The 106,468-nt window shown below is 45.6% G+C and overlaps 5 protein-coding genes, 1 long non-coding RNA gene and 1 pseudogene across 21 annotated transcripts; 2 read left to right on the top strand and 5 right to left on the bottom strand.

The window, feature by feature from the left end:
* Positions 1–12,840: 12,840 nt before the first annotated feature.
* LOC103052327 (uncharacterized) lies at positions 12,841–16,074 on the top strand (annotated as a pseudogene). The gene is made up of 2 exons (XR_015793647.1): positions 12,841–13,106; positions 14,947–16,074. The product of XR_015793647.1 is annotated as an uncharacterized LOC103052327 (transcript).
* A 3,476-nt stretch (positions 16,075–19,550) lies between these two features.
* On the bottom strand, positions 19,551–29,473 carry LOC148213915 (uncharacterized). 8 transcript variants are annotated; one of them, XM_088129727.1, is made up of 5 exons: positions 29,251–29,473; positions 25,363–25,467; positions 23,175–23,671; positions 21,561–21,695; positions 19,551–20,697 (listed from the first exon to the last, which is right to left on the bottom strand). In XM_088129727.1, the coding sequence occupies exons 3-5, from the start codon at positions 23,668–23,670 to the stop codon at positions 20,387–20,389; spliced, it is 942 nt and encodes a 313-aa protein (XP_087985853.1). In that variant the 5' UTR covers position 23,671; positions 25,363–25,467; positions 29,251–29,473; the 3' UTR covers positions 19,551–20,386. The 8 variants fall into 8 exon arrangements, with proteins under 8 accessions (XP_087985853.1, XP_087985854.1, XP_087985848.1 ...); XM_088129728.1 differs by having other exon boundaries at positions 29,261–29,473; XM_088129722.1 differs by having other exon boundaries at positions 23,175–23,692; positions 29,251–29,472.
* A 2,049-nt stretch (positions 29,474–31,522) lies between these two features.
* LOC103052562 (uncharacterized) lies at positions 31,523–47,042 on the bottom strand. The gene is given in 8 exon segments (XM_088129481.1): positions 31,523–31,858; positions 31,861–32,397; positions 34,009–34,236; positions 36,350–36,826; positions 37,633–37,762; positions 41,813–42,897; positions 45,820–45,912; positions 46,892–47,042. Coding segments are annotated over 6 exon segments (2,208 nt in total). The 5' UTR covers positions 42,581–42,897; positions 45,820–45,912; positions 46,892–47,042; the 3' UTR covers positions 31,523–31,790.
* Positions 47,043–56,929: 9,887 nt separating this feature from the next.
* Positions 56,930–79,270, bottom strand: LOC103052791 (uncharacterized). 7 transcript variants are annotated; one of them, XM_088129549.1, is made up of 9 exons: positions 79,181–79,270; positions 72,060–72,338; positions 70,534–70,648; positions 67,688–68,143; positions 66,110–66,236; positions 65,095–65,190; positions 62,804–62,959; positions 61,406–61,528; positions 56,930–60,870 (listed from the first exon to the last, which is right to left on the bottom strand). In XM_088129549.1, exons 4-9 carry the CDS (start codon positions 67,976–67,978, stop codon positions 59,714–59,716), a joined length of 1,950 nt encoding a protein of 649 aa, XP_087985675.1. In that variant the 5' UTR covers positions 67,979–68,143; positions 70,534–70,648; positions 72,060–72,338; positions 79,181–79,270; the 3' UTR covers positions 56,930–59,713. The 7 variants fall into 7 exon arrangements, with proteins under 7 accessions (XP_087985675.1, XP_087985676.1, XP_087985678.1 ...); XM_088129550.1 differs by having other exon boundaries at positions 72,060–72,334; XM_088129552.1 differs by lacking the exon at positions 79,181–79,270 and adding an exon at positions 78,763–79,143.
* A 224-nt stretch (positions 79,271–79,494) lies between these two features.
* On the top strand, positions 79,495–91,553 carry LOC148213914 (uncharacterized). Its single transcript, XR_015793661.1, has 2 exons — positions 79,495–79,834; positions 90,727–91,553. It is a non-coding gene; the product is annotated as an uncharacterized LOC148213914 (long non-coding RNA).
* LOC112543144 (uncharacterized) lies at positions 85,943–90,430 on the bottom strand. 2 transcript variants are annotated; one of them, XM_088129365.1, is made up of 2 exons: positions 90,039–90,430; positions 85,943–89,107 (listed from the first exon to the last, which is right to left on the bottom strand). In XM_088129365.1, exons 1-2 carry the CDS (start codon positions 90,284–90,286, stop codon positions 86,380–86,382), a joined length of 2,976 nt encoding a protein of 991 aa, XP_087985491.1. In that variant the 5' UTR covers positions 90,287–90,430; the 3' UTR covers positions 85,943–86,379. The 2 variants fall into 2 exon arrangements, with proteins under 2 accessions (XP_087985491.1, XP_087985492.1); XM_088129366.1 differs by lacking the exon at positions 90,039–90,430 and adding an exon at positions 89,337–89,718.
* Positions 91,554–94,244: 2,691 nt separating the features above from the next.
* Positions 94,245–105,740, bottom strand: LOC148213913 (uncharacterized). The gene is made up of 2 exons (XM_088129344.1): positions 105,259–105,740; positions 94,245–101,711 (listed from the first exon to the last, which is right to left on the bottom strand). Exons 1-2 carry the CDS (start codon positions 105,735–105,737, stop codon positions 98,834–98,836), a joined length of 3,357 nt encoding a protein of 1,118 aa, XP_087985470.1. The 5' UTR covers positions 105,738–105,740; the 3' UTR covers positions 94,245–98,833.
* Between the last annotated feature and the right edge of the window lie 728 nt (positions 105,741–106,468).

Genomic DNA, 106,468 nt, shown 5'->3' with positions numbered 1-106,468 from the left:
TTAAAATGAATAGCCAATAGACAACGATGTTAACAAAAAATATGAAAACAGAAAACCGAATAGAATTGATGGAAAAAATGGTTTTAAGACTGAGACAAATAAAACACTTGGGTATTATGAGTAATATGAATTGTATGTTATTACAAAATAATTACGTTAAGGCGTGGAATGAAATCAAGAAGGATATGTTAAGATGGGAAAAATTACAATTGTCATTGTTGAGGAGAATTTCTATGATAAAAATGAATGTATTACCTAGAATGATGTTTCTGTTTCTAACAATACCTATCCTGACAACTGATGCACCCTTTAAGCAATGGCAGGAAGATATATCTAGGTTTATATGGCAAGGGAACAAACTGAGAATTAAATTTAAAACTCTTCAAGACGCAAAGGAAAGAGGAGGATTGGGATTGCCTGAGTGGAGATTGTACGTTGCAGCCTCCTGTTTGGTTTGGACGAAAGAGTGGGTGTTGCTGAGAAATAAGAGAATATTGAAACTAGAAGGGCACGACCTGAGGTTTGGATGGCATGGTTTGTTATGGTACGATAAAGTGAAGGTTAATGTAGACTTTAAAAGTCATTATCCTCAAAGTGCCATATTGAGAATATGGAATAGATACCAACCCAGGCTGTGTCTGAAAACGCCTTTGTGGGTCTCGGCACAAGAAGCATTTTATAGAAAAGAAACAGCTGGCAAAGAGAAACAGTTAACATGTTGAGAGTTGTTAGAATAAAAACACGGAGAATACAAGATGAAGTCAAGAGACCAGTTGACTGTCGAGGGATTTAGTTCTCAGTGGTTCTCCTATGTACAGTTAAGGGAAGGATTGAAAGTAGGCAAAAGGACATTTGGAATTGAACAACATGAGACAGAATTTGAAACTGAATTATCGTATGTGCAAATGATGAACTTGTAATTCCTAAAATGTATTAGCTTTTACTGAAATTTGAACCAGAAGACCAAGTTAAAGAGTGTGCGATAAAATGGGCCAAGACCTTTGGTTAGAATGTACAGATGGAGCAATGGGAAAATATGCGGCTGAAAGGACTGACATTCTCATGATGTTATAATTTAAAAGAGAATTTTTATAAAATGATGTATTGTTGGTATGTCACCAGAAAAAGTATCTAGAATGTATAAAGGTACTTAAAATCTATGTTGGAAATGTGGAAGGGTCATTTTATCAGGCTTGGTGCACTTGTAAAAAAGCTAGAAAATGTTCGGTTCAAATACATATAGCAATGCAAAGCATTTTAAATATTAATATTCAGCTGAAACCAGAACTTTTTTTGCTGGGACTAATGGACAGACTAGAAAAGACTTATGGAAGATTGTTTTTGTACATGGTCACTGCGGCAAGATTATTATATGTATAAGGATGCAAAGACTCTGAAATACCGACAAGGTTGGTGAAGATGACAGAATATGCAGAAAGGACAAAATTGACTTTTTTGATTAGGGAAAAGAAAAGAACCACATTTATTAGTGACTGCAAACCCTTTTTTGCTGAAAATGGAAAAAAATGAACTTGTGATTTTTGGATTTGATGATTAGAAAGGGTAGAATATGGGAAGAAGGGAGCTATGATGTAGCCTTAGAAAAAGAGGATAAAATATAATTTCATGTATAACTGCTGTAAAAGAGATCGGAAGCTGCTCCTTTTTTTTTTCTTTTTCTTTTCTATCTCTTATTTCTTTCTTATTTACTTATCACTTTTCTTTCCTTTTTTCCTAAATTTGTATTGTTTTTATTCTGTAAGAAATTTCTCCAATAAAAATTAATTTTAAAAAATTCTGAAGACGTGAACCTTTTAGAGTTGCTTTGAAGTTCTTTACCATCAATAACTTGCTGGAAATTCTGGGAAATGATGGTGATGAGAGGTTTATTTTGTAAGCAAAATCAGATTTTTTTTTAAGTTTGTTTACCGCTTCCAATAAATGTTAATCACTTTGCTCTTCCCTGGATGGTGTTATAGTTGTCATTGTGAATGCTGCAATGCAGTAACTGCCTGGGCAGTGTAGCTGGTCATGGAAACTCTAGTAGGAAAGAAATTATCAGCAGAGAGAACAAGCTGTCAATAAAGAAAATTGTATAGCAACGCAAGGTAAAAGCTGCTGAAGAGAAGATGATATGGAGGTTATCCGCTTAACCCTTTGGGGCTTCACCCTCAACTTGATCCTCCTGGAAGGCAGGTTGAATCAATCATTTCTTTATTTTGGTTAACTGGAGCTTAAGGCAGCACTTATTGTTCGGTCGTTAAGTCGTGTCCGACTCTTCGTGACCCCATGAACCATATTGCGCCAGGCCTTCCTGTCCTTCACTGCCTCCCTGAGTTGGCTCAGTTTCATGCTCATTGCTTCAGTGATGCTATCTAACCATCTCATCCTCTGCCGTCCCCTTCTCCTTTGGCCTTCCATCTTTCCCAGCATCAGGGTCTTCTCCAAAGAGTCCTCTCTTCGCATTAGGTGGCCAAAGTATCTGAGCTTGAGCTTCAGTATCGATCCTTCCAATGAGCAGTCCGGGTTGATTTCCTTTAGGATTGACTGGTTTGACCTCCTAGCAGTCCGGCGGACTCTCAAAGAGTCTTCTCCAGCATTTTATTCAACTGAGTTTATTCTCAGTTGCTCTTATGCCCACGATTTGTTCGCTAGTACTCAAACTCCAGCTCCCTTTTTCCAAACTGCAAAGCTGCCCGCTTAGTCCTTGACATTACCGTTGTGACGGACACAACCATTCTGATTATTGCTCTCATGAACTTGGTTAGTCCTGTCTTGTTTCAAGCCGTGTTCGGGGTTAATTCCACAGAGTGCTGCATTCCTAGAAGGGCGCCTTGGGGGAAAGAGAGGGGCACTTCTGGCCAGCCCTGGCTCCCCAAGCCCCCCCCCCTTACACAGGCAAAGGAGATTTTGCGTTTTCTCCTGGAAGGAAATAGGCAAGTGGGGCTGAAGGGGGAGAGAAAACCAGGGCAATGCTTTGCAGTCGTGCTAGGGCTCTGCGCCCCCAAATGGGATGCTGACTGGGAAATGTGAGCCAGGTTGTCTGCCACAAAGTGCGGAACCCCTTCCCCCGGGTTCTGCCCAATAAGACCCCGAAGACGAAATTGTCCCATACATCTTTGATAGTCTTTGGGGTGTCATATACCATCAATACATCATATTATAGAAATTTTCTTTCAAGGTATAATGTAAAGTAAATTCTAATCCTTTAGACCACATATTTTCCCATTGCTGTGAAGGGGGGTGGGGTTGTCTTTGCAGCCTCGCTAGAAAGAGACCATTAGCTCAAAGCGGGAGGGACACGTATGCAGGAGACCTTGAGGGTATTCAGGGAAGGGTCTACAGTTAAACTGGTTCAACCTGCCTTGTGTACCTTGAGGGTCTCCAGGAAAAAGCCTACAGCTAAACCGGTTCAAACTGCTATTCAAATTGCTGTTCAAACTGCTGTTCAAACTGCTTTGTCCCTGTAAACGATAAAAACTCAGCTTGCATTTCCGGTGGGGTGGCAAAACCCTGGCATAGTTGCTGCCTATGCGTTGGGCTGTTGACCACCCAGCTTCCTTTACTCGGCCGAATAAAAAGCTGTTTCTTTTTCAGAGCCTCCTCCTGAATTCTTGGCATTGGATTTCTCTGGGATTCAGGGTTACAAACCTTACAGCTGCATATGTATATTATGACCAATATTTTTTGCCCATTTAATCATGCATTCTTTATCTTGTTCTTCAACCATTTCTTCTCTCAACAATAATTTGTACATTTTTGCTATTAAATGTTCATCTGTTTCACATAATTGAATTTCAAATTCCGATTTATTCTGTTCAAGTCCAAATTCTTTTTTATCAATTTTAAATTTTTCTTTATATTGCATATAGGAAAGCCATTGAAAGGTATCCTTGTGTAGGTTGTGTAGGTTATGATGTAGTAGGTTGAGTAGCCAGGCACTTTTTGATAAAATTACGTGGAGATCTATTTTGTTGGAACATGTTGTATAGGTGGTCTTTTACTTTTTTCTGCTGTTCTTGGTTGCTGCAATGTGTTTGTGCTCGCTTGCATAATGTTCTTACACAACTCCTCTTGTGGGAAGTTGGGTTGTTACTTTGGTAATGGAGTACTTGATTGGTGTGGGTCGTCTTCCGATGAACTTGGGTTTCTATACAACATCCTCCAACAAAATGGATATCCACGTAATTTTATCAAAAAATGCCTGACCACTCAACCTACTACAACACAACACAACACAACCTATACAAGCTATGAAAAGGATCACACTGCCATACATGAGAAACATCTCAGAAACCACCCACAGACTATTACAACCATATGGCATCTCTGTAGCACATAAACCAGCAAAATCACTCCAAAATACCCTAAATAAACCAAAAGACCCAGTAGCCCAAGAAGAAAAAACAGGAGTCATCTACAACATACAGTGTAAGGACTGTAACAAACACTACGTAGGACAGACAGGCAGAAGACTAGCAGAGTGCATCCACAAGCATCAATTAGCAGTCAGAAGACATGATGAAAATTCCTTAATCTCACAATACATGGACAGACTCAACCATAGTTTTAACTGGGAAATGGTCAGCATTTTAGACCAAGCCAAATCCAAATATGCAAGAGAATTCTTGGAAGCCTGGTATTCAGACAAGGCAGCAATTAACGGACACATAGAGATTAACAACATCTACATACTATTCAAAAGAGACAAAAGACCAGAAGATCGCCTCACCAGCAATCATCACCCAGATAAGCAAAGGTTACCACCAGGCACACAATCAAACAGCAAACAGATGCCAGTCAAAGAACTACCAGAGGAGCAACACAAAACCCCCACCAGCACTGGCAAGGCAGGCCACAGCACATAAATAGAGAGCAAACCCCATCCCATTTCAGCACTGAAGATGTTACCTAGCTGGGTAATGAAACATTTGCAAGAAAAGAACCAAGCTCAGAGAACCCCAAGGACTCCACAGTTCAACCCTGAGCTACACATATTCACCTTTATTGGTACAAGTCTTTACATTGCATTTTCTGTGTGCTCCCCTTGTCCAAGTCCAACAAGGCAAAATCAAAATGACGTTTTAAGGCTTGATTTGAACAAGAAAGAATTAGTAGAAAAGTATCCTTGTCTTCCAGATTATTGGCTGCAAACAAGACAGATAGACAATATTTCTATATATGTTGGGTTTAACCCAGATGGAGACAAAGTCAGCTTAAATCAGTAGATGGCTGTGAACCTCAACTCCATGCTGGCTGGGGAATTCTGGCAGCTGAAGTCCACTCCTCTTCAAGTTGCTGAGGTTGAGAAACATTGATCTAGCCCACCTCTCTGCAGAAAACCATTCGTGAGAGGTAGCTGTCCAGATCCTTCTTCAAAACCTCCAGAGATGGAGAACCCACAAACTCCATCAGTAGACTCTTATATTATTCTACAGATCTTACTGTGAGGAAGTTGTTCTTTATATTGAAATGAAATCTAAGTAGCTGCAACATATGCCCGTTATTTCTGATCTTAGTTTTGGGACCATGGAAAGTAGTTCCTGACCATCTTCCCTGCAGCTACTCTTGGTATATCCAAACACGGCCCTCGTGTCTCCTTTGTCTTCCTTTCCCCAGACTGAACATCTCCAGTTCCTTCAACTGGCAACATGGAAAAGTGTCTTATGCCAAGTAAATCCACAGTTGACGTGTCTGCATATCCTGGTTGGCAAATGCTTCCTAGGTTTTAGGCAGATGTTTTCCCCTCCTCTACCTGGATGAAATCTGACTGAAAGATGGTGCTCGCCCGCTGAGCTTTATCTTACGGAAGGAAAAATGGCAGACCTTCTCTGTGATCCAGAAATATCCAGCTGTTTTTCTTTTTTCCCTAGAAACCTTTTTGATCCTGTCAGGGAAAAAAACACGTTAAACACGGGAGGCAGACACACCATAAAACAAGTCACTTCAAAGTTCTAAAAGCTTTATTAAGTGTTAGTTCAACAAGCAAGTAAAGTTCAACCAATAGCATACATGGTACTCACTTAGATCCACACCTCAATGCGGATCACCCACTTAGATTCACATTGCAATGCCGTCCATCACGAGCAAGCGGTCAGGTAAGACAGCTTAGCCGTGTGGCCCCGACCCCCTCAGATGCAATCCTTTTTATTCCTTTAAACCACAAACCACAATCATGACTCTCAGAGCATTCCCAGAACAAAGTTCAGCACGTTCCAGTGCCCTGTCCCTGGCACCTCTGTTCCCATCAACAAATTTGCAATTTCCTTCATTTTGCAAGTTCCTCTTATTTCCTGTCATTGCCATACAGGTGACATTTCAGCTATTTTGACTTTATTAAATGCATTCAAAACTTGCATTAAAACATATAGAAAGCTACTAATAATTTTCCTCTCACAATCCCCAAACCAGAGCTCATTTACTGGTTGGAAAGGGAAGAACTAAGTGATCGATGCATCCAGGAAAAAGAGAAATTGGGTGCGATAGTTGTTGAGATGGGCTTGTGAAAAGAAGGAACTTGGCTCAGTGACAGGCAGTGGGTCTTTCTGCAGAAGCATCTGACAGAAATGTAAGATATTACTGATAGTTTGGTGTCGTGGTTAAAGGCATCAGGCTAGAAACCAGGAGGCTGTGAGTCCTAGTCCTGCCCTTGGCATGAAACCAGCTAAGTGACCTTGGGCCAGTCATTCTCTCTCAAGCCTGGGAAGAAAGAGGCAAGGGCAAACCATTTCCGACAATCTTACCAAGAAAACTGCAGGGACTAGGCCAGGCAGTCACCAGGAGTCAAGACTGACTCAAAGACACCCCCCATATTTTATATATATTTAAAAGTTTAAGCCAGGCAGAACTTTAGACTGAAAAGTCGTGCACATCTTTCCTTCTTTTTAAGAACGGCCCATCACACCAGGGGTACGGAATCAGCGAGCTCCTGAATGGTGACGCTCTACAGCCCTCGTCAGTCAGTCACGCTGGGTTGCTGGGAGCTGTAGATCAGCAGCAACTGGAGGTTCACAAGTTCCCCATCTGCGATAGAGGCAGCAGAGAGAAAGAAACGGAAAGAAAGTGTTTTTCCGGCTGGCTTTTGGCGTGCGATGCCCATTCCCATTTAACCTTTTTTGCAAAGTTGAGATAAGTGTTTTCTTTCCTCCCACCCACCCCCCTCTTTGGCCCAAGCATGCATTTCACAACCAGCTTGACGCTTCTGAGAACTGTGTTAATCTATGATAGCAAAACAAAAAACAGAAGCAGTAGCCTTTTCTGGCTAACAAATTAAAAGGCTTGTGCAATTAGACAATCATGCTTGTATAATTATAGAATGCAATTATACATTTATAATTATGTAATTAGGCAGGCATTATTATAGAGCGGTATAATTACATAACAGTACAAGTACACAATATAGGAAATGAAATTAACCTTGGAATCAGGAAGAGTCTGGGAGTGCTTCTTCCCAAGAACAAATTTTATGAAAAGGCCATATTGTTTGGCTGCTTTCGGCATCTCTTTCGTGGCCAGAGAAACAAGGAGCGGAAATAGGTGTAATAGAGTTCATGTATATATAAGGAAGAGCTTCAGCAATATTTGCACAACAGTGGATCAGGGTACCCACAGAGGCTGGGGCTCTCCATCTCTGGCAGTTTTAAGAAGAAGTTGAACACCCACCTCTCCTGGTTGGTTTAACTGGTTTCTCTGCACGCTGCAGCGGGTTGGACTAAATGATTCCTGTGGTCATTTCCATCTCCATGATGTTATACTTTGGGGAGGGGGGGAAGTTGGGGAATTTGCAGGGGGAGGAATCTGGAATAAAAACCTCTGCAGAGAGAACAGTTTAGGACAGTGTTTCTCAATGCCACCGTTCTTTAATGCCATTAAAGAGGTGTGGGGAATTCTGGGAGCTGAAGTCCACAGATCTTAAAATTGCTGAGGTTAAGAAACACCGTTTTAGAACAATCGTTTCTGCACTTTTGGGGGTCTTCCTTGGCGAGATTGCTGAAGTTGCCGCAGAAGCAGCATTCAACCAAGAAATTAGAGTGAGACGACAAGGCTAGGAGCTGATTGGAGGGAGATTTTGCCCAAAGAACTACACCTTCCATGCCAGGAGGGAGAAGTTTCATACCTCTTGCCCTGCTTTTTTCTTACAGCAGTTGTGAGGCTGTGATTCACTGTACATTTTGTTCCACAGTTCCAAGCAGGCCCCAAAATTGAAAGTCCCAAGTACTCTAGATTTGGCCTTGCAACCTTGGTCTCGATTTTTGCCTTTGACCTGCTCTGGTTTCCACTGTTAGGGGCCAGGAGGTGATGGTGGATGGTCAGGAGTAGTGAGGAGGAAGGGTGTTTAGGTTCCTCCTCCCCATTACAACTATTGGGGGGGGGCAGGGGCTACAGGAGCAGAATATCTGACTTCCATTAAGGGGGGCTAAGCTGGCCAGCACTAATCGAGAAGGGATCTTGGAAGCATGGTGGATCAAGAATAAAGTCTCCCCCAAGAAGCTCAAGTCTTGATGGACTACGTCCAGGTAGTTATCTTGGCAACAATATTTGACCTCCTTTGGCTTTCTTTTCTTTTCCTTCCTAGCTGTGGGATTTCTGTGGTCTCCCTTCCAAGCAGGTCCAACTCTGCTTCACTTTTGGAGAGCAGCCAAAGTTGATTCTTGGCGGAAAGTGTAATGAACAGGTCAGCCCAGAATGCAGTTGCTGTGAAAGATAAGAGGCCTGGCCTTGCGCTGTGCAGTTCTCATCACCACACTGAAAAACAGCAGGGCAGAGCTGGGAAAGACGCAGAGGAGGGCAACCAAAACGATTGGAGATTTAGAATAACTTTTCTCTCTGTCTTTTGCAGTTTTCCAACCTGGGCATCTGCCATGGTTCAGACCCCAGAGTTCTCAGCAACGGCTGTGCTGGCTGGGGAATTCTGGGAGTCGAAGTTTACATACTGTGAGAAAGAACTTTTAAGTTCCAAAGAGTTGAGACAAAGATCCAACGAAGCAGCAAGGCATTTATTGAAAGAGTACGTTGTTGCAACAGCAAGTAGACACACCCCGTGATAAGATACATGCACTTTTTATTCTCTAAGCCCGAGCAGAAAGACCCTCCTCCGTTTCCCCGTTGGTTGGGTACTCAGGAGTTTACAACCTACCCGATACGCCTAATACAACTCCCGGAAGTCTCGCCTCAGTTTACATCTCCCACTACTCAAATTTTAAGCCTCCCCCAGCCCGTATTTATAGCCGTTTTTAGCAATAGCAGTGAGTGTGTTCAGTGAGGCGGTTTTAGGCCTAGTGCAACTATTACCACAAAACCGGCTCAGGTCGGTTCTTCAGCTCTCTATTCCGAGGCTCCTTTAACCGCCTGCACTAGTTTCCTACCACATCGCCACATCCTTTATATGTTAGCTCTTTTACTTATTTTAAGCAAGTTAGTAGAAAGCCATACTACTTTATGCTAAGAACCCCCTAAACAATTGAGGACTAGTAACTTGATTGTATCACTACATACATTCTGCTTAGAAAGGCAGGGGGTCTGGAAGATCCCCTTTTCACTACTAGTTGCTCATTATGGTTTATTTTAAAACATATACTGTCAAATTAGTTTGCCTGCAAAAACGACATTTTGTCATCTCTCACACATACCAAGAAGTTGCCAAGACTGGAAAACACGTAAAGTTTTAATTCTGCATAGAATTGTTGAAGTAGCAGATTGTAATGCTTGAATTGAAAAAAAAAACTTAGGGCTTCTTACAGGCTTGGAACCAATATGGTGTCACGATTACAGTGGCATTTTCCAATTTGTGTGATTTTGACATACGGACTTCGGCTCCCAGAAATTTCAGCAATAACTGGTGGCTGGGGAATTCTGGGAGTTGAAATTCACACCCCTGGCCATTGCTCATGTTGGAATAATCTGACTTAAACAAAGCAAACAAGATGAAAGACAACATTTTTAAAAAAATGCATGGTATTGGAAGTGTGAGGTTTTCTGTAGGAATTCAGGGTTACCCATTCATTCTAAATGTGGAGAAATTCAGGACCAATAAAAATCATCCTTTACGCCAAAAAGAATGAAAGTGCGGAATTCACTGCCATCTGCTAAGAAGACACCCGCCAGTTAGCTGGTTTTAAAAGAGGGCTGGACAGATTCAAGACAGGATTGGGCAATTAACGGTTTCAAGTGTTGATGAGTATCTCCTGTAAACAGCATGTCTGTAAAATAGAAATACCGGCTGCCGGAAGACAGAATGCAAGAGATCTTCTGCCCTGCTTCCTGTTTCTGAGCCTGAATGCATCCAATTGTTCACTGGGAGACTGACCAGATAGACTTTTTGCCCGATCCAGCTGGACTTTTTTAGGTTCTTCTCCTGGGGGAGTAAATAGACTGTTTTTCTCTCCCCAAACTGTTTATAGGGGCTGGCGGGGCAGTTCTTCCCTAGAAGGAGGAAGGCTGGATCTTATCTAGCTCAACTGGCACCATTCTGAGGTATCTGCATCCAGGGAATTTGATAAGTCCATAGCTAGTTAAAAAATCCAAAGCCAAGAACCAGAGTTGCTACCAGCTTTTGTCATCAGTTAGCTGTCTCCATGAGTGCCCACCAGGAGACACAAGTGACATCGTGTCATGACGTCATCACGCACAAGGCGCAAATGATGTAATTTACATGATGCAAATCATTTAAAAGCCCTCTTTTTACCTTTAACAGACCTGGTCCTTTCCCAGAAGTTTTGTGGCCACTCTTCTGATTCAAACATCCAGAGACCAAGGAGCTGGAGCTGCTCCTGGTGCATACTTGTCCATGCACAGACACAGATTGCTCAGTTATTTATTTATTCCTTTAGAATTGTTTGCCGCCCAGAATTACTTGGTAGAGATGGGCAGCTTAAATAAATAAATAAGCAAACAAGCAAGCTGCGCATGGAGCAAGCGTAATTTGCGGAAAGGGCCTTGGCATAACGGCAGCCCGGATTTCTCTGCTGTTCATTAAAGCAGACTGTCTTGTTCTTCTGTGAGAGTCTGGAAAAAACCCGGCTGCTTTGAAGAGGTGTATTCACTTTAATGAGTGGATTCCTTAAGGCAGGTGCAATCCACTCATTATTGGGTTTTTTAGGCCAACATTGATGCCTGAAAAACAACTACTGAACTGATTTAAAAAACATCTCAGAGACTACTAGGAAAGGGACAGGTTATAAATAACCAAAAGACAAAGACAAATATGTACATATAAAATTTTATAAAACTATGGCACAATATCAAGATTACACCAGGAGCGTCCACAAAATGCGATCAAAGAGTCAAGATGGCAACCACAACAAGGGGACTGAAGCTCCACCTATTTTTTTACGTGAAACAAAGAGCATCTCCGAAAACCTGCCAGCTTCCCCATCCAGACAGCTCACAACTGACTTAAATTGTGTCCACTCTATTTCCTTCCTTTGTAAATGTTGATGGTTGGCTCTCCTTTCTGGCTTCTTAAGTTTTCATTTGTTTGAGTGATTTTACCAGTTAATTATACCACCCACTTTCATGTCTCATAGTCGCCAGAATTTTGCATACGAATGCCCTCATTTTCTGGGTACATTTCCACTCTTAAAGGCAACAGTAAAAAAAGAAAATCTCTCTCACAGGATGCCATGTTAAAAAAAAAAAATACAGGGCAATTCTGTCCCTTGCTTCCTTCAGAACTGATCCCACCGAATTCAGTGGGACTAATTTCTTTTCAGGAGTAAATGCCATTGATGTTAGTGGCCGCAGGGACCAGTTTTATACAACAACCCTGCTAGGTAGATCTGGCAGAGACAGTGAAGGGGAAGAGATGATGCTAAGACACTTGAATCAATGCCATCACCCACGGCCCAGCTCAAGCAAACTTTTACATTCTCTCCCTACAGATTCGCATACATAGAGGCTGTACAGGGCAATCTCCAATTTCATTAGCAATGGCAGAGAAATGGCATCTGAGGAAATGTTACCCTGTCATTAAGTCATCACAGCTTTTAATGGAATTTCATGAGTATGAATAATGTTTTTATGGCCAGACAGCTCTTCCCTTGTATTAACAGCTAGCAGGTTGTTCCTCCTTTCCTTTCCCCTTCCCTTTCTCCTTCATTTAAAGCAGTGTTGTCCAAACTTGGCCACTTTAAGATGAGTGGACTTCAACTCCCAGAATTCCCCAGCAAGCCATGGCTGGCTGGGGAATTCTGGGAGTTGAGGTCCACTCTTCTTAAAGTGGCCAAGTTTGGACAACACTGCCCTAAACCTTAACCAGGGTTTGCAAATCACAGTGGTTCGGTTCACGCAACATCGAGGCCATAAACAAACCACATCGTTGTTACGTACCTCCTGCCTTGGCTATCAATTGATTTTATAGGTTTGAGGTTTGATCTATATACGACTAAAACTCTCGTTTCTATAACCCTCAGCTGGGTGAAACTGTAGTCTTAGCGCAACCATTTCTGAACCAAGGCACCTCAAATGGGCTAACTTAGAGAATGTAAGAACTCGTGACTCCCGCGGGGTTGAAATTTGGGGGACTTGCGGCTGCTTCCTCCAGCGCTGCGGTGTAGCGGCCAGCCCAGGTCACGTGATCGTCACGGGCGCTCCCCTCCCCTCCCGCTCTCTTTCCCGCCTCCTCTGTCCCCTGCGCCCAACCGGTGGGGCAAGGCCAGACGGGCGAGCGGCGATTGGCTGCTTTGCCAAGGAGGCAGGAAGTTTAAGTCTCTTAATGGCAGTTGGCGGTGAGGGAAGGCGCAGGGAGGGGTCGGATGCGTGCTGGCGAGGTAGGCCTGGCTGGGGGGGTGCCGGTGGTCGAGGGTGGGGCCCTTGGGGACACGCCGGACTGGGGAGCGGGGCTGCAGCCTCACCGGGGCTATCCCGAGAGTCGTGAGGGGAGGGCAAATGGCGCAAGCCTGTATTTTATGTGGGAGGAAAGGAAGGGAGGAACATGAAAAGGTACTAATTTTACAACAACAACTTATTAGGTTGCTCCATCATAACCCCGTAGCCCAGGAAAATAACTATTTTCTGGAATTGCAGAACAGGCAACATAATAATGAGACTTATGTGGACATTCAAGATGCCGCCTCGTCTCAACGGGGGGAAATGATGAACGTGAAAAGGTACTGGTAATTGCCAATAAAAGTATTAACAATTACTAAAAAAATAAAATTGCTAAGCTAACAAGTTTTTCAAGTGGAAAGCTACTAGGAAAAAGCTCAGTTGAAATATTGCAAAAGAATGCTTGCTAAAGGCTACCCAGACATATCCTGGGACAAGGCGCACAGGAGGAAGTAAGCATTGCGATTGAAGAAATTGCTAGAACAAGACATATATGGAAAATGTGGGCTAGTGGAGTCATTAAGATGATCTGTGTAGTCAAAATATGTGAAATGTTGCTAATTGTTACAAAATATTGGCAGAACCAGCAGTTAGAGATTCCCATATAAGGAAAGGTCACACTGTGACCACAGGGAGTTGAGTTCGTGGTAATTGTACTGTAAATGACCCCTGAACAAGGTGGTTACACAAGCTTTGAGAGATCTCTTTGTGTCCTTTCTCTGTGCAGAATAAAGTTTGCTTCCATCTCCACTTCGGGGTGTTTCTTTGGGTGTTTAGCACACTGGGACCAGACCCAGACTTGGGCTGAGACCATGGGAGGGAGGGAGGGAGGGAGGAAGGAAGGAAGGAAGTGGGAGGGAAGGGAGAGAGAGGGAGGAAGATTTTCCATTTTCTTGGAATTTATTTATTTTTAGGATTGTTTTTATGTTGTATTTTAATGAATTTTTATCTTCTTGTAAACCACCCAGAGTCGTTTCATGAGATGGGTGGTGACAAATTTGATAAATTTAATAAAATAAATAAAAGTGGGAAGGAGGGAGAAAAGGGAGAGTGAGGGAAGAAGTGAGATGGAGGGAGGAAGAAAGGAAGAGAGAGGAGAGGAAGGAGGGAAGGAAGGAAGAGGGAGGGAGCGAGGGAAGGGAAGTGAGAGGGAAGGAGTGAAGGGAGAGAGAGGAAAGAAGAGGGAGGAAGGATTTCTGATAGCTTCCCACTAGCAAAGTCAATGGGGAAGCCTGCAGCAAGTTGCAAGTCACTCATATTCCTACTGCTTTTTTGCATTTTCTCTGTTGAGTAGGGAAATATCTCTGAAACAATGACCCAAGGGGTCACGGGTTGTCTAGTGAGTACTAACACTACCTTTATTGTAAGGTTACAGCAACAGAATGTTCAGTCTGAAAGTACCTCTCGTGGCAGGAGATTTGTACTATGAGACTTGCAAGATTGATATCAACCTTCCAAGTAGTTCAGACAGGAAACATGACCAGATTACCTAATTCTACTTTATCGTAAGGCTATATTAACAGAATCTTGGAAGTCTCAAAGTACAAATCTCCCACAATCTCCTTTACAGCTTGAGAAGCTAGGGTGGATCTCTTCTGAGACTCTTGTTCCGCCCATTATGCAGCTGCAGGCTAAGACATCTCTTATCTGACCATTCCCTAGGCAGCATCTCTTTGCCCTGTTTCTCAAAGTCTTTCTCACATACCATCACGCCTGCATTTTGTAACCAAGTGTTGATGGGGAAGCAGCTGAAGGCAACTGATCGGAGTAGAAGACAGTATGGAAGCATCTTTTGAGAAGTCTCCCTTCCCTTAGATTTTTTTTTTAACTGCAGTGGGAGGATACTAGCTGATGGCACCTCCATAATTCATATGATGTTTCTCCTAAGCATCATTCAGCCTACTTTCCGAGCTTCTTCATCCTATTGGACAAGAACCAAGGAGGAAGGGTTAGACTAAGTGAACAGCACAGAAGTTTGCCTCCTAGGGTTGTGGGGGCTCCGTCACTGGACATTTTGTCTAGGATGTTCTGAGGACACCTTCCCTGGGCAGGGGGTTGGACTGGAAGACCTTCAAGGTCTCTTCCGATGCTAAGGTGTTGTGATTCTTTTTCTTCTATCAGCAGGAAAAAGATTGTGACCAAAGATTTGCCTGCAAATCAACGATCAACAGACAGTAGAAATTCAGTGCAAGTGAGAAGCTGCCAGAAAGCATGGAGGGTGGGAAACTATTGGATCCACTGTCAGACCCCACCAGCCCTCCAGAAAACCACAGAGGACAAAAAACCCATGCATGCTCAGAGTGTGGGGAATCCTTTGCCCACCAGTCCCTCCTTTTGATCCACAGAAAGGTCCATGTGGGAACTGAATCCAGTCAAGGTTTGGAGTGTCAAAAATCCTTTTCTGGAGTGTGGGGCATTGCAAAACATCTCAGAAGCCACACCAGACTGAAATCCTACAAATGTGTGGAGTGTGACTTACGCTTTGGTCAAAAGTCAGAGCTGCTTAGACATCAGCAAATCCACACTGGAGAGAAACCTTATCAATGTCTAGAGTGTGGGAAGTCATTTAATGAAAAATCGGTCCTTAAGAATCATGAGAGGCTTCACACAGGAGAGAAGCCTTACAAGTGCTGGCAGTGTGGGAAGTGCTTTGCTCAGCATTCACAGCTTTGGGTCCATGAGAAGGTTCACACGGGAATAACATCTTATAAATGCCTTGAGTGTGGAAAATGTTACACTCGCAGTTCATCTCTTCGGAGCCATGAAAAAACCCACAGAGGGGAGAAAAACAAAAAGTGCCTAGAATGTGGGAAATGTTTTCCCACAAAAGCAAACCTGACGCGACATCAGAGAATCCACACCGGAGACAAACCCTATGAATGCCCAGAATGTGAGAAACGATTTGTGGATTCTTCTGAACTTCACAGACACCAGAAGGGGCACAAAGGAGAGCAGCCCTATAAATGTGGGGAGTGTGGGAAAAGTTTTATGACGCCAGGAGTGGTTCGGATTCATCAGCGAATCCACACGGGGGAGAGACCATACAAGTGTGTGGAATGTGGGAAATGCTTTTCCCAAAAACAACATCTTGGAACACATCAGAGGGTCCATACAGGAGTGAAGCCATACAGATGCATAGAATGTGGGAAATCTTTTGCTCAAAAGGGAGGACTTTGGCAGCATCAGAAAACTCACACAGGGGAAAAGCCATATCGATGCAATGAATGTGGAACATTTTTTCGTACAAGATCAGCCCTTAGAAGTCATATGAAAATTCACACAGGGGAAAAAAATTACAAATGTTTCGACTGTGGGAGAGCATTTGCTCATTCATCATCCCTTAGAGTTCACAGCCTAATCCATACAGGAGAGAAGCCCCATAAATGTTTGGAGTGCAATAAATGTTTTTCCAGGAAAGGAACTCTTTTGAAGCATCAAAGAATTCATACCGGAGAAAAACCTTACCAGTGTCTAGAGTGTGGGAAATCTTTTCCTTACAAAGAATGTCTTAGAATCCACGAGAGGCTTCACACAGGAGAGAAGCCCTACAAGTGTGTAGAGTGTGAGAAAGCTTTTCGTTGTAAATCAACGCTAAAAAAGCATCATCGAGTCCATATCGGAGATAAAACCCTTCAGTTGTGAACAACGTGGGAAGCATTTTTCTCAAAAGTCACACCTTTATGTTCACTGGGAACTTCACATGGTGACAGAAGGGAAAGTTTGGTGTGGGGAAATGTATTTCAAATAACCTTAAAAACCTTCAGAGAAGCCACGATGAAGCAAACATGCATAAAGATTGGGAGTGTGAGAATGCTTTGTACACAAAGCAGCATTAGTGACTTACCAGAGTGTTTACACAAGAGAAAAGAGTTACAAGAGTGTGGGGAGTGTAAATAATGTTTTGTAGAGTAATCAAACATTGATGAACCCTGGAGCGTTCACAAACGGTAATTGTAGAAATGCTCAGAACGTTGAAAAATATTGATGTCAGGGAGACCTCTGGAACCCATAAAGAATCTGCAAGAAAAAGAAATTGAGTGCTTGGAGCGTGGGAAATGTTTTTCTGGAATGTGTATCTTGGTCTTTTCAAGAAACACAAGGGAGTTCATAGTTCTAGGAAAGTGAGGAAAATTTCCCATTCTTATTTTATCAGAGCATTATTTGGAAGACTGGAGGAGAGCACATTTCCATGTTATAAAAATAGTCAGGATTGTTTCCAGGGGCATGGACTGGAGAGGGTCAAAAAAGTCAAGATGGCAGCCATACTGTGCAGTCAAAGCCCTGCTGCTTTTTAGATGTGTGTGGGGTGCCTGTGAAAAGGGACAGGGCTTCAATTGTGCACAGATGGCTGCCATCTTGACTTTTTTGCCTCCTTCCCCACCTGGACACTTCTGACTCTGGGTCCTGGGTTGAATTGCAAGAGGGTAGATTTTGGATGAACATTAGGAGAAATGTCTTGACTATTTGGATGAACCACTGCTCGTTCTCAAGGGGTGCCCAGCTCTCTGTTGCAGAATGTGTTCAAACAGAGCCCAGATAACCAATTATATGTAAGGATAATTTGTAATTTATAAAATTTATAAAATATAAATTTCAGATGTCACACAGCTTCAACTCGTGCCTTGACAGGAAAGATCATCGTTGGCTACATGTGCCTGACACACTCATGATTAACTAAACTATGGTTTACTTAGCACAGGGTGTTTCATGTGACCTGAAATTCAGCTAATGTGAGGCTAGAATGTGTGCAATATTCTTGGTATTCTTTACTGTAATATTCCACTAATATACATATAAAAAATTACGTTTAAATTTTTTCTTGCCAATTTCAAGTTGGAACCAGTTACCATATTTTCCATAGAAATATGACTTCAAATAGTGTGAATTTGAATAATGCAACCTTTTCGTGGATTCATTAACCGCACTAATCGAAACCTATCTGTATCTCCTCCCTTGCCCTTAACCATGGTTAATTCTTTTTCTGCTCTGTCCTCCATAATGTTGTCCTTAGTTGTCCTCGTTTTGAAGTGGTGTTTTCCCTCTTGCTCCAGTAGACATACCTTTGATGACGTCCTTGCAGATGTGCTCAGATGCTGGGAACTGCCCAACTCCTGTTGGCTACTTTAGGCTGATGCGGGCATGTTCCCACCCGCTGCAAGCACGGGGCGAGGCTCTTGGTGAGGATTTTGATCTGGGCGCCTGGGTTCCACAGAGGCATTGGCTAGCCTGATGCTTGTCAAGTCTCATGCAGGGTCTTTCTCAATATGGATTTAATGCCCTTCGGAAAGAAGGCTAGTCCTGTGCTCTACAGAAGGTCAACTGAAACTGGGAAAAGAGCCAGGTTCTGCCAGTTACGTGCTGCTAGTTCTGTCACTGCCATTTGTGTTGCAAGCTTTCAGCTCCTCCTGCCAACAGGGGGTTTATCCTCTTTCCTGTTTTTGGTCCCTCAGCTATGGAAGCTCCCTGGGAGACTCTGGGTAGTCTCCCCTTTTCAGTCCAAGCAACAGAGTGGGTAGTGATAAAGATGCTGGACTAGGAATGTGGAGATCTGGGTTCTGGTCCCCCTTCAGCCACGGAGGTTGCCCACATACAGCTCGAGTGCAGACACACAGATGAAATGTTACTACTTATTTGCATTGTCGGGAAAGCCATTCATTCAATTTACATGGCTGCCCCTCTTGTAAAACACAACTCGGGGGGGGGGCGCTCACAACAACAATAAAGCTAAAAACAAGATAACCAAAAGAACCAGGTGCCTGATCCACCATCACCAATCCATCCAGTTCCAACCTCGCCTTATCCCAGTGCCTGGGGGAAAAGCTAGCCCTTTATAGCTTTCCTGAAGGCTCAAAGGGGTGGGGTGGGGGTGCAGGATCCCCTGGGAAAGGATGTTCCACAGGGCAGGGGCTGCTACTGAAAAGCAAGCTTCCTGGGTCCTGCTAGATGGCAAAACGTAAGGGTCAGGATCTGGATTAATTATAATCAATTTTATAACTGAATGTCTCAGCTGATCATTGCAAGTGAGCAAAGGCAGTATCAGCTACACTGACCTTGGACAAGTTCTGGTCTCAAACCTGTATTTGAATTGTTACGTTTCTCCTCCTCCTTGAACTCGGGATGACTTTCATAAAGATGCACACTCCTCAGAGATGCATGTTTGTGTATATGGACATAGGCATGCCTACGTACATCCATATGCATGATGACCATTCTCAATCAACTCTGTCTTATCTGTGTATTACTTCTACTCTGCGATGGTTTAGCAGTATTCCCAGGACAATAGCACCAGACTCTTTCTCCTCTCAGTGGCTAAGCTACAATATTTGTATTGCCCACATTAGAACAAGCATGAGATATGGGTTGCTCCCCAGATCTGTCTTTCCTGTCCTGTGGTGATTTGGAGAGGACCAATCCAAAGAGTGTGAAACTCTGAAGAAAACCATCCACGCCTGTGGTCCTCAGAGACACCACTCAATTTAAAGTTCTCATGATGGAAGGTCACATAACCACTGCACCAGTGACTATTACACATCACTGTAAGACATGAAGAAATCTGAATTAAAATCTCCCAGGAATTAAATATTTACTATCCAGTTAAGAGGGAACACCAACAGAGTCTTCTAGCAGTTACCAAAAAAAGGTAGCTGTAGATTGCTGGTACTGGCACTCTGAAGTATATACATTAGTGGTTGGTTCCAACTGTGAAAGATGAAACAGACAAGATGTCGGACACAGAAGCTGCCTTTATTAAGACAGTCAAAGCACTTTCCCACCCCCATTCCTGAGGGTTAGATACAAAGGTCATGGGTCAAGGCTATAGGAACCCAAGGCTTAATGTTCCTATGAAATCCATTCCTTGACCAACAGCCACAGTTTAGCTCAGGAACAGATAAGTTCCACGTCAACTGATGGTGGAACAAGAAGCTCGATGCACTGAGAGAACGGGCTTTTTGGCCAGAGCTGGTGTCTCTTGGTTCCTAGGTCCTTGTCAGCGTGTTTGGCATGACCCCCAGGGAATACCACACAGGTATCCAATCCAGTATCCTTTCTGGACTGGACAAGCATCATTCTTGATGTTCCACTGTGGTGAAAGAGGATAACCTACAAGCAGGCTTCTTGGATGACTGAAGAAACACATCCCTCTTGACTCCTTGGTGTTTCTAGTAGAGTGGGGCTGATGTGGTTATGGGGCAGTTATCCTGAACTGGCAAGAGCAATCACTGTAGTGGCAAAACACGGATCATGCAGGCTGAATGGAGGCATATTAAGGACTGGAGGTCTTTCGGGCACTGGTGGTGCAGGTGGTGTACTCTACCCCTTGGCTTCCACACCCCTTGTCTTCAGATGCACCAGAGTCCACTTGCAGCAGTTCTTGTGGTAATCGTGACCTTTGTTGAGTGCTGTGTTGAACGCAGGAGTCTTAGGCTTAGTCAAACTGATGAATGAGTCTCTGGAGCAATGTGGCGGTGGCTCCTTGGGGTCACCAGCTTGGCCAGCAGAGCAGACCCACAGTGCTGACAGATGGGAAGTGCTGTTCCAGAACCAGGGAGGGCACAGAGGACTACTTTGCCAGTCCATTCAGTACCCGGTCCAGAACCCGCGTGGAGTTCTGGGTTGCCTCACACAATGCTGCAATCTGTTGGCGCATTTGCAGACGGCCCTTTGCATCATCTCGCAACTCCTGGATGAATGCTGTGATACACTGACGCTCAGCAGCCAACTCCCGGAGAAGCTCCCGCTGGTTTCGTTCTGAGTGCATCATCACTCTCTCCATCATGCGCTCAATGTGGGGTACTCTCCGTTTCTTCATCCGCAGCAAGGCCAGCCTGGATGCCGGAGACAGCGTGGCAAGCCCTGGGATGGCCCGTGGTCCTACAAGAAAGAGGATGGAAATGGGACCATAAGTGAGACAGAACTTAAGTCACCATAAAGTAGACTGGAGGTAGAAGCAGTGGCCTTTAGGGAGGCATCAATGCGCGGGAGGGCAATTCAAGCATCAGGAATGTTGGCAAATTGGGAGGCACAGAAGTGGCATTCAGCCCCTCTGGGTTGGTTAAGTAGAGCTGTACCCGATCACTCCCTGAATTGTGTGTTACTTACATGGTCCTCATTTAAGTTGTGTTACTTACATGGTCCTCATTTACAGATGTGTATCATGGAAGGGTTGGGTGGGGAGGTAGATCTGCGTTTGCATGTTATGATGCATGTCATGTAAAAGGACAGCCAGGACAGCCGTACAAATATGTGGTTGCTTAACTATCAGGTCTTTGTGCGTGAATCAAAGCACAAACTTTGATAACTCGGCCTCAGTTATCTACTGTTCACTCTGGATCACTGTCCCCATCGCTCTCAGTCCCCATGTAAGCAAAGTTGCCAGAATGAGCTGAGCATCAACAGTGTACTCTGAGTGCTCCACACACCCCTCCCAGGGCTGGTTTTGCACTGCAGGACAGGACCATACTGTTAGCCCTGTGAGGTATTCCAGACAAGAAGCACAACCGGGAGTACCAGCTCTGTCTTTATTGTAAGGTTGCATTAACAGAATCTTGCAAGACTGAAAGTCTTTCTCCCTACCTCTTCTTTTACTCTCTGGAAAACTAGGGAGGGTCCCCTCTGAAATGTTTCCCACATCCTCCCTCCTCCTGTGGGCTGAGATACCTTTTACATGCTGGCTGTCCCATCTGCAGCGCTCCCTCCTGTCTCCCAGGGTCATTCCCACAGACCATTACACTTACCTCCAGCACTGCTGGGTGGCACCTGCTGTGCACAATCAAAATCTTGCAGCTGTGCAGCCATGTCCTCCTCCTCGTCCTCCGACCCCTCTGGCGCATCCCTCCGTGTTTCCTTCTTGCAGAAGCTGCTCTCCAGTTCTGTAAGAATTGGAGAGGGAACAGGGTTGCACTGGGCATCATGCTTTCGGGGAGTTTTGCACAAGAACATTCACGCACCAGAAAGCAAAGTGGAATATTTTCTCCCCACCAGCCCCCCTAATCCCCTCTCCTGGATATGCAGTGCTATCCCAGCTGTCTTGTGCCCTTTTCTTAGACTGGCAGGCCCATTTCCAGTTCAAACCAGGTCACCTTTTTAATTTGCTAAGACTGGGGTGGGACAGAGAAGGGAATAGAGAAGGCTGGAAGAACAGATGATGCAGTAGGCAATCTTGTGACATGCCATTTTTCTATTTAATTGCTTTTTAAATCATGCAAATGTAATATCAAATTAATAGAAGTAGGGGGATCTTGGCAGGCTTCTGGGGAAGTCCCCTGGTATCTTTGTGCCAGTAAGTTTACATACAGGTAGTCCTTGCTTACCAACAGTAATTGGGACCAGGAACTCTGTCGCTAAACAAGGCAACCATAAGGCACAATGTCACATGACCATGCCAACTTAAAATGCTGGTTCCTTGGGTGAATCCCGCACAGTCACAGCGTCCCACGGTCATGTGATTACCATTTGTGACCTCCTGCCAGCTCCCCCATTGGCTTTGCTTGTTGGAAGCTGGAGGTGAAAGTCCAAATGGTGATCACATGACCACAGGATGCTGTGATGTTGTAATTGTGCCTGAATTGTGATCATGTGACCACAGGGACATTGTGATGGCCACAACTATGAGAACCCATCGTAGGTACCCCTTGTTCAGTGCCAATGTAACTTCAAATGGTCGCTGAATGAGTGGACGTTAAATGAGGACTACCTGTACTCATTATCCAACATTCCAGTGCTACAGGATATACTTTGTAATTTTAAATGTATTTTTCAAAAAGCCAAGTTATTAAATCTTTGTATTAAATGTTACCTAGGCCTTCCTCTAATATGTGGATGAACAGAGGTGTCCTTGGGTGGGGGGTAAAAAAGTCAAGACGGCAGCCAAAGCCCCATCTCTTTTTTACACGATGCTTTGATGACATGGTTGTGGCCGCCATCTTGACTTTTTTTTTTTTTTTACCCTTTCCTCACAGGCACCCATGTGGATGGATATCATACAGACAAGTGAATGGGAGGCAACATTCTACCCCCACCCCAACCCCAGGGTGCCATTATCCTTGTACAACAATGGCAAGTGATTATTGGCCCATGAGATGGGTGAGGCCCACCAATCCCTTGAAGGTGCTTTGTTATGAATCCACTTCCCACCTGTGTCCTTTCATCAAGAAAGGCGGGAAAAGGACAGGTAGTGAGAGGTAGGACTGCACTGATACTTGGGAGCTACGTGCCTGCCAAGCTCCCACCCACTTCACCCGCCCAGCACCTGAGGGACAGCAGCAGCGTCCAACTGCTCAGTCCCAACTCATGTCATGGTTTCGCGGCCTGGCTCCAGGGCTGAATTTCCACCCCCATTGCTGTCCTACCAGTGGGAGCCTGTTCAAGGTAGTCTCCTAGGCCAGCAGGGCGTGGGGCACCCAGCTCTGCCTCACGAGCTAAGTTAGACCCAGGAGATGGGGCAGTGTAGGCCGTTGGGCCCTGTCCGACGGCCATCCCTTCTGCTGCACTGCTGCGTACTACCCGTTTAGGCGTCATGCTGGCATCCCCCTGGAGAATGCGGTGCAATTGCGGGTAGAACGGGCACACCACCGGGGCATTTCCGGATTTCGCGTTGTGGGCCACAACCCGCTTGTACTCCAGACGAAGCGTCTTTGTCTTTGTCCGGCACTCTGTGGCTGAGCGATGATATCCGTGCCCGCGTAATTCCTCTGCAATTTTCTCAAATATGTCTATGTTGCGGTGGCTGAACCGCAGCTCCTGCTGGATCTTCGCCTCGCCCCAGATTTCCAGCAGCGCAATCGTCTCCGCCCTTTTCCACGTGCTCCCCCGTCGACACTTTGTGGGCTTTCCGGGGTGGCTCATGCTGAGGAAGGAGGACAATGGCCTGTACAAAGATGGAATGTGATGGGAAGATGGTGCAACATGCCCCGAAGCCACAAGGGAGGGCAAACAAGCAAGTCCCACCCCAGGATTAATGCTGCCAGGGAATGGCGGTGCTGGCAGGGAGCGGCCAAGGAGGCCTGTTCACATCACTGAGAACAGCGAGCAAACAACCACGGAGAACGCGTGCTACAGTGAAATCACCTGGCATCATTCCATTGTGACTGACCCAGCCACAGCAACAACGGCCATCCCCCTGGCTATCAGTGCTGCCAAACCGGAATGGGCAAGACCTGGGAGTGAGCCGTCAAGGAGCGCAATTCTGACCTGATGGTCAACAGCACCAAGAAGCAGCCATTAGATGCAATTGTAATTGGCCTGGTGATAATCAGCATTTGTGCAATAGCACATTGGGCCACCTAGGCTGGAATGGAATAGGAGAAATGGCATCCCCCCATCCCCCCCCATGCACACATACCAAGGGAAACATAAATAACTGCAGTAGCTGGGGGACTGTAACTGCAAGATTCTGGTTTTGGAACATGGACTGTTCGGGGTGGCAACTGTAGTGCTTATATGCACAGTAGAAAAAGTACAGCCATATGAAATATCTTCTTGGCGGAACCAGGAGAAAATTGGTAATGCAGTCGCTGGTGACAGAACCAGTAAGACACAGCTGGAACCACCTGGCTTTTTTTCTCAATTTAAATCAACCTGTGCAGCGTAGATCTAATGCTCTTTCAAAAAAGCACTAAATCCGTGTTAGAAAAAAACAGTCTAGTGCTCTTTTAAAAGAGTACTAAACCTGCGTGTATAAGCTGCCTATGTAAGGTTAAATGGACAGAGGCCTCTATGGAAGCCAGGTACGCTGCAGCCCAGGGCAGCATGGCCACGGAGGACAGTGGCCAGGGACCAGAGGGGAGAAGGTGGGCACCCAGCAGCCTAAAATGGCCCATAGCAACAGGGCAGAGGCCAGCCTTACTGCATCATCAATCATGTTATCAGTGAGGTGTCCTAAATTGGGTCCACAGCAAAATTCATACTGGAAGAAGAGGGGGGAAAGACTAGTAAACCTGTACCAGTTAAAGATGACACTAGTTGCCTCCACTGTGGGGTGGAGATGGTATAAGGGCACCATCATGAGGACATGGTATTAAAAAACAGCCAGTGAGCTATGCCCAGTCCATAGTTAGAAGGACGTGAAGATGAGCCTTATGCTGGCAAAGGTTCCAGGCACCTATTCTCAACAAAGATTGTTGCTGTTGTGTGTAAAAGCATTCATGCCACTGAAACAAATGCTTTGCTTTACATTTTGTACCGTGTTCCGTGGGAGGGTTGCAAAATGGGGTTGGGGGTTCCCTGCAATCCACGGGATAATCCACAAAGCATAGCTACTGCTGACTTCAGATTTTGTAGGAACTTTGGAAGGGCCAGGAAGAGCCTCCTACTTTGGGGACGAACAGCTCAAGAGGGGAAAAAATGAGACGCGCATACTGAATCTGACAAGGTTATCTAAGGTCAGCTTCCAGTTTGGAAATGAGGATGGAGTAAGAAAGAAGGACAGAGTGGCTGAGTTAGTGGGAAAAGTCTCTTGAGAGAAGGGATCACTTGCCATTTTCCAACAGGAGTGCAGAGCTCCCCAACCGAGTCTTTATCACGCCCTCATCCTCTTACCTGAGTTGGTGTCTGATTCTGTTCCACCTGAGGGCCAGGTAGCCAACAATCTTCCCTTTGATCCAGCTGACAGGTCAGGTCAGGGGTGGGACCTGGAGATCTGGCCTGAGAAAGGTGGGAGAGCAGGAAACATCAGTAGGAATTCTTAAATTTACCCAGATCGTAACAATCCAGTCATACGTCTTCATGGCTATGGCCAGAGGTAACCTTCATTCCTTTGTGGTGGAGAACTCCTTAGGATGGAGGCTGTGTGGTTTAGATAACTTCTGCCCTAGTAGGACTGGGGCCTAACCCAACTCTCCTCCTCCTACCATGCCCAAGTCCCTGTCCCCGTTTTAAGGATCCTGTCTTCTTTCATCTTCAACCAGGATACTGAAACGTTCAGATATCCATGCTTCATTACATGACACAGAACAATACTGTTCAACATCTGCCCTATATTGCTTCAGGGAGGGGCCTGGAAGGCAGAACTCGCTGAGCTGCAAATCCCGAGTTACGAGGAGCTTACACCATTCCCTCCTCCTTTCTCCACAACAACCCTATAAGGTAGGTTGATCTGAGAGAGAAGGACTGGCCAAGGACACCCTGGGGAGCTTCTGTGGGTGAGGGGGGACCAAAATCTGGGCCTCATCCCTCTTAGCCCAGCACCTTTCCCACTACCCTAACCTCAGTCCTAGTCCAGCCCTTCCCTCTAGGGCTGGGAGGGAGGGAGTCTCCCAGGGAGTCTCCATGTCAGAAGGGAGTCCAGCATCTTCAGCAGGAGCCCACACTGGCTCTCTACTGCAGTTCAGCAACATTTTATAGCCCAGAATGCCCATTTGTTTTACCTCTTCAGACCTCGTCCAGTACTTTCAACTACAGGTAGTCCTCAGGTTACGATGGCCAGTGGGACCAGGATTGCCGTAGCTAAGCGATGCAGTCATAGAGGGTGACGTCTCAAGACTGCATCACTTAGCAACAACAATCCTGGCAGTCCCTGTTGCCGTCGTAATCCCAAGATGTGCTGGTTGTTAAGCGGGAAGTGACGGGAGTCTCAGGTAAGGAGCGTGGGGATGCCACGGGGGGTGGGAGAGGCCGGTGCAGGCCACATGTGAGGCCTGGGAGGCCCAGTGGAGGCTGCGCATGGGTGCGGGGGGGTGCTGCGGGTGGCAGCAACTTACCAGATTGACTTGTGACCTTCCCTGCCGGCTTCCCCGTTGATTTTGCTTGTGGAAAGCCAGCAGGGAAGGTCGCAAATGGTGATTTGCGGCTTCCTGCGACATTGTAATCGCGAGCTGGGCACCCAAATGCCTGGATCGCAATCACGTGACTGGGGGGTGCTGTGATGGCTGGAACTTTGAGGATCGGTAGTACATCCATTTTTTCACCACCTCTTTGAACGGTTGCTGAACAAATGGATGTAAGCTGAGGACTACCTGTGGAGATTACAGCAATCAAACCAGCTACTTTCTGTACACAAAATAGATTCTGCTGAGCTACAGCTTCACGCTTGACATTCCCTGGTTAGCAGCTTCATGAGTTCAGAAAACCAAGTTCCAGATTCTCCCTCCGATGGATCCAATTAAAAACAATTCATTCCTTGACCTTTCTGGCAATTATGTGTTTTTATTCCATGCCTCCTTGCCAAGACTTTTGAAGCCATTTAAAAAGCCAAAAGAAAACAGAATTAAAAACTATGAGAGGGCTTGAAAAGGCCTCTTGTCCAAAATCTTGAAGAGTTGGGCTCAGTGGCTAAAATTTGCAGTTACTACTCCCACAAACTCCGAAAATCATACTCCTGAAACTTGGCAGAAAAACACTCAATTCCGGCGGCCTCATTATCTGCCAGTTTGTGGCAAGAAATGCAGGAAAATGTGTGGGAAGCATGAAATATGTAGGCTTAGTAAAGTGAAGTCCCCTTTGCACTGAGTGTGGCTGCTGGTGACTTCATGAACACATCCCTGTGGTTTTCTTGGAAAAAAAACAAAACTATTTTGTTATTGCCTTCTTGGGAAAATCTTTTTTAACTTCCTGGACTAGCCTACTGTGCTATCAATTCCTGCTGGTCTCCCATCCAAATTCAGAGACTAAGAGAGGTTCACATGCTGCTGCTGCTGCTGCTGCTGCTGCCGCCGCCGCCGCCTGGACACTCCCCTCTTAACAGCTAAGAGAATAGCTTGAGTCTTACTAAAATTGTTAAATCCTGTTCCTTCTGCTCAGGTGGAAGGCCTGAGAATAAACTACCAAACAGAGGAACTACTCTTTTGATGGCACCTTCTTTCCCAGGTGAATTCCACGCCCCCCATTCCAATAACACAATTCCCTCACCTTAAAGTATTTCCCAAGCAAGGAAAACCTTTTTATCCAGTTTCTGGATGTTCCCCAATCTTTGCCAGGTTCCCTTTCTCAGTCCTTCCCTTATTTTAAAAACACTAAAAAACCACATGAATGTAACATTTATGGCAGTACATTTTGCCCCCAAGTACCCACAACCCAATCCCTTTTTAACATGGTACGCAATAGTTAAACCAAGGGGAACTGCAATCAAACATTGCAAGTGTGGATTGCTCCCATTCAAAAATCTTGCAGCTAGCTAGCCAGCCAGCCAGCATTCCTCCTCTCAAAATGTGCCATTTAATTCCCTCTCCAGATTATTACATTTCTCTGTCACCTGGAAGTCACAGCACCTGGACTTGGCAGGATTGGCCCTGATTAGTAGTTGAGACAGGAGACCATCAGAGGCTGCAGACTGGAAAGCCGAAAAAAGCCTCTCCGAGGAAAGTGTTGGCAAATCACATCCTTAACACTACTCTAGGATCGCGCAGTTAAGAAAATTATGCAGACGTGTCCAACTGTAGTTCCCAGGAATTGAGTTCAACTGAAGAGGATCTTTACCTTGATTTGGGATGCAAAATTCCCTACAACCCCTAGAGAGCAGCAAAGGATTTTTAGCCTGTCTTTACTGCCATCTGACAGTGATCTTAATTATTGCAGCCCAGATCTGATCTTTAATCTTTAAATTAAATCAGCCTTTAATCTGCTTGGCTCCGCTGAGTATACAGGAGTCAGAACTCCGTGCTTTTTTTGTCTGGGAATATTACAGGTAGATGATTTTGCTTGTTTCTTTGCTCGCACTCATTTGGCAACCAATTTTGGAATTCAACTGGGCCTTTCTTCTGAACATAGCGGAGCCATTTCAGCTGCTTATGTCTCAGTAGTAAGGGGAGTTTATTTTATTATATGCTTATAACTGACTGCAGCACGGACATAGAATAAAATAACTGACACAATACCATTCATCATAACATCATACCATAAAATAAGGAGCCTCGAAACTAAAGTTCATGATCTATATTAACGTTAACCTCTATACATTCAAAGTAGCAGGAACGAATTCATTTATTTTAAAGCAACTTTACAGGGGCCCACGAAAAAGAAGCATGCTTAGTGCTTTTTAACAAGTTTAAAAGTTTAAAAAAGCGTAAGCGACATGGAGACTCACATCAATCTTAGCAACTTAATTCAACTTGAAAGAACGTTCCCTGTTTGCAGCACTAATAGCCCGAATGTCATCCACCCGATCTTTCGGCAGAGCGTGGCTACCAACAGCAGAGCACTTGGATAGGGACCCCGGGGGTCTTCCAATCGTGACAGTTTTACCCTTGGCAGCAATTGTTTGCAGGAGTTGCGAACAAGTTCGCCCAAAACCGTCCCTTCTCCTCGCCCGCTCCTGCTCTGCGCCACTTGAAGCGAGGGCAGAGGCTGAAAGCGTTTGGGCTCCTTCCCTGCTCCCTCCGCCCCAGCTTCTCCCTCTGACCGCGGCAGAAGCGCCTGCGTGCCCAAAGGGTCGTCCAGCCCTGATTCGAGCAGCTCAGCATCTTCCCCCACCCTCGCGCTCCCCCTGCTCACCAATATTCACCCCGGGCAGGCGGCGGCGGCGGCGGCGGCAGCGGCTGCTAATGCACGAACCGTCTCCGACGGACGCCGCTGCGAGGGAGCGAGCGCCTCCCTGCCGCCTTAGCAAGAGCGCGGGTTCAGCCCCCACCGCCGCCTCCCGCCCCTACCTCGCCTTTTCATCCAAGAAAATATCACCTCCAGAAGGAGGGAAAGGGACAGGAAGCCCACTTGGATGCCGGGACTGGTAGTTCTCCTCGTCGCCCACGGCCAGGCTCAAAGGATGCTGGGAGATGTAGGCGTCGAGCCAGTTGCGCGAGCCGCTGTTCTGCGCGTGTTGCGGGGTGGGGGTGGGAGGGGGGGTGTTCACGCAGAAAGGGAGCCGTTAAAAAAAAAAAAAATAATGGGCGAGAAAGAAGAGCGTTTTGGCAGATGCAGCTTCCCAGAGAGAGAGGAGAAAAGCGGTTCCAAACCTCCTTTGAGTCCATCGAAGTGGTCAACAGAGGAAGCTTGCAGAATAGGAGGAAAATTTGTATTTCAAGGGCAAAATTCATTTGCCCAGAAGGAAAAAAAAATGACACGTTCAGAGCCAAATTCGACCCTGAGGACTATTTAACCAGGTTTGCCAGTTGCTCTGCATTTCAAAAATCTGTAATGTTTCCTTCTAAATTAATAAACAATGCAGGTTGATCTCTCTCTCTTTTCCTTCCTTCCTTCCTTCCTTCCCTCCCTCCCTCCCTTCCCACTCACTGCGCTGAAGCTGCCCCATCCTTTTTATATTTTAAGAAAACTTTAGGGGAGTGAAGTTGAATGAATGAATGAATGAATGAATGAGAGTTTGATTGGGGAGCTGATCCAGGAAGTCTGGGAGAAACTGGTGCCTCCAGGTAATATACGGTACCCCAGAGTTACTCACATACCCAATATTTCAAGTCTGTTCTGATTGCAGGAGCAGTTAGTTGCAAAGCCTAGTGAAACATGGTTAATCCCAAAAGAATGAGCAGCGTCAGAGCTGGTTAGCTCCAGAATGACAGACCACGAGAAAATCCCAGGGTGGTAGATGAAACTAGACTGATAAATAAAATTAAAAAAAGTCAGTTGCAAACCACTTCCATCTTGCTGCCAAGATACCTGCAGATCTCTTCATATAGTTACCAAGAATCAATACACAGCTGATATTACGGAACTCCCTGCCTCATGAAATCTGAAATTCCAATCCGCTCCTACTTTGTTAAGCTTCAGGAAATGATTAGAACCAGAATGGTTTAAAGGGGCCTTTGATTTATAGTGGCTGACACTGTTTTATTGCTTTGAGGTTGACTGTCTGATGATTTTTATCTGTGGTTTGATTGGGGGGAAGCAAATAACAATTATGGTTATGTATCTAGAATTATAGCATGGACATTTTAATTATGATTGTAACTGATTGAAAATCCCTTGATTGAGATCAGCAAAACAAACCCTTTTTTAATCAATCAATAAATCAATCAATCCGGGTGACAGAGGCAAAAAATATAAATGGTTTCTTGTTAAGTCCATACCAAGAAAGGCAACAGAAAGAAAGTTGCATCTCCCCAGGATATAGACTAATATAGATATATGCGTCATACTTATATACCCCTTACTCCAGTCTTGCTCAGCATGGGGGTCTCTACTTAAATTGGGCCAGTAATTCAACAGGTTGGCTGGCTGGGAAATTGGACTTGTAGAAAGCTGGATGTTAGGTCCCCAAAGAGGACTGATTTAAAAGAAAATCCCATTTGTACTTTCCAGGAAATGGATACTGAATTACAGCCTCCCGCCTTCCCACTTAATTTTTACTACTAAGATATAATTCCTCCTGAAATCCGTGGGTCTAAAATCGCAGTTTATCTGGGGAAGGAATGCAAACTTGATCTTTTTGAACGCAGAGCCAGATTTTCTAGCAATGCTGCCTTCTGGTCCTAATTCCCCATGAAGACATGGCAAATTGACAGTGGTGTCTGCAGGTGGGTGAGTGGGTGTCAAAAAAGTCAAGATGGAGTTCAAGTCAAAGCCCCGCCCCTTTTATGTGCACTGTGGTTGTGATGCATGTAAAAAGAAGGCTAGGCTTTAGTTCTGTCCATCATCTTGATATTTTTGACCCCCACCCACCCTAGCTGACCCCCCCCCACTCCCTGCTCACAAAATGAATACTGGGGATAGAGAGCATAAGATCTCCCCCCCTGCTCCCAGAAACATTCCTGTGATTTAAGGGTGGCTTAGCCTTTTATTGGAACGGAGAAAGGAGAAAATGCAATAGAGGTCATTGAAGTGATATTGTGCATAAAATAATATTATTAATCGTATAATTATGGCTAAAGATAAGAAAGCATCTTTACATACATATATACATAAACACACGGTGGTGCAAGTTTGTGTGTGTACACACCCACCCACAGAGGGGGGATTCGGCTGGTTGGTTTGAATCGTTTTGTAAACCGTTGGATTGGCCAAGCCTTCTCAAGCTAGACTTACCAGATGCCACTTCATCTGAAAGGCATCAGGCGGGGGAAGGCTAAGCCAACCGCTTTGAATTAGATTGCTGAAATGTCAAAAGCCAAGCCGCTTGATCGCTCAGCGGCCTTTCCTACCGATAAGGCCCCATGTGCGACTTTCCCTCGCTCCCCTCCAGCTTCACTCCGTTCCTCCACCCTCTGCTGCCATCAAGGGAGCCGAAGGAGGCCGTATGCATGGCTGAAAAGTCATCTGTGCTGTAGTCTGAGGACATCCCTCTGAACTGTTTCCCTTCTGGACTACCTGGTCTCCTGTGGATCAGCTGGTGCTTGTACAAGCTGGACGTGTAGCTGAATTTCCTTCCGCAGTCCAGGCAGGCGTAAGGTTTCTCCCCTGTGTGGATCCGGTCATGCCTCACCAAGTCCGCCTTGTCGCGGAAGCCTTTGATGCAGATAAAGCACCAGTATTTCTTTTGTCCCCGACGGCTTATGGTTTTCCTTGCCGTTTCGCCTTCCTGGACCGCGCCAGAGGCAGCCTCGGGATGCTGGTTCATCAACGGCCACTCTCCCACACTGCTGGCAAAGGGGCCCACCCTGTTCTCCGGGAACGTTTGGGGGGGCCAGGGCCGGGAAGGGGCTGCCACGTCCACACGGCTATTTTCGTGGTTCCTGGGCCGTTCCTGGTCTCCTGCAGTAAGGAAGAGAAAGAGGGTCCAAATGTTGTTGCGTAGGGAAAGGAAGTCAGTCTAAATATCCCAGTCAAAGGAAGCACAGAGGAAGGGCAGATCCCCACTCCTCTTCCACCGAAGCCAAACTGGAACCGCTCAGCTAAGCTCTCGGCTCTCTTAGGAGCTTGTCTGAGTCAGATTTATCGAAGAACATTTGGAAGCCATCATGAAAAAGTTTCAACAACTGCCGTGATCCGAGAACATTTACATATAGAAACCACTGTTCCATCCCTTTGCGTCTCCTTGTCTTTCCCATCCTAAGTAACGGGCTGCTTTGCATGGCCTGGCCTCTCTCCTCTGTCCGTTGTCTGTGCAACGCTCAGATTTCCTCTCACGTTATTTTCTACTGACTCTGAGAACTAACTCCCTCTGCAGAAACCCCACGGCTCCTTGGTAGGATACATTTTTGCACATCAGCTTGATTCCATTTATTTGATTTATCGTACTTGACTTAATGAGGTTTCTATGCTGCTCCAATCCAACAGGACTCCGAGTGGCTCACCTTCCGTTCTTAGAGGAAGAAGATTAAACTAGTAAACCGGTGTAATCAAGTAACAAACCTAACAAGGGTAGAAGCAGCCGTAAAGAAAATTTAAAAAAAAACATGAAGGAACAATAAGCATACAAAGTCAACATGGGGAGGGGGCTCCCAACTTATATCTAATCCCCTCACAAGGCTTTCCGAAAAAGCCTAATTTGTATGGCTCTCCTAAAACCCAGTTCAGAGCATTTCCAGAAAGATGCTATCTGATAGTATAATGGTATGTGGGAATGACCTTGGGAGACAGGAGGAAGAGCAGCAGACTAGACAATACTGTAGTCAGATAAGAGGCAGCTGAACCTGCAGAAGGAATGTGGGGGTGGTGAACATCTCAAAAGGGACCCTCCCTAGTTTCTTGGGCTGTAAAGAAGGGGGGAGAGATAAAGTACACCTCTCCCTCCTTCTTTATAGCCCAAGAAACTAGGGAGGGCCCTTTCAGATTTGCAAGATTCTGTTAATGTAAGCTTACAGTAAAGTTAGAGCTAGTACTTCTGGGTGTGCTTCTTGTGTGGTCTACCTTGCAAGGCCAACAACAACCTTACAAGTCTGAAAGTGCATCTCTCCCCCTTCACCTTTACAGTCGAAGAAACTAGAGAGAGTTTCTTCTGAGTCGTTTGCCACATCCTCACTCTTTCTGCAGGCTCAGCTGCTGCTTATCTGATTCCAGTATTGTCTACTCTGCGGCTCTTCCTCCTGTCTCCCAAGGCCACTCCCACATACCATTACAGGTAGCGAGTGATAGAAAAGATCCATTCAATGCCAGTTAGACCAGCTTCCCTCCACTTAGTGTTTTTCCAGCACTTACAAACCTCATCCTGTTGACTTGGAGCTGCAAAGTTACCACATTGACAGCTGGTGCAGAAATCTGTGAAGTGAGATGCAGAAGCAGGGTGCCACCCCAGAGAAGGCCCTGTCCTATCATCATTTGCCTTGCTTCCTTCAAGACAAATGCCTTTGAAGCAGGTCTTGTTTAGTTTCATGGAAGAAGAGATAAACCACAGAGGATCCTCATCTGAAGCTTCATCCATACCTTCATAGGGTTCACCTCTGAGATGTTTTCTCTTGTGTCTATTGAGGGCCGGTTTTTGGGTGAAACTTTGCCCGCACTCAAGGCAGCTGTAAGGCCTCTCTCCCGTATGGACTGTCTGATGCCGAAGGACCTGAGAAACGTCCCGGAAACTCTTCCCACACGCCAAGCACTCTGGACGCTTACGACCCCCCATATCAGTCCTTGGGGGTTTAATATTTGTGATGAAACCTGTTTGGCCAAAAAACAACCCCCAAACTACCATAAGTGTATATGCATCAATACATTGATAACAAATTTCAGTGTTTTGATTAACGGAGGGCCGACCAGATAAGGGGAAACCATCTTGGACGATATTTCTCCTCCCATTACATCCAGAGATATGGATTCTAGAAGGAATTTCATAATTCCCACATCAGCAAAACGTTGGAACAGATGAGTTTTGAGATCCCTGCAATTTAAGTTTTATGCAATTTTATTAAACTCCTTCAAAAGTCCTTCGGTTGATATTGACATCATAGCTCTGGGCATTGACACATTACACGTAAAAAAAAAGTAATAATAATCATCTTATTACAGGCCAAGATTTCTATAGTTTTAACTTGTGCACAGTTCAACTCTGCAAGGATGACCTTGCAGAACTGAGAGATTTTTGTCTCTGTGGTCCTCTTTATATATGTTGATTTCTCTCACGCTATTTAGGTGTGTTTGTGTGTGAGATGATGGGACAGGGAGGGGGGCAAAGTGAGGTTCACACATTTTTTTATTTACTCGGTCGATATATTAACGGCCTTAATCCCCACAGTAAGGGTAGGTAGAGAGGCTTGGTGCGTAATAATAAATAAATAATTAACAAATAATTACAACAGAAGGACTACCTCTGTAACAGGCATTGGAAAAAAAATCTAATTATGCCAAGCTGAATTTAGTTTGCTTGGTTTTGTGGTTTTGCTAACATTTTGGAAGGTTTTAAAAGTGGAATTATTCTGCAGAACCTTTTCCTGATTCTATCAAGCCATCTTTATTCCCTATTTTTACTGGTTGTAGTTGTGTTTGGGTGGTGTGGCTTTATTGTTTTATTGTTGTATTACGGTGGATATTTTATGTGGGTTCATGCTCTATGCAGGCCATCAAGGGTCTCTAAGTTGCAGTGGGACAGAAATGTGGAGAATAAACCAAAATAAACACGGCTGTCAGCAATCCAGATGCATCTATGTAGTCATGTTTTCAGGTGCAGGGGGCCCCGGGGGGGGGGGCAAAGTCACCATCACTGCCCAAAATGCCACCTGGTGGCAACTTCTGTTTTCCCATCCAGTCCCCAGTGTTGAGGAGCACAGGGATGACCTTGGAGAATATATCTGGGAACTGTTAGCAAAACATGAGCTTAGCCCAGGAAAATAGGAAAGCGTGAGGAAGAAACTCAAGATTTCCCCACCTTGACTCTCTTTGGTGCAGCAGGGAGGAAAGGAGAAACACTGTCAGGCTTTCAAGCTTCTGTTCTTGTAGCCTAGATCAATAAAATAGAGTTACAGTATTTCTTATTTCCTGGCCTGATGTCAGCACTACTAGGTAGACCAGACCAGGAAAACAACTCCACAGGAAGGCTAAAATTATTTTTATTGAGATTGGCTATAACAACAGTCCCTACAAGTCTGATTGTGCTGTATCTCCTCCTCCTCATATTCCAGTGGATCAGGGAGGTGTCTGGCTGAGCCACTTCCAAATGTTATCTTGTTGTTCTGGACTTAAGAAAAAGTTTCAGCCCCTTTTGCCTAGGTAATGGTTCCTGCATATTTCCATCAAGGTCATCTTCCTTATTCTCTACACCTGTAGAGGGAAGAGGGAATGGCCTTGAAGGGCAGGAGGAAGAGCAGCTACCAAGGCAACAGTTAGATAAGAGGGGCTTGAGCCTGGGCAAAGAAAGTAACTTGAAAAATCATCTCAGATAAGCCCTTCCCTAGTTCACACGAAGATAAAGTGAGGGAGGAGGAAGCATATTCAGACTTGCAATTTCTGTTACTACAGCTGTCACAATAGAAGCAGTCCCAACTTATATGGCATTGGTTTCCTAGTCTGGTCTACCTTGTAGGGCTGACAACACCTGACCTACCTCAAAAGGCTGACACCCAGGAGTGACAATGTATGATTTATGTCTTAAATGTTATTTAAAACATTGATAACTTGTCTGAATGTATCTTAATGTTTAGAAGTAATCATCCCAGTGCACTCACGAGGGATCCTGGGGAAAAAATGGAAGAAAAAGCACCAGAGTAACCAATTCAACAACGCTTCAATACTCCATATTGCTTCACCTTTGATAATAGCAGGTGAGCTCTCCCCATACCTGGGTCGTTCTGGCTTTCAATGTGTTTTCTCAGATGTCTGTTGAGAGCTGGTTTCTGGGTGAAACTCTGTCCACATTTGAAGCACGCGTAGGGTTTCTCTCCTGTGTGGACGGTTTGGTGCCGGAGAACGTGCGAAAGGTCCCGGAAACTTTTCCCGCATTCTGGGCACTCAGGACGCTTCCGACCCGAATGAGTGCTCTGGTGATTCAGAAGCTGCAAGGCGTCTTGAAAGCTTTCACCACATTCGAGACACCAGTGCCCATGTTCCTCCAGGCGGACCACAGTCTCGTAGACCCCTTCGCTACAGAGCATTGCTTCCTCCCCTTTCTGGACCAGCTCCATTTGGTTCTTCTGCATAAGCCCATCTCCGCTGTTGAGGGATCCTGATTGCGCCATTAATGATCCAAACAATATTGGAAGTTCAGGATCCCCTTGCTGAGAGGCCCCCAGGGTATTCCCACTCATGGTCTGCTCACCTGCTGAAACAGCATAAACATCCAGATGTTGGCTTCCTCTAGACTAGAATAGGAAACAACACCTGGGGCTGGTACATCAAGATAGGGGTCTATCCATTCCAGCATCCAGTTTCCAATAGGGGCATCCAAGATGAAGATGTCCGTAGCCTGCTACGGAGGCAAACAATTCTCCCCTGTTCTTTTGTCCCCCAGAATTTTTTAATATCAGAGACATCTAGGACAGGGATCTGAAACATAAGGCCCGAAGTTTCTTGTGCGGCCCGTGATGGCTCACCCATCGGGTGCTGCTGTCTCAGCAACTCCACCCACCGTCTCCCTCTCCTAAGAGACCGAGCCTTGTGTATGGGAATGATGGCGGTGGTGCAGGGCGTGTGGGTGTGACAGTGATGGTACCAGAGGGAGGCACGAAGGTTGGGGATTACCGACAACCCTCTTGAGTTCAGATCTCATGCTGACTACAAATACCGCATGCAATCGCAGCTTTTGAACCTTGCGCTGAGGAAATCTTGCTGGGATGTGGGGCAAAATATCTGCAGAAAACTAAAATATTGATCTGAATCCCAGAAAACCTAACTGCTAATTTTGGGGGGTGGGATGTTTTGCAATTTTGTCCTTTTTTTTTTAGCATTTTAAATGCTGCACTGGATTTAATTGCTGTTAATTGTCCTGAGTGACACGCATAAGCATTAAGGGAGGGAACAGAACACTGGATGCACATCAATACTGCTTGCACACTTCCAGCACATGACCAACATATAATGCTCCTTCCTGCCCTTACTCTTACTAGTACTACAAAGACTACTGACCCACTGAGTTGGGATCCTGGCCATCTTTCAGTTCAGCTTCTCTACAAAGGTGGGTGTTGGGTCCGGAGCCGGTCAGAGACTCTTCAGCCTCAGGGGAGATCATCACCACTGCCGCGCATGGCTCCAGCACCTGAAACAGAAGAGGCAGTTCCCATAAGCCAGAACTTCAGAGCTAAGGATCAGCCCTGTGAGGTAGTCCAGATAAGAAGCATGCCCAGATGAACTAATTCTACTTTATTGTAAGGTTACATTAACAGAATCTTAATGTCCTTAATGTCCTTCTGAGACATTTGCCACATCCCATTCCTGCTGGGGGCTCAGCTGCCTCTTATCTGACCGTTCGCCTGGCTGCGGCTCTTCCTCCTCTCTCCCAAGGCCGTTCCCACAGACCATTACACTAAGACGCTCATTCCAAAAATGTAATTTGGTTCTGACTTAATACTATGTGATTCCAACTTGGTAACCGGGTTTATAGCTTCTGGTGTTTGTTTATTGGTTTATTTTCATTTATATGGCCACCCGTCTCAAATTCATGACTCTGGACGGCTAACTACAGTTAAAAATATCATGAAACACATAACTATAAAAACAACACGCATATAATCAGCAGCCAAGTTAAAAAGGAAAACCACCACTAACAAATCAACATTGGTTGCTGGTTTGCTTCCAGGTCCAATTCAAGGTGCTGGTCATCACCTTTAAAGCCCTTCATGGCACAGGACCAGGTTATCTGAGGAGCCGTCTCGCCCCCGTTATATCCGCCCGCCCCACTCGGTCTGGCAGAAGGGGCATGTTGCGGACCCCGCCAGTCAAGGAATTTCGGCTGGTGGGGTCTAGGAAAAGGCCCTTTTCTGCCATGGCCCCCGCCCTGTGGAACAGCTTGCCAGCTGAGGTGCAGGCTGTCCCCACTCCCCTGGCCTTCTGAAAAGGTGTTAAAAGCATGGCTATGCCAGATGGCCTGGGGGCCTGATGGGGGCTTGCACTGCTGGAACTGGCTCGTGGGATCATTGATACTGCTTCCCCCAACTTCTTGATTTGTATATTGCTTTTATAGATTTGTTATTTGTGTTTTAATCGGGCGGTATTTTTGTTTTTTCTGTCTTGGTTTTTAATTGTAAGCTGGCCAGAGTCACCTTCTGGGGGAGACGGGCGACATATAAATTTAGTAATAAAATAAAAAATAAATAAAATAAACATAATCCTTGCAGGGGCTCTGCCACACATCCTCATCCCCAAGCCTGGGGACAAAACCATGTTTTTAAACCCTTACGAAGGGCCAGAAAGGCTGGGACCGATCTAATCTCCGGGGGGGGGGGGAGCTGATGTTCCAAAGGGTGGGTGCCATGACAGAAAAGGGTCTTCCTGGGCCCTGCCAGATCCCATCCCCCAATACAGTGTTTCTCAACCTTAGCAATTTTAAGATGTGTGGACTTCAACTCCCAGAATTCCCCAGCCAGCCAAGAGGGGACTTCTGGATTTATTTATCCCCTTTACAAGTCTTCTCCTCCTTCTCAAAGTGAGGTTCATTTTGTCTACTCAAGCAGGAGTTCTTCAGTCTCCAAAATTTATAATGCGTTTACAAAGCCAGGTCAAGCACACATGGACATGTTTAGTAACATGCCAGGGGCAAGACCTCAAAACAAGAAAGCAGGGTGTCTTTACGATCAAGCCACAAGGAACTACAAAGTGTAAAAAAATGATGGGTTAGAAAGAAACCCAAAAACAAAAATAAATGCACCACGTACCAGCCAAATGCAAAGCCATGACTTTCTGCTAGTCCTAATTTCTGACTAACGACCTTGGTAATAGAGAAGTGAAATTTTGCTAGAAGCTTGCTTGCTTGCTATGACTGCTCTACACTCCACACTCTTGCTATGCCCAGGAGCTCAATGCTAGAACGTTTACTGATATTCATATTGCTTAAATTCTTCCAAAGAGGGCTGTCCCTCAAATAATCTGGCCCCATGCCAGGAAGGGCTTTATAGGTCACCACCCGTGCCTTGAACAGAACTACCTTTTTTTTCTGTGACTCTGTTCTTGGAAGTGCAGGTAGTCCTCGCTTAACAACGGTAATTGGAACTGGCAACTCCATCACTAAGCGACATGGTCATGAAGCGCAATGTCACGTGACTGTGCCAACTTACCATGGCAGTTGAGACAGTTCCGGTTGTCGCCGTTCAGCAAACCCCACACGCTCATTAGGCACATCTGTGACCCTCTGCTGGCTTCCGCATTGACTTTGCTTGTCAGAAGCCAGCAGTGAGGGTCAGAAATAGCGATCACGTGACCGCAGGACGCAGTGGCCATAACTGTGAGCCGGATGCCAAGCGCCTGAATAGCGATAATGTGACTGCAAGGACACTGCAACGGCCGCAGCTATGAGGACCGGTCGTAAGTCTCCTTGTTCAGCGCCATCGTAACTTCAAACGGTCATTGAATGAGTGATTATAACCAAAGGAATACCTGTAGTCTGTAGGCCAGTGTTTCTCAACCTTGACAACTTTAAGATGTGTGGACATGCTGGTTGGGGAATTCTGGGAGTTGAAGTCCACACATCTTGAAGTTGTCAAGGTTGAGAAACAGTGCTGGAGGCATTCCGATGGATTGAAATCAATTGTCTTATCCCATTTCTCTAATCCCCTTTCAAAGCAATGTTGTTTACTTTCATCTTGGTCTCGGGGTGGAAAAAGCCAGAGTTCACAAAAATGCCAGAGAAAGACTTCCTGAATTTCCCACCTTTCAGCTTCATAGAATAATAATTTCTTCCAGCATTTGGAAGAAAATTTTTTTTTGCCTGTTCTACATTTGGTTCTGTGGCTAAGGTGCTGTACTAGAAACCAGGAGACTGTGAGTTCTAGTCCTCCTTTAGGCACAGAAGCCAGCCAGGTGACTTTGGGCGAATCCCCCTCTCTCCACCCAACCTACCTCACAGGGTTGTTGTTGTGGGGAAAATAGAAGGCAGGATTTTTTTTAATGTTCACCACCTTGAGATGACCAAACATAAAGGTGGGATAAAAATCTAATACATAACAAAATTGTCACACCATGAATAACATTAGACACTATTTCTTGTTCTCCCTTCCTCGCCTTTTTTAAACTAAAAAGCCTAGACAACTAGGTAGCAGCATCCACAGGAAGAGTCCAAAAAGTCAAGATGGCCATCACTGTCACCATCTAGACTTTTTTGACACCCCTACCCCCAACTGCCCTCCTGCAACGAGAGCAGCTACTTCAGGCCCTGGAACATTTTGAGTGACATTTACTGCACCTTCCTTGAAGACGGAGGATTTCAAGTTATCTTCAAGATGGAATGAATCATTTTGGACACAAAGACCACCTGGCCTGAACTGCAGTGGGTAACCTGCAGTCGCGGGCTGCATACGACTCCCACATTTCTTTGGGACAGCCCTCCAAAGCCACCAGAAATGTCAGTAGCACGGTGCTAAGACACAGGAGCGTGGCAGCCTCCTGATCTTCCACAGAAAACAACTTTTAGAAGGTGCAGATGTCTACTTTAGGTTTCCCCCCACCACTAAAAATTGGCAGCTCTGGCTTTGTTCATAGAAATCCAGCCTGAACCCAAGGGAGGCAGTCCTATTGCATCATAGTGGTTAAGGGGCCAAAATAGGAGTGGGGAGACCCAGGTTTAGGTCCCCCCTCAACCATGGAGGTTCTCCAGAGGACTCTCGGCCAGTCCCTCTTGTCCAGTCCAACCTTCTACAGAGAGTGGTGGTTGTGGGAAAAAATAGGAGAGAGCTTCTGAACAAAAGGTGGGTTACGCATCTAATAACTGGATTAGCTCCATCCCTCCTGATGCTCTGGAAATCCCTCAAGACCTGGTTATGTCACCAGGCCGGGGGGTCCCAGGGGACCACAGGCATGCTTAGATGGCTCCATTGCTGAGGTGGATATACTCATTCTGTCTCTGCCTGGGGTTTGTATATTTTAATTTCAATAATATTTAATCTTTAATACTGATTTGTTATATTTTTGTTATAATTATTGTTTTATATATGTGTCATTTTTATTTGATTATTGTACGCTGGCCAGAGTCACTTTCTGTGAGATGGGTGGCCATATAAATTTGATTAATAAATACAAATAAAATAATCACTTTTGAAAAACTCTTTGAGTTGATACAGATTCTGAACGCCCAGATTCCAAATTGTCCCTCCGTTACCTTGATCTCTTGCTGCTGACTCCTGAGGAATTCTTCTGCAAGACCCACTGCCTGGGAACAAGCCTGAGGACAACGTCCCCTGATCCAGCCCTGCATCTCCGGGGGTAGGACGGCCAGGAACTGCTCCAGGATCACCAGCTCCAGGATCTGCTCCTTGGAGTGCTTCTCGGGCTTCAGCCACTGACAGCAAAATTCCCGGAGCTTCTTGCAAAACTCTTGGGGGCCTTCAGCCTCCTGGTAACCGAACTGCCTAAAACGTTGGCGCTGAGCCTCGGCCAAGAGGGCCTCTTCTTCCACAACCACGTCCTTCATCGGCCTGGTTTCTCCAACCTCTGGACCATAAAGGACCCGAGGAGGAAATTCTCCATTGTTGACCACCAGGAATTGAGGAACACCTTCTCCATTCGACCACTGGCTGGTGTCGGTGACAGACTCACAGGAGTCCCATGGAAAAGCTTTTGACTGGTGTTGAGCCCCATACCCAGATGGAAGGGGTTGCACTGCCTTCAAGACTTCCTGCCACTGGGCTTCCCAGCGTTGGGCCAAACCCTCCTCTGGTCCTTGGGTCAACTCTTGGGGAGCCATCCAGCCCAGAAACTCTCCTATGGTCCCAACCTGAATGACCCGAGGGACCATCCGTTCCCCATCAGCTTCTAGGGGCCTCACTTGGGCTTCCTCCTCTGTCTTCCTTGTAGGGGTCACGCCATGTCCCAGAACATTCTGGAACGAGAGAAACGCGGCTCTCCCAGCCCTCAGTTCAGTAGCCATTTTTGTGGCTAACGTTTCGCAGAAGGCAACGTCCACATATAGTGGAGGAAATGTCCCCGTTGAGGCTGATGGGAACTTCTCAAAGCTGCACTGACAAGGATTCCTGGCCAAATAAGTTCACAATTAATTGTAGCCTCTTCTTTGAAAAGAAGCTAAAAAAAAGGTAAAGGATGACAAAGGATGAGCCAGATGGATCTTCTGGCGAGGCCCACAAACTCTGGAGGACTTCAGTCAAAAAGATGACTCAAGGAAGGAACTAAGAACATTTCTGATCAGCGAAGAGACTTTTCTTCCTCGGAGGAGGCAGATAGCTCATTCTAAAAGAGAAACCATATTTTAAAAATTTGAAATAAAACTCTGATCATCCCCAAATATTGGACACATGAACTGTGGCACTGCTCTTTTGAGTTCAGGAAAACTCAACAATGTGCATATTTTTTAGACAATTTCAGCTGCTTCTAATAAACGTGTTATTCCACCATGTATGTTAGATTTCTTTTCTCTTGAACCAACATAGCTATCATTGTTTGTTTATTTACTTATTTAAAAGATTTGTATGGCTGCCCATCTTAAAAAAACAAGTCTGGGTGGCTCACACCAACAATAAAACCCAGAACTATAAAAACCTCTAAACCGTAAAACCAAAACAAAACCCAGCACCTGAATCGTCCTCTTGGGATGGCCCACACCCAACTGCAGACATCTTTGCTCTACCCCAGTGCCTGGGTACAAAGCCAGGTCTTGATGGCCTTCCAAACTATATCTCCATCCCTGGTGACCTAAGTGATGCTGTGGCTACCCCTTCACGGTGCCTGGATGGGGGACAACAGGCTTCAGCTGAACCCCAGTAAGACGGAGTGGCTGTGGGTATGGGAACCTCAAGATCTAGGAGCTTATCTTCTTTGGTTCTTGATGGGGTTGCACTACCCCAGACAGACCTGGGGTGTAATTTGGGGTCCTCCTAGACTCACAACTGTTCGAAGAGCAGTGGCAGTCGTGGCTAGGAGGGCCTTTGCGCAACTCTGTGTTGTGCATCAGCTACGCCCCTTCCTCGATCAGGAGGCCCTCCGCACGGTCACTCATGCTCTGGTCACCTCCTGGTTGGATTACTGCAATGCGCTCTACATGGGGCTACCCTTGAAGAGTATCCGGAAGCTACAGCTGGTGCAGAGTGTGGTGGCATGGACAGTTCTGAATGCCCCTGGGGGGCACATGTAACACTGCTGTTGCATGAGCTGCACTGGTTGCTGGTGTGCTTCCAGGTCCAATTCAAGGTGCTGGTCATCACCTTTAAAACCCTTCATGGCACAGGACCAGGTTACCTGAGGAGCCGTCTCGCCCCCATTATGTCCGCCTGTCCCGCTTGGTCCAGCAGAAGGGGCATGTTGCGGACCCCGCCGGTCAAGGAATTTCAGCTGGAAGAGGGCCTTTTCTGCTGTGGCCCCCGCCCTGTGGAATAGGTTACCACCTGAGGTACGGGCCGCTCCCACTCTCTTGGCCTTCCCAAAAAGTGTGAAAACATGGCTACACCAGATGGCCTGGGGGCCTGATGGGGACTCACATTGTTGGAACTGGCTGGTGGGATGATCAATACTGCTCCCCCCACATCATCTTGAATTGCATATAGGCTTTTTATATAGAATTGTTAGTAGTTAATTTTAATATGGATGTTTATATTTTTATTGTTCTTACTGTTTTGGATTTTAATTGTGAGCCACCCAGAATCGCCCTCTGGGGGAGAAGGGTGGCATATACATTTAATAAAATAAATAAAAGGGTGGGGGCCGGCCAGATTCCCGGTGGGGAGGGTGTTCCATAAGGTAGGGGCAGCCATGGAAAAGGCACATTTCTGAGAGGTTGCAGGATTTCAGGGAAGGGACCTGGAGCATGCCCAGCTTATCTGATCTGGTGGGAGGGACAGATACACTTAGGGAGAGGCGGTCCCACAAATAACCGGTCCCACGCCATGTAGGGCTTTAAAGGTGATAACCAGCACCTTGAATTGCGCCCAGAACGAAACTGGGAGCTACTGCAGCTCATGCAACAGAGGTGTGATGTGGGCGAACCTAAAAACACACAACGCTGTCTATGCCAGTTGTGGCTTCCAAGTGGTCTTCAAGGGCAGCCTCATGTACAGCACATTACAGTAATCTAAATGGGAGGTGACTAAGGGGTGAGTAACCACGAGCAAGGTCTCCTGGTCCAGGAAAGGCCGCAACTGGCATACAAGATGAATCTGGGCAAAGGCCCTCCTAACGACAGCAGCCACCTGCTTGTCGAGCAGGAGCCGTGAGTCTAGGAGGACCCCCAGATTGTGCACCAGCTCAGTCCAGGGAAGTGCAACCCCATCCAGAGCCAAGAATGACATATCACCAGACTCTGGGGGGCCAAAACCCCAAAGTCACTCCGTCCTGCCAGGGTTAAGTCGAAAATCGGTTCCTCCCCACTCAGGTTCCTCCCCATTTTCTACGTAACTTTACAGGTAGTCCTCGGGTTACATCCATTCATTCAGCAACTGTTCAAAGTTATGACGGTCCTGAAAAAATGGACTTACAACCGGTCCTCGCACTTACGACCACTGCAGCATTCCCCACGGTTATGTGATCAAAATCCAGGGGCTTGGCAACCGGTCATGCAGTGAGGCAGCAGTGGTGGCAAGGGGCAGAGGTGAGCATGCATGCATGCATGGCCCCATCTGGCCATGAGCTGAGACTGCAAGCCCAGCGGAGGGGAGGGGAGGCAAAGACGACAACGAAGGCTAGCTGGTGGCAGAATACAGCGACCTCTTCATTTCAGTTGTGTTGTGCAGGGCGGCCAAAAAAGCAGAGATGGGGGAGACAGGTGGGGGGGAGTTGAAGCGGAGGCAGTTGAAGCGGAGGCAGTTCGCGCAGGGCAGGAGAAGGGAGGTCCTCACCTAACAACTGCACCAGGACTACTGGGAATGCTTCCCTAAGCTAAGCGGCACATTCACATTTCGCATAACAACTGCTTCGCTTAGCAATGGAAATTCCAGTCCCAATTAGGTTTGTGACCTGAGGGCTACTATATCACAATTCAAAAGAACCTGGGATTTATTTATTTTTTTGCTTCCCTTCCCTTCCCTTTTTTCCCTGTTACTCAGGAAAGAACTAATCTATGCAGATCCCCAGATGAAGCAACAATGACTTAAATGGGACTTACTCCCAAGTAAGTGCACCCAGGAATCTACCCTGAAATACTTACAATAATGATCTTGTTACCTTTTTATCCTCTAGATTCCTCCAGACTTTCAAGATGGCGAATACTGTGTCCCTTCTTAGCTGCTTTTCCCGAAAAGAACCCTGCAGAGTCGGCTAAATAAAAAAGGAATGGCTCTTTTAAATCTGAGTCTCACCAGTCTGAGACCAACAATTCAAACGTCCTGAGATGCAGGGAGGGTGTGTCTGCTGGGGATCCAACCTACAAGATTTTAAGAGCAGGGCTCCCTGTAGGTATAGTCCTTCCTGTTCAGGCACAGAGTTTCTTCAGTTGAACATGTATCCCCTACCAAGATTTTGATCCTTTAAGGGTTTTTGAGACTACTTAAGATTTTAAAGATATTTTTAGAAGTTTACAGCATTTTAAAAGAGACATTCTACTCCGCTTTGGGATTGTTTTCAAGAAGGAAAAAGCAGGCCACCCCATTTCTCAATAAATAAATCAGGGCCCAGAGGGTTTCCTTAAAAATTATATTTTTAGGTACCCCAACTCCAGCACCCCCCTGCAGACTTCACCCCACCAGCAAATTCCACTTTTAATACAGCCTAGAAATGCTCTTCTTTCACTCCCTGGTTTATTTATGCCTAACTTGAAAAATCTGCTTTTCCACACCAGCAAGAAATGCCAAAGCATGCTTAGGTTGCAGCAGTGCAACAAGGAGGGGAAGTTTCCAAAAGTGCTTCCAGGCTCTCGGGCCGCGGTCTCCGCACCTCTTCCCCCCTCCCCGCCCTTGCCCCGCCGTCTGGGAGCCCCGGGGACCCAACTGCCTAGAGGCGACGGGATAATTTTGTAAGTTTCTCTAAGGGCAGCCACCCCAGCCTCCTGCAGCAGGAGGAAGGCAACCCTGGCCTTAAAAGCCGTGGGATCGGGGCGGAGACGGAGGAACGGCACCGGGGGGAGAAGCCGAGGCTGCCACGGAAGCCTGGAAACTGGAGAGGCGTCCCAGCGATGCACAAAGGGTGCGAGGGAGCGCGAGGACCGCAAGTGAGCGGGAGCGGCGGGAGCGGCGGGGTCGGGCGCAACTCCGCGCAGCAGCCCTCGAGCGGCTCGCTGCGAGCCCCGCAGGCGTCTCACCCGCGCGTGAGGCGCCTTCCCACGGTCTAGGAGTCCGCCGGCGTCGACGGGGGCTCGGCTGCTCTGCCCCTGGTCGTTTCCTACAAGGCGCAGGGAGAGGCCTTGCCTCATTTATACCCACCCACCCTCCGGCCCCAAGGTTATTCCAGCCTCTCTAGGAAGTAGGAGGGGCCGCGCTGTAACCCTTTAGTGTGCTTTCGGGGGAGCACGGAGGGAGCGGTCCGCGCGCCAGGGCAGCGCAGCGCAGCGCAGCGCAGCGCGGCGTCCTCCCGCGGACACGCACGTGGGAGCCTCGTCATCTGGCTCGGGGTGGAGAGGGACGATGGCCGGGATGACACCCACTCCCACCAGGCCAGGGCCCGCGGGGCCCGTCCCCGGGATTTCTGGCGCAGTCGGAGAAGAGCACCCCCGGCCACTCAGAAGGAGGGGGCTTCACGCCCCCCGGCATCTCTCAGCGGGATCGGCGTCAGTCGGAACTTTGCACCCTCCCTCTGACGGCTTCCTCCTACAACGACGACCCGGCAAAGCGGGCTGGGAGAGGGAGAAGGGCTGCCCCAAATTCGCCCGGGACGCTCCAGGGCCACGGGGACCTCCCAGTCTCCGTCCAAGGATGCTAAAGAACAAATAATAGATGGTTTTTAATTAAAGTCTAGCAGGGTTGGCCTTTTTCTTAGAAGTTTGGCTCTTCCAGTTGAACCGCTCAGTCTTTTAAATAAAGGTCTCCAGAGGGAACAGTTGCTTTGGCATCGGACGCCTCTGAGTCTTTTGATTGCGGTATGAGCTTTATTGCGTTTTCAATGGGGCATCTTAATGCTCTGCGGTGCGCAGAGCTTCGAAGCAGGATACAAGCATGTTCTAAAACAAATGTTTTAAAATTCCCCCAGCTGCATCTCCCCAGGTGTGTTGGGCTAGAGCACCGTTTCTCACCCTTGGCAACTCTAAGCTGTGTGGACTGCAACTCCCAGAATTCCCCAGCCAGGTTGAAAAACGCTGGACTAGGGTTTCCCCCAACTCGGCCAACTGGACCACGTGGAAGGCACCCAGCTCGGGAAACTGCGAGCACCTTTGCATACTCAACTCCAGCACGCTTTAAGATCTACCTCCCGATGGCATTTGTAGTCCAACGCATTTGGCAGACCACAGTTTAAGGAAGTCGCTTCTTGTGAGATGGGCAGCTATATAAATCTGATAAATAAATAAACGGGAAACCCGGTTTTAGACGAATCCTTAAGTGTGGAACTGCAGCGGTTGCATTGCAGAGACCTGTGAGAAATGTAGGTTATCTATACAGGTCATGGCTGGGGTTGCACGTGGCTGGTTTGTGGCTTCATCCTGCAACGCAATTTTCTTATTTGTTATTATTACTTCCTTGTTCCAATTTATTTATTGTACTCTTTTTTTTTTTAACTTTGTTCTACACCCAGAGTCACATGTGAGATGGGCGGCTATATAAATTTACCAGATAAATGGTACACGACTGCTTCTGCTGGGTTCAAGCCTGTTTCCTCCAAAATACTGGGCGGATACAGATTTGCAACCCAAGAGCAGAGCACACGCCTAACCCAAAATCAGTTCTGCGGGGCAGAAGCTGTACTTCTCGCACTGGCTCCTTTCCAGCTTAGCGCCCCTCTGCTTTCTAGCTTCAAGGCAAAGCAATACTGGCAGGATCCTTGAGCATGTGCAGAGTGTTCCTTCCACACGACACGGCTGAAGATGCTTGGCGGGGGGGGAGCAAAGCTGAACCCCCGACCCGCCTTCTTCTTAGCAGCGCTCCCGTGCAGGGACCGCGGGAGCCTCCAACCTGGGAGCTTCGCGTTCATTCAGAGCCGCCGAACGACTGCGGATTCTCCAGGGCATGTACTCTGCACGTGCTCAGAGTCCCCACTCACCCTCCTCCTCAGCCGCTGGCGGTGAAGCAGCTGAGAAGAGGCGAGCCGAAGAAACGCCTTCGCCCACCGCCCCTCATCGCTCCTCCACTCCGCAGTGGGGCTCCAAGGGTTAAAATGCCTGCTCTGCGATGCCTAGAGCGGCCCGGAACTACAAGGCGCACGGAGGAATGCAAATAACGGGGCATCTTCCGGTCCCGCCTCCTTGCTTTGATTTGTGACGTTGGTAATTCCAGAAAATCAGATTTTTCTCTCCGTTTGTTGGCCTGGCTTTGCACGGAGTTTTTAGCTTTCCTCCCGTTCCTTATTGCAAAGAATAATTCCCCATTGTAAGAAAACAGTTCCTTGTTTAGCATTAAAATATACTGTTCTATTTTCAAGTTAATAAGGAACGGAATTTGTTCGTCATTTTCGCCTCGGAGACCGGTCCGGACGTAGGCCAAGCCGAGGCTGCAACGAAGACGCTGCTTTCGTATCGCATGCTTCTAGAAAGCAGCCCTCTTTAACCCTCCAGATTATGTGTTATCTTCTGCTAGGGACTACAACTCCCATGAAGCTTGCTGACCTTTCCCCCCCTAAGGCATTGGGAGAGAAGCTGAGCCTTGGGGAGCAAAGAACAGCCAGACCTGTAAAGGAGTCCCTTGAGACAGGCAGTTTAACTAACAAGGGATGCAAAAGATATTCCACAGATGGGGAGAAGTTCTGTTGATCGTGTAAATCCACAAAAAAACCACTCTGAAAGGTCACTGCAATATTGACTAACGTTTTGCATGGTAGAGCGTGCGATGTGCAACAGCAGACCCTGAAGAAAGTCACAAATGAGCCCGAATCAAGCCATATCCAAATTAAATGTCCATCTGAGCCAATAAAGTAGTTTTCTGTATCGCTGCTCTGTTCTACCTTGCCCAAGCCGAGAATTTCATATGAAAATTGAAGGCTCTCTTTGGTGACAAAGTTACTCTCACTTCACAGTGTGAAAAGTATTTAAAATACTATTAATACATGCACATAGCCTAGGGTGGTTGCCAACATCCTTGTTTTATATTCCAATAAATATTTGTTTTCATTGTCATCATCAACCAGAACAAGGCCATTGTAACAGCGTAAAGATACAACTGAAGGTATTAAAATCAATGACAAGTAAGTATAAGGCAGTAATTTTAACTAAAGGAAAATTTAAAGTTAAAAAGTTTTGCTTTTGACCAATATAAAGGTCAGTACTTTATTCATTAAAACTTTTGTATCCTGTCTTTCCAGCCAGCTGCTCATGGCATCTTACGTTACCCAAACTGGACAAATATGGAAAACATTGCAACAAATACTGGTCGTAATAGTAGTATTACATTATTGATTAGTCAGTTGACCATATCAAGAAACCATGGGCGTCAGCAAGAATAAAATGAAATTAAAAAAGATAAAATAAAGTAAGATGAGACAAACTAGAGTAAGATAAAATGAAGCTAAAAGAGTGAGATAAAAGATAAAATAGAATACAGAAACGTAAGAGCAACAAATACAAATGTTAGGCATTATAATGCAATCAAAATTATAATAAAATAATATCACAGCAGCAGTGTTTTAAAATCCTAGTACCATTGGTATTACTATGCATAGCATGCTCTTGTGTCAGGTTTAAAAGTTGCTTGCAAAGTGTTCTTTTCATAAGTCTATTTTCAGGTCACTATAGCAAAATGATTTTTTGTGCATCACAGTAAATGACAATCTGGGTTATGAACTGATATCCCATTGATTAGAAGGTACTTCCTGGCTCAAGTATTGGGGGAAAAATTGCTGTGGCAGCTGAAAGCCGTGTGAAAAAGGTTCTTGCGCCCCAAAGTGTAACATTTTTGTACACAACGTATCATGCAGTGGGAAGCCTGTCACTCGCTATATAAACAGATACTTCAAGGGGACAGAACCATGTTTCTTACTGCAGTCCAATGCTTATCTATGGAAGAAGGTTTTAGTAAATAGAATGCTAGATTTGGTGGAAGGTCTTAGTGAAGCAGCTGGTAGGAAGCTAAGCACATGAGAACGCAGGAGAATTAGTGTGGTATCAGCTTTCAGCATCAATCACTGCATGTACCGTGATCCTACAGAAACAAAACCCAGCAAGGAAATTGGGAAATTTGTATCACACATTATGCATCAAACATTCTTAGATGAGCTCTCAGTAGACATTGTAAACTTAGCTCTGGAAGTGCTGTTTTTTTCAATATCTACACAGAGATTTTTTTTTTAATTATCTGCACGTGCAGTGGAGAAAAATTCTCCAATATGCTCTCACCAAGTAACTCTCTAAACACCATCCCTAGAATGTTGTAGAATTGGACAGCCAGTTAAGAATATGAGATGCTGAGCCTTGTTTATTCACCTAGCTTTGCCTAATAGACAAAGGTAGCGTGTTTCATATAAGAATGAAGGTTTTCCAAAAACATTATGGGACTGTGTTGCCATTTCCAAGGACCGGATTCATCATCCAATTGCTAAAATTAGTTCTGAATGTTAAAAATATAATTTGAGATGAAAAAATACTATTCTGTATGGATTTGCTTTGCTTACCATTGCAGTGATCGTAATATCCATCATCTTTTTGGTACGATAAATCCAATTTCTCCCTTTTTCAAACCTTTGGGTTGATTGACTATGTGCTATAAAGTTGATGATCACAGGCATAGATTTCCTCTCAGATGATCTGTCTTGAGTTTGAACTTTTAGGTGTTTCAGTGCTGCGTTCATTGTTTTTGCGACAGAGTCCAGCCCCCTTGCTGCTGGTCGTCCTCTTCTTCTCTTTCCCTCCATTTTTCTCAGCATTATGGACTTCTCAAGACAGCCGAGTCTTTCCATAATGTGTCCAAAATACGGTAGTTTGAGCTTGGTCATTTTCTGCTTGAGTAGGAACTCTGGATAGACTGGTTCTATTATCCATTTGTTTGTTTTCTTGGCTCTTCATGGTGTGTCCCTTGAATACATTCCAGGTTATAGGAGGCATCATTCCACCCCCCCAACTCTCCTTCTGCGTTAGCAGCTTATGACCATCTCTAGCAACAATGGCATGATGCAGACAGGAATTGGAAGAGAGTTTCTTCCAGTCCAGGATTCTGAGTGGCTAAAGATAGCTCTGTTAAAGTAATCCCCCATCCCATATAAATCTACCACATGTCTAATACGATGGGAAAATACCATACTACTGTAGCTAGATCCAGCTGCCAGGTGGCACTTGAGAGCACCAGAGTGGAACAGGGATCCAAAACTAAAAGTAGCTCCCTGGGGGACTCTGGGTCAGCCGCTCCCTCCCTGCCCCAGAGCCAGGTGGGGTGGTGGGGAAGGGGCTGGACTAGGAGGGAGGAGGGAGGACGAGTTCTGGTCCCCCCTCAGCCACGTAAGTTCCTTGGGGGGACTTTGGGGCAATCTCTCTGAAGGGTGCTTGTTGGAGAAAAATGGGAGAAGGAAGCACTGGGTTTACCACCTTGAGGTCCTAAAGGAAAGACAGGATCTAATTAAGATTTATATCTTTTTATAGCTCTTCAAGTTTTCTTGGCAATGTGTTGATTTGTCACTGCTTTCTTCTGGGATATTTTCTGCCTCCCCAGCACAGCCTGTGTGCCTGGGGTTCCTCTGCATTTCCCATAGTTCTGTGCATTGGCCCAAATAAAATCTGTATTTTCTTCCAATAGAGGTGAATATGTGTAGCTTAGGGTTGAACTGTGGAGTCCTTGAGGTTCTCTGAGCTTAGTTCTTTTCTTGCAAACGTTTCATTACCCGGCTAGGTAGCATCTTCAGTGCTGGAATGGGATGGGGGTTGCTCTCTATTTATGTGCTGTGATCTGCCTTGCCAGTGCTGGTGGGGGTTTTATGTTGTCCTCTGGTAGTTCTTTGATTAGCATGTTTGCTGCTTGATTGTGTGCCTGGTGGTGACCTTTGCTTATCTGGGTGTTTGCTTATCTGGGATGCATCACCAGCAATCATCACCCAGATAAGCAAAGGTCACCACCAGGCACACAATCAAGCAGCAAACACATGCCAATCAAAGAACTACCAGAGGAGCAACACAAAACCCCCACCAGCACTGGCAAGGCAGGCCACAGCACATAAACAGAGAGCAAACCCCATCCCATTTTAGCACTGAAGATGTTACCTAGCCGGGTAATGAAATGTTTCCAAGAAAACCAAGCTCAGAGAACCCCAAGGACTCCACAGTATTTTCTTCCTCCTATGCCAAACATGGAATTGGCTGGTGAGAAGGATCCTATGGATTTCCCTTCCCTAGCCTGTATTTGAAAACCTGGCCCTAAGAGAGGGGATCTGAGGATTTTCCCTGACCAGAGAGGTAACAAATTCATCCTGTGGATGCTTACTGTATTCAGAAATGAGTTACCATGTATGATGCAGTGGACCACAAGAATGAATGTTCCTTCACTGCCTTTTTCTCAGATATTTTCAACTTCCCCACCTAGCCTACTGCTTTGGACCTTCCTGGTAGTCTCCCATCTGAACATTAACCAGGTCTTATGGTGATTATTTACGGGGGGAGGGGTTGGACTCCGCTAAGCTCAACTAGATGCGGCTACCTTCTTTGAGCCTTGATGGAATATGTGACTGTCCCCAAAGTGGGTGACCAGAATTAAAAAATTGGATTATCATTTATATTTCATTAAAATAGTTACTGATAAATAGGTTATTTCTTCTAATTTGCTCCTCTGAACAAAGCAGGTTCCCTGCTGGTCTTCCACCCAAGTTACTAACCTGGCCAACCCTGCTTTGTTGTTTTAGATTGGCCAAGATCAGTTGCGTGTTACCAACCAACCAGTCAAGCCAAGGGCCATCTAGTCCAGCCTTCTATATCCCACAAGAGCCAATCAGAGACATCCAGGAAGCTCACCCAACAAACAATGACAAAATTTGTAGTCCCTCATAAGATGTCACACATTATATCCAGGGTAATTCCAGCCCATTTTATTAGACATCAAAGAGGTATTTTGAGTTGCAAATTCTGCTCATCTCCCCAGAAGACTTCTCCATTCTGTAGAAGCTTGCAGCTCTAAAGCATGCTCAAACTACAATTGCCAGAAATTAATAGTAGTTTCTTATCATTTTGTAGCAGGAAACAGTTCAATGGTAGGGTTATCAGTGAGGTGCTCAGAAACACCAAGAAAGGTGTTTTCATCACTGACACACCCTCCGCCCATGGTGGTTGTGTTCAGTGTGGCATTGCCAGCTACCCAGGACAGTAAAGCCATCTGCCATCAATCATCTCTCCCTGCCATCCCCAATAGAGTATAGTATCTTGTTTTATGGAGCATCCAAAGTCTTGGTGCTTAAAACGTGACAGCTGGTTCCCAGACTGATCAAAAAAATTGGGAGACCATTATGGAAACAGCCAGCTGTAAACTTCCCTGTAACAGAGGAGACCAGCCTTCACTGGGGCATAGGAAAACTGTTAGAAAGGAAATCAGAAAATGCATTAGGGATAGACTGATTTTAAAGGGGAAATAATTCAGTTGCTGGAATTCTCGTAACCCGCTCCCATTCTCCTCACTATGCCTTGCTCAAAAGACTCAGAATTGTGCTTGGAAGGCATCGCTTTTCGTTTTAGGCACCTCCTAAAGCGACTGACATCTGTTCTGCTTTTTTTACAAGGCGTTTTTTTCTTCCCTGCTTGGTCAGACCTTGAGCGTGCTGCTCCCAGCACAAAAATCAACCTCTCTGCAATTTCTTCTGCAGGTTTACCCAAAAGCAAATTTAGAAAGGATTCCTGCCAAGTACATGATCAGGGAATGAGTACTTTAAATCACTAGAGAGGTAACAGGGGATATTAGGTTGAGCACGCTTTGAAAATGATTTGGGGAAAGGATGCTCTTGGGTACTCATTAAAGTAGCCCAATTTTTTTTCCTGCTGGAGCCTGAAAAAATGGTGCCACTACCTTAAGAGTCATATTAACTTTAATGAGTAGATTCCTTAAAGCCGCAGCCTCCCCTTTTTTTTTTACCCAGCTGAGGAAAAGAGTCAGCACTTGTCCTGCTATGTCAGAAATCAATTGCCTTGTTAAGCTGCAAGCTCTATCACATGATGGAGCAGCACCAAAAAATACTCTGGGAAAAAAAAACCCTAATAGCTGATCTTATCTGCGAAAGTCAACATCTTACGAAAAAGCTGCAAACGCTGGCAAGCTTCTGGCCAATTTTTAGTTAATGTCAGGGTTCTGAGGCTGCCTCTGAGGCATCCAGGCACCATAATATTGTGCTGATTCCTGGGCTACATGCTCTACAATTGTCTGTTTCTGATGCAAGGGAGGAATAGCCTGCTTTAAAATACAGGCAGTCCTCGTTTACTGACTGCCTCGTTTAGTAGTTGTTCAAAGTTATGACGATGTTAAAAAAAAACAGCTTTGCAACGAAGCCTTGCATTTACGACTGTTGCAGTGTCCCGTGGTCACGTGATCACCATTCGTGCACTTTGCAACTGGCTTGCAACAAGCAGAGTTAATGGAGAAGGCGGAAGTAAAATCGCAAGTCGTGGTCACCTGATGTTTGGCTTAACAACTGCAGTAACTTGCTTAACAACCAAAGGAGAAGTGACATCGTAAGTCCATCATGGTCACATGATTTTCTGCTTAGCGACTGTGGTGCTTAGTGATGGAGTTGCCTGCTCCAGTTGTGGTTAAGCGAGGACTACCCTTAATGGGATAAATGAATTTTTCATCCAGGCTGCCTCAGCTGGGTTCACAGCAGGGTCCACAGCAAACCATTACAACAAGGAAATGAGTGCAATGCCAGCACGCCAATGCCACTCTCACAAATTGGTGTTTTAACACCCAACACAAGTACATACGCAGCAGAGTTCATGCAATGATGTCACCATACCATTTCCACACACCCTTGTAGATGCTCATAGGTTGTAGTGTGAAATAACCACCCTCTGAGGTACGGATAGAACATATAAATGTTAAAGCTGTGGACAGAAATGACCATTTCATTACTCTTTATTTGCAAAGCATCTTCCCAATACACTAAAAGATGATTACCGTACAGTCCTTTTAAAGCCGCCCATGCATATTAAAGGCAATCAGCTACGAGAACCAGCTACTTTCGAAAAGCACGCACAGATTTGACACAATTCCTACAAAAGGGCAAAATCAAGGAACAAGTTAGTCTGGAGGAGGGGGCCTCCTATGTTTGCGAAACTGAGCAGAGACCGTTGGTCAGAAGCAATCACGTTTGAATTCACATTTTACGCAGAACCGCCAAGTCACTGTTTCAAAGATCTTTCCATCTGCAAGTTCCATTTTCTTTAAAGTATTGCCGCATTTTCAGAACGGATTCTCTCCATCCAAGATCTTTCCCCCTTCCCCCACGAGCTTTCAGAAGGATCACAGTGATTAGCTTTCAGTTGCCTTTTTTTTTTGGTTATCCGAAGATTAACATGCAAATTCAAGGGAACCAAAGTGATGGATTTTACAGTGTAACTAACAAGCTTATTGTGCTGGAAAGACCTCAGGGTTAAAACCAAAAAGAGACTAATATAGTATAAATAGCAGAAACCTGAACTAAGTATGGATAACAAACACAATCTAAATTTAAAATATACATAACATACAATAGAATCAGAAACTCAATACATGTCAGTGTTTAAAACTCAGAAGAGGATGGGTGAAGGTGATGGCAATTTGAGAAAATTCTGCCACAGATTTGAATTTCAAGTACCTTTGCTAAATGACCTAATTTCATCCTTCTCTCTATCACTTCACAAGTAAATTTAAAAAATGTTAATATTTGTCTGATCGTAAGTTCTCAAAACCTGCACCACAGTACCATTATTTGTAACAGTCCCCAGAAAATCTCGCAACCGTCTAAATAGCTTTAAGAAGTGAGGTCACTTTGAGAAAGTTTAATATTCACCACGATGTAGCTTCAGATGCCCATCATTCTCTAGCAGAGTGTTTCTCAACCTTGGCCACTTGAAGATGTGTGGACTTCAACGAGTATATCTCATATACAGAGCCTTTTTATAAAAGGGGCTCTTTCCATCATTAACCAGTAAATGTCAACATTTACTAAAAGGGGCTTAGCATAATCCAAAATTGCTTCAGAAGCGTGTGTTTTTTTTAATTACCCTGTCTGCGCATTTTCACCCCAATTATTTCATCTGATGAAATATGGTTAAGAAATATTTTAAATGGAAGTTACGGCTTTTTTTTTTTTTTTTTGGGTGCCTTCAAGCGGTCTTGACTCCTAGTGACGACATGGACAAGCCCCTGCATTTTTCTTGGCAAGGTTTTTCAGAAGTGGTTTGCCCTGGCCTTCTCCTCCTTCCTAGGGCTGAGAGAGAGAGACTGGCCCAAGGTCACCCAGCTGGCTTCATGACTAAGATGGGACTAGAACTCAGGGTCTCCCAGTTTCTAGCCGGGTGCCTTTGACCACCATACCAAACTGGTTCTCATTTTTCTAATTACAGAAAGCCTGAATATAATAAGGTATAGTCCCCAAATCTCTCAATATTCAAATGCTTAAGCTATCTCCCACTGTATCTCCGGTGTGTAACATCCTCTCATGGCCTCTATTTGTGCTCAGGAGTCCTACGAGACCCCATTCCTGCACTTATTCTTCTATATCAGTGTTTCTCAACCTTGGCAACTTGAAGACGTGTGGACTTCAACTCCCAGAATTTCCCAGCCAGCATGGCTGGCTGGGGAATTCTGGGAGTTGAAGTCCACACGTCTTCAAGTTGCCAAGGTTGAGAAACACTGTTCTGTATCATACACGTAACAGCACAATTCTTTAGATAACAGAATTAGAGATAAGCCCCCATTTTTCAGGTAAATCCACTTTCCAACTGTCCCCATCAAGATCTGGAGCCCTCCTGCTTTTAGTGACTGCCACACCCATTAGCCACAGCAACAAATCGAGAATTCTGGGTGGACAGCCTTTCTAAAGTTTATTTCAGGATTGCTGAAACGTAGGAAGAAAGGCCAGCCCAAAATCATACCTGGAGAATCCCAGCCTGTGTAAAACTAAGCTATATCGGCCATCCTAAAAACGTGATTTGGGGTTTAGAAACCACTATCATCTTCATGCTGTTAAAAAATAACCACAAGAACCCACTGATGCCTGAACTTTACTTTAGTCTATTTTCAGTTAGGCCTATGGAACTGTTTCACCATAACCCTTTGCTTATAAGCCAGGGATCAGCCATGCGACAGTGGAGCCCTCCAAATGTGGGCCCCACCCCCACAGAATGCCCACTTTAAAAAACAACCACCTTTTTAAATGGTTCAAACCTTGTCCGACCTCAGATCTCGACACAAGATTCCATGAGATTCTGACATCCCAGTTGGAGCTCTCAAGAGGGGATTGTCAAAAATCTTGCAAGATGTGATAATCGTGTGAGACAGCGATGGTTCGGAAGTTCATTATCGGTTTAAGCAACTGTATTCAACTTGTTAAGCCCCTGATTGGCAAGATCTAGTCTGCAAATTTGGGGCATTTGCACAATGCCACCTTGCCTCAAACGTTGGCAACCCCGTTGTCTATGTACAAAACGACCCTTCCCTGTGATGGGAAATTCCTCTAGAGGAGATTCTGTTTCCATCGCAGAGGTCTTCCTGTGCTAGAACTGTGCCTGTCTCATTTTGCAAATCTCTGCACTCCCCACCTGCATTCGAGAGGATTAATGTCTGGCTAGAAAGCATAAGGCAGCACAATTAATCCTTTTCTTGGCCTCCTACAAGGGTCGGTCTTTCATTAAACCTGCATAACATGGCAATCTTAATCGTTTTGATAATGACGACTTTCTGCAGCAGTTGTCAAGCACACTGAATCCCATTGAAATAAACTGGCCATAACATGCTTAATCCTTGTGCTGCGTTAGGGTTGAGAATTTTTTTTTAAAAAAGGCATGCTGGAAATCTAACACGCTCCTGGATATTCATGCATCCACACTTATCCGTTATGAGTTCATAATTTTGGCAGCACTGCTTTAGGGCAGTGTTTCTCAAACTTGGCAAGTTTAAGATGTGTGGACCAACTCCCAGAAATTCTGGGCTGACTGGGGAATTCTGGGAATGGCTGGGAATTCTGGGAGTTGAAGTCCGCACATCTTAAAGTTGGCAAGGCTGAGAAACACTCCTTTAGAGGATCTCTTCTTTGAAAATTAAACAGTAAAAAGGGTATTCGTAAAACAGCAGTCTTGCTTCATGTCCACGCTTTTGTCCCAATTTCTTTGGACCACCTGTTCCTCATCTGCAATCTTTCTGCATGTTTAAATTTCTATTCAGTGGACAAAAGAGGCTATCCTTTTATTTACCAACGCCAACAGCCCTCCTGCCCCCTCCCTTTTGAACCTGGGGTTCGTTCAAGGAAGTCAGAGCAAGCGGAAGAGACCCAGCATTTCTCACCTGGTTCAGCTAAAAAGGATCCCATTTCAAAAACGGGGAGGAGAAAGAACTCCTGCTCTTCAAGGCAGGATATTCTATTGTCTTTTCTTTCAACTGCTTGAATTCAATTATTCTTTTTGCTTCCCTGGGGACTGAGAAAACAGCCCTGGGGGCCAAACCGTGAGATCTGAACTTGCTGCTGGAGTAGCACAATTTTGAACCATCAATCTCTTGTCCTTCTCCTCCCCTCCCCAAGCTTGCACCCTAAATCCGGTCTTTGGAGAATGTATATTTCTCTCTCTCTCTCTCCAATCATTGCCCGCAGCCAAACAGTGAGCAAACAGTGAAGATGTCCAGGAATTTCATGCCTTCCATCTTTCCTAAAGAATCTGGTCTCTTTCCAAAGAAAGCCCTGCTCTGTGATTTCGGATCAATGAGTCTGTCCTTGGAAAACGGGTTCATTTTCAGGATGGGATTCAACCTTTGCACAGCTTGTGGGTTGACCAGGTTAGGATGCCCAGAAAGTGTAGCTGCAGCCGAAGTCTCTTTTGCACCCACAACCTTCACAGGGCTAAGGTCCTCTCCTCTGTGAATTCTTTCATAACCAGGATGGCTTGATCTCCCACAGATGTCTCCTGAATAGTCCACAGGTTTGGCATGCCTCCTTCCCCTGGCTCAGTGGAAGATGAATACGATGAAAGGGGCCAGTGGAAAGGCTCTGTGGGGTGAGTGTACTGGTAATAGCTCTCTTGGGCGAAGCTTCCGATATCCAGGAAGATGTTGGCCCCAACGGAAGCCTTCGACCCACGCTTTGGTTCCAAGGTTTTATGGCGTTTGGCGTCATGCGTGTTCTGATGTCGGATGAGATGTGAGCTCTGGTTGAAGCTCTTCCCGCACTCAGTGCACCGATAGGGTTTCTCTCCCGTGTGGATTTTCTGGTGCCGGAGAAGCGTGGCGAGGTCGTTGAAGCTCTTCCCGCATTCGGTGCATTTGTACGGCTTCTCTCCCGTGTGGATCCTCTGGTGGCGAAGAAGGGTTCTGCGGTCACTGAAGCTCTTCCCGCATTCTGAACATTCGAAAGGCCTCTCCCCGGTGTGCACGCGCCAGTGAGCTTCCAGGTTGGACTTATCGCAGAAGCTCTTGCTGCAACTGGAGCACTTATATGGCTTCTCCCCGGTGTGGCTTCGCCAGTGGGTCTTCAGGCTGTACTTGTTGTAAAAACTTTTGCTGCAGCTGGAGCAATGAAAGGTCTTCTCTCTGCTTTCCACGTGCGTTTTTTGATGGGTAATCAGATTTGTGGTCCGATTAAAACTCTTTCCACATTCTGGGCATTTGTACGGTTTCTCCCCGGTGTGGATTCTCTGGTGGCGAAGAAAGCTGGTTTTGTCACAAAAGCCCTTGCTACAGACGGTGCATTTATAGGGTTTCTCCCCTGTGTGGATTCTCTGGTGAACTTTAAGGCTTGCCTTTCGAGTGAAACTTTTCCCACAAACTTTGCACTGGTTCTTCCTCTTGCCCTTGTAGATTTTTTGTTGCACCGACATTCCACTGTAGTTGCTTTCCTGGGAATTGTCTTTATTCAGCCACTCTTCAACTTGGGTTTCTTTATTCCTCTCTGGCCCTTTTGGGTTCCCAAAGTTGCTTTCTGTGTCCTCATCCTCCGTATCTTCTGACAATACCCCATAAGGTTCCCATTCACTCCCACTTTCCCAGACATCACCTAGTGGGAGGGAGGGAGGGAGAGAGAGAGAGAGAGAGAGAGAGAGAAAGGAGACAAGGCCAGTAACAAAGATTCAAAATCAAACAGGTGTGCCAGATGTATTGTGGTCAGTGAGGAGCTGAAAATGTAAATCCTTTGAAATAATAAAGCAAAAAGGAGGGCGGGAGTTCTATTTCAGCCTACCCAGAATGTATCTAGTTGGGGAATGCTATTTGGGAAAAACGTCAGTGTCCCTTTTCAGGTAAAACCTGAAGAGTGCCAAATCACAGAATAAGGCAAACCAGAAATATAGAGAGGAGGGCAAACCATAAATGTATAAAACACTTTTTAAAAAAGTAAAGTCTTAGAAGTAAGCCTGTGAAATTTGGCAGAACTGGGGAAAAAGGAAGACGTAAGTAAACCGATGGTCCTTGTGGAACTCTGCTCAGGTACGTCAGAACTGCCTTTCCTGGTGTCCAAACGGCCTCTCTGGAGCAGGCGTTCTGCTGATGGGGCAGGGGCAGGGGGCAGTCTCCCTACTCTTGTGGATACTCACTCTCAGCCATCTCCATCACAAGGGGGACCCTTGTTTGTGACCCTCCTGGCAGAGCCTGCAGGGGTTCTTTGGACAGGAGGCCCCCACTCGTCTTGGTGTCGGTTCCAGGTATCGTCTCATCACCTTTCGGCCACCGAGAAAGCAAGGGAAGAGGGAATGTTGAAAAACCCTTATCACTTTAGTTCTTTCCAGGAGATGAATCACTGATTCCCATTTCCCCAAACAATTTTTCAAAGTTGCTTATTAAAAAAATGTTCCTTTTTCTAAAGGGAAAAAAGGTTCATTCATCCAGGATTAAAACAAACAACCAACAAAACCACACTTGAAGACCGACAGAAGGGCCACAGAAGAATGCGCAAGGCTTTACTTTCCGCAAAACTCTGTAGTGCAGTACAAAAAACAGGAACTGAGGACAGACCTCTTGGCTGTAACCTTTGGATTTTTCTGCTTCTTCCTCTCTCTCCTGATAACTTTTCTTTTTAACCGGCTAGCCTGATGAAGAGCTCAGGAGAACTCAGAAAGCTTACACACTCTTTGGCAGAATCAGGCCTGGGGACCATCAAGCCCTGTGTCCCAGTGCATGAGCCCTGTGAGGTGGTCCAGACAGGAAGCACACCCAGAAGTACCAGCTCTATCTTTATTGTAAGCTTTTAATATTAACAGAATCTTGCAAGACTGAAAGTCTTTCTCCCCTTCTCTCCTTTTACTCTCTGGAAAACTAGGGAGGGTCCCTCCTGAGTCGCTTCCCACACCCTCCCTCCTCCTCCTCTGGGCTGAGATACCTTTTACACACCCATTGTCTAGTCCGCAGCTCTCCCTCCTGTCTCCCAAGGACATTCCCACAGACCATTGCACACTGTAGCCAAAGGGATGGATTTGAGAAGCTGCCAAGCCTGAATGGAAGGCCGGGAGCCTCTGGGTCAGGAGGCCATCAGCAGCCAGCAATATTAGGAGCCACTGAGGGCCTGATTCTCCGTGGACCCATCCAGTCCCCTTTTCAAATCCTCCAATTTGGTGGCCAGGACCCCTTGCGCTAGTGGCCAATTCCACCCTTGAACTTTGCCCAGTATGAGAAACTTCTTTTTTGGGTCCTGAGATTCTCTGCATTCATTTCAAGAGATCACCTCAAGTACTAACCCTGGGAGAGAGGGAGAAAGGATTCAGTAAGGACGGATTAGGTCCCCGCAGAGTGGCAGATGTCAGCTGGAGCAGAAAAATACCTGCTAGAGGAAGGGGGATGTTTCAGTTTGTCCTTAAGGTTGGCAAAATTCTGGAAGGAGAGCATGGCTGGCCTGAATAAGAATGCTCCGGTCAGAATGCCACAATTCCCACTCATCATGGTAACATCCATCAAAGCCACGATACAAATCTTAAATAAATCTTTCTTTCATTAAATACCTGCCGATTCCTTTGGCCATATTTTGGCTGGTTGGTTCTCTTCTTGTTTCTTTTCCCCTCTCTGATTCCACAGATGATCTTCTACTTCTTTGCCCGTCCCTTCATCAGACACCACCCCAACCGATCTACTGTGGCCATCATTTCCCCAGGTGACACCTGTTGGAATCATGCCCAAGATAAATGTTAGGGAGAAATAGACTTCAAGGCACATGCTTTTCCCTATACAGGTAGTCCTCACTTAACAATCATTTGTTTAGGGGCCATTTGAAGTTACAATGGTGCTGAACACAGGGACTTATAACCGGTCCTCCCACTTACAACCATCACAGCACCCCTGCAGTCACACGATTGCGATCTGGGCGCTTGGCAACCAGTTCACACTTATGACGGTTGCAGCATCCTAAGGTTATGTGATTGCCACTGCAATCTTCCCAGCCGGCTTCTGGTAAGCAAAATCAATGGAGAACCACGATTCACTTAACCACCACATGATTTGGTTGGCCATGGTGATTCACTTAATGACCGCTGCAAAAAGGGCCATAAAATCAGGTGTGGCTTGCTTAACAACCACCTTGCTTAATAATGAATTTTCTGGTCCCTATTGTGGTTGATAAGCAAGGACTACCTGTAGACTTGGCTGTTAAGCCCTGTGAGGCTGTTAAGCTCAGGAACCAAGATCTGCTTGGATTTCTGCAAATACCGTATTTTTCCGACTATAAGACGATACTTTTTTCTAAAATCCTTACCCTAAAAACTGAAGGGCGCCTTATTCAAGGAAGTCAGCCGAGAATCGCGCGGTTCCAAACTGCCCATACTTTGTTTCTGCAGAGAGGCTTCCTCCTATTGCTAGCCTCCAATCACGAGTGAAATAGCTTGTCTCCCAAACAGACTTCCTCCAATCACGAGCCTGATGTAACTGATGTCAGCTGATGCTGAACAAACCAATTAGAGGAAGGCTGATTGCAGAGACAAGCTATCTGCAGTTTCACTCGTGCTTGAATGTAATCAGTTAAGCAAGAGAGCCTGGAAATAGAGCTGCAGAGAGACGGTTTGGACCTCCTCCCACCGAGTGTATCAGGTCAATGTTAACTAATTACTAAATAAAAATGTGTTCTGCACTATCTTTAAAATATTGATTTTTTAATTTTGGGCTGGAAAAGTGGGGGTCGTCTTGTACATGGGGGCGTCTTATTGTCGGAAAAATACGGTACCCTTTCTTGCTAGATATTTATTTAACAGAATCTTGAAAGCCTACCAAAGTAATTCTCCAGATCAACTTATACCTAGCGTAATTAAGGCAGAGTTACTTTGATTCTCTTTCTTGTACATGCCTCTCCCCTGGACTCCAGAATCACTTCTGTTATGGCCCCATTACCTCCCTTAACTGTGTAGCTGCCTGCGGTAGGTTCCCAAGTACTGTTAGGCACTTCACCACAACAACGTACTCCCTTCTCCTATCTTCCATAAAAATATTCCAGGTTATCGAGTTAAATTACTGAGAGTTAAATAAAATTATGAGATGAAAATGAAAAATCTTGAAAATCTTTTTTGTGATAGAAATATTGTGTGGACCTTAACTTGCATTTGCTATAATTCCATTTCTTTCATTTCTCCAGCAGGGAGCTCTCAATTTTTGTCAAGCTCTGTGGGGCTGTGAAGCTCAAGAAATAAGAATCACTTGGATTTGGGGACATTGTAGGAGGAGAGCTGTGTTAGGTTTATGGTGGCAAAACATCAGGAGGAGTCTGGTAGCATGTTTTCCAACTAACTTATTTTATTAAAAAGCATAAACTTCCACGAGCTGCAAAAACCACCCGCAATTTCATGAATGTACTTCTTTCCTTTTAAACATGGATACTAGGTAGATGAAAAATTTAGCGTTCCAGAGTCAGAGTGACTTTTGGAACATTCCCTCCATCTTCTGGATTATGTCACTCCAGCTGTTCTGTGGGTGGCTTGGCAATTTTCTGAAAGTCAAACTTTATTTCCAGAAAATTGCTAGACCAGCCCTGGAATAATCAAGCTGACATGGTTTGGAGGACAAAGTGAACTTTCTCTGGAAATTCCAAGAGCATACCATCCCCAGAATCAAAGGTTTGGCACACTCCGGTTACCCTACTATGCCTGTTTGCTGCGGTTCAATTTCACACACACACACCCGCCAAAATTACTGTCTTCAGCTGTCCCTCTATCCTAGATGGAAAAAAAAAGATAACCATGAAAATCAATCAGTTGATAGACTGAATTTGGCAATTCTGAAGCCACACCCAACACAAGCAATCAGTTGCTACCTCTTTTCCCATCTCCTTCTTCAGAGCTTGGGCTGTATATCTCTTCTTTGTCTTCCAACCAGGAGATGAGATCAGGTTTGGGAACTGGAGGCCCTTCTAGGAAAGGAAACACATTACATATTGGGTTTTCTGATTAAATGTATAGGTTGCTGGAGGCAAAGGCAAATTATCCCTTCCCCTGTTCTGTAAGCAGAAGAATGCAATTGGCAATTGCAAAGAACTACCATTCCAGGAATGGAATGTTCCAGATGCCCCTTGAATGTTCCATTTCTCCTTTGAACTGCAGATCCAGCCAGACTGACTTCCAGAAAAATCACTCTACTGTCATAGGAACAGCAAGATTGAAGGAGACTGGAGAAACAGTCTAGATCTCTCTAGAAAATTTGGTTTCCTGGAATGGTAGCTTTCACACATCTGTAGAAGAGAGGAACCTGCCTTATCTGGAGTCAGACTGCTGGAATGTTCTCCCCTCAAACAGAGATCTAGCCAAGTTCACTTCCAGAAGAATCATTAGACCACTAGTGGAACAGCCAGATCAGTTGCCTGGAGAAGAAACCAAATATTCTGCAGCTCTCCAGAACATTTTGTCCCAAATGCTGGTTTTCCCCCTCCCTAGGAGACAGGAATCTGCCTTGTCTGGAGTCCAACCACTGAACATTTGGGTTCTCCTCTAACCTACACAAATCCAGCCAGATTAATTTCTAGAAGAGCCACCATAAGAACAGCTTGATTGGTTAGCGAGCCCTCCAGAACACCTTGTTCCCAGAATGGTAGGGTTTTTGACATCCCTTTAGACAGGAAGCTGACGGGCCTTTCCCAGCTGTATTTGAAATGCTGGGCTGGGAATTTTTGGCATGCGCAGCAGTGGCTCGGTGGCTCTGTCCCCAACCTACAACGGACGGCCTGGATGCCACCCTGTAGCCTTTTTATTCTTCTGTTCTGCTTTGCATGAGTAACCTTGCCCTTTTCAAGGGCAAGGAGAACTTCCCCTGCCGAGGAACCAACGTGCTCTTACCCAGAGAGGCCACAGTCCCGTAGTTCTCCACCATGACCTCCCGATAGAGCGCCCTCTGCTCTGGATCCAGCATCCCCCATTCCCCCTTGGTGAAACGCACGGCAACTTCCTCAAAGGTCACCGGTCCCTGAGATTAAGGGGGAAAAACATTCCTTAGACCCACGTGATCCAGAGAGCATGGAGCACAACCTTCCTGTTAGCCCAGGGCAGCTTTTCCCAGACAGGATGCATTACAACTCCTCAAGGTGTAGGCTTGCTGTGGATGATGGGAGGAGTAGGCCAGCACAACTCAAGCCATAAGATTGGAGAAAATTGTTGAAATAATCTTCCTCCCCCCTGGAATAATAAATGTTGAGAAAGCACGTGTGTGTGCGCACATGCACAGGGGCATGATGGGAGCTCTGGGGGGGAGGCTTTGGGCCAGTCCCTTCCTGCCAGCTCCAGAGGCAGGGTGGGACAGTGGGGAAGGTGCTGGATTAAGAGTGGGGAGGCCCAGGTTCCAGTCCCCCCTCAGCCACAGACGCTCCCTGGGAGACTCTGGGCCAGCCCCTCCCTCTAGCCCAAGTGACAGTGTGGTCTAGGGCTGGAGGTGCTGCACTAGGAATGGGGGACCTCCTCAGCAAGGGAAGAAGGAAACCAACAGCGTGGGTACCTCCTCCCTTAATAGACACCTAGCAATCAACTTCTAGATATGGGAGAACCAACCAATAGACAGGAACAGTCTCAGATGAAGCAAGGCAGCTAACCTAGCCAGGTAGGCCAACCAGAAACGCACCCAACCCACAGCAACCCTAGTCAAGGCAGGCAGAATGAGCAGCCACCCATCCAAAGCCAGCAAGCCCCACTCCCCAGGTCCAAGCACTGACGCTACCTGGTTTGGTAATGAAATGATTGCAAGAGGAAAACTAAGCTCAGGCAACACCAAGTTCCCAACATTTTGACCCTGAGCTACACATATTCTCTACTAGTGAAAGAAGGTGCTGTTAAGTAGTAGTAGTAGTAGTAGTAGTAGTACAGAAGTAGCAGTAGTAGTAGTAGTAATAATGGGAGAGGAGTCAATGGAAGAGCATCCACTTAGAAAACTGAAGGTGCTGAAATCCCTGGTGATTGGCCCTGCCTGGAGAATTATGGGAGCTGAAGTCCACACATCTTAACACTGGTCTGGAGCAGCAAAACATCAGGAGGAGTCAGGCAGCACCTTTTCCAGCTATCAATTTTACTACAGGGCACAAGCTTTCATGAGCTTCAGCTTACTCCACCGAGTGCATAAGTTCACAAAAGCTTCTGCCTTTTAATCAAATCTGTTCGTCGGAAAAGGTGCTACCGGACTCCTCCTGATTTTTTGTTCAAGCTGTAGGTAAAAAGGCATCAGATTGGAAAACCATAAACTCTGGGGTTCCCTGTGGCCCATCTGACCTAGCCTCTGCCAGAAATGCCAATCTAGAGCTACAGAAGCCTGGTCTTTGCTTGGAGATTTCCCACATTGGATAATCTTCTTGGTCATCACCAGCTCCGTCTCCCCTCAACCTCGGAAATAGCAGGTCCCTCCTTGAAAATGCCAGGCGATCCCAGGCTCACCTGATCTTCTTCTACTTTCTCCAGGAAGAAACCTAACAGCCTCTGCCTCTGACACTCCTGGCTTCGCCTCTGATCCTGGGGTGTGTCCAAGCGGATTGCATTCTCCTCGTCCAAGATGGCTGCTCCCTTTCTTTCCTGGTATTTCCTGTTATTCCCTGCCTGAAAGCCAAGGGAGACCTGGGGTGCCATTTGAGGGCCTACCACATCTGGTTCACCCATTTTCTCTTCCTGGTTCAGCGCGTCCCTCAACTCTGGACTTGCAGGCAAAGCATCGCCTTGCTCTGTCCTCATCTTCAGGACAAAGACAGCTGGAATTTGGAGAAACGAGGTGCACGGACGCGAGTTCTTGATTCTACAAAGTCAACAGATTGTTGCTTGGTAACACTGGCTGGAGGATACAGCCACCAAAGAGGGAAGACGGGTTGGTTCCAGCTAGCCAGAGGGTTCTTTCCTTACCTGAAAGAGAGAAATACGGTAATAGCTTGTCATAGAGAAGCTAGTCTTGTATCAGCCTTCCCCGGCGCCCAGAAGATAGCTTTTGTCACTCAAGAAGGCTGCATTGCCTGTGATTTATAGAAGTCAACGGTGCACTCACCTGGAGGGCACACCTTCAGGAGAAGTGGCCTTACACTCCACTAGGGATGGGTAACTTTTCTCAACACGAGGGTTGCAATTAACATTTGGGTGAGCTATAGAAGCTGCCCTGCCCAAAATGGGTGGGAATTGGATTATGAAAAGGGAAGAAACTGTAATTTAAACAGAAGCTGAATTAAGGTGAGATTAATTACAGTCACTATAATTACTCAACACATTTTTGTTTTGATTTCAATTTATTTTCCTGCATTACATAGGCTTCCTTGATTTATTTTACTTTACTTCACTTCATTGTTATCTAGTATAAAGTAAACTTTACTTTTTAATGCATGAATAGGCATGGCTTGACTTTACTTTTAATGTATTACCAAGGCCTCTATGCCACATTACTTTAATGTATGACATAGACTTCCATGATATTCCAATCTGTTGGCTCGGAACCTCAGTTCATTAAGGTTAAAGACTCAAAAGAACCCCAGACAAAAATCACTCTCAATCACTGATCCCCACTAAACCATGATGACACCTCTTCAGGGGAATAATCAATCTATCTTCTGTTCCTTCTCCGTAAACTCTCCAAAAGGACCAGGGTGTTCCTGGCTCCATGGCACTTAAGAGGGGCAAAGCCACCTGTATCTGCAGGGCTAATCTGGTCCAAGAGGAAAGGGGCCATTACCGGGAATTTCCTCATCCACTGCACTCCTAATTGCACTGGCAAATTGCATTCCTAATTCAGATACGTTCAAGACCACCATTCAGGGACAAGAGTTTGAAGTCTGGGTTCAATGGGACGCTCATGCTTCCTCCCCATTCAGCCCTCAAAGAGAGCCTCTAACCTTTCTCACTCCAAAGATTCACTGCCCAAGACGCTATCCAAAATATTTCCAGAACGCAGGACAAGAGAGAACCACCTACAACCTTTGGGATTAAGTGGCCCACGAATCAAATCAGTTCAAAGCAAAGCGAGCAAGCCACAGAGGATAATTCGCGTGGTGAGGGCAGATCTAAGACTGCAGAAGTAGGGGAAAAAAATATTTGGGGGGTGGAATGGAGGGTGGGAAGAGGACAAAAGCCCCGAAATGGAGATGGGGTACAGCCCATGGCTGTGAAATGTTGCCTGGCTATCGGAGTGGGCAACAGAACAGAGTATCCTGGTAAAGCCTCTTGGCCTCTGCTCACAGTGCCATTTTGTGTTAGGTTTTCCCTGCAAGATCTTAACACCACAATAGTGTTAGCATGGAGGAGAGAAAGCACGACAGTGCTGCAGGGAATCACACAGAGAAAGCAGATGGAAACATTTCCCCTCCTTTTGTTTAAAAACTACATACCCTTGTCTCTCACTTTGCAGTTGGGGGCTGGCAGGCTCATCTGGAATGCTGAGCACATGCCACGGGCACACTCACAAAATGGCTGACGTGGAAGGTGCGGCCAGTCACAAAACATCCCTTTCCTAGAGGGCAAACAATGAGGTTGCTCTCTATGGGCTTTACAGGCTTGTCCCCTTCCACGCTAAGGAATCACTTTACACATTAATTTGTAATGTGATTCAAATTAAACTTTTAAATTAAAATATACTGGACCTGGAGGCTTTTTTGCCAAGAAGAACAGGCAGCTTTACCACATGAGAAAATAAAGGGCCTCATTCAGAACTATCACAAAAGGCTGAGAGCCGTCATTGATGCTAAAGAGGGCAATCCACAATATTAAGAACTAAGGCTATGCAAACAGGACCATTTTATTATTTTCTCGATTGCTATGGTTTATTTAATGATTGTGCTATTCTGTGATCCCCAATAGTTCAATTTGAATCACGTTACATTTTTTTTTTTAAAGTGTTTTGTCTGATTATTCATTTTGACTTACAAAACAGTCCACATCTTACAAATTCTGCAAGGGGTATGTAAACCGTACATATTAAATAAAGAAAAGCTAAAATAAAGTGTAACGCTCAAGCGGTGAAGGTTAACCCTCTTTCTGGGAAATAAAGACAGCGCCAGTGCTTTGCTCTGCATTTTGATTCAATTTTCTAATGAATACATTTTTAGTTCTTTCTTAAAAGAATCTTACACAAACAGGGAACTTGGTGTAACTTGCATGAGAATATCCTCAAGCTCCTAAACACCCCATGGATGAAGAAGGAAACGGCTAGCAAGGACAGCTACAGAACAAGCCACATTGGTAATGCTTCCCAAAACAGAAAAATCAGAGGAGAAGTAGCAAAGAGGGACAGGCAGAGGCAGAGTGATACCTACCTTGGAGGACAGATCACAAAAGGGAGAATGGCTGAGTCACGAGTATTTGCATGTAAGAAGTAGGCAGAGTCCTGAGAAGAGTGGCGGCAGGGAAGCGAATGTGAATCTCAGGGACCTGAAATTTGGGGGAAACAGAACCAGAGATCACACAAGAGGATTTCAGAGGGCAATATCGAGAAATATTTTTGGTTTTGTTTGATCCCTATTTTCCTTATTCCAGCAGCTGTGCATATCGGTCTTCCACTAGGACGGCATTCCCCATCCTGTTTTCCTCCAGATGAACTTGGCTGGGGATGATGGAAATTGTAGCTCGGTATTTCCAGTGGGCACTAGCTAGGTTGCATTAATTCCCTTCAGACTGAACTATGGCCGTGCCCCCCGCATAGGGCGGTCTTTCAAAACAGCGTTCAAACCAGCTGGTCCCAGACTTGTCCTTGAAGCCTGTGGCACGGACTGGATTTCAGCAGCTTTAATGATTCCAGCGCCATTGGAAGAGTTGACCTGGGGCCTTAAAGGTTTCAGGTTTAGTAGAACCAAAGGAAGTTTTTGGTCCAGATAGCACACTCACTGCTTTGCTGCCGTGAAATGTGAGAGCCACCAAGAAAGGGAATTTTATAGATTTGTGTGGGATAAATTAATTAATTATTAATGTATTTATTCAAGCATTTCTGTGGCTGTGAAGTCAGACCACGTGATTCCAGGCAGCTTACCAAAAGAGGAGGAGGAGGAGGAGGGAGGGAGGGAGGGAGGGAAGAACATAATCAGCCAATACAAAAAGAACATATCTCACACTTACAATACACAGTAAAATGATGACCAGGACTGAAATCTTTTATAGCTTGTCAATCAGAGGCTCAGCTCATTCTGACCTCAAGGCCTGGAGAACCAGCCAGATCTTAACCGTCTTCCTAAAGGCCTGCAGGGGTTGGGCCAACTGCATGTCAAAGAGGAGATTGTTCCAAAGGACCCCCAGACTCTGTCCATGGGGGCCATTTGCTATTTATTTCATTTTAAAAATGCATATGCCATCTTTGGGTAGCTTATAACATTTCAAAATCATGATTGAAATGTTAAAGCAAGCATTTCAAAAAAAACCACAACAACTGCGAGAATACCTAAATACTGTCACATCAAAAAAAGCCAAGATCTGTTCTCTCTCGTTCCCGGGGAAAGGACACGGAATGACGGATTTAAGCTACAAGAAAGCAGATTTCACAGGAAAGTGAGGGGAAGAAACCTCTTAACAGTAAGGGGTGCCCCAGAGTGGAACCAATGACCCAGATTGATGGCAGGTTCCCCTATCCTGGATGGAGTCAAGCACAGCCACCTGTCCGGGATGGCTCCATCTGGGTTCCTCCACTGAACTAAGGGGAGATAATCTTGCTTTGGATCTTCTCCACGATCAGAACGCAGACCCCTACCAAAACATATACACCAGAGCAAAGTGGTTCAAATGGGGAACTAGCAAAGACAAAGAAATGACAGTTTAAATCCATCCTCCGCCAGGAAAGCTCCGCTTAACCCACCTTGCGGGTGAGATGCTTTGGGTAAAAACTGGAGGGTCTTCTCTCAACAGGGAGCGGACTAGATGACCTCTAAGGATCCCTGGGACCCTCTGATTCCGAGATTCATTGCCGTGAGCTCCTCCAGAGAAGGTGGGTGAAGAGTCTGATGAATACGTTGTGCGCAGACGCACACTCACACAACATCGTGGCAGGCTTGCTCGCAAGCTGAAGCTACGGCTGTCTGGTCAGACGCAGGCGTACAGGGCTGCAGCGTTTGGTAAAACAACTCGTCCTGCCTGGCTGAGAAAGGGTTTAATCTTAGGCACAAGTAAAGTCAGATGAGGCAAATATAGGAACAATGCTTTGGGGGGAAAAACCCCAAACCCGGCAACCATCTCCAGAAACAAAATTCAAGCATTCACACGAGGAAGCTTTAACTGCTGTGAACAGTATTCAACAATCTCTTTTTTCTGAATCTGCCTCCCAGAGCATCTGTGTAAAGCCACCCTATTTTCCTTCCAATCCTTTTCTGAAGCATCTTTTTTTTTTTGCAAGATAGATTTTCTGCAAATAAGCATTTTGTAGTAGTAGTAGTAGTAGTAGTAGTAGTAGCAGCAGTAGTAATAATAATAATAATAATAATAATAATTTTTAAAAAACCTCATATCCTTTAACCACAGCTTCCCCTTATCCTTGTCAAAATACCAAAGCAGAGCCTTTGTCGCCCACTAAAGTCCAATAAACATCCTCAGGCAGACGTCTGTGGATCGCAGCCCAGCCCATCCAATACCCATTCAAGGAGCACCAGTGCTCTTCCTTGTCTTCCTCTGCATCGCTCCCGGTAAACGAAATTCCTGGAAAGACTGTTGGTCCTCTTTAAAAGCACTGATGTGGTCACCCTAGGTGACTAGCAATTAAAATGCAGGCGAGTGAGAGAGCGCATGCTGCTCCCGTCCCTTCTTTGAGCCGATACGAATAAAAGCCACCTGGGAGATCATGGACCGGTTCTCTGCCGATCCCTTGCAGGCTTACAAACTGCCCCTACCCCGGATACTGTACTAGTAACTAGGGGAGGTTCACACACAGGCTGCACCACATAAATAAACTGCAATCAATTAAGAAAACGCACTGATGCAAGAATCTTAGAGGGGTTCCCTTTGCAAGTATCTCCCTCATCTTGCGTCTTGTGTGTTGGGGGGTGGGCTTTCCATGCAATCAGCAGCTGCTTTATTGCAGCCCCATCCGCTTCTTTATTAAAGGGCTCCGATTCGACCCTGGCTATCCAACAGGGCAATCCATTTGAGCCTTAATCCTTTCTTTTTCACTTGGATTTCGTAAGCAATTCTCTTCCGCGTTCTTGGGCCTCTCTCTTCCCCCCTCCTAAACTTAAGAAACTCACCAGATCTCGCCTGGCCATTGACCCCCGAGTGGAAAAAATTCGTTGGAAAGGTGGGGGGAACAGTGTTAAAAGCAGGAAGTGACTTAAACCCAATTTACAACCCTTCTTCCTAGAAGACACACTAGGAATGTAAGTCTCAGTCAGTTTAACCCTTAGAGAGAATTTTGCCGGGAAAATCGCATTCCAGAAAAGGGCCTTTATAAAGACCACAGACCGGACTTTTAACAAGATGCTCTCAAATGAAGTTGGATTGCCAGTTCCATCACCCCCAGCTAGCAGGCCCATGCTGCCTGGGAAGCGATGGGAGCTGTAGTCCAGCGTATCTGGAGGACAGCCAAGTTGGGATAAACCAACAGCTCTGGCTCTCTCGAACCTTCAAGCAGAGGGGCTGAGTTCATACACAGTGCATCATCTCTCTCAGATTTATGAAAACTGGCTCCAAATTGCCCCCGAGTCCAGCCTTGGTGCCTTGTTCTAAAATCCTGGAGTTGTTTTCTCCTTTCAAGAATGGTGGACTGCCCTGTGGGAACATGCCTCAATGCCTAGAATAAATTTATACTTAAAAAATAAACCCAACGTAGGTTTTAATTTTAATTGGAAACCATTCTTATGTACAATCTTATACACAGAATTATGCTGCCTGCAAAATTTGGGTTTTAGAGTCCATATTTTCACTTGATGGATAATTATATGATTGCTTTAATGCATGATCTACTATTTCTAGTTTTTTTTAATGATTTGTTTTAACTAAGCATTTTTAACTTCAAACTCAACAAGGACACATGGATTTTGATTAGAAAATGGATATGAAATATTTGACGATACCATAAGCTTCTAAGGATCAAGCACAATGTATTCGTTTTATATTCCAGATTTGTTACTTATTTGCCCATATTTCTTTACCTGATTTTCTTATCCTTACCGCCTATTCCTTATATTCTTTCAAAATATATAAATAAAAGGGCAACATGAATAAATAAAAATCCTGAGGTTAAGCCATGTAAAAAGTGGTGCCACAATATCCCAAATGTAAGTGCAAATACAGGCACTTACCACCATTTGTTTAGTCACTGTCCAAAGTTACAATGGCGCTGAACCAAGGGACTCACCACCAGTCCTTGCGCTTACAACCATCACAGCACCCCCATAGTCACATGATTAAGACTCAGGTGCTTGGCAACCAGCTCGCACTTCTAACACTTGCAATGTCCCAGAGTCACGTGATCATCATTTGTGACCTTCTCAGCCAGCTTCCGGCAAGCAAAATCAATGGGGAACTGCATGATTCGCTTAATGACCACTGCAAAGAAGGTCATAAAATCGGGTGTGATTTGCTTAACAACCGCCCTGCTTAACAATGAATTTTCCAGTCCCTATTGTGGTCGTTAAGCAAGGACTACCTCTAAATTCTATTGTGTAAAACTGACTTTTGAGCAGGTGTTTTCAGGACTGGGCTGTAAATCTGCTAATGATCTAAAATGTCTGCAGATTTTAAAAAAAATTTCTCTCTCCCCGTAACAAAATGGAGTTATTCTTCCATTCCTGAGTAGCCCGAACAGAGAAAGACCCAAACACAGAAAGACCCACACAGAAATCAGACTTCTGCAGCTCCCAGCTATTGTCCGGCTGACTCCCACTGACCCTAGGCAGCACAACCAATATCACGGCAGATGGGAGTTGTAGTGCAGCAAAGAGCAGGAAAGCTGTAGGATCCCATTCTCATTTTACCCTATAAAATCTCCCTCAGATCGGGGGCTGTACATCAAGGCCTTTGTGCAATCACTAGGCATTTTTTGGGTTTATGCTTCATGTTTGCATCTTACTGCTCGCTTTTAAGACTGTGCTGTAAACCTGGCCATGGAAACCTCACGTTAAGCAGAAATCGGCATTAAATGGAAGGAATGTCTAAGATTCTGCTTAATTAGGATGCCTGCCCTGAGCTGAGGGATGGGCTTAGTGCCCTAAATGTTGTTCAGTCGTTAAGTCGTGTCTGACTCTTCGTGACCCCATGAACCATATCGCGCCAGGCCTTCCTGTCCTTCACTGCCTCCCTGAGCTTGCTCAGTTTCATGCTCATTGCTTCAGTGATGCTATCTAAATGACCCCTTCTAAATTTAGAGATACTGTACTGACATTACCTTCAGGACCATGCCAAAGTTTAGATACTTTTCACCTCCTTTTTCTCACAATCTGCTGCCAAAGTGAGACAAAGAGAGGCCATCAAGGCTGCTTTTTTGTGTCACTTGGACACCTCTGTCCTTGAGGAATTGTTTCTGTTTGAATCACAACACGAAACCTACATTTTATTATAATCAACCCAGCTGCTAGTGGGCAAGTTGATCTTTTGACTTGAAAACACACATATACACGTAAGGAAAGGAAAATTTAAAAAGATGGGGGGGAACTAACGTTTCCCATGGCTTTTCTGCAATTATGGAAACAATGAACCAATGGGAAAATATAAGTGAAGGATTTTTAAAAATACGCTCTATTCTTCAATTCACTCTAGTTTTAATTTCCTGTTGACATATTTTTCTTCTTTTAATGGTTAGTAAAGTTCCTTCCAAAATAAAGGGGTTAACATGAAAACAAAGAAAAACTCATGTATCTAAATATTATCTGGATAAATCCTTTTGAGTGGAATCTCAATTCTTTCAAAGAGCCTAACATCCAAAATAAAGGCTGTCCCCTTTAAAGTTTAATGAGATTAAATTTGGCTAAAACCTTACTTTTCAGAAGAGCAAATCCATTACACTTTTTCAATGTTATTATAAACTGCTCAGAGAACCTTTTCTATTAGGCAATATATGAATATTGTCAAACAAATAAAAATATAGATAAAAATCTAGAATCCACAGTACTGTAGAGCAGTAAGTTTATTAGGATCACCAAAATGGCACTAATGGGTACGCAGGTTTTTGCATTCTCCAAAAACTTCACTTAGGTGAAATGTTAAAAAACAGAGCATGGGGAAGACATTAACAAATCCCAGTTTAATCTTAATTGCCTCAGCTGGTTGCAATATCTAACCAACTAGGATGGATGTTTTAGGTTTTTTTCCCCCATGGATTAACACATATCACTTTCATTAAATAAAAGCGGATCCTATCCTATGAACCATGGCAGATTTCCAGAGCACAGCTAATCCTGTTTGCCAATACCTTATATGTATTGTTCAGTCCAAATTACTGTAAAGATAAATAAGTCTCAGAAGGAAGATGTGCATTTTTGTTCTGAAAATAGAGCAGACTAACATTATTACAGGCACACAGTTTTTCCCATTTGAGTTAGATAAATTTCTAGTGATATGATAGCTGTTATTTCTGTACTATAGATGTGGAGAAAGAGTGGCAAAAAACCCCCCTTGCAAAATTAAATTAAGAACATCAAATACATTAATGTTAATAACACAATTAATCTAAAGGCATTTATAATAGGTTTAATTCATTGTTTAAAAATTGAATACTACTGATTTGCCTGAAATTCTAGAATGTCTGTGGAGCTTTGAAACTTAAATATTTTGGTGTTTTCGTTTATTTTGTTTTTTCTTATTTTCTTAATTTTTTCCTATTTCCCTTTCTTTATTTCTCTGGATTTTCTCTTTGTTTTGTTTCTTTGCAATTTTTTTTATTGTTTTAGTTCGTCTTTTTTCGTTAATATAGTTTTTTAAATGGTTAAGCATATGGTTTATTTTATAATACAGTTTATATTTCCTGCTATCTATTCTCAATATGTAATGCCTTTTGGGAAAATTTAACTGTAATGTTTTTAAAATTTAATAAATAAAATATTTAAACATGTTCATAAGAGGAATAATTAGCACTCACTTATATGCAAATAAGCTCCAACTTTTGTTCTTTTTTGGGTGCTGCATTTCTTTCTCCCCAGGTTTTTTTTGGGCCAACAAGAAGTGCCAAGTGACTTCAGATTAAGCCTTTGGTATTAGTTCAAGATTTCAAGATCTAGTATTTGTCTGACATTTTCATGCATGACATTAAAAATGCTGAAAAGCCCACACCTCTGTATCAGCCCTTCCCATCAGCATATTCTCCAAATTTGTTTTGGCGCAACTCCGAGAATTCCCAGAAATTCTGAAAGGTGAAGACCCATGATACTTGGAGAAAACAATTATAGGAAAAATTATTCAATGCTTACAGAAAAATTACCGGTCACCTAACAAGTTTGTAAGTATGCAAATAATAATAATAATAATTTTTTCTGTGATAGAATATTTCAGCATTCCCATGCGACAGGAAAATTGCATAATGCACAAAAAGGATGATCAGGAGGAGGAAGAAGATATGGGGGGGCTGATTTCATGTAGTCAATTCATGCAAGCAATAAAGGATCCTACAAACTGAGGGAATAGATATGTCAAAATTTAAGATGTATGGAAAATTCAAAAGCAAGTCATTTATCATAGGTATTTCTCACCATAAGGATAAGGCTGGGGTGGGCCACCTAGGACCCCCAGCTTAATTTCAAAAGCTCTCTGAAAACAGTCCATTTCAAAAGTAACCTCTCCTTTCTTCAGGTACCTTACTTGGTGGAAAGAAAGAGGGCAAAGCGAGAAAGGCAGGGGAATAGAAAGGATGAATAGAAAGAGGGAGACAAAAATAAGGGATTCCACCACCCACTTCATCCAAAGGGAGTGCAGTCCCCTGTCCCCAGCAGTTTCCCTCTAAGAAAAGAAAATTTAAATGTATTTTCCTCTATTCTCAGCTCATGACAAGCTGACGAAGTGACAGAATGACAGGCCCCCAATTACACTGAGAGTTTTATAGCCAGGCAGAGATTTGAATTCCGATTGTGACCAAGACTGAACTTCTCACATTCTGCTGGGCCTCAGGTTACTGTATTTTATTTATTTTAAGAATTTCTAAGAAGGCTTTCAGGCAAAATCCTACCCATGTTCACTTCGTAAAGGCAACCACACACCTGCCACACTTCAACATAAGCAGCCCTTTATGACATTATTCAACCAGCACCTGGCTTGGCAACACGATGCCAGAGTTTCAACCCAAACTGACCGGAAATTTCCAAATCAGCAATCTGGGGGGGGGGGGGGTTGTTGTTGTTTAGCTTTCCCCAATTCTTTTTTATTATTATTATTATGCATTAGATCTGCATCCCCCTTCCCTCCAGAAGCCCTCCCCCTGCCAGTTTTCACCACCACCTCGCAACCCTGCGAGGTAGGCTGCTCTGGAAGAGAACGGCCGGCCCAGAGTCCCCGGGACCCGGGCCTCGCTCTCCCCGCCCCACGGCCGGCACCCTCCACGCCCCCCGCCGCCCTTTGGGTTCCCGTCACCCGGAGCCAGCACAGACCCGGACGCGTCGTCGAAGGGGGCTCCGGGAACCCAGGGGCTCCGGGGGCCTCGCGGAGCAGCTTCCCGCGATGGAGGGACCCCGGTCTCCGTCCCTTGGGCCCCCGCGCAAGGCCCCGGCTCTCGGCCCGCGAACCCGACCGCATCCCTCGCGGTCGCCCGGCCTCGCCCCCCGGCAGGCCGTAGGGAGGGCCGGAGGCGAGAGGACGCCGCTCGCGCGCCAGTCACTCGGGGGAGCCGGCGCGGAGGCCCCGCGCGACGGAGCCGCGACGCCCTCAGCCCGCGCGGCAGCGAGAGGAGCGAGGACAGACGAGGAACGTCCCTCCCCCGGTCTTGGAGGTCCCCGCCGGCAGGGCCGCCGGCCCCGCTCGCAGCCTCCGGGCTCCTCCAGCAGCCCCGCCGCGGCGCCCCGGCTTTACCTCCGCGCTCCCTGCAGCAGCCCGTCCTGCTCGGCCCGCAGAGAAGCGGGCGCAACCCAGAGCCTCCGGCGGCGAGAAGGCAGCCCGGCGCTCTAGGGGTTAAAGGGAGAGAGAGGGGCGCTCCTAGAGAGGCAGGAAGCGTCCGCCCGGCGGTGGACGCCGACCGCCAGGGCAGCTTCCGGCTCCCCGTTTCTTTCGCCAGGCGGAGCTTTGGCGGCTCTGCTCCGCAGCGGGCTGGCGGCCTCGGGGGTGTAAAGCGTGGGGGTCGCGGGCTGGAAGGTGAAGGGGGCAGGACGCTTGTGGGCTTGGAGGGGGAGCCTTGCGCGGGCGGAGGTGACGAGAGAGAAGGGCAAGCACGTGGGCAGCGGACGGACGGACGAGGTGCCTTCTGTTGGGAGCTGCAGCGTGCAACGCGTTCGACCCTTTTATTATTATTCTTGGTGCCTTCGAGTCAGCGCTGGCCTGGCCCAGTCCCTGCCGTTTTCTTGGGAAGATTTCAGAAGTGGTTGGCGCTCGCCTCCTTCCTAGGACTGAGAGAGAGAGAGAGAGAGACTGGCCGAAGGTCACCCAGCTGGCTTTGTGCTGAAGGCAGGACTAAAACTCGAGTCTCCTGGTTTCCAGCCTGATGCCTTTAACCACTACACCAAACTGTCGGTAATATCTTACATTTGTGTCAAATGCTTCTGCTGTAAGACCCACTGCCTTTCACTGAGCCAAGTTCCTTCTTTTCCCTTTTTCCTTCTGGGGCATCATGCTCCTGCAAATCTGAACAGCCACACTTTCAAAATGGCTACATATTCTCCCTAGCATGGATTTTCCAGTGTCTAATAAGACTTGGGCTCTGCATCAAACTCTTCCCACATTCAGAGCACTTGTATGGTTTCTCTCCCGTGGGGAGCTTCTGATGCCTGATCAAGTGCAAACTCTGGTTAAAGCTTTTCCCACAGTCAAAATATAGGTAGTCCTCGACTTATGACCATTTGTTCAGCAACTGTTTGAAGTTACAACAGTGCTGAACAAATGATGGTTATGGCTGATCCTCAGCCATCCCAGCACCCCCACAAGTTGTGATCATGGTCTGGGTGCTTGGCAACCTGTCTGCACTTACAACAGCTTGCCAGCCACCCTGCAATCATGTGATCACCATTTGCAATCTTCCTTGCCGGCTTGGCCAGAGTCAATGGGGAAGCTGGCAGGGAAGGTCACCAGTCACTGGTAAGTCTCCCCCATCCTCCCCAGTCACTGTGCTGTACCAGCCACTCACACAGCCCTGATCATCACTGCACCCCCATGCATCCTTGCGCATTTCCTTGCACCCCCACACACATTCCCCAACCTGTGCTGTGCTCCCATGCAACCTCCCCAACCTGTGTGGCACCTCTTGCACACCTGCATGCACCCTCCCCAATCTGTGTTGCACTTCCTGCACAACCTCCCCAACCCACGCTGCACCTCTTGCACACCCCCATGCACTCTCCCTGACCCATGGCGCACCTCCATGCATCGTCCCCGACTGGCACCACACCCCCACGCAAGCTCTCCAACAGGTGCAGCACCTCTCATGCACCCTTCCCAACCCTCCCCCACCCCAGGCACCACCTTACTCCCGCCCCCACCCAGCAGCAGCCACTTACCTGCGGGCCGAATTACAACTTCCTGCTGGCTTCCCCACTGACTCTGGTTGTGGGAAGTCAGCAGGAAGTTGCCTTGCCTAATCACCATGAGATTCAGTTAATGACGGAACCGGGACTGCAGGGATAGCTGTCAGTAAGCAATGCAGTCATGCTTTACAACCGCATTGCTTAGTGACAGAAATTCCAATCCCAAATGTTGTCTTAAGTCATGGTCTACCTGCAGTTTTTCCCCCATGTGAATCCTCTGGTGGGTGAAAAGATTGGTACCCTGGTTGAAGCTTTTCTTGCAAATAAAGCATTTATAGCATTTCTCTCCCATGCGGATTTGCTGATACCAGATGCAGCTTGCTTTATTGCAGAAACAGTCACTGCAATCTGACCATTTATACAGTTTCTTCCCTTTGGGTATCTTTGATGTGTTAAGAGGCTCCAGTTTCGAGTGAAGCTTTTTCCACACAGTAAGCATTTGTGTATGGTGTGTATAAAGATCAGAACTTTCACTGGATCTCTGCACAGTCAAAATATTTGCATGTTTCCTCTTCTGTATCCATTTCCGAATGTTTAGTAAATCTTTCCTTGCAAATACTATTGCTAAAGTTTGAGGAACTGCCCAGATCCCTTCCAGCACAAATCCTCTCCTCTGAGAGATGCTTTGACTGAAGAGAGAAAGATGGAGTACCTTTGGAGTACCAGGCTTTGGTCTTGTATGAATTCTCTGGTGAGCAATCAGGTTGGAGTTATGGCTGAGAGTTTTCCCACAGTTTGAGCACTCATAAAGCCTCTCTCCTGTGTAAATTCTCCAGTGAGCATTAAGACTTGATTTTTCACAAAAGCTCTTGCTGCAGTCTGAACAATTATAGAGTTTCTCCCCCATGTGCAACCTCTGATGCAAGGTAAGCCTCGTTCTTCGATTGAAGGTCTTGCCACACTGTGCATAGATAGGGTCTCTTCCCGGTGTGAATTCTCTGGTGAGTCACAAGGCTCAACTTGATGAGTGAAGATTTGACCACACACCGTGCATTCATTCTTCCTCCTGCCTTTGTAATATTCCTGATGGAATGAGATTTCGTGAAATTCCACATCCTGAGGGCAAAGGAATCTGTCCTTCTGCTTTGCTGCTTCCTTTGCAACTGATAACTTCGCTCCATCTTCCTTCACAAAGATCTCTGGTATCTTGAGGCTTGGTTCTCTCCCTCTCATAAAAACCCTCCTTGCTCTCCTTTTCCCATCCTGCAATAAAGAGAAATGCCAGAACTTACTGTTTTCTCTCAATTCGGAACCTTAAGGACATTTCTGAGCAATAATTTAACTGCCACGTCCTGACCCAGTTGTTGTTGTTCAGTTGTTAAGTCGTATCCGACTCTTCATGACCCCATGAACCACATCGCGCCAGGCCTTCCTGTCCTTCATTCCCTCCCTGAGTTTGCTCAGTTTCATGCTCATTGCTTCAGTGATGCAAGGTGATGTCTCTGCTTTTCAATATGTTGTCTAGATTTGCCATAGCTTTCCTCCCAAGGAGCAAGCGTCTTTTAATTTCATAGATGCAGTCTCCGTCTGCAGTGATCTTGGAGCCCAAATAAATGAAGTCAGGATACCAGTCCTGTATCAGAACAGGCAAAAATGGGCCAGGAGGTGACCCAGCCCAACAGGACATGCCCATCTCGACAACTATCGTACCCGATTTCTTTCTTTCCTGGAGGCATCGATCACTTAGTTCTTCCCTTTCCAACCAGCAGATGAGCTCCAGTTGGGGGGATCAAAGTGTTTCTAAGGAAACAAGAAAAACAGCTGGATATTTCTGGATCACAAAAGCACGTCCTTCCATAAGATAAGCCTTGGTGGGCCAGCACCATTTTTTGGTCATTATGAATTATGAACTCCTTTGGGTTTATTAAGAGATTTTTGTGCAAAACATTTTCCACACTGCAAACATTGCTAAGGCTGTTCTCCTGTGTGGACTCACAAATGTCTTACAAGAGTCTCATTATGAGCTAATGATTTTGTACACTCCAGGCAAATGTGTGATTTCTCCCGTGTGGATCTATGGTGTCTATGTAGCCCTGACTTCTCTGGAAAGCATTTCTCACACTCCGAACATGTGTGGGGTTTCTCTCCTGTGTGGACGCTTTGGTGTATACAAAACCTAGATGACTGGGGGAAAGATTTGCCACACTTGAAGCATCGATAGAGTTTCTCTCCTCTGTGAACTCTTTCCTGCATGCCAGGATAGTATTTTGGGGGGAAATGTTTCCTGCACTCCCAACATTCATGCGGTCTATCTTTTTCTGGATTCCTTGCTGGCTCCCGAGGCCCGATTGACAATCCAACAAATTGCTACGTTGCAAGCATTTCTACATTTTTCTGCTTTGGTAAACTTTCTGATGTTCTGAGAAAAGCACAGCCCACACTTGCAGGGTTCTCTTCAGTTGGGCTGTTCTGAATCCTAGAAAGACACCCTCTCTCAGGAAAACTTCTGCGGCACTTCTGGCATTCCTGAAGCCTTTCTCTGGTGGATTCGCTGATGGATTCCAAGGTCCAAACCTTTAGCAAAACGTTTTCCACACTCTCTGCATTTGTAAGACCTTAATCCAGGTTGGCTCCTGAGATGTATCCATGTTTCTGAAAAATCACTATAGAGAGAAAATCTCCAAACGGCCCATTAAACTGTAAGTCATGAAATACGGGTAAGAGGTTATGGACTTCACACTTGGTTCCTTGTCCCCGAAAGACAAGATCAAAATGATCCTGGAGTTCCTCAGCACACATCACAAACATTCACAATGACAACTATAACACCGTCCAGGAAAGAGCAAACCCATTAAAATTTATTGGAAGCGGTACGCAATCTTTAAACCAACAAAAAAAATCTGCTGTTGCTCTCATCACCACCATTTCCCACAATTTCCAGCAAGTTATTGATGGTAAAGAAATTCAAAGCAACTCTTAAAAAGTCCAAGTGTCCAGGAATTACAGAATAAAAACAATACAAATTTAGGAAAAAGAAAGAAAAGTGATAAATAAAGAAATAAAAGAGACAGAAAAGAAAAAAAAAGAAAAAAGTTATAAGGGAGGGGCTTCCAATTTTCTTCACAGCAGTTATAAATGCAATTATATTTTTTTCTCTTTCTCTAAGGTTACATCAAAACTCCCTTCTTTCCATATTCTACCCTTTCTAATCATCAAACCCATAAATCACAAGGTCATTTTTTTCCATTTTCAGCAAAAAGCCCATAAAGGGTTTCCAGTCACGAATAAAGGTAGTTATTGTCTTTTCCCTAATCAGACAAGTCAATTTTGCCATTTCGGCATATGCTGTCATCTTTGCCAATCATTCCTCCCTTGTGGGTATTTCACTGTCTTTCCGTCTTTCTGTATATAATAATCTTGACACAGTCACCGTGTACAAAAACAAACTACCATAAGTCTTTTCTAGTTTTCTGTCCATTAGTCCCAGCAAGAAAAGGTCTGCTTTCAGTTCAATATTAATATTTAAAATGCCTTGTATCACTATATGTATTTGAACCCAAAATTGTCCACCTTTTTAACAAGCCCACCAAGCATGATAAAAAGACCCTTCATGTTTTTCATGTTTCCAACATAGTTTTGAAGTATCTTTTTACATTCTAGATAATTTTTTCTGGTATCATATACCAACAGTACATCATTTTATAAAAATTCTCCTTTAAATTGTAATATAATGTGAATGTCAGTCCTTTCAGCAACATATTTTCACATTCTTCCATCTGTACATTCTAACCAAAGGTCTTGGCCCATTTTATCACACACTCTTTAAATTGTTCTTCTGTTTCAAATTTCAGTAAAAGCTTATACATTTCAGCAAATACAAGTTCATCATTTGCACATACAGTAATTCAGTTTCAAGTTCTGTCTTTTGTTGTTCAGTTCCAAATGTCCTTTTCTCTACTTTAAATCTTTCTCTTATGTGTACAAATCAAGACCACTGATAACTAAATCCATTGGCAGTCAGTTGATCTCTTCACTTCATCTTCTATTCTCCATGTTCTTGTTCTGACAACTCCCAATATTTTAACCATTACTCTTTGCCTGCTGTTTCTTTTCTATAAAATGCTTCTTGTGTCGAGACCCACAAAGGCGTTTTCAGCACAGCCTGGGTTGACATCTATTCCATATTCTCAATATTGCACTTCAAGGATAATGACTTTTAAAGTCTACATTAACCTTCACTTTATCGTACCATAACGAACCATGCCATCCAAACCTCAGGTCGTGCCCTTCTAGTTTCAATATTCTCTTATTTCTCAGCAAAACCCACTCTTTTGTCCAAACCAAACAGGAGGCTGCAACGTACAATCTCCACACAGGCAATCCCAATCCTCCTCTTTCGTTTGCGTCTTGAAGAGTTTTAAATTTAATTCTCAGTTTGTTCCCTTGCCATATAAACCTAGATATATCTTCCTGCCATTGCTTAAAGGGTGCATCAGTTGTCAAGATAGGTATTGTTAGAAACAGAAACATCATTCTAGGTAATACATCCATTTTTATCACAGAAATTCTCCCCAACAATGAAAATTCTAATTTTTCCCATCTTAGCATATCCTTCTTGATTTCACTCCATGCCTTCAGAGAATTATTTTGAACATAGAATTCATATTAGTCAGAATAATACCCAAGTGTTTTATCGTGTCTCAATCGTAAAACCACATTTTTCCATCTATTGTCATCCATCCATTTCTATTTGGTCTTCCATTTTCATATTGTTTGTCTTTTGGCTTTTCATTACTCTCTGATGAGTCACTAATGCTGCTTCCTAATCAAAACATTCACTACACTCCCAACATTGATGTATTTTTTTATAATTCTGTTGCAATTGAAGGTTTCCTGATTGTGAAAAACATTTCCCACACATCAAATATTTATAGGATTTCACTTTTGTTACTGAGTGAATGTTCTGGTGAACATTAACGTGTGGCTTTTGAGAAAAACATTTCCCACATTGTTCACAACTGAAGGGCTTTTCTCCAGTATGGATTCTCTGGTGCATATTAAGATTTGATAGGCAAGAAAATCCCACACTCTATATACTTACAAGGCTTCCATCCTGTGTGATTTCCTATCTGCACCTGAAAATCTGATTATCAGGTAAAATGTTTGCCACGTTCTAGGCACTCATAAGGTTTTTAACTGGTAACAATTCTCTGATGCTTCAAAAGAGTAGTTTCCCAGGCAAAATATTCATCACATTCTAAGAATTTATGGGGCTTCTCTCCTGCATGGATTAAGCTGTGATTCCTAAGGGATGATTGAGAAGCAAATGCTCTCCCACAGCCTAAACATTTGTAATTTTATCCCCTATGTGAACTTTTATATGACTTCTAAGGGCTGATGTGCTATGAAAAAAAATTCCATACTCAGTGCATTGTTAAGGTTTCTCCCTTGTGTGTGTTTTCTCATGTTCACAAAGTCCTGCCTTTGAGCAAGCATTTTCCACACTTGACACATTGGTATGACCTCTACCCTGTGTGGATTCAGAGATGAATGAGAGCCTACGTTGCTGACATAAAACTCTTCCCACATTCAACACATTTATACGGCTTCCATCGTCTGTGCTGGTGTCTCTGAAGTCCACAAATTGTTTCTCACATTCTGTCTCTGCATTCTCTGATGAATTATCTGATGTCGCACCAGGTGTGATTTCTGGGAAAAACATTTTCCACATTCTAGGCACTTTTTCTTTTTCTCTCCTCTGTGTGTTTTCTCATGGCTCCGAAGAGTTGAACTCCGAGTGAAACATTTTCCACACTCGAAGCATTTGTAAGATTTTATTCCTGTGTGAACCTTCTTATGGACCCAAAGCTGTGAGTTCTGAGGAAAGCACTTCCCACACTGCTCACACTTATAGGGTTTTTCACCTGTGTGAAGTCTCTCATGGTTTCTAAGATATTCTTTTTGAGGAAAACATTTCCCACATTTTACACACTTGTATGGCTTCACTCCTGAATGGACCCTCTGATGCCTTCCAAGGTGCTGTTTTCGGGAAAAGCATTTCCCACACTCCCCACATTTGTACGGCTTCTCCCCTGTGTGGATTCGCTGATGAATGAGAACCTGTGCTGGCGAAATAAAACTTTTCCCACACTCCCCACATATATACGGCTTCTCTCCACTGTGCCCCTTCTGGTGTCTCCGCAGTTCAGCAGACTCCACAAATCGTTTCTTACATTCTGGGCATTCATAGGGTCTGTCTCCACTGTGAATTCTCTGATGTCGCACCAGGTTTGATTTGGTGGATAAACATTTCCCACATTCGACACACTTGTATGGCTTCACTCCTGTATGGACCCTTTGATGCCTTCCAAGATATTGTTTTTGGGAAAAACATTTCCCACACTCGCCACACTTGTATAGCTTCTCTGTGTGGATTCGCTGATGAATCTGAACCTGTGCTAGCGAAATAAAACTTTTCCCACACTCCTCACATCTATACGGCCTCACCCCTCGGTGCCCCTTCTGGTGTCTCCGAAGTTCAGCAGACTCCAAAAATCGTTTCTCACATTCTGGGCATTCATAGGGTCTGTCTCCACTGTGAATTCTCTGATGTCGCACCAGGCTTGATTTGGTGGACAAACATTTCCCACATTCTAGGCACTTTTCATTTTTCTGCCCATTATGTGTTTTTTTATGACTCCAAAGTGATGAACTTTGAGTAAAACTTTTTCCACACTCAAAACATTTATAAGGTTTTATTCCTGTGTGAATCTTCTCATGCACTTTAAGCTTTGAATTCCAAGAAAAGCCTTTCCCACATTGCGCACACTTGTAAGGTTTCTCTCCTGTATGAAGTCTCTCATGGTTTCTAAGATTTTCTTTTTGAGGAAAAGATTTCCCACACTCGAGACACTGATAAGGTTTTTCTCCAGTATGAATTCTCTGATGCTTTAAAAGAGTTGCTTTCCTGGAAAAATATTTATGACACTCCAAGCATTTATGGGGTGTCTCTCCAATATGCATGAGGCGGCTGTGATTTCTAAGGGATGAGGAATAAGCAAATGCTCTCCCACAGTCTAAGCATTTGTAATTCTTTTCCCCTGTGTGAACTTTCGCATGACGTCTGAGACCAGATGTTGTACGAAAAAATGTTCCACACTCGATGCATTGATAGTGCTTCTCCCCTGTGTGAATATTCTGATGTTCCCAAAGGCCTGCCTTTTGAGCAAAACATTTCCCACATTCTATACACTTGTATGGTTTCTTACCCATGTGGACACACTGGTGTGAACCAAGATGTGGCTTCCAAGAAAAGCATTTCTCACACTCTTCACATTTATAGAATTTCTCTCCTTTGTGCCTCATCTGGTGTCTTCGAAGTTTAGAAGAATCCACAAATCGTTTCTCACATTCTGGGCATTCATAGGGTCTGTCTCCGGTATGAATTCTCTGATGTCGCACCAGAGTTGATTTTCTGGAAAAAGATTTCCCACATTCTAGGCACTTTTCATTTTTATGCCCCTTGTGTGTTTTCTTATGACTCCAAAGACATGGACTTCGAGTGAAACTTTTTCCACATTCAAAGCATTTATAAGGTTTTACTCCTGTGTGAATTTTCTCATGGACCCAAAGCTGTGACTTCTGAGTAAAGCCCTTCCCGCATTGCCAGCACTTGTAAGGTTTCTCTCCTATGTGAATCTTTTCATGGTTCTTAAGGATCAATTTTTCATTAAATGATTTGCCATACTCCAGACATTTATAAGGTTGCTCTCCGGTGTGGATTTGCTGATGTTTTAGAAGCTCAGATGTTTGAGAAAAGGACAGCCCACACTGCACACACTTGCAGGGCTTCTCTTCAGTTGGGCTGTTCTGAGGCTTATAAAGACACCATCTCGCAGGAAAACGTTTCTGGCGCTTCCGGCATTCCTGAGGCTCCCTTCCCCGGTGGATTCGCTGATGGACTCCAAGATCCGAGCCTTCAGCAAAACGCTTTCCGCACTCTCCACATTTGTAGGGCCTTATTCCGGGGTGGCTCCTGAGATGTTTGGCAAAGCCCCACACTCCAGGAAAGGATTTCCCACACTCCAAACACAGATGCGATCCATTCCCCGTGTGCACCTTCCAGTGGATCAAAAGGAGGGACCGGTGAGCAAAGGATTTCCCGCACTCGGAGCATGTGGAGAATCTCCGCAGCTTCCCCTGAGGGGACCTTCGGTCGAAGGGTTTCCCCCCCTGCATGGTTTCCGGGGGCGGCTCCCTTGCAGGGCTTTCTAACCAGAGACAATTTGCAAGCAAAACTTTTGGCACAAGTTTTTCCAGGCGGCACCTGTTGGATTAAGGAAAAGAAGTGCAGTTTCATTCTTCAGCTACTAAAATAGTCCAAATGATCGCTGGGAGACAGTTTACATGAGCTATGGAGGTGCCCAGAAACTCTCAATTCCCCCAGTCCGAATCAAAGCAACCCTGGGATTTTCCCTCTGAATCTAACCTGAGACCTCCTCTCCCCATTTCTTAGCAAGATTAATAAGAGTCCCTGTCGCTCCCCATCTGCTTGCCTGAACTGTTATGATCTCCGCATTTTCCTTTCACTCGGTTGGGAGGTGATATAGATTACTTGTGTCACACACCAAGGACCACGGCAGGACGTGCGTCACATAGGTCCATACATACAGATCGTACATCCCACGTAGGAATATGTGGACATGCCTCTTTTTGCCACCACAGACTAACACTTCTCCCTCCCCTCCCTCACACCTCAGCTGCTGCTTCCCTCCCTTTCCCCCAGTCTCTCCAGGGCTTCTCCCACCGCTCGCCAGCAGGGCCGGTTTTGCTGGCCTGAAAGCGGGGAAATCCTCCCTCTCCGTCCAGACGAGGCGCCGAGGAAGGGGGTCCCTCCCGGGCGGGAGAACCGGGCTCAGCCCGGGCCCCCGAAGCCCCTCCTCCTCCGAGGACCCCCGACGGACACGGGAGGCCCGCAGGGGCCGCCGGGACCCTCCGCTCCGCCCTCCAGCGCCGAGGGCTCCCCCCTCCCCTCCCCTCCCCTCCCGCGGGCCAGGCTCGCTCGGCGCCCCTCAGAGGCTCCGCGTCCGCCCAGCCCGGCCCGGCCCGGCCCGGGCAGCCCCCCGGCAGGCCTCGCAGCTCCGCAGCCTCCGGGGACGCGGGCCGAGGCGCGGCGCCGCAGCCGCGGTCCTGCCGGCGGGGAAGGCGCTCCGGGGGGGCGGCCGGGCCGGGCTGGCGCCGCGGGAGGGGAGCCCTACCTGCCCGCAGCCGGGGCCCAGCGAGCCCTCCGAGGGTCCGGCGCCGAGGCGGGGGGCGGGGCTGCGCTCGGGCCCCGCCTCCTCTGACAGCCCCGCCCCTCCCGGGAGCCTTGGCCGGCAGGGAAGGGCCTGAGCCCACCATTGGCCCCGCCCCCTGGGCCAGGTCCTCGTCCCCAGCGCGGCTTTTCCTTTGCCGCGGCTTCCCTCGGCCAGCCCGGGCGCCGTTTCCATGGCAGGGAGGGCAGCATCGCGGGCAGCTCTTTCCGCCTCCATCCCGGCCTCGAGGCTGCCGGGCGGGGCTGGCGGGGCTCCCTGGACTCGCCCCCCAGCGCAGATGCTGCCCCTCCTGGCGGGGGGGGATTGAATCTGGACCCTCCGCGCTGGGGAGGGTCGCCCCCCAAAGGTCTCGGTCGGCCACCTGAGGATCTTCGTCGTGCCCCGCATCGCACAGCGAGGGCTCCTCTGCAAGGAGAGCTGTTCCCCGCAAGGAGAAAGGTAGCTCTGAATTTTTCAGAGTCAGTCCTGCTCCTGGCGGCTCCCTGTGCAAGTCTCTGCAGTGTTCTTGGCAACATTTTGAGATGTGGTTTGCCTTTGCCTCCTTCTTCCTGGGGCTGAGAGAGAGGGACTGGCCCAAGGTCACCCGGCCATCTTCAAATAATATAATCCTATTTTCTAATCCCTCTTCCAGGTCATTTATACCTATGTTCAGCATCCTTGTTGGCCTCTGAGGCTTTCTCGTTTCGCTTGTGCAGAGACCAGCAGACTTGGAAGATATGGCCATGCACTCCACAGAGGGGAGCGGGTGTTGCTGGATCGGGACCCAGCAGCCTCCTGCCGGGGCTCCGTTCTGGAGGATTTGGAAATCGTGGCCGGGCTGAGCTCTGAATTGGAGGGCCAGAGGGGAGGTCGTGATGCTTCTTCGGGGAAAGGAGGAAAATTCCACCCAGGGCGGATCTACCTTGGACCATAAAACCCTCTTTCACAATGACTACAGCATAAAGCCTCCCTTGAATATTTAATTATTTAACCAGAGATGATCTTCCACTCATCTTTTTCTTCTTTTGTCCACCTTTCTATCTTTTGTCCAAAGAGATGCTAAAATTCCTGGTGTGAACAGTTTTATCTACCAGGAAGTGGGTGGTTTTTCATTAATTCCATTCTTTTGTTACTTATTCTACATAAATATGCGGATCACTGTTAGAAAATTTATGTCAAGGTATGGCTGAATTAAAGGTAACCACTTTTCATGTTAGCAAGTGGGAAAATTCAGGCCAAAGAAAGAATAATGTAAAGACTAAAGAAGAATGTTGCATATATGAAACACTGGCAACTGGTAATTTGTAAAATTACACTTCAAAAAAAAAATCTTAGTTACTGAACATCTGAGCAGTTCATACTTGCTTTGACTTTCTTTGTTAAAAATAAGGAGGGTGACAAAAAAATTGTTTTCTAAGCCAAAGAAGCTTTTTAATTTTCAATATCGCTTGTGCCTCTAATAAATTTTAATTACTTTGCTGTTTCCGGGATAGTATTATATTTTGTCATGGTGAGTTTTTGTGCTATCTTGTTTTCTTAATTTTTTAAAAATTATTTTAAGCATACATACTTAACAAACAATTTTTAAACTTAAAAAAATTAGGAAAGACAAAACTCCTTACTTAGAGTTGACTTAAAACCATCATCCCAGCTTCACCCTCCTCCTCCTCCTTCTTACCCCTGGAGAGAGTCCAGTCCAAATTTTTAAGAGCAATCTTACAATTGCCTCGCTGTGTTTCAAATGCCTGCTTGCGCCTGGAGACCGGCCTTCTAAAGGTCGAATCAAGAATTTGCCTGTCATCTTTAAATCTATGGTTAAAACTCAACCTTTTCCCTCAAGGCCTTGCTCCATTAATTCTTCAAGATACATTTGTTTCTTCATGGATCAAGGCTGTTGAGGGTAATCTTGCAAGGCTAGGCGTCTCCCCGTCCTCGTTACTCCAGCTGGGCTTTGACAGGGCAAAATTGAACCTGAGCAAAGGGTGGAAGACGTGGAGAGGCAAGCCGATCTAGAAAAAGTTCCATCGTTCTTGGCCCCAGAATCCACTAGATATATTGTAGCCGCCGCCAGATATCTTAATCAGCTAGAGGTAGCGAACTACCGGAGGGCCTTTTCACTCACCCGATGTCACGTACTCCCCTCAGCCGTGCTGGACGGTAAATATAAGGGAGATCAACTGGCTAAAAGGCAGTGTCCGTGTGGTTCTGGGGAAGTGGAAACCACCGGGCATGTCCTCTTACGGTGTCCATTTTATAGAGAAATACGATCAAAATTATTTCTCCAACGATTAGCAGATATCCTGGCCATTCGGACACCAAATATCTTCAAATTCTTCTTAAAGATGAGTGGAGTACTGTTACAGCGCAGGTGGCAAGATTCTGTGCAGCAGCTCTCAAGAGCCGACGTATCGTAGTGAAAAATTGATATAAGCATTTTGTGTTTCTATATTTAACCCATGGTGCATAAATTATTGTAAAATGACTTTTTAAATTATAATTGACAAGTATCTTGACTAGAATAGTTTCGGATATATAATCTTTTATTTGGATTGGACATACCTCATGTCTTTCCCTTCCTTTTAATATTGTACTGGTCTAATTGACTGTAATAAAGTTGACTGACTGACATCCCAGCTTCCGCCCAAACTTTCCAATAGAATGATTTATACATTGATGAGTCTCATTATCAAATTTTGATCTACATCCCAATATGTAATTGCAGCGTGGCCTCACCTCAGACATGCACCCTGCTGAACCCCCAAGATGTCTGACGCTCACTGGCTCTTCCCATCTCCCGCCTTTTGGGGGTTGACTTGGAAAATCCTCGGCCAAAGCCAGAGACTGCAGGCAATTGGCCAGATCACCTTCCCGAACTCAGCGCTCCATCTCCAGGAGCAGGATGGCCAGGAAGTGCTCCAGGACCAGCATCTTTTTCCTTGCGTTGCTATACCATTTTCTTTATTGACAGCTTGTTCTTTCTTCTCTGCTCTTTCTAGATATTTTTTTCCTACTAGAGTTTCCATGACCAGCTACACTGCCCAGGCAGTTACTGCACATTGCAGCATTGACAATGACAACTGTAACTATAAAGGACCTTTGCGCAACTTCGTCTTGTGCAGCAGCTACGCCCCTTCCTCGATCAGGAGGCCCTCCGCACGGTCACTCATGCTCTGGTCACCTCCTGGTTGGATTACTGCAATGCGCTCTACATGGGGCTACCCTTGAAGAGTATCCGGAAGCTACGGCTGGTGCAGAACGCGGCGGCGTGGACAGTTCTGAATGCCCCTGGGGGGCACATGTAACACCGCTGTTACGCGAGCTGCACTAGTTGCCAGTTTGCTTCCGGGTCCAATTCAAGGTGCTGGTCATCACCTTTAAAGCCCTTCATGGCACAGGACCAGGTTATCTGAGGAGCCGTCTTGCCCCGGCTACTTCAGCCCGCCCCACTCGGTTCGACAGAAAGGGCATGTTGCAGACCCCACTGGTCAAGGAATTTCGACTGGTGGGGTCTAGGCAGAGGGCCTTTTCTGCTGTGGCCCCCGCCCTATGGAACAATCTGCCTCCCGAGGTGCGGTGTGCCCCCACGCGCATGGCCTTCAGGAAAGGGGTGAAATCCTGGCTATGCCAGAAGGCCTGGGGGCCGGATGGGGGCTCACATCAGTGGAGGTGGCTTGTGCGGTGATTGACATCAATTGAAGATTGATGTCAGGCCTAGCCCAAGGAACTCCAAGAGACCATGTAAATTCAGTCCAGCAATGTTTATTAGCTACAACCTCTAGCAAGAATCTTCCCAGACTGAAACCCCAGTTCCCAAAGTCAGCCAGTCACAACAGTGTGAATTCCTCAGGGAGGTGCCAGCCTCATCCTCTTATCTCTCCCTCGCTCCTCAGGAGACGAAAGAGCATATTTTCCTCCCTGAGTCTGGCCTTCATAATTCCATTCCATCACAATTTGATTTTTAATGGGTTAATTTATTTTAACTATTTATGGGGGATTTTTAATTGTTGAGGGGGTTTTTGATTTTAACTGTGAGCCGCCCAGAGTCACCCGTTGGGGGGAGATGGGCGGCATACAAATTTATACATAAATAAATCCATCCATCCATCCATCCATCCATCCATCCATCCATCCATCCATCCATCCATCCATGCATGGAAAAGCAAAGTGATTAACATTTATTGGAAGTGGTAAACAATCTTTAAAACAACAGCAAAACAACCTGCTTTTGCTTACAAAACAAACCTCTCACCCCCAGCATTTCCCACAATTTCCAGCACATTTCTGATGGTAAAGAACTTCAAAGCAACTCTAAAAAGTTCAAGGATTCAAAATTATTTTTCAATAATTTTTTAATGGAGAAATTTCTTACAGAATAAGAACAATACAACTTTAGGAAACAAAGGAAACAAAAGTGATAAGTAAATAACAAAGAAGCAAAAGACACAGAAAAAAGATGTGAACATTTTTATAAGAGTGGCTTCTGATCAGTTATAAATGCGATTATATTTTATTCTCTAAGGTTACATCGTAACTCCCTTCGTTCCGTATTCTACCCTTTCTAACCATCAGACCCATAAATCACAAGGTCATTTTTTCCCATTTTCAGCAAAACGTCCATAAAGGGTTTCCGCTCCCTAGTAAATGTGGTTCTTGCCTTTTCCCTAATCAGACAAGTCAGTTTGGCCACCTTTGCAAATGCTGTCGCTGTCGCCAACCACTCTCCCCTTGGGGGCATTTCAGAGTCTTTCCATCTTTGTACATATCATAATCTCAATACAGTCATCATGTACAAAAACAGCCTTCCCTAAGTCTTTCTAGCTGTCTGTCCATTAGTCCCAGGAAGAAAAGGCCTGGTTTCAGTCGAAAATTAAATGCTTTAAAATGCTTTGTAGTATTATATGTATGTGAGGAAAATAAGTTTTCAGACGAATGGGATTATTTCAATCACACTGTTACAGAGAGAATTTGCAATGGCCTTGCAGCTGACTTAGCATCTAGGTCACACCAGCCTTTTGCACATCTCATCAGAGCATTCCCAGGGCAACCCATCAAACTGTCCTCCAGATGCCATTGAAGGAAGTCTTCTTCCAGGCATCTTGGCACCCTAAATTGTCCTTTCCCTTCGAACTTCTCGCTAAGACAAGTGTTTCCTTCGAAGCAGAGGGGCAGGAAGTCACCAAAGATCGATTACTCGTGAATATTCATGCCTGCATCCTTCCTTCCCCTTTTCTGAAATCTATATATTTTATTTGCAAGGGTGTCTCTCACTATCTTTTTCGTGGGGTCCCCTCCAGCACATGCTGTTTATATAATAGACAGTGCAGTGAGCCTTGATTATTTACTTCGGGTCCTGCGTTTTGATTCCATGTGGATCTGAACCCAACATTTTCTAGCTTTTTTACGAGTCCACCGAGCATGATAACCTGACCCTTCATGTTTTCCACATTTCCAACATAGATTTTAAGTACCTTTATACATTCTAGATAATTTTCCTGGTGTCATATACCAACAGTACATCATTTTATAAAAATTCTCTTTTAAATTGTAACACAATGAGAATGTCAGTCCTTTCAGCCCCATATTTTCCCATTGCTCCATCTGTACATTCTAACCAAAGGTCTTGGCCCATTTTATCACACACTCTTTAAATTGTTCTTCTTCCGTTTCAAATTTCAGTAAAAGCTTATACATTTCAGCAACTACAAGTTCATCATTTGCACATACAATAATTCAGTTTCAAATTCTGTCTTATGTTGTTCAGTTCCAAATGTCCTTGTCTCTACTTTAAATCTTTCCTTTATGTGTACATATCAAGACCATTGAAAACTAAATCCATTGGCAGTCAATTGATCTCTTGACTTCATCTTGGGTTCTCCATGTTCTTGTTCTCACAACTCTTGATATTGTAACCATTACTCTTTGCCTGCTGTTCCTTTTCTATAAAATGCTTCTTGTGCCAAGACCCACAAAGGCGTTTTCAGACACAGCCTGGGTTGGTAACTATTCCATATTCTCAATATGGCACTTTGAGGATAATGACTTTTAAAGTCTACATTAATCTTCACCTTATCATACCATAACCAACCATGCCATCCAAACCTCAGGTCGTGCCCTTCTAATTTTAAAATTCTCTTCTCAGCAACACCCACTCTTTCATCCAAACCAAACAGAAGCCTGGAAAATACAATCTCCACTCAGGAAATCCCAATCCTCCTCTTTCCTTTGCGTCTTGAAGAGTTTTAATTTGAACTCTTCGTTTTTTTCCCCTGCCGTATAAACCTAGATATATCTTTCTGCCATTGCTTAAAGGGTGCATCAGTTGTCAGGATAGGTATTGTTAGAAACAGAAACATCATTCTAGGTAATACATGCATTTTTATCACAGAAATTCTCCCCCACAATGACAATTGTAATTCTTCCCATCTTAACATATCCTTGATTTCATTCCATGCCTTCACAGGATTCTTTTGAAATAACATACAATTTATATTAGTCAGAATATTACCCAATTGTTTTACTTTTGTCTCAATCTTAAAATCATTTTTTCCATTATTTCTATTCGGTCTTCCATTTTCATATTGTTCGTCTTTTGGGTATTCATTTTAAAACTAGCTAACACACCAAAATGCTTTAATTTTTCCATTAATATTTCTATTCCTTCCAAAGGGGCTTCCAAAATTACCACCAACTGATCAGCAAATGCCCTTAGTTTATCTATTTCTCTTGTCATTTTCTCTCAAGCAATTCTCTCATCCTGTTTTATATCTCCATTCAATACTTCAAGAGCTAGAATGAAGTGTTCATGGATTCTAAAAAATAAAAAATTAAGGTTTTCTCATTTCAGTGGGGACTATTCTTTAATATTTATTCTTCCTTTCACTGGATTTTCCTACTTGCTAACACAAGCAGAGGTTCCCTTTAATTCACCCTACGCTCATATGGCTTTCCTAATTCTTATCCCCATATTTATATTTCCTACTTGTAGAATAACAAAAGAAGGGAATTCATTAAAAAAAAACACTTCCTGGTGGATAAAATCTTTCACACCCAGGAATTTCAATCCTTGCCGCCCAGGGTAAAAGAGGAAGAAGGGGGGGAACAAAATCACTATTTTTAAAAAATATTCTATGGAGACTTTACAGCATAGACATTGCACATGTGGCCTTTCTGGTCCAAGGTAGACCTTCCCCAGCTTTTCCTTAAGCATCGTGATCTTTCTCTGGTTCTTCAACATGGACTTCCTCTTCCTCACTTTCTTTATTGTCTTAGCTTCTGTCTGCTGCGCTGTAGGATACTTAATTATTTATTAGATTTCTTAAAGCTGCCTAATTCCAAAAAGACTTTTGGTGGCTTACAGGAGGCTAATGCAAATCCTTTCCCGCTTTGCAATTTTTGTGTGAAGCTCTTGAAAATATCCTTTATTTTTAACCAGACACATGACTTTCTTTTTTACCATCTTGCCAGGCCTAAGAGACTCCCTTTAATTGTGTTTTTCTGAGCCTGGACTCAGGTAGGAGGCCACACCTGGACAGCCTCGGCTACTCTTGGAAAGCCCAGCAGTGTTACATGGGAGACCACCAGGAACTCTAAGATGATCTGGGAGGTAAATACATATCCAAGAGCACAGTGGGATCTCCCTTTCGTTTAGTTGCAATGCAATCAGAAGGCAACTTCCGTGACCTCTCTTTACCTTAGGAGCCTAAACAGGGTTTCCTTCTTCTGTTCTGGGGAAGAGTCTCTTGGGGGTTCTTCCGTGTGTGAATACAAGAGTACAAATGAGGGCAGGTAAGGGTTGTGGTGGAGACATTTAGAGATACTCGTCATTTGAGCAATCTTTCCCCCCGTTCAGACAGTATTTCTCTCATGTGTCACAGTTGCTGTGTGAGGAAAGCATTTTCCTTACACACTGCTCCAGAATTATGAGCTTTCTTGTGCTTATTAAGAGATGTTTTTGGCATAACATTTTCCACACTGCAAACATTGATAAGTTTTAAATGTACGCAAAAGATTGGCCTTTGAAGCACATGATTTCCCACACTCAGAGCACTTGTGTGGTTTCTCTCCGGTCTGGATCCTCTGATATGTAAACAAACGTGATTTCTGCTGATCCATTTTTGGTCCCTCTTCTGTGTGGACATTTTGGTGCACTTACCTGGGAAAAAGATTTGCCACAAAAGATTTCTCTCTCTTTTTTGTGGATTCCTTGGGGGCTCTGGAAGTCTGACATTCCACAAATTTTCCACATTCAAAACCCTAACTGAACCCTAACATGTGAATTTTGAGGAAAACCATTTCCCACATTGTTCACAACTGAAGTGTTTTTCTCCAGTTTGGATTCTGTGGTGCATACTTTGTGTGAGATGGGCGGCTATATAAATGTGATGTATAAATAAATAAATAAGTAAATAAATAAGTAAATAAATAAATAAATATTTTCGATTGGCAAGGAAAAGCTTTCTCACGCTACACACATGTAAGCTTTCTCTTCTGTGTGATTTCCCAAGTGCACCTGAAGATCTGATTAGCGGGAGAAACGTTTGCCACATTCTAAGCACCAATAAATTTTTCTAAAGCGTGAATTCTCTGATGCTGCAAAAGACCACCTTTCTGAGAAAAACACACTCCAAGCATTTAGGGGGCGTCTCTCCTATACGCATTAGGCAGCTGTGATTTCTAAGGGACCGACAAGCATTTGTAATCTTTTCCCCTGTGTGAACTTTCATATGACTTCTAAGGGCTGACCCACTACAAAAAAATGTTCAACATTCAGTGCCTAGATAGGGCTTTTCCCCTGTGTGCATTTTCTGATGTTCACAAAGTCCAGCCTTTTGAGCAAAACATTTCCCACATTCTACACATTTGTATGGCTTCACTCCTGTATGGACCCTCTGATGCTTTACAAGGTGTTGTTTTTGGGAAAAGCATTTCCCACACTCCCCACATTTGAACGGCTTCTCCCCCGTGTGGATTCTCTGATGAATCCGAAACTGTGTTGCTGAGATAAAACTTTTCCCACATTCCCCACATTTATATGGCTTCTCTCCTCTGTGCCCCTTCTGGTGTCTCCGAAGTTCAGCAGACTCCACAAATCTTTTATCACATTCTGCGCATTCATAGGGTCTGTCTCCGGTGTGAATTCTCTGATGTCGCACCAGGTGTGATTTCTGGGAGAAACATCTCCCACATTCTAGGCACTTTTTGGTTTTCTCCCCTCTGTGTGATTTTATTCCTGTGTGAAGCTTCTCATGAACTGTAAGCTTTGATTTCCAAGTAAAGCACTTCCCACATTGCCCACACTTGTAAGGTTTCTCTCCTGTGTGAATTCTCTCATGCTTTCTAAGATATTCTTTGTGAACAAAAGATTTCCCACACCGTACACATTGATAAGGTTTTTCTCCGGTATGAATTCTCTGATGTTTCAAAAGAGTATCTTTCCTGGAAAAACATTTATTGCACTCCAAGCATTTATGGGGCGTCTCTCCTATATGCATTAAGCGACTGTGATTTCTAAGGGATGATGAATAAGCAAATGCTCTCCCACAGTCTAAGCATTTATAATCTTTTTCGTCTGTGTGAACTTTCATATGACGTGTGAGGTTTGATTTCCGACGAAAAAACGTTCCACACTCGATGCATTGATAGGGCTTCTCTCCTGTGTGAATCTTCTGATGTTCTGAAAGTACTGTCTTTTGACAAAAACATTTCCCACATTCTATACATCTATATGGTGTCACTCCTGTATGGACCCTCTGATGCCTTCCAAGGTATTGTTTTTGTGAAAAGCTTTTTCCACACTCTCCACATTTATATGGCTTCTCTCCTCTGTGCCCCTTCTGGTGTCTCCGAAGTTCAGAAGAAGCCAGAAATCGTTTCTCACATTCTGGGCATTCATAGGGTCTGTCTCCGGTATGAATTCTCTGATGTCGCACCAGGCTTGATTTCCTGGAAAAAGATTTCCCACATTCTAGGCACTTTTTCCTTTTCTCCCCTCTGTGTGTTTTTTCATGGCTCCGAAGAGATGAATTCTGAGTGAAACATTTTCCACACTCAAGGCATTTATAAGATTTTATTCCGGTGTGAATCTTCTCATGGACCCGAAGCTGTGAGTTGCGAGTAAAGTCCTTCCCACATTGCACACACTTGTAAGGTTTCTCTCCTGTGTGAATTCTCTCATGGTTTCTAAGACATTCTTTGTAAGGAAAAGATTTCCCACACTCCAGACATTGATAAGGTTTTTCTCCAGTATGAATTCTCTGATGTTTCAAAAGAGTTGCTTTTCTGGAGAAACATTTATTGCACTCCAAGCATTTATGGGGCGTCTCTCCTATATGCATTAGGCGGCTGTGATTTCTAAGGGATGATGAACAAGCAAATGCCCTCCCACAGTCTAAACATTTGTAATTTTTTTCCCCCGTATGAACTTTTACATGACATCTGAGGCCAGATGTTGTACGAAAAAATGTTCCACACTCAATGCATTGATAGTGCTTCTCCCCTGTGTGAATTTTCTGATGTTCCCAAAGTCCAGACTTTTGAGCAAAATATTTCTCACATTCTACACACTTGTATGGTTTCTCCCCTGTGTGGATTCTCTGATGAATCCGAACCTGTGTTGCTGAAATAAAACTTTTTCCACACTCCCCACATTTGTAGGGTTTCTCTCCTCTGTGCCCCTTCTGGTGTCGCCGAAGTTCAGAAGAATCCACAAATCGTTTCTTACATTCTAGGCATTCATAGGGTCTGTCTCCAGTGTGAATTCTCTGATGTCGCACCAGGTGTGATTTCTGGGAAAAAGATTTCCCACATTCTAGGCACTTTTCATTTTTCTGCCCATTGTGTGTTTTGTTATGACGCCAAAGAGATGAACTTCGAGCGAAACGTTTTCCACACTCGAAGCATTTATAAGATTTTATCCCTGTGTGAATCTTGTCATGGACCTGAAGCTGTGACTTCTGAGTAAAGCCCTTCCCACATTGCCCACATTTGTAAGGTTTCTCTCCTGTGTGAAATTTTTCATGGTTCTTAAGGATCAATTTTTGATTAAATGATTTGCCACGCTCCAGACATTTATAAGGTTTCTCTCCGGTGTGGATTTGCTGATGTTTAAGAAGCTCAGATGTTTGAGAAAAGCACAGCCCACACTGCACACACTTGCAGGGCTTCTCTTCAGTTGGGCTGTTCTGAGGCCTAGAAAGACACCATCTCTCAGGAAAACCTTTGCGGCGCTTCCAGCATTCCTGAGGCCTCTTTTCCCGGTGGATTCGCTGATGGGCTCCAAGGTCCGAGCCTTTAGCAAAACGCTTTCCGCACTCTCCACATTTGTAGGGCCTTATTCCAGGGTGGCTCCTGAGATGCTTGGCAAAGCCCCACACTCCAGGAAAGGATTTCCCACACTCCAAACACAGATGCGATCCATTCCCCGTGTGCACCTTCCGGTGGATCAAAAGGAGGGACTGGTTAGCAAAGGATTTCCCGCACTCGGAGCATGTGGAGAATCTCCGCAGCTTCCCCTGAGGGGACCTTCGGTCGAAGGCTTCCCCCCCCTGCATGGTTTCCGGGGGCTGCTCCCTTGCAGGGCTTTCTAACCAGAGACAATTTGCAAGCAAAACTTTTGGCACAAGTTTTTCCAGGCGGCATCTGTTGGATGAAGGAAAAAGAAGTGAAGAAGAGAGGAAGTTTTGTTCTCCAGCTCCAAAAATAGCCCAAACAATAGCTAGGAGACCCCTTACATGAGCTACAAAGGTGCCCCCAAACCTCAATTCCCCCACCCAAACCAAAGCAACGCTGCGATTTTCCCTCTGAATCTGACTTGAGATCTCCCCTCCCCATTTCTTAGCAAGATTAATAGAGTCCCTGTTGCTCCCCATTTGCTTGCCTGAACTGGTATGATCTCCGTCTTTTCCTTTCGCTCGGTTGGGAGGTGACGCAAATTACATGTGAGAGACACTGCGAGGACCACCGCAGGACTTGTATGTATTAGGTAGGTCCATACATACAGATCGTATATCCCATGTAGACACATATGGACATGGTTCTTTTTGCCACCACAGAGTAACACGGCCATCCTCCTAGCATGGTTTCCTGTTGTTTCTTTATGGTTTACAGAGGGTGTAAATCTGATCCTCAAGGTCTGCAAAGCTCCATGTTGGGGGTCAATTCAGCCCTCCATTTCCTGAAAGGCAGGCTCATCTCATTCTTTGACCAAAACCTCCCGAGATGGTCCTACCTGTCTAGGTCAGACTTTGGGCTCAGTCCTCAAGCAGTTTCTTTGAAAAAAAAAGCCATGAAAAACAAATGGACACAACTCATTCAAGCAGTCAAATCCAATGACTCAGCCTCTTTCTGGCGTATCACACCAAGCTCTCAAAGCAATGGTCCACTCATGGTGGACTGTCACATCACATCCCCCCAGGGACCTGGGAGGTATACTTTCAGGAACTGCATATGGACACCACTGTTGGAAGTGGGCGCCCTAGCCAAACTACAGGTAGTCCTTGCTATCCGACCAAAACAGGGACCCCAATTTAGGTCACTAAGTAATTTGGTCGTTAAGTGAATAGGAGCTGATTTTACCTTTTTTACGACGGTCATTAAGCGAATCACGTATTCGTTGAGCAAATCGCATTGTTGTTAAACGAATCCAGCTTCCCCAATGGAGTTTTTTGCAGGAATTCACTTAATAACCATGTGATTCGCTTAACGGCCATTGTAAAAAAAGTCGCAAATCATGATCACATGACCTCGGAGGTCATAACGCACTTTTCCCAAGGTCATCGTAACACCAGACTGCTGTTAAACAGTCATTAAATGAGTACTACCTGTATAGAAAATCTGCCAATGTGGGTACCAGTGAGAGTGACAGAGATCAAGAATCTTGTTGCTCAGCTAAGACCAGGGAAGGCCTCAGGAGAAGATCTAATCCATCCCGAGGCTATTAAAAACAACTTGGGATTATGGGCCCCTACTCTGGCCTCAGTCTTTATCTGCGTCAACACCTGTGGCCGAGCCCCCAACAACTGGGGGCTTGCAATCATTGTCCCTATATATAAAAAAGGGGGAAAGGATGATCCTGCTAATTATAGACCAATCAGCCTCCTCAACACAATCAGCAAACTCTGTGCAAGACATCTACAGTGGAAATTCAGGTCTGGCTGGAACAAGAAAACATACTGGCAGAGGAGCAAGCCAGCTTTAGAGATGGCCGATCCACCATCGATCAATGCCTAGTACTCCAACATCTCATTGAAAAATACTCCTCCCACAACACAACTTCCCTTTATGCCGCTTTCATAGACTTCAAAGCAGCCTTTGATTCCATATCCCGAGCTAAACTGAACTGAAAAACTGAAGGCCTCCTCGATTGACTGACGTTTACTTCATCTAATACGTATGCTTCATGAAGGGGCCTCACTCGAAGTAAGATGTAACCCCCAGGGCCATCCCACCAGCACCACGGGAACTGAGAAAGGCATGAAGCTATGCTGGATATTGGCCCCACTCTGGTCCAATTTCTGTATCAACTCCACGGTGGGCCATCTCCTCAACACAAACGCTCACCCCCCAAACTTGCAGGAAGACGCATCTCTGTTCTACTCTATGCAGAAGATGCAGCAATTCTTTCAAGGACACCTCTTGGCCTTAAAAGAGCACCGAGAGCACTAACCCAGAACTGCAAGGAAGACCAGCTAGAACTCAATTATCAGGAAACTGAAATCCTGGCATTTGTCAAAAGGCCCAAGAGCCACTCATGGAGCATCGATGGCCACAAGACTGAGCAGGTGTCCTGTTTCAAATACCTGGCAGTAGTCCTTCCTTCTGCCAGCAGTAAAAAAGCCCATGGGGATTACGCTGCTGAAAATGCACAGAGGAGCTCATCTGCCATCCTTACATTCCTCAAGACAAGAGGTGGCCACTATATTCCAGCAGCACTCAAACTATTTGAAGCCAAGCCAATAGCACAGCTTCTTTATGGTGCCCAGCTGGGCCCCTTCTCCAACTGCGCACCGTTAGAACTTGTACAATCCAAATTTCTAAGATCGGCCCTTCAAGTCCCCAGATGGGTCTCTAATGCCACCCTGAAACAGGCTTCCTGAAAGTGGAGGCTAGAAGGTGGGTGACCATTCTCAACCATTGGCTCAGACTCTCCTTTTTTCCCCTTGGCCTTGCCCCATCACCTCTGAGGGATGGTTTTCAGTCCACATGGCAACAGGCAGTAGCAACTAAAATCTCATCCCTGGGCTTTACTCCAGGTCTTCTACTCAGCAGGGGATCTGACCAGGCCAAAGCACTCCTTAAATAGCGGGCAGCAGACACAGGGTGCCAACTGGATCTGGCCAGGTCCCCAACCTTTACTGCCAGTGAATCCAACAGGCACTCTGCCTGCCCTACGACATACTCAGCTAACTCAAAGTACCTAACCACGGGAGGGCCGTTACTCTGCCACCGTGCCACGCCCTCCCCTCGGCTGTCCTTGAAGGCCAGTACAGGAGGCCTCCTTACCTGGAGAAACCATGCCGCTCTCACTCTGGACACGGAGGGACAACGGAGCAGGTGCTTCTCCAGCGTCTGCACCACACAGACATTCGTACCAGCCTCACCTCACCATCACTGCATAAACATCCAGGGCGCACGGGGCAATCCCGCACCTCCCTGCTGCCTTCAGACACCAGCCCTGCCACAGCGTTTAACGGTGCCCGTGCCCGGTGCCCGGTTCCGCACGGCAGCGATTAAATTTCGTCCGATGATGGCCTGTGCCGTAAACTAGTCTGCGTGTATGAACCTGTATGCTGCCCTACACCCACCTAATGCCCCTACCCCTACTATTAGTATCCTATTCTATATCTTTTAGCTGTTTTTTTATATTATCATTATTATTACTTAGACTCCGATGTATTTTCTATGCTTTTTAACTGACTGTCTCCCACGCTCCTTATGCTGGTCTTTGACCGAACAAAGATTTGATTGATCGATATGTAACTTCCCAGCTGAGCAGGGGCTCCGCGTCCGCCCAGCCCAGCCCGGCCCGGCCCGGCCCGGCCCGGGCAGCCCCCCGGCAGGCCTCGCAGCTCCGCAGCCTCCGGGGACGCGGGCCGAGGCGCGGCGCCGCAGCCGCGGTCCTGCCGGCGGGGAAGGCGCTCCGGGCGGGCGGCCGGGCCGGCCTGGCGCTGCGGGAGGGGAGCCCTACCTGCCCGCAGCCGGGGCCCAGCGAGCCCTCCGAGGGTCCGGCGCCGAGGCGGGGGGCGGGGCTGCGCTCGGGCCCCGCCTCCTCTGACAGCCCCGCCCCTCCCGGGAGCCTTGGCCGGCAGGGAAGGGCCTGAGCCCACCATTGGCCCCGCCCCCTGGGCCAGGTCCTCGTCCCCAGCGCGGCTTTTCCTTTGCCGCGGCTTCCCTCGGCCAGCCCGGGCGCCGTTTCCATGGCAGGGAGGGCAGCATCGCGGGCAGCTCTTTCCGCCTCCACCCCGGCCTTGAGGCTGCCGGGCGGGGCTGGCGGGGCTCCCGGGACTCGCCCCCCAGCGCAGATGCTGCCCCTCCTGCCGGGGAGGCCTTAAAGCTGGACCCTCCGCGCTGGGGAGGTTCGCCCCCAAAGTCTTGGTCGGCCACCTGAAGATCTTTGTCCTGCCCCACATCGCACGGGGAGGGCCCCTCTGTCCTCCGGCTCCCCATCGGGCGTCTTCTGCAAGGAGAGCTGTTCCCCGCAAGGAGAAAGGTAGCTCTGAAATCTTCCCTTGAAAGTCCTTGCTGGATCATTTGCAGAAGTCTGACTTTGATGGGCTGCTCAGGGAAGGGCCAATAAACCTCTCCCGGTTCTTCAAGGAATGGTCCCTTTGGGGCTTTTCCTTCTGGCTCTTTCAAAGAGTTTTGTTGCTGATCCTCCTGGAGAAAGATCGTCCTGCAGAAAATGTATGTATTTGCTGAGAGTTGACACAGACTTGATGACAAGTAATCAATTAAAAAAGCAAAGAACAGAATCTTGACAGCCTGGCAGTGTTTTCCCTTCCCACTGTTTTCTATGGAAGGGAGTCCAGGCAGAGTCAGTGTAAGTTTCTTTCAAATGCTTATTGCTTTCCCGGACTTGTGTTTTGCGATCTGCTGCATTCCTTCAGGAAGGCCCTCCCTGTGGTTCTCTACAGGGTGATTTTGGGCCGCACACCCTGTCTAAGGAAGAAGAAAAAAGCACAGAACTTCTGGAAATTTTGCCAAAAATATTTGTCTGGACAATCACCAGGAATTCAGCCTGACCCAAAGAGGGAGGCTGGGAAGGAGGGAGGGAGGAAGGAAGGAAGATACAACACAGATTTTGAATGGAAGTCACTGAGCCCAGCAAGATATTCTCCCCACCAGGCCTCTGAAAGGCCGACAACCCTGGCCTGAGCAAAGCAGCCCTTCCCTCTGTA

Source organism: Python bivittatus, unplaced genomic scaffold, assembly GCF_059951505.1.
Source record: "Python bivittatus isolate LINGU-HERP-01145 unplaced genomic scaffold, Pbiv_v1 ctg000810_np1212, whole genome shotgun sequence".
Classification (NCBI taxonomy): Eukaryota; Metazoa; Chordata; class Lepidosauria; order Squamata; family Pythonidae; genus Python; species Python bivittatus.
The sequence above is the reverse complement of the archived record's forward strand: the minus strand, read 5'-3'. Positions and strand labels throughout refer to the sequence as shown.

Excerpts from the sequence above, each read along its gene's own strand:
- LOC148213915 (XM_088129727.1), bottom strand. The coding sequence starts at position 23,670 with ATGAGCCACCCCGGAAAGCCCACAAAGTGTCGACGGGGGAGCACGTGG. Across the intron at positions 21,696-23,174 it reads CCTTGAACAGGCTCCCACTG|AACTGGAGAGCAGCTTCTGC; the intron begins GTAGGACAGCAA and ends CAATTCTTACAG. Across the intron at positions 20,698-21,560 it reads GCCACCCAGCAGTGCTGGAG|GACCACGGGCCATCCCAGGG; the intron begins GTAAGTGTAATG and ends TCTTTCTTGTAG.
- LOC103052791 (XM_088129549.1), bottom strand. The coding sequence starts at position 67,978 with ATGAGGACAGAGCAAGGCGATGCTTTGCCTGCAAGTCCAGAGTTGAGG. Across the intron at positions 66,237-67,687 it reads AGAAAGTAGAAGAAGATCAG|GGACCGGTGACCTTTGAGGA; the intron begins GTGAGCCTGGGA and ends CCTTAATCTCAG. Across the intron at positions 62,960-65,094 it reads AGAAGGAGATGGGAAAAGAG|GTGTCACCTGGGGAAATGAT; the intron begins GTAGCAACTGAT and ends TGATTCCAACAG.
- LOC112543144 (XM_088129365.1), bottom strand. The coding sequence starts at position 90,286 with ATGCTGCCCTCCCTGCCATGGAAACGGCGCCCGGGCTGGCCGAGGGAA. Across the intron at positions 89,108-90,038 it reads TGGGCCCCGGCTGCGGGCAG|GTGCCGCCTGGAAAAACTTG; the intron begins GTAGGGCTCCCC and ends TTAATCCAACAG.
- LOC148213913 (XM_088129344.1), bottom strand. The coding sequence starts at position 105,737 with ATGGGGAGCCGGAGGACAGAGGGGCCCTCCCCGTGCGATGTGGGGCAG. Across the intron at positions 101,712-105,258 it reads TGGGCCCCGGCTGCGGGCAG|ATGCCGCCTGGAAAAACTTG; the intron begins GTAGGGCTCCCC and ends TTCATCCAACAG.